General features: G+C 34.1%; 4 protein-coding genes across 5 annotated transcripts in view; 1 reads left to right on the top strand and 3 right to left on the bottom strand.

The window, feature by feature from the left end:
• LOC136031839 (uncharacterized) overlaps nt 1-901 on the bottom strand; it is a 7,896-nt gene extending 6,995 nt beyond the window's left edge. The window contains exon 1 of the mRNA XM_065711675.1: nt 550-901. Coding sequence (XP_065567747.1) covers nt 550-774 — 225 coding nt within the window. The 5' untranslated portion in view covers nt 775-901. The remainder of the gene's footprint in view (nt 1-549) is intronic.
• A 6,441-nt stretch (nt 902-7,342) lies between these two features.
• Nucleotides 7,343-81,814, top strand: LOC136031836 (uncharacterized). Of its 2 annotated transcripts, none has more exons than XM_065711671.1 (9): nt 7,343-7,482; nt 21,684-21,902; nt 37,425-37,585; nt 52,612-52,769; nt 54,688-54,799; nt 60,573-60,657; nt 70,774-71,565; nt 73,941-78,755; nt 81,460-81,814. In XM_065711671.1, exons 1-9 carry the CDS (start codon nt 7,428-7,430, stop codon nt 81,624-81,626), a joined length of 6,564 nt encoding a protein of 2,187 aa, XP_065567743.1. In that variant the 5' UTR covers nt 7,343-7,427; the 3' UTR covers nt 81,627-81,814. The 2 variants fall into 2 exon arrangements, with proteins under 2 accessions (XP_065567743.1, XP_065567744.1); XM_065711672.1 differs by lacking the exon at nt 7,343-7,482 and adding an exon at nt 17,217-17,339.
• Nucleotides 81,815-90,087: 8,273 nt separating this feature from the next.
• LOC136031838 (uncharacterized) lies at nt 90,088-111,194 on the bottom strand. Its single transcript, XM_065711674.1, has 5 exons — nt 111,115-111,194; nt 97,301-97,530; nt 92,594-92,773; nt 91,164-91,432; nt 90,088-90,376 (listed from the first exon to the last, which is right to left on the bottom strand). Exons 2-5 carry the CDS (start codon nt 97,527-97,529, stop codon nt 90,263-90,265), a joined length of 792 nt encoding a protein of 263 aa, XP_065567746.1. The 5' UTR covers nt 97,530; nt 111,115-111,194; the 3' UTR covers nt 90,088-90,262.
• Nucleotides 111,195-130,418: 19,224 nt separating this feature from the next.
• Nucleotides 130,419-144,179, bottom strand: part of LOC136031837 (CLIP-associating protein 1-like) — a gene marked incomplete in the record, with an annotated part of 169,070 nt that continues 155,309 nt past the window's right edge. The window contains 2 exon segments of the mRNA XM_065711673.1: nt 130,419-134,835; nt 140,483-140,689. Coding sequence (XP_065567745.1) covers nt 134,614-134,835; nt 140,483-140,689 — 429 coding nt within the window.

A 144,179-nucleotide genomic window follows, 5' to 3' on the forward strand; every position in this document is an offset into this window, starting at 1 on the left:
TTAGTCCAATCTGAAGTGTAATTTTGGACTAAGATACTTTGATTTCGCTTTTTTATAGTTTTTTTTTAGTGTGAATGAATAAATTATCCAAAATAAAACGAGTTCTTTCCGCCAATCAGGGACTCATTTTCCTCTTTTGAGGTCTTACACGTTAGTTGGACGAGTAGGCTCACAATTAGTTAAGGGGGCAATAGCCTAGCTCGTGTTTGTGGTGATTTTTGTTCGTTTTAAGTTTGATTTGTATATTCAATCTAAGTTTTACTCGTTTTAAGATTTATTTATTCATTTATATTAGTCCTTGTTGTAAGTTTGTTTGCTATGATTGTTTACTATGTCTACTTAATTTCTGTCCGTTTTGGATTTCATATATTCTTTACTAGTAATTTCTGTGTTATTTTCTGTGTTATATTACTAGTGATTCTTGTGTTAAAGTTATTGTAAGAATTTATTTCTGCTGGTCTGAAGTTTAATTAGGCTACTTACTTTTCTTTGAAAAACTTCTTTCTAGGAGTTATTTTTTTAATTAATAAGAAGTGAAGAGAACCTCACCTTTCTTAAAAACTCTGTTACATCATAAACAAAGTCACCAATAATAATCCAACAATCTTGAGGCGTGAAATGTTCTTGAACTTCCTTTAAACTATATTCAGGTAATTTTCGTAAATCCACACTTTCACTAAATATGTCAATTGATTTACAGAATATCGAAATTCTGGAGAACATTGTAACTATTAGGGCCGCTTGACGGTGAATATTTGCAGAAAGAAAAGTCATGGATTAGTTAGATAGTAATTTGATATTCATATCCGAAGCCAAATAAAAATTTCCAAAGGTTTCTGTTTCCATGTTAGAAAGTGGTATACTGACTTGACTGAAGCTAAATTGAAGACTAGATTGAGCGAAGATTATACGTAATTTCAAACCTAAGTTTGTTTGGCTGAAATCAGGCTATGTCGAAGGGCTTATCAACTGGTTTTGACTCTCAGACTGTTGCGTCATTTTCAGCGAACTGTTTATTCGTAATCAGGGAAGCCGTTTACGCTACATTTTAAAATACAGGATTCATTTCTCTATTTTTACTTCTATCCTGTAGTTTTGTTTATGCGGCGTGATGATCTCCCAAGTAAACTAGGAAATAGTATATTTGAGTGGAAATGGGGTGAAGATTGACTCTAGGAAATACCGTTTTGGACCTTAGTTTCTTCGAGTTTAATTTATTCATTTTGCGCGACAGTTTTTTGCAAGTTGCAGAAAAATCCCCGGTGTGGATTTTTTTTCTGGCGCAACAAAACCTTCATTCTGCAATATAAATACCGCAAAATATAAGGGAGTCTTCTAATGGGGTTCATTTTTAATATACACGTCTATTAGTTTAAAGTTTCCGAGGGCAGGCTCTCTGGGGGAAAGTTTTCCTTGAAGACAAGCTTTTCTTAGAGGTACGTTTACGACGGTATGTTTTCCTGGACTGAATTTTCTTAAAGTACGTTTTTTTGGTGTGAATTCATCGGGTAGAGTTTTTTAGGGACAATTTCTACTGTTTCAGTAAAAAAAAAGGCTGGAAGCCAAACAAGAGACATTGTTTGCTATCTGAAAAAATTAATTCAAGTCTTTGGCATGACTTCGAAACATGAACCCAAATGGGACCAGCACTGACCAAAAATTGCTTAATTGGGATTTAATTGTTCTATTTAATTTAATTTGTATTTTCTAATTATTAAATTATAATTGTTTAATTGGAAAGGAATAAACCCTCTGAAGTTCTGTCATCATTTGAAAGTTTCTGCAATGAGCCCTTGGATGACTTGTACGTTGCTCGAGCACAAGTAGAGACATCCTTTCTTCTGAACAATGTTCATAAGTAAATTCATAGAACATTTTTTTCAGTATTTGAAATTTTCAGTTGCTATGGGCTATGAACTATATAGCTCTTTATCATGATTGCGGTGGGTGCCGCAGTCATGATAAAGGAAAGTTATTTTTCTTCATGCCTGGATCATATGGATCTTTTTTTAATTAAATAAAAAAAAACAAGTTTTTTCAAACGACAGCAAGGAGCAACATTAAAACTTAAACGAACAGAAATCATTACGTATATTAGGGATGCTGCCCACTCCTCAACACCTCGCTCTCTGCTCTATTTTTTTTTTACTATTTTTGGAAAAAAAGCTTTTATTGTTCTAATTAAACAAACATACTGTTTTATGAATCGTTCTTAAGGAATATGGGACAGAATTCCAACTTTAGCGTGAAGAACGAGGTTTTAAGGAGGAGGGATCCCTCATATGTGTAATAATTTCTGTTCGTTTTATGTTGTAGCGTTGCTCCTTACTTACAGTTGAAAAAAGTCGTCTTTTTTTATTTAATTTCTCTTCGTTTTTTTAAATAGGTCTAGGAAATCTGGCTTCCCCTTCATGGAAGCATCCTTCCTCCCATGGATTTATTCTATAGACAATTCAATTCTGGTCAAAATTTACCCCGTACACTTACCCTTAACATCTCCACGCGTAAAATTGAACCGGCAAAGAGAAAGTAAGACAAAGGAAGAATTTCATATAGGAATTTTGGCAAATTTACCTATTGCAAAATTTCCACTGGAAAATTTTAACCCCTGAAAATTTCCCTTCCCATGCAAAACAACCCCTTGGAAAATCCTATCATCAGAAAATTCTCTCCCCCTCCCCCGGAAAATTTATGCACACTTCCCAGTGACAAATACTATACATAAGTAATGGGCAAATTTTGTTACTTAAAAACCTTTCCCGAGGGGCTATGAGGGGGGGGGTATGATATCTCCAAAGACATAGTTATTCGGTCATTGAACTATTATGACCAAAATGGCGATCTCAAAATTTTTATCGGAGGGTTTTAAAAAAAGGGCGTGAGCACTGAAAACAAGGACACAAGAACAAGTTCGAATAAACTTTCTCCCAATATTCTAGGGCAACTGTGTAAGTACAAGCCCAAGGAAAAAAAAACAACAAACAAACCCGCTTCCGCGATCTTTCTTCTGACAAAAAATACAAAATTTCGCATTTTGCACATAAGAGCTTGAAACCTCTACAGTAGGGTTTTCAGATGCGTTGAATTGATGGTGTGACTTTTATTAAGATTCTATAGCTTTTAAGGGGTGTTTCTCCCTTTTTGGAAAATTAGGCAAATTTTCTGAGGCTCCCAACCTTTTATGGGTAAGACTAAACTTAATGAAACTAATATATTTGAAATCAACATAAAAAGCCAATTCTTTTGATAAATCTATTAGTATCAAAAATCCGCTCTTTGGAGTTTCGATTACAATGGAACCAGGTCACTCCTTACTGACTGTTCGTTCGCACGAACTATTTGATTTAAAAAAGCAAAAAAAAACAATCTTTTCCAACCGAAAGCAAAACTTAAAACGAATAGAAAATACTGCTTACATGAGGGATATTATCCACTCCTCAACATCTCGCTCTTCACACTAAAGTTTTTAATACTTTTAAATAAGTATGACAAAATTCAATATCAGCGTAAGGAGTGAGGCATTGAGGAGGGGGCAAGTTCCCTCATATGCATAATAATTTCTGTTCGTTTGAAGTTTTAATGTTGTTCCTTACTCTCGGTTAGAAAAAACTTCTTTTTTCTATATTTAATTTCTGATTATGTTTTAAGCGTTACCAGGAAATCTCACCCTAACTCCACGGCAAAATCCCCCTCCCTATGAAAATATCGTCTAGACAATCTCAATCCCGGTGAAAATTCACCCCGGACAATTACCCTTAACATCTACACACGTAAAATCGAGTCAGTAAAGAGAAAGCAAGACATATAAAAAGAATTTCGTATAGAAATTCTAGCTCTTTACCCCTGTGAAAACTTTACCCTAAAATGTTTATCCCCCTCGAAACTTCCCTCCCCATAGAAAATTTTCCCCGTTGGAAAGTCACCCCAGAAGAAAATTAGTCCCCATCCTTACCTCAAAAATGCATGCATAATTCCCAATAACAAATACTCTACGTAAAGAATGGGCAAGTTTTATAAATTAAAAACTTTTTTCCGGGGTTTTGGGGGGCATGATATCATCAAAGCCATATTTATTAGACGCCTCAACTATGCTGAACAAAATGGCTGTCTCAAAATTTTGTTCGGAAGATTTTTGGGGAAAGTTGGCGTAGGAGGGGGCATAGTTGCCTCCCCCCCGATGTTTTTGGTTATTTAAAATGCACTAGAAGTTTTAATTTCCTTTCGAATGAGCCTACTCCCAATATTTTAGGGCAACTAAGTCGATAGTATCACCAATGTATAAAAAAAAAAAAAAAAAAAAAAACACGCATCTGTGATCTTTCTTCTGGCAAAAAAAAACAATATTTTCAAACAGTTCGTGGTAACGAACTGTAGTAAGGAGCGACCCGGCTCAATAGTAACCAAAACTCAAAAAAATTGAATTTTGATATCAATAGCTACATCAAACGAATTGCATTTTAATGCTGATTTTAAATATATAAGTTTCATCAAGTTTAGTCTTACCCATCAAAAATTACGAGCCTGAGAAAATTTGCCTTATTTAAGAAAATAGGGGAAAACACCAAGCTCCTATCTACAAAAATGTGGAATTTTATATTTTTTACCAGAAGACAAATCACGGGTGCGTGTTTATTTGTTTGTTTTTTTGGTTTTTTTTCCAGGGGACATCGTATCGACCAAGTGGTCCTAGAATGTCGCAAGAGGGCTCATTCTAATGGAAATGAAAAGTTCTAGTGCCCTTTTTAAGTGACCAAAAAAATTGGAGGGCATCTAGGCCCCCTCCGACGCTAATTTTTTCCCAAAGTCAACAGATCAAAATTTTGAGATAGCCATTTTGTTCAGCATAGTCGAAAACCATAATAACTATGTCTTTGGGGATGACCTACTCCCCCTTAATCCCTGGGGGAGGGGCTGCAAGTTACAAACTTTGACCTGTGTTTACATATAGTAATGGTTATTGGGAAGTGTACAGACTTTTTCAGGGGGATTTTATTTTGTTTGGGGGTGGGGCTGAGGAGAGGGAGCTATGTTGGAGGATCTTTCCTTGGAGGAATCTGTCATGGGGGAAGAAAAATTCAATGAAAAGGGCGCAGGATTTTCTAGCATTACTATAAGAAAACAATGAAAAATAAACATGAAAACTTTTTTCAAATGAAAGGAAGGAGTAGCATTGAAACTTAAAACGAACAGATATTATTACGAATATGAGGGGTTCTAATAACACTTTAGCATAAAGAGCGAGGTATTTAGGAGGAGATAAATACCTCGCTCTTCATGCTGAATTTTTTTTAGTAATTTCAACTATTTATTCTACGGCCTTTCTGATCCAGGGGTCATTCTTTGAGAATTGGGACAAAACTTACGATTTAGTGTAAAGATCGAGGCATTAACGAGGGTACAAACCCCCTCGTATACATAATAAAAATATAAGGTTATGAAAGTTTGTTACGTAAGTTAATTCTTAAGTTACGTATATTTTTTACTAATAAAAACGTTCGTTAAAAATTAAAAGTTCTAGTTGCCTTTTTAAGTAACTGAAAAATTGGAGGGCAACTAGGCCTCCTTCTCCAACCCTTATTTCTCAAAATCGTCTGATAAAACTAAGAGAAAGCCATTTAGCCAAAAAAGAATTAATATACAAATTTAATTTTAATAATTTATGTGCGGAGAGCCAAAACCAAACATGCATTAATTCAAAAACGTTCAGAAATTAAATAAAAAAAATAATAATTTTTTTAGGTGAAAGTAAGGAGGGACATTACAACTTAAAACGAACAGAAATTACTCCGTATATGAAATGGGTTGTCCCCTCCGCAATCCCTCGCTCTTTACGCTAAAGTTTGACTCTTTTCTAGCCACAATTCTACTTGTTAAAACAATTAAAAGCTTTAGCGTAAAGAGCGAGGGATTGCGGAGGGGACAACCCATTTCATATACGGAGTAATTTCTGTTCGTTTTAAGTTTTAATGTCGCTCCTTACTTTCACCTAAAAAAATTAGTTTTTTTTTATTTAATTGCAGATAGGAGCGTGAAATCACTACAGTTGGTTTTTCTGATACGCTGAATCTGATGGCGGATTTTTCATGAAAATTATTCGACATTTAAAAGGTGTTACCCTCCTTTTTCGAAAATCAGGCAATTGTTTTCCGGTTCGTGGTCTCTATGTGTAACACTAAACTTAACGAAACTTGTATATTTGGAATCAGTATACCAAGCTGATTCTTTTTATATATTTAGTATTAACATGCAGTTTTTTAGAGTTTCAATTACTATTGAGCCAGTCGCTCCTTACTTACAGTTAATTGTCACGAAGTGTTTGATTTGTTCACTCGCTTATCGAAATTTTAAGGGAGTATCTTTGCTATAATTAAAGAAATGCGATAATACCTGTAGTACCAATTTGTAGTACCAATTCGTTATGGTAGTACCAAAATCTAACCATTTGTTAGATTTTAATGTACAAGTTATAACACTTCTAGATTTAAAAGCCAAAAAGAGCAAAATTTTAATGTTAATTTAATTCTTCCATCCATTTGAAAAATTTTCTTTAAAAGCTTATAATAGACACTTTAGAAGCTTAATCCGAGCATTGATTTGAACAGGCGAGCGTAGAAAATCACTACAAGTGCAGATTGTTTTCATCACAAAGTGCAGATTGCATAGCTGAGTATTTAACATAGCTCGACCATTTTTTCTTACATTTAAAAAAATGAATAGTAGTAAAAAGGAAAAGTAAATAGTAGCTGCGTTGTCAAGAGTTCTTTTCCTATAAATTTTTATTTTATGAAATTTTTCCCAACGAGAGTGCTGCCTTGTCATGTTTTATTATTCGTGCAAGATTCTCCACATGCCTATTGGAGGGCATGGAATCTTTTGACAAGCAGGAGGTATTATTTTGAAACAGCAAAAATATAGTATTATTTAAATAATAATATTATAAAAATATTATAATAATTATTAAACATTTTTAATCAAATATAAAAATTATTAAAATATTATAAGAATCATATAAAAATATTATTTAAGTATTGTTTCTCGCTTTTTCTTTTATCCTGCTATTTTTCATTTTCTTGATGAGGTGGTCAGGGAACCAAATTTAGGGTGGTGCTCTGAACGGATTGCATTTACACTTTGAATTATGTGTTCTATTAATAATTCCTGTTTTGTGACCAAGTCTACCTTATATGCGTACTTGAATACTTGAAGTGGAATGCCAAGTAAAATATTTACCTTGATTTAATTGCGGGTCGTACCACTTGAAATACAACTGCGCAACTGGATAATTTTGTGGGCATGGAGAAACATTATTGGTTGATCTTAAGTTTTTTTTTATGGTTTATTTAGTTATTCGTAAGCCTATCAGTAGGCATGGCAACTAAAGGGGATTTATTATAGTCAACGGGCAATGGTTTGTCATCTCTAATGATATGCAAATGAACAAAAAACAGGTACCGAAAAGGCTGTTTGACAGCTGCTATCTGGGTAAAATTTTATCAGATTTCACGTTTGGCTTTTAGGTTGAGGACGGTTTTTTCTTTCCCACTTTTTTGTACACAAGTCTTTGTTGTGTAAGCTTCTTTGTAGTCCCCCACGTTATCCCCATTCCCATTTGCCGTCGCATTAACCATAAGTGTTCCTTATCAGTCCAGTTTAGAGCATCCAGACAGTTGCTAGACAACTAACATGATGACAACTCGTCATAACAACAGCTTGTACAGAATAATGCTGACCAGGTTTAGGGGGTGCACAGATACAGCTCTGTATGGGTATTATTGAAGTGATTGTGTGATGATAGAAAAAAACTGTTGATGACTGCCAAAGATACCATAATTGCAATTATTGTCGTTGTAAGTTTTATAATTGTCTGTTCGGGTAATTGCTGTTCTTCAGCATCATCATTGTTGAATCCGCGGTTATTAATGGCCTTCTTTGTCTTTTTCGTCATGATCAACATCGTCAGCTTCATTGACATTTTGTCCCAACGGGGTAGTTGTTGATACTAACGTTGTCTCTTATTACTTCATTAGCATCATTCGATGTTATCACTGTCGTCGTGGTTCAAAATCTTTCGTCGATGTCACCATTGCACACTTGACTGACTCTATTAAAATTAGTGGTCATCGAAATTTTGCGACTGAATCGGGCCTTTCTATATATTTTTAAGGGGGTGTTACTCTCAGGTTGACATTAAAATCTGGTCTTCCATACCAAGGATGGTGATTTTTTGGGTCTAAACTTGGAATGGCAACTTGATAATTTTGCAGCTTGCTAAGTGTGGTAACCTTTGAAAACCAATACATAAAACGAATAACATGATAGTGTCTACCCGTATGTATGGTGGAAAAGTCATCGTTGCTTTTTAATAATAGTAAGTTTGATTTTTATTACTTTACTAGCTGGGTCCCGGCGGCTTCGCCGCCGGTCGCCAGCTTAAGGCATAGCCAAAGTCCAAGAATTTAACTCCCTAGTCAATTCTTTTTCTTAGGTGGCAACCCGGTGAAATACAAAGGTATCAGTTTTCTTCGTCGCTTCAACTAAACAAACATAAGAAGGTTGAACTTAAGGGGTTTCTCACTCAAAATTACGATTAGGTACAGGTTATCCTTAGCAATTCTTCTTGTAATTATTTATATAGTATAACTTCCTATATGTATTTATTACATGGCAGTTTGATACCTGTACGCTACTTATTCTCTAGACTCTGTTTAAACAGGTTAAAACTAACTAATACTTGACTTAATTGCTCCTGAACAATCCGAGTGGTTAGTCTCTTGGTGCAATTTATGCATTCTCACACGCTCCGATTACAGCTGGATCTAGTCTTTTGAGGGGAATATTTGACTTCGGAACACAAATATGTAAAGTATTTGAAGGGACTGCAGCCAGGAAGTATATATTATAGAAATAAGTTTCTGATTGTTGAATAGAAAATCTTTTGCTCTATTTTTTTATACCCCACATTAACAGTGTCAAGTATAGCAATCTAGAATGCAAACCCGAAACAGGTTTTATAATTATTTTGGAATTATAAAATAAATAATTGTCGGCTTTAAGATTTGATTAAATCAAAATATTCACCAAATTTTTTTATTTCTATTGACGCAAAAACCACCGAATTCACTAATTCAGGGACGTCAGGCAAACTCCAAATGTTTAACATGGAAGTTATAGGAAGATTTCTTGAGAGTGCGTCCTGCCATAAAGGGGAAGATCATCTCACTGGAACCAAATCGAACACACTAGTATCACACAGGTCGTTAAGAGGTCGCATCATTAATGCTTTAGGAACGGTGCATGGTATTAAGGTTAAACTTTCAAAGTGTGTGAAAAGAAATCTTGAAGAGACCAAAGGTACTATGCGTTTACTGCTACTAATGCTAATACAACTGCTGCTTCTACGCAAGCTAAGAGCATTAAGGTGAAGCTTTCAAGGAATATTTAGGTGGACGTTGCACTAAATAAAAAAGTTCTTGTGCCATTTTTAAGAGTCTAAAGAGATTGAAGGCCAAGCAGCCCTCCTCCAAAGCCCATTCATTTTCCAAACACTTCAAGTCAAATTTTTTAGGAAGTCATTTTGTTTGGCATAGTAGAATGGTCCATCAGCTATGTTTCTAAGGATGTTGGGTATGTCAGCCTCCCAAAATTATGCAATCGGTCTATTATGTTTTAAAACTAAATGCTGCTTTAAAACTAAATCAAAAGGCACTGAGTATATGGTTGCCAATAAGAGACCTTAGCAATGTATCGAAAACGACAGTGGATACTTAGTTGAAACTTTCGGGGCTACTATTTCTACTCCTGCAATTCTGCTCCTGCTATTACTATTTCTGCTCCTGCAATTTCAGTAAATCAGAAAAGTGTAAATGTATATAAGTTGTCAAAGAGCATAGATAGAATTTTTTGGGAATGATATTATGTTTTATTTTTCAGGTGAACTTGAGGAGATATACATTAAATTAAACAACACTATTTGTGTCAGGATTAAATATTTGTAAAAAAGTTTCTCCAACATACAAATAGCAAGCCAAACTGTGGATTATTATAGGAAAAAACCGTATAGATATAAAATATTTTTTTCCACGAGAAAATTATGTTAATAAGAAAGAAACAGAAATTAATTTGAAAACCTTTTCTACAAGACAAATTTTTCAAAGAAAAGTAAACAGCTCCATTAAACAAAAAAATGAGCAGAAATAAAGCCAAATAATCTTTTAAGCCTGAAACTACCACAAATCACCATCAATAAATAAATGCATAGAAACCCAAAATGAACAGAAATTACAATAAATAACAAAACGAGTCAAATTCAAAACGAGCAAAAAATAATATGAGTAATGCCAACACCCACCATACCTTCTCAAGACCAGGACATAATTTGCACTTTACTGAAAAAAAAACAAGAACAAATGACCATGGATTGTCAGTTTGATATACACAAACTGATATCTATTCCTTAAAGTTTCAAAATTTTTCTTTTATTTATTTAAGTCAAAAATTGAAAACATTTACTTATAATTTATATTGTAATTGCAAATTATATAAAACTTAACAATCAGTAAAGAGAAAATATCCTGGTAGGCGACACTCGGTAAGGAACGATATGGACTCTACTATATTATTTAAATGCTTTTATTAGAAGTGAAATTAAGATCCGATTGTAGTAAAGAACAAATTCGAGAAGATTATACACAGAAGTTGCTCCGATACTGGGCGAGCAAAATTGCATCCCGAAATTTCACCTAATTTGGTCATTTTTGTGGTCTGCAGCCATGAAAGAAAGAAAAATTCATATTTTTGTACCTAAATTCAATCTCCAAGCAGGAGAGATCAAATAAACGAAGAAAGAATTACGACAAAAATAAATTAAAAGGAGAATTGATTAATGTAATTACTTTTGTACTGAGAACAACAGAAGCAAGAAAATTCAAACGTTTCCTGATCAAATCTGAAAGATGGGCTATTTAAAAGCCCTGATAGCGGTAACCACACCACAGATAAAAATAAAAAATTGTTACAAACACAGATCAGTAATTCTTCGAAAGTCTTAATGCTTACAAAATAAAATTGTAGGTTTTTGGAGTGATATTTTTTTCTTCGGAGCATCTCTACGTGAATCCTAAAACTTCTTTTTTGGGGGGTCTTTAAAGCAGCAAATTTGGAACTCTCACAGTATTATTTAATTGGAACACAGAAAGAACTTTAGCTTCTACACCAGGGATGAAAAAGTTTAATTTAATTAATAAATTACATGGCTAATTTGAAGTCAAAACTTATCTATTTAGAACTGTCCTTAAAAAGGAAAAAACTTTTGTAAATGCTGGCGCATTTGATTTTCTTTATTGGGGAAAAAGTTTTATCTTGAAAGTATACGTTTTAAGTCGCTGTAAGATATAATTGATATTGATTAAAAAACAACAAATTTAGAACCAGAGGAGGAGTATAGTCCGACAAACCCCCGAACCCCATAAAACGATGATTATGGGTCAGATTGAGGCTAAGTTGGCTAAAGCAGAAAGGAAAATTGAGAAGTATATCTGGAACAATACGTTATGTAACCAAGTCAATAGCCTTTCAAATCTAAAAAAGCCAGTTATTGTCATTTAAATGTTTTCATGTAAAATAATAAAATACCAGTTTTTTTTTCTTCACTACCATGTTTCAAACTTTCAGAAATATTTTATGTACTCATCAATCTCTAATACCAGTTTAGACATAAAAGTCCAATTACTTGTAGGAAAAGACAAATTACTTTTTGTGTTAAATGCTGCAGAAGAGGAAGGTCACAAATTCAAACCTAATGGATCCCTGAGAAAATCATTATAGAAAAAATATTTACGGGACCAATACGATTAGAGACAGGGTACAGGCAGCCTATTACTACGATACAAACTGCACAAACTGGCTGAGAGTGAATGGGATGACAGCTTGTACAAAGCGATAAAAGATTGATCTAAAGGACTGTTGGAGTCACGGCAAAGACATTTCTACCAACTGTTTCGAAATAAATCATGGTGGAATCTCTAACAGCAGTACAGTTCCCATCGATTGGGCAGAATGGGTGGAAATCAAAATAACAGCATAAATATTACACAGTATGGAAAATTCTTATGCGTCAAGACTCCGCTTTTGCACGTGCGCAATGAAAAATTTGTATCGCAATGCGATGGGAATATAGGAGACCTGTTGAAGCTATTACTGTGACGCTTTGGGAAACGTCCCAAACCGCACACCGTAATGTGTCCCATTTCTGAACTAAATTCGAAAAATCCACAGGAAGATTTTTCAAGGAAATGATTAAATACAAAATGCCTTAGATTTGAGCATGCAACAGCTAACCAATAAAGTACTCGGCAAGTATCCTTCCTAAGGATTTCACCCATGGAAAATTTACCACTGCAGAAAATTCACTTCCACATTTTTTTTTCCGAAAATTCCACAAATTCAGCAGCCAAAGAGAAAACATAATAAATAAAAATAATGAGAAATATTTAATTTTAGAATATTCTACCAATTTTTGAAAACATGGGCATAATATATGGTTTGGAACGTCCTATAGTATTTAATAATGTTTGGATGATATTGCTGTTGAGTTTACTTCATTTATGCTTTCTTTACCGACTGAGATTGATCTTATTTCATTGATTTTACATCAATAATTTCATCAGCCCACTCCCCTGATACAAAATTTGGGGCCGTGCCGTATCACTTCCTCCACAACTGGGAAGCTCAATATTCAGCTTTCTAAAAAAAATTCAATCGCTAGTAGCTTGGACAAAATCGTAGTTTTGTGCCAGAAAATGACAGAAAACGCCACTTTACTGTTCCACAGTCTTTTCGGCCACTTGAAAGGGCTCTAGAACTTCTACTTTCTTTGAATGCCCCCTGTCCTAATTGTCTCTGACCAACAGTTTGATAGGATGATCTCCTGGAAAAAAACAAAGAGACATGCATCCTTGATCTTTCTTATGAGGGAAAAACCGCTAAATTATGCATTTTTATAGATAGGTGCTTGAAACATCCCCTGTTTTATTCTGAAATATGCCGAATCCAGTGGCGGATCCAGGGGGGTGCACCCCCTGACGTGGTGGTGGATTTGTTGGTTGGGACCGCTTTCTCTGGTATGGGCTGGGAGGAAAGTTTTTTTTGTTATGGTTTTTAATAGTTGAGTTTTTAACAAGTTTTTAGTTATTAAGACTGTTTCTTTTTGCAAACAAGTTTGAAACAAGGTTTTAGTCACGCTGTGCGGTCTCTGTTTGATTGTGCGGTCTCAGTTTACTAATGTCACATACCGCCAAAAAGCATTTAATTAGATTCGGGTTTATCAAGGGAATCTGTCCTTATTACCACAAAAGCCAACTGGGAGGTGAAAATCTTCATTTCGTAATAAAATGGAGGGGAAATTAAATCCTAACTTCTTTAGGCCGTCGAAATAATGTTTTGGGATTGTGCTCTCGCAACCTGGCTGAAAAGCAAAATATTTACTTCTTTTAACTGTAAAAAATTCTGTTTTCGAGTCTTGCTATGGCACTGAGGCAAAGAAATTGATATTATTACTTTTTTTGGCTGTCTGTTTTTGTTCTTTGGGTTTGCTTTCTTTTGCGAAGCGGGGTGGTTTTTACAACATGGTTGTTTTTTAAGGGCATTTGTATAATAGAAAGTAAATGTATGAAAAGTACAAAAATTATTAATTTAAGTTTTAGATTTTGGTGAGAAAAAGTTCGCATAAATATATACTTAGAACATTTAAGAACAATAAATTTTCGAAAAATTGTTTATAAAAGAAGGCAAATAATTATTTGTATATTTATTTTTTATCTAGCTGGTATAGATAGGTCTCTGAATTCTCAGTTTAAATCATTGGAATGGCATCGATTTTTTTCAAACATTTACTAATAAAATGTTGATGAAAAGTGGAAATTCACACAACTTAAGCTAACCACGGAAACGGGATGCAATTACAATATTACTTCAGAATTTCTCACCTTCTCAATATCAACCAGTCACAAAACATAGTTACGTTTTTGTATAGGGATTGCATATATTTGTCCATAAAATTGACTAAACTGCTATATATACCGCTGTGAATTTTTATACTTATTCTGATACATGATATCCAATCATATTTCCATGATTAGTTGCTTATAAATCAAGATTTTACAGGATAGCTCTCTTACTTAATACTAAATTTGAGTCAAATTTCAAATTTTTATTTTTGTGCTCAACAGAAGTATCGAGATTTAAAAGTTTGAATTGAATATTTGAAAATCTCAAGATTAAAAAAAAAAAAACAATTAGAGATCTACCACAGCTTGAAACCCTGAGAATTTAAATAATCAAACTATACCTATCAAATACAAAAATAACAAATACATAATTATTTGTTTTTAAGGAGTATTTCGACTCACATACTTAGTTTGAAGCAAATACTTACATGTATCTTTATTAGAGTTTATTTTTTTCTGACGATTTTGGTCCTTATTTGAGTATTTTAGGACGAATAGAAGAGGAAATACTAATGAAGAGCTCTAAACTGATAGGACTTTAGGCTGACAAGACTAGCAGGACTAGACAGGACTAGCCATGACCGAAATATTGAGGTAAACCGTGTAACCGTGTAAATTAACCGTCTATTAGAGAAATAGACTTTTTCTTATAAAGGTGTGGATTCTGTAATTTAAATGAAATATATCGAACTTCAAAACGTGGAAAGATGCACTACGTTGTCATGAAAAGTAAAATTTTGACTAGTAGATTTTTATGATTTCGTCAAAGTTGACACTGTACACTATTTTTAAAAAGAAACAGTGATTAGTTAATGCTTTATTACCTATAGTTGAAACATAAAATTTGTATCTTTATCCTCATTTCCTACTCTTCATTACTATCGTAGTGACTAAACGATGCCAGAAAGTTAGGTAACGTGCTAAATGGTTTGGCCTATACAAATTGTCACAAAGAGTGCATTACCCCAAAAGATGGTTCAAGACCAGTTTTATTTTGTTGACAATAAAAGCTTAATTCACTTACTATTGTGGTTAGAAGTACAAAGGCAAAAAATTATGCAGAAAGTATTAAATATCATTTTGAACAACTTTTTTTTAATAGCGGGATAGGTAGTGGAAATGGTAATAAATTTAATATAAAATGTGATGAGTGTTAAAACTCGTCACATTTTAGATTAAATTTATTACCATTTCCACTACCTACCTACAACGCATTTGTCGAGGTTCCCTTTAAATTGCATGTATTTCTTTGTTCGTAAGTATATCCAAGAAACCTATTATTCGCCCCCCTCCTTAAGAACATCCTGGATCCGGCCTTGGCAGAATCTGATGGTGTGATTTTCACTCAGCTCATTGGTTTTTTTGTAGGTGTTTACTCATTTTTCGGAAGTCAGACAAATTTAATATGGCTTGTAGATTGATATAACATTAGGCTTAATGAACTTTATGTATTTGGAATCAGCATAAAAAGCTAATTATTCTGGTCATTAACTGTTATCGAACTTCCATTTTCGGTTTTTTAGTTATTATTGACCCGAGTCAGTCTTTATTTACAGTCCTTTACTTATTACGAACTGTGACCGTATACCATATATTCTACATGTGTTTTGGAATATAGATAGACTGTTCCAGAATCCATCATTTTCTTCGTTCTTTTTATTTGTCTTGACCTACCTTTGGCAGCTCAATTTTACACATTGGGAGAATTTTTCAGTGGAAAAATTTCCGAGTAAATTTTCAGGGGGGAGAAGATTTTCTGATGATAAATGCGCTTGATCGCAAGCACTAATGATATTCCTTGACAAGAATGTTTCACTGAGTTTGCGCTTAGTTGTGGTCGAAAATTAACAAACAAAAAAATGTCATTGAGTTTTAGAGTGAAATTAAGCTTTCATAAACCAAAAATATATTCAATGTAAATTATTCTTTTATAAATTATTTGAATAATTTCTTGGCTTGATTTTAATGTAGCACTTTACTTATTTGTGAAAAACTTGTTGTTTGGAAAAGAGCATTTTAAATTAATTGAACAAAGATGCCATCTAAGCCGTTCCTTGTCAAACTAATATAAAAAAAGAAACCTGTATCGGATTTTAATACCTTTCATCTCTATCAGCACCATAAAATAACGGAATTCTGGTGGAGATTTAGGGTTTTTCTCTGATGTGAGCACCGAAAAATAAAATTAGCCATTTTACTCTTTCTCAGTTTGTTTGAACGCCATAATATATAAAATACTAAAATTAAACTTTGTACTTTTTTAAAACAGTGATGTCATATTTTATGCTCTAAGTCAAAAATTAAATGTAGTTTTCTTCAAATATTATGGAATGACACAACGTTCTTTCTAGTTTAAAATCACAAAAGAAAAAAAAGGTAAATAAAGACAGATCGTAAGTTACAAATTCGATCCCCTGTTTCTTGAAAGTGCGTAAGAAAACGCTTGAATAATCTTAGGCAATGCAAGCAAAACATAAATTATATATTTTATTTAAGTAATAATCACCATGATTTTTCATAGAACCTGCGTTTGAAAATTTTATCTAATACTTGAAAAAAAGTAGTCCGTGTAAATGCAAACAAAAGTTTTTTTTTAACCACCAAGGTCACCAAAATGGAAGTATTTTGCGCTCTCTGGGTCAAATATCAGGCTCATTCTTACCCAAAAACCACGTCTAAGATTTTTCTTTTGATTGTTTCAAAATTGTGAAGCTTGTAGGATAGTTTGTCAGTGTTGCCAGTTGAAGAGTGAAAATAAAGAAGCCAAATAGCTAATTAAATTTAAGACCACTTTTGACCTCAGAAATTGAAACCTTAACAAACTCTTAATTCCCTAGGACAACTGAACCTTTAAAAGCCGAATATTTTTAGCTCAATATCTTCTGTTTATTCACCCACGTTTATATCTTTTGAATTTGGCACAAAATACTGTCAAAAGTTGCACATATGGAGATTTTTTTTTAATTTACGTAGTACTTAAATTAAATATATTTTAAGTAAATTAAATCACTACTTGGGGGTATATAGATTGTTTTCAAACTATATTTTTAATAGTTTTGAGTCCTATTGGCAAGGGTTGTTCTTTACTTACCGCTCATAGTCATTATCAGTTTGATGTGCTCTCTCTCAGAATGATGAAATAAGTCAGGCCTCTCTTTACGCATGATTACATAGCTAACATAAATATTATCTTTGGCGCATTAAGTGTTGACCACAATTCATTTCCTGGAAATATGTGGTCCAAAGTAAATTTCCGAAGAAGTTCCCAAGCAAATTTTAGTTTCAAAAGAAATTGACAAAGTTTGAATGGCATGGATCCTAAAACTATTTTCTTATGTAAGAAATTAGCCTTAACTTACGTGTTATCAAAACTTAATTGTGACATGGTATATTGCCCTACCCTAGGTTGTAGCGATTGGCTAGAAATTTTTCGAAAGAATTTTTCCTTTTTTTGACATGATCATAAACAGTCCTCTCTAAGAGTCATTAAAAGCACATTTCTTTATAGGAATTAACTTTTGATTAAGCTAAAAATGTATTCAAAATTTATGAAAGGTTGAATTACCTATTCAAATTACCTACTCCAGTGGTAACCTAGGTTGAGAGCAGGGCCCACAATATGCATTTCAAATGTCATAAATTCTTATATAATTTTATAGTATTCCCCCGAATTTTGAACATTTATGGACTATATTTGAGTTTAGCCAATTTTCCACACTTTTTTAACTGTTCTGTCACTCACTCGCCTCACCTTCCTCTTTGTCTCTTCTTCCTTGTTTTCCTTGTCTCTTGTCTCTCTCTGTAATATCGTTTGAACGAAAACATACACGTTTATATTTTTCCAAGGAACAAAATAGACCAAAGAGAAAGTTGCTCCAATAGTACGTTCTGATCATTAAAAATAGATATTGAATAGATTAAACAAGGAGCAATAATTCCTTGATAAACAATTAAAAATTAAAATAAACTCGGGAAACGATAGGTTCTCAGAATTATCCAAAGAAACACAGCCCTATAGGCTAGTTAATGTAAGTACATATCTTGAACTAAAACAAATTGTCCTTGACCATTGTTAAATTAAACTTAGCTCTACCTACAAAAGTAATCTGTAGTCCAGTGTTAAGATCAGAATACACTGTGAACTCCAGCCTTCAAAGATTTATGAAAGCAAGTTTAAAAACTAAATTTTCTTCTGTTCTCTCTCTCAAAACTCTTATTTTTTATTTTTTAATGCTTTTTAATCAAGTGTTCATGGTAATCAAAAACGGTAAATTAACGTTCAACAGTAACATAAATGTAGAGAATGGCCTATAGTTTCATATTCGGTCCTCTCCCCCTTAAATAAAATCTTAAATAAGTATAGGACACGTTGTTTGTCGCATTAAGGGGACCCAACTTCAGTACATACTATAGTTTGTCAAGGTACTGTAATGAAGTAATGGTAATCTGAATAGTCATGACGGAAATCAAAAACTGTTTTTGCTGCTTTCCAACAATGGTTTATTTCTCCGCTGATCCTGATATTTCTTAGGAAGCATGCTTACTTCTTTGTAGAATATCACGCTTCCTGTAAAGCACGTTTACAGTTTAGGAGGTAAAATAGTGGGGGCATGATTATGACGAAAATCTTGGTCCATGTAACTCAAAAAATTACGTAAGCTGTAAATCCAGTTCTCTCAAAATATCAAAAAGTTTACATTTTGTATTAAATTGTCCTATATTGCAATAAAAATTGCCTGTTTTTGTTTATTATTCTGGGGGGAAGGTTACAAAATTTAAATACCCTTTCAAATGAATTCATACTTAAGAGCCAACTAGTTCGAAATTTACCTAGCTCAATCGAGTATACTATGATTGCCCTTAGTGCACAGAGCATTCATATTTGCAAAAACATTGGCCGAAGGTGAGCAAATATTCAGTAAAATGAAGATCGTGAAGAACGGATTGAGGTCAACAATTGAAGACGAAAGACTTGATCATCTCATGCTTATGATGTCAGAAAAAGACATGCTTACCAAGATCGACCTCAACCCTCTTGTAGACAAGTGGAAAGTTGTAAAGCAGCACCGGCTTAAAGTTTTGCTGATTCATTCGTACGAGTTAGGTCATGTGTCTTATCTTTTTTAATTGTTTTAAACTATAATGTGTGACATGTTTTTTTTCGAGTTTAAAGTTCAACAAAGGGTACCGACATCTGGAGAATTTTTTACGTCGGCAGTTACGTAAGATTCATCGGCACATCTCAAGCGTCCCCCCCCCCAAACGTGAAAGGCTAGTGACGCCCCTGCTAATACTACTATTACCATTACTACAACTAAGACTGCTGTTTCTGTAAAGAGTACCATCAAAACTTAGGATATTGAAACTAACATCTAAAGAAAATTTCAGGTGAAAGTTTAACTAAATCAAAATATACTGTGTTCATACAGGTTTTCAAAAGGTCGTATAAGCAAAATTTTTGGAACAGCCTACCATGTCAAGATGAAACTTCTGGGGCATTATGAACGGGATGTTCAACTAACAAAAAGGCAACATGAACTGCTATTACTATGCATGCTACTACTGCTATTAATTATGTTGCTACTACTGCTACTAATACTACTAATATAACAATACTTATGGTACCACTACTGCTATGACACTATTACTATTAATGCTAAGAATAAGAACGTGAAAACTCTAGAGAATGCTGAGAAAAAATTGAACTTGATCAAAGCACACTAAATGTATGCAGATTGTCAAACGGGTGGATCTCAAGAATGAATCCAGGCATTAAGTTGGAACTTCCATAGCCTGCTCAAAAGCAGGAAGGGTGTGTGAAAGCAGAGGATGATTGGCCCCCAACCCCCCATTGTACTTCCTGGCTGAAGGGCCATGAAACGGAAATCTACACCACCGGTTTGGACCTTAAGGGTCTAGTACCGTCTTACTTACTTACTTATGCTCAAAAGGGAGATTAATTAAACAAAACGCAATATGTATACACTACTACTAATACTACTGCTACTGCCACTACTGCTACTACTACTACTACCACTACTACTACTATACTACAACTACTACTACCCCAGCTACTCTTCTTTTCAACTACTTATAAGGCTATGAGTATTAAGGTGAAAAGGGCGTCAAAAGAGCGTCAAAAGGGCGTATCAGCAATATATTTGGAACGACCTCCCGTATCAAGATAAAATTCCCGAAACATTATGAAAGGGATGTTCAACTGACCAAAAGGTAACATGTACATACTACTACTGCTATTAATGCTGCTGCTGTTGCAACTACTACTACTACTACTAATGCAGCGCAATTACTTCTGCTACTTCTCCTATTACTGCTACTACTACTATGATACTAGTACTATTAAGCCTATGCGTATGAAGGGGAAGTTTTGAAGAAAAATAGAAGAAAATTTTGAAGTAGATCAAAACACACTATGTGCATGCGTATTGTCAAAACGACGTATCTACTACTACTAGTCATTAAACTAATACTACTAGTACTACCATTACTAATATTGTGACTGCTATTACAACTATGCCTTGTTAAGAATAAGGATATGAAGGTTAAATTTTCAGAAAATATTGAGGGGAAAGTTTATCTGAATCAAAACACGCCGTCTGTATGCAGGTTGTCAAAAAGGCGTATGAGCAGTATCTTAGGAACGGTTTGGTACATGAAGTTGAAGCTTCATGTACCTGTTGTACCTGAATGTACCTGAAACTTCATGGCTTGTCGTGGGGGATGTTGAACTAACCAGAAGACAATGTTTGCATCCTGATATTACTACTTCCGTTACTACTACTATTAGTACTACTAATTCTTACTATAACTGCCACTACTGCTACTGCTGTTACTACTATTACTACTTGACTTACTTAACTTAGGTCTCCCAAGGGAAGCTGCTCGGCGTAGTGACGTCTGCCTGCTCCATCCACTTCGGTTCAGTACTAGTCTCTGCTAAGCTCTGCTAAACTAGTTTCTGTTTTTAGTTCTCTTGATATTCATTAGGGAAAGCTGTTTTTTTTTTATTTAGTAATTAGGCAAGATCCCCTTCTTGTCTAATATCTCTCCTTATGAAGAGGCATAAGATGATTACGAGAGGCTCCGCTCTCTTCCTATTTTAAAACAAAAGCCATTCTGGTCGAAAAACGGGTAATGAGGGATGATTTCTTCCAGCAGGAAGTATAGAGAAGGGTTGCTCGAACAATAATTTTATTTTATTATCGTTTTTAGGAAGAAAAAATTATCACACATAAGTCATTTCCGGCCTTTTTTATATATATTATTTTCAATATTCACTAATCTGTTTCCATTCTATATACAAAGTTTTCTATCTAAATTATTTATATACTTTATTCTGACATTGATAAAAATTACATTTCAGCGTATATGAGCAAGAATTTGTTTCTCACAAGTTTTTAGTGTTAACAATATTTTTTACTTGACTGAGTATCAGACATTGGTGTCAATTTTCTTTCTCTTTGGGAACTGATACTCGTTATTTCGAGAATATCGAAAAATATGAAAAAAATATTTTTGGATTATTTTGAATCCTTTCAGGTATCTTAGTTGAGTCACTAGGCAGTTCCTTGGATGTCTTCATCCCAAAAGCCCCCCTCTGAGATTTACTACGATCAGTCGGGAGCAAAATGAATACTAAAGAAAAAACTTTGTTTTTAGTTTCTATAACATGTTTCATTGTCGCCGAATTCGCAACCCTTGGATGGATTATGTCTTCAAAAGAGGGTTATATCCTCAAATCAGATGAAGCTCAGGCAAGAATCCAAGAGCAGAAACCCTACCTCGAGTTTGTTCATTCTGATTCATTTGGTGACGAGAAAAGCGAGTTCAACATTATTACTCATAGTGTTTATGCAGCTTCCGTGTCTCTGCTAGAGGGCAAGTTTATGCATATATTTAACATGATCATATACATATATATATATATATATATATATATATATATATATATATATATATATATATATATATATATATATATATATATATATATCTATATATATAAAAATAAGTTGTCTGTGTGTGGATCTGTGGATGGATCAGGTGACGTCATGTTTGTCCGCATATGACGTCTGAATTATTTCACACTAATACAAAAGAAGAAAAAAACTAAAAAAGGTAAAAACTACAAAAAAACTAAAAAGAAAAAAAACTAAAAAAGCTAAAAAACTAAAAAGAACTAAAAAAAGGTAAAAATCTAATAACTAAAAAAAAACTGAAAAAAATAAAAAAAGGCAAAAACTACAAAAAAAATAAAAACGAATAAAAAAACTAAAAAAGCTAAAAAACTAAAAAAACTAAAAAAAACTAAAAAAAAGGTAAAAAACTAAAAAAAACTAAAAACTAAAAAAGAAAAAAACTAAAAAAAAGGAAAAAACTGAAAAATAAAAGAGAAAAAGAAAACTAAAAAATATGAATAAATATATATAAAAATAAGTTGTTTGTGGGTTATGTCTGTCTGTCTGTCTGTCGAGTGACGTCGTGTTTATCCGCATATGACGTCTGAATTATTTCACACTAATACAAAAGAAGAAAAAAAACTAAAAAAGGTAAAAACTACAAAAAAAACTAAAAAGAAAAAAAACTAAAAAAGCTAAAAAACTAAAAAAAACTAAAAAAAGGTAAAAAACTAAAAACTAAAAAAAACTAAAAAAAGGCAAAAACTAAAAAAAAAACTAAAAACTAATAAAAAAACTAAAAAAGCTAAAAAACTAAAAAAACTAAAAAATACTAAAAAAAGGTAAAAAACAAAAAAAAACTAAAAACTAAAAAAGAAAAAACTAAAAAAAAGGAAAAAACTGAAAAATAAGAGAAAAAGAAAACTAAAAAAATATTAATAAATATAAAAAGTAAAAAAATGGTAAAAACTACAAAAAAACTAAAAACTAATAAAAAAACTAAAAAATCTAAAAATCTAAATAAACTAAAAAAGAAAAAAAAAGAAAAAAGGAAAAAAATAAAGGAGAAAAACAAAACTAAAAAACGAATGTATATACAGACCGGGACACCGGGATACAAATGACGACCGGGACACAGGGAATATAAATGACGACCGGGACACAGGGACACAACTACAATGGGGACGCCGGGGGGCACAGGGGGATATAAATGACGACCGGGACACCGGGACACAAGGAATATAAATGACGCCCGGCACACTCAAAGAGAAATCACAGACTGGAACACCGGGACACAAATGACGACCGGGACACAGGGAATATAAATGACGACCGGGACACAGGGACATAACTACAAAGGGGACGCCGGGGTGCACAGGGGGATATATAAATGACGATGGTGACTCTGGGAATGGTCGATTAGCAATCACCATCAACAAAGCTCAAGGGCAATCATTAGAATCATGAGGTATAGATCTGAATACGGATTGTTTTCCCATGGACCATTATATGTTGCATGTTCAAGAGTCGGTAAACCTGACAATCTATTTATATGCACAGACAATGGGACAGCAAAGAATGTTGTATATTCGCAAGTTTTACGTAGTTAGAAACATATATATATATATATATATATATATATATATATATATATATATATATATATATATATATATATATATATATATATATATATATATATATATATATATATATATATATATATATATATATATATATATATATATATATATATATATCTATCTATATTCACAGGTGGGACATAGGGACACAATTACAATGGCGCGTAACTAATATGGCGCGTAACGACTTACGCGCGCGGGGGGGCTTGGGGGGGCGCGAAGCGCCCCCACCAACTAGGTGTTGGGGTGGCGCGAAGCGCCACCCCAACAGCTAGTATATATATATATATATATATATATATATATATATATATATATATATATATATATATATATATATATATATATATATATATATATATATATATATATATATATATATATATATATATATATATATATATATATATATATATATATATATATATATGTGTGTGTGTGTGTGTGTGTGTGTGTGTGTAGTTTTTCACATTATTCACGAGGTGGGAAAAAGAAAATACCCCTATAAGATTGTTGCAGAGGATCTTTAGAATAATTTTAAAGGTAAAACAGTAAAATTACATAGATAAGATCAAATTTGTTGCAAAAAGCCTGTGGGCAATAGCAAAACAGAATACAACCTACAAACAAAGCTCAGGAACAAAATACAACTTTAGATATTATAAATAAATTAAAAAAGACAAAAAAAAGACCAAGGTTCAACATTTTAACCGACAATCACCAATCATAATAAGATTCATTTATCTTCATTAAACATAATTTATCTTTATATTTTCTTTGTGAAACTTATTGTATGTTGATTTATTCTGTACTGAAGATTATTTTATCATATTTTCCTTCTTAAAATTTCTTGCCTGTTGATTTTTATCTTTGTGAAACATGTTCATTTTCAAACGTGAAACATGAAACATTTTATGTTCGTGAAATTTAATTTGTCTTGTTTTTTCTTCTTGAAACATGATGCATGCTGATTTTGTTCATGAAAATTGTTGCATGTGGATTAATTCTTCAGCAAATTTAGTGCGTCTTGATTTATGTCTTTGAGTAATTTTATATACTTTTATTTCTTCTTCGTGAGACTTGTTGCATGTTAATTTTTCTCTTCTTGAAACATATACATAAATTTTTTCTCCTCGTGTAAAATGTTTTTTTCATGGATCTTGTTGCTGGCTGGTTTTGTTCGTGAAAATTAGTTTAACCTGATATTCTTCTTCGTGAAATATGTTGTGTGTTGTTTTGTACTTTCGAAAAACTTAATTTGGCCTGATATTTGTTTTGTGAAACTTGTTACATATATGTGTTCGAAAACCATCTTCATTTATGTGTTCAAAAAACTAGTTATATTTTTATCTCATCTTCATGAAACTTGCAGCATGTTGATTTTTTCTTCATAAGACCTGTAGACTGATTTTTTTCCTCGTGAAACTAATTTTGTTCGAGGGACTTGATGCGTGCTGATTTTTTTGGGAAACTTCGTAAAAGCTGTTGTATGTTGATATATTCTTTAATGAAATTTAGATCATCATGATATATTTATTCGTAAAACTTGTTACATGTTATTACGTTGGGTTAACCTAACTTAACCTAATCAACCTAACTTACACACGGTAGGCTGGGTTAGGTCTTATAGGTTAAGTTAATGTAACCTACTAGCATGTAAGAAAAAAGCTTAAAAGCTTCATGGAGAGAAAAGATCAAAATACAACAAGTTTCTTGAAGAAGAAATACAAATTTAGTAAGTTTTTCGAAGTTATAAATCAAGATAAATTAAATTTCTTGAAGAATTAATCCGCATGAAACAAGTATCACCCACAAAAAATCAGCAGGCATCATGTTTCACGAAGAAAAAATCAACATGCAACCAGTTTCAAGAAGAAAAATATCATGATAAAATAAGTTTCAAGAAAGAATAAATCAATATACAACAAGTTCCACGAAAAAACATATCAAGATAAATTGAATTACAAGAACAAAATTAGTACGCAACAAGTTCCATGAACAAAATCGGTTTCACGAGGAGAAAAATCAATGTACAAGTTTCATGAAGAGGAAAATCAACATAAAACATGTTCTATGACAAAAGAAAATATATAACAAGTTTCTCAAAGACACAAATCAACATACATTACGGTTCTTGGAGAAATAATCCACTTGTTAAGAAGTTTCACGAACAAAAACCAGCATGCACCATGTTTAACAAAAAAAATATCATTACAAATTAATTTAGTTTTTTGGAGAAATAATCCACTTACAAGAAGTTTCACTAACCGAAATCAGTATGCGACATGTTTCACAAAGAAAAGACTAACATGCAACAAGCTTAAAAAAAAGTCATCGCAAGTTAAGTTATACGAAGGAATAAAACAATATACGACAAGTTTCACGAAGATAAATATCAAGATAAATTAAGTTTCACGAGCAAAATCAGCACACAACAAGTTCCATGAACGAAACCAGTTTCACTTGGAGAAAAAATCAATGTACATGTTTCACGAAGAGAATAATGAACATGCAAGAAGTTTTTTGAATAAGAAATAAAAACAAATATCTGGTTTATCGAAGACATAAATCAAGATACACTATGTTTCCTGAAGAATTAATTCACATACAATATATTTCGTGACCAATATTACACATGCATCATATTTCAAGAAGAGAAAACAACATTACAATGACAGAAGAAACAGCCGAGGAAGCTGCTCAAAGAGTTAATTCAAAAAGAAATTTTAGTATAAATCCTACAATGGCAGAAGAAACAGCCGAGGAAGCTGCTCAAAGAGTTAATGCCAAAAGGCCTGCGGCTAATAGAGAAATTAAGAAAAGAAAGCTTGCCGAGGAATCACAAGAACAGCATGAAAATAGGCTTGCGTCTCAAAGAGAAATTACCAAGAAAATCGTGCCGTGGAATCACAAGAAAAACTCAAAGAGAAATTACCAAAAGAAAGCGTGCCGAGGAAGCTGCTCAAAGAGTTAATTCAAAGAGAAATTCAAAGAGAAAACATCTTTTCCACGAAAATGATGATTTAGTGCGCCTGTTCAAAACAGCAATCGATTTGATGCCTACTGATACGCATAAAATTGTTATTTCCGCTGACAAAGACACCTACTGGCCAACATGTGCGTAGATACAATACTCCAACTATCGACGAAGTGGCAATCGTTATGGTCGGTGATCAGTTTATACCTCGAGGTATTATTCTTCATAAGCGAAACGCTCAGTTGGTAAGAATTGCTGAAACTCATCGGTGCTACGATGTCCTACAACATCCTCTCATGTTTTGGGATGGAACCGACGGCTATTACTTTAATAATAAATTGGTAGATCCATCCACTAGCAAACAAACGGATAAGAAATGAAGCGAAATAAATTATTATTCCTATAGACTAATGATTCGTCACAATGAAGTAGTTATATTTTAAAATGCCATCAATTGTTTCACCAATACATCGTTGATATGTATGCAAAGATTTAATCAGAACGTTTCTATTTATCAGTCTGAATCATACCAGGCTTCGCTCTGAACAATACATTCATTTACAAGATGCAGTTTTAAATGACGGTAATACCACTAACGTTGGAAGATTAACGATTTTACCTTCGTCATATGCTGACAGTCACCGTCATATGCATGAATATGCTCAAGATGCTATTGCGTATGTTCGTCTCATCATTCATTTATTTATTACATTTACAAGTAATCAATCTTGGGACAAGATACAGCAGCTTATACTTCAAGGACAATCGGCGGTTCATAGACATGACATTACGGCCCGTGTCTTCCGTCAAAAGTTGAAATCCCTGATAAACTACATAGTAAAACTTAAAGTGTTTGGGTCAGTGCGATGCTGGATGTACTCAGTGGAATAGCAAAATCGAGGATTGCGACACGCACATATACTAATCTGGCTACATGATAAAATTACTTCTAATGAAATTGACGATGTGATTTCCCCTGAAATTCCTGATGAAAATGTCGATAAGGGTTTATATGATATTGTGGTAAAAAAATTTGATGCATGGACCTTGCGGTGCACTGAATGAAAAATCACCATGCATGGCCAAAGGAAGGTGAAAAAAGCAATATCCTCGACTTTTAGTACCCAACACAATTACTGGCAATGATGGTTACCCACAATATAGAAGAAGATCTACTGAAGATCGCGGCAAAACAGCAATAATAAAGAAGCATAACGCTACCACAGAAACTTATAACTACATTTTAGTTGGAATTTATAACTATACGTTAGTAGGCAAACAAACCTCTTCAGGATTTGGGAATGCCTTCACCTAATCGTAACGCCGCTGTTTCGACATATGTAGAATTGGATCGTGAAAAAAGTTACAACCCGAATGATCTATGGTCGTATGTAAAAAATAATATTTCTAAGCTAACGTCTGAGCAAAAGGACATTTATGATAAGATAATGCATTGTGTCGATAACAACATTGGAGAAATCTTCTTATTGGATGCGCCAGGAGGTACTGGTAAAACGTTTGTGATAAAATGAATTCTGGCATCATTTTGATCATAACATGACATAGCGTTGACAATTGCGTTGTTCGGAATAGCCACAACGTTGCTGCCTGGTGGAAGAACTGCTCATTCCGCTTTGAAATTGTCTCTGAATTTGCATTCTACAGAAACTCCCACGTGGAATATTTCCAAATCATCTGGGATGGGTAAAGTATTGCAGCAATGCAAACTTATTATTTGGGACGAGTCCATAATTGCACAAAAAAATCGCTCGAGGCTCTGGATCAATCATTGCAAAATTTTCGAGGAAATTCGAAACCCTTTGGCAGCACATTAATATTGCTTGCGGGAGATTTTAAGCAAACATTACCTATAATACCTAGATCAACCCCTGCAGACAAAATGAATACTTGCCTGAAAAATTCTAATTTATGGGCACACGTAAAGACATTAAAATTAACTACAAATATGCGTGTCTGATTGCAAAACGATGACTCTGGTCAAACATTTTCAGATGAATTGCTGGCAATTGGAAACAGAAAGCTCCCAGTAGGATCAATTTGTTTCCATTAATTTGTATACATTAAGTTTCCCAAATAAATAATTCAAGAAGAAAAACTAACATGCAACAATTAGAAAAATATCATCACAAATTAAGTTGTAAGAAAGTATAAAACAACATACAACAAGTTTCACGAAGATAAATATCAAGATAAATTAAGTTTCACAAACCAAAATCAGCTCGCAACAAGTTCAATAAACGATACCGGTTTAACCTGTAAAAAAAATCTATTTACATGTTTCAAGAAGAGACAAATCAACATGCAAGAAGTTTCATGAAGAAGAAATAAAGAAATTTGATTTCTCGAAGACATAAATCAAGATACATTAAGTTTCCCGAATAAATAATTCACATGTAACAGGTTTCATTAACAAAAATCAACATGTATCATGTTTCACGAAGAAAAACCCACAAGCAACATGTTTCACAAATAAAATTATCATGGTAAATTAAGTTCCTAGAAAGAATAAATCAACAAAAAACTAGTTTCACGAAGACAAATATCAACATAACTTAAGTTTCACGAAACAAAAATCAGCGCGCAAGAAGTGCCACGAACAAAATCCGTTTCACGAGGATAAAAATCCCGGTACAAGTTTCACGTAGAGAAAAATCAACATACAACAATTTTCACGAAAAAAGAAATGAAATGTTTCTAGAAGACACCGATCAGCATACATTAAGTTTCTTGAAGAAATAATACACATGCAATAAGTTTCACGAACAAAAACCAGCATAATGTTTCACGAAGACAAAAAAACTAACATGCAACAAGTTTCACGAAGAAAAATATCGTGATAAATTAAGTTTCACGAAATAATAAATCAAAATACAACAAATTTCACGAAGAAAAAATCAAGATAAATTAAGTTTTATAAACAAAAATCAGTATGCTGCAAGTCCCAAGAACAAAATCAGTTTCATGAGGAGAAAAATCAGTGAACACGTTTCATGAAGAGGTAACTCAACATATAAAAAGTTTTACGAAGAATAAATAATTACAAACGAGTTTTTGAAGACATAAATAATGAAGACATAAATTTTGAAGACATAAGTTTCACGAAAATATTAAGTTTCTTGGAGAAATCATCCAGTTGCAATAAGTTTCACGAACCAAAATCGGCACGTATCATGGTTCACAAAGAACAGACTAATATGCAACAAGTTTAACGAAGAAAATGTCCTTAAAAATTAAGTTACACGAAAAATAAAACACTCTAGACAAGTTTCACGAAGATAAATATCAAGATAAATTAAATTTCACGAGCAAAAATCAGCACGCAACAAGTTCCATGAATGACACCGGTTTCATTGGAGAAAAAATCAATGTACATGTTTCACGAAAAGAAAAATAAACATGCAGAGGCTTCATGAAGAAGTTTCAAAAAATTTCTGGTTTCTCAAAGACGTAAATCAAGATACGTCATGTTTCCTGAAGAAATAATTCGCATGCAATAGGTTTCATAAACAAAAATACACATGCATCATGTTTCACGAGAAAAAAACATGCAACGTGTTTGACGAATAAAATTATCATGGTAAACTGTGTTTCAAGAAAGAATAAATCAACATGCAACAAGTTCCACGAAGAAAAATATCAACACAACTTACATTTCACGAACAGAAATCAGCACGCCACAAGTTCCACGAACAAAATCAGTTTCACGAGGAAGAAAATATTTGTACAAGATTCATGTAGAGTAAAATCAACATGCAACAAGTTTTACGAAGACAAAATAAAAATATAACATGTTTCTTGAAGACATCGATCAGCATACATTAACCTTCTTGAAGAAATAATCAATATGCAATAAGTTCTACGAAAAAAATCAGCATAAATCATGTTTCACGAAGAAAAAACTAACATCCAACAAGAATCACGAAGAAAAACATCATTATACATTAAGTTTCACGTAAGAATAAATCAACGCACAACAATTTTCACGAAGAAAAAATCAGGATAAATTAAGTGTCATAAACAAAAATCAACACGCAACAAGTTCCACGAACAGAATCGGTTTCAAGAGGAGGAAAACGCGTGTACAAGTTTCATGAAGAGGAAAATCAACATGCAAAAAGTTTTACCAAGAATAAATAAAATATAACAAGTTTCTCGAAGACATAAATCAAGATACATTGTTTTATAAGAAATGATCCGCTTCCAAGAAGTTTCACGAAATAAAGCCAGTATGCACCATGTTTCACGAAGAGAAGAATAACATGCAACAAGTTGCATCAAGAAGAAATAAAAATATTAGGTTTTTAAAGGCATAAATCAAGCTACATTAAGTTTCCTGAAGAAAGAATTGACTTGAAACAGGTTTCATGAACAAAAATCAGTATGCATCATGTCTCATGAAGAAAGACCAACATGGAACATGTTTCACGAAGAAAAATATCATGGTAAATTTAGTTTCACGACATAATAAATCAACATACAACAAGTTTCGCGAAGAAAAATATAAAAAAAAATATCAATACAAATTAAGTTTCAAGAACAAAAATCAGCATGCACCTTGTTTCACGATGAAAAAAACTAACATGCAACAAGTTTTACGAAGAAGAATATAGAAAAATTAAGTTTTACGAAAGAATAAATAAACATACAACACTTTTCACGAAGAAAATATCAAGATAAATTCAGTTTCATGAACAAAAATCAGCACGCAAGAAGTTTCACGAGAAAAAATTTAATGTACAAGTTTCCTGAAAAGAAATATCAACCTGCAACAAGTTTCAACGAGAAAAAATTTAATGTACAAGTTTCCTGAAGAGAAATATTAACCTGCAACAAGTTTCATGAAGAAGAAATAAAAATGTAACTAGTTTGTCGAAGACATAAGTAAAGATAGATTAAGTTTCTTAAAAATCTACATGCAACAAGTTTCACGAACAAAAATCAGCATGTTTCACGTTTCACGAAGAAAAAATCAACATGCAACAAGTTTAACAAACAAGAATATCATGTTAAATTAAGTTTCATGAAAAAAATCAATTATCACACAAGCAGTCTCACGACGAAAAATGTTAAGGTAAATTAAGTATCACGATTAATAACTAGCTCAAAATAAGTTCCAAGAACAAAACCGGTTTCATGAGGAGAAAAATCAATAGAGGCATTTCACGATTAGAAAAAGCACCTGCAATGATTTTCTTGATGAGGAAATAAAATTATAGCAAGTTTATCGAAGACATAAATCAAGATACATTACGTTTCTTGAAGAAATAATCCACTGACAGCAAGGCTTACGAACAAAAATCAGCATGCCTCTTATTTCACAGAGAAAGAACCAAAAGGCGACAAGCTTCACGAAGAAAAATATCATTGTAAATTTACTTTCATAAAGAAATAAATCATCATGTAACAAGTTTCATGAAGAAAAATATCAAGATAAATTAAGTTTTACGAATAAAGAATCATCACGCAACAAGTTCTACGAATAATACCCGTTTCATGAGGGAAAATAATTAATGTACAAGTCTCACAAAGAGAAAAATCTGCATGCAAAAAGTTTCACGAAGAAGAAATAAAAATATAACAAGTTTTTCGAAGAAATAAGTCAAGATAGATAAGTCTCCTTTAGAAATAATACAATAAGTTTCACGAACAGAAACAAACATACGTCATGGTTCACGAAGAAAAAAAGTTACAAATAAATCAGCATGCAGCAAGGTTCAGGAAGAAGAAAAATCAACATACATTATATTTCATGAACAATAAATCAGCATGCAACAAGTTTCACAAACAAAAAACAAGAGCAAGCAACATGTTTCTTGAAGAAAAGTATCAAGATAAAATAAGTTTTATGACAGAAAAAATTAGCGTACAAAAAGTTTCACGAAGGAAAAATAAAAGTACAGCAAGTTTCAAGAAGAAAAATTTAACATGCAACAGGTTTCACAAAGAAATGATCAACATACAAAATGTTTCATGAAAGAAAAAGAAAAAATCAACGTGCAACTAGTTTCACGAAGAGAAAAGAATTAACGTAGAACAAATTTCACGAAGAAAAAATATGCAGCATCTTTCAAGAAAGAAAAATTAACATAAAGCAACTTTCCTGAAGATAAAATAAAAATAAAAATTAACATACAATAAGTTTCAAGACGAAATAAGGCGACATACCGTGGCCTTGTTTGAAAATGCTTAAATAGTCAATCATTGTAAAAAAACTATGCGCATATTGAGCCTGTTTCAAAGGCATTAACACCGTACGGCGGGGCATTCGTTTGTAAAGGTTCAGGTATTCCTGGATAATAAACAGCTAACATAGACATTTATTTTGGTCAAAATGGTATCCCACACTAAAGTGTGGGATACTGTGGGATAACGAAAAAGAAGGTCAAAAAGCTATTGTCTGAAAATTCTGAGATAGTCAAATGATTTAGAATTATCGAAAAACTATAGATATATTGAGCATCGAGTTTCAGAGGCAATAATCCTTTGCGATAGTGCATTCGTTTCTAAAATCGCAGTTAGTCCTACAAAATAAACGACTAACATAAATATTTATTTTAGCCAAAAAACTGTCTCATAGCAAAGTGGTGTTTTCAGCCATTTTGCGGTTGAAAACAACAACTCTAGCTAAATAAACGCCAAAATACTACTATGTGAACATTCTGAGATAGTCAAATGATTTAGAATTGTTGAAGAACTGTATATATATTGAGCATCGAGTTGTAATGCTTTGCGGTAGTGCATTCGTTTGTAAAGGTACAGGTAGTCCTAAAAAATAAACGGTTAACATAGATATCTGTTTTAGCCAAAAAGACTGTCTCACAGCAAAGTGGTATTTTCGGCCATTTTGTGGTTCAAAACAACAACTCCAGCCGAATATAGGCCAAAATCCGATTGTGTGAAACTTCTGAGATAGTCAATTGATTTGAAAAACTACACGCATATTAAGCCTATAATTTCAGGGGCAGTAATACCGCACGGTGGCACATTTGTTTTTAAAAAATTCAGGTAGTCCTTCAAAATAAACGGCTGACATAGACATTTTTGTTAGCCAAAAAGACTGTCCCACGGTAAAGGGATGTTTTCAGCTATTTTGTGGTGCAAAACGAGAATTCTAGCCAAAATTAGTAAAAATGCTATCGTGTGAAAATTCTGAGACATGCAATTGATTCAAAAAACTATAGGAACTGAGCCTCGAGTCTTAGTGGCAATGATGCCGTATGGTAGTGCATTTATTCTAAAGATTCAGGTAGTCCTAAGAAATAAGGGTTAACGTAGACTTTAATTTTAGCCAAAAAGACAGTCCCACAACAAAGCTGCGTGTTTGGTCATTTTTTTGGAGGAAAACAACAATTCTTGACAAATGAAGCTCAAAATACTATTGCATGAAAGTTCCGAGATAGACAATTCATTTAGAATTATCGAAAAAACTATACGCGTATTGAGTATCAATTTTCAGTGGTAGTGATGCCGTACGGTGACGCATTCGTTTTTAAAAAGTGCAAATAGTCCTATAAAATAAATGGCTAAGACATTTATGTTAGCCAAAAAGAATGTCTCACATCAATGCGTGTTTTCTGCCTTTTTTTGATGTAAAACAACATTCCTAGCCAAAAGAAGTCCAAAATACTATTGGGTGAAAATTCTAAAAAAAAATTCTGAAAATTGCGTAGAATTATTGAAAGAACTATGCGCATTTTGAGCCTCTAGTTTCAGAGGTAGTGATGCAGTACGTTGGTGCATTCGTTTTTCAAGAGTGCAGGTAGTCCTACAAAATAGATGTTTATTTTAACGCTTGGAATAACTAGATGATTCAGTTGTGGCTTGAAAAAATTGTGTAGGCGCTTGTAAAAAAATCACATATCTTGGTCCTTAAGCACCTCAAGACCATCATTACTGCTCGAAAATCTTTTAGCATTTTTCACACGTCGGGAGATTCAATTCTGGGTAAAAATAAATCTCCCTTCTATCTCCTTTAGAAGTCACTCCAGTTGCTTCAAGAAAAGAATTGGATATTTCTAGATATATGTAGGCGCTGAAATTTGCCATCCCTCGGTGGAACTGATTGCTAGGGCCCCCACTGGAATTGGCTATTAGGGGCCACCCGGTGGTACTGAATGCTATGAGACTGGTGCAAATGAAAGTAATGGGTCCAGTGGGTGTGAATGCTATGGCTCCTGCAGGAATTGCTTTCTTTAATTCCTGGTTCTTTTTGCTTGTGATTTTATCCTTTATAAGCTTTTCTTACGTCTCTTTCTTTCGTTTGTTGCGTTTTAACTAATTTTTTCTGTGTTTTAATAATACTTGTAAATTTATTTTTATTTATAAGAGATGTATGTACAACAGTCATCATTCTTTAGAATTTCACTAATATAAGTTACGTATATTGTAGCCCATTTACATAGGTATGCTCGTTTAAGATTGTCTTTAATATTAGTGCTAAATTCTGTGCAGCGAAGAGGAAAAGAAAGACTTTGGCCATATAGGAAGGTTTACCATATTCTATCCATAATGATACTCTTGCTTTTATTTCATCTCAGATAACATATTCAAGTTTCAATGGAGTGGAAAACTCGCCTACTAAAAATATGCGTTATGAACTAGCCCCAATACTATCTTATAACATGCTCTAAAGAATTGCTTAGCATGCGGTTGCGTATCAAATGTAAGCAATTTCCAGTAATCGATTTCGCCCTGCATGTCAATTATTGCATCCTTATGGAAACATGTTAACTATTTAAATGTTCTATTAGGTGTGAAGGGATTTCTCCGTGCGTGCAATAGGTAAGGTGTATAAAGTATCCCACAATCATAATATTGGAAAGGCATTCATAGTACACCTGTCTAGCGCTCCTTTCCATGACAGCCCTATTTCTTTCAAATCCTAAACTGGACAACAAATATTTAGATTATAAATGTTCCCTAAGAAAAATGCCTTGAAAGAAAAAAAAAACTTTCAAAGAAAACCAAATCCTTCAGAAAAATAAAACCTGAAGCAAAATGAGATTCTAAAGAAAAAATCTCTTAAAGTATTATGTAACAACCCAAGTGTGTGTCCCCCTCAGTTATGATCTGGGATCCCCCCTTTAAATATTGGACTCTAACAAGTCCTATTATGGAACAGCCAAAAGTAAACAAAACCCATTACTTAACAAGTACCTGCTGAGTGGAATTGCTCGCTAAGGCCACACCGTTGGAATTGGATACTAGGGCCCTATTCGGAAAAGGTTTCTAGGGGCCCTGGTGAAATTGGATGCTATGGTCCCTATTGGAAATGGATGCTTGGGCACACAGTGAAAATGGATGCTAGGGCTCCAAATGGTTAGGTTAGGGAGCCTTTTGAAATTGGTTGCTAGGGACTCCAATGCAATTTCTTGCTAGGACCCCAGTGGAATTTGTTGCTAGGGGGCTCCTCGTTGGATTTCCTCGATAAAGCCGTCATTGACTGATAGGATCTCCCATTGTAGAAAAGTTTACTAGAGCCCTGTTGGAATTGCTTGCTAGGGTTCTCGGTTGAATTGGTTGCTAGGGGCCTGGTGGAAGTGCTTGGTAGTGTTCTACGTCTTGAAGGTTCCTCACTAGCTGGCCCTGAAGGTTTGTCCTGGCCCTCGTAGGTTTTATTAAGAAAAACACTCCCTATTACGCAACATCTAAACCCTATTGCATAACAATCAAAGAAATCCTTATTTGGTGTACTCCTGAAGGCTTTTTTTTAAACATACAAAGATACTATGATTTAAGATCCAAAGAAATCCTGATTTGACGGCCCCTCGTAATTTTTAATCATAACAATCAAGGAAATCCCGATCTAGCAGGACCCCTGAAGGTTTTTTAACACTCAAAGAAACATTATGTAACAAACACCTGTATCTTTTAAAAATTAATCCCCTATAACACAACATGCCCCTGGGTCTTGCCTTGAGGGGATTGTCGTGAATCCTTTTTTGTCATCTTGTCATTAAAGAAAGAAAAGAGTAGTGGCTATGGGCCAGTTTAAAACTAAAACCCCCTGACTACTTATTACACCTGTTTACTGAACTAAAATCAGGTCTGGAGATGTCCGTGGCCTAGAAAACTCCTAGTTCTATTTTTAGAACTAGAGCTCTATTTTTAGAGCTAGAGCTCTAGAACTAGAACTATCCTATTTTAGAGCTCTAAATTTATATTTTTAACACGCCTGACAGCTGTGTCATTTACAGTTGCAGGTGCCCTAAGAAATGTAGAGAAAGGGATGGTACTTGTGGTTCATAGAATGTCCTCATATTCTATCCCTACCTATTGTAGTGCACTCGGAATTCATTTACTTTGTAGTATTTTGTGAGGTAAACCCCACATAAGTTGTCAGCTTTCATATGAAGCAAAATGGACTTTAATACTTATAACCTTGCTTCTACGTCTTGGGATAAAGGACAATTGATAAGATTGTCAATCAAATGAGGAATGTTATGCTGATGACATTAGTCTCTGTGTCTTCTTGAGGTGATGGATCAAAAGATACTACTTAAAAAAAATGGTTTCAAATAAAGCAAGTAAGATTTGATAACTGCGGAAGGACTTAAATTTACTTCAGTATAACTTGGAACATGTTTGAGTTGGGGGAAATATTTGAAGTATTTTCATTGTATTATTCATGAAGTATTATTCATTGTCTAATATGGGAACATGGGAACATGTTCCCATGGGAACATGAATTGGGAACATGGGTTGAGGGAAATATTTGAAGTGTCTTTTGTGTCCTTTTTCGTACGACTATACAGTTTTGATGATGTTCTTTGAGAAGGAATTAGGAGGAATTTAAATTTTTTGAATTACTATCTTAATTGATTTATCGCTTTTAACCTATGACTTATTATTCGCTTTTTAGAATCAATTAGAAATACAACCCAAGTTTGTAACCATGAAGAAATTATATTTCCTGAATATCCAGAGTGTTCAGCTCAGAATAATTATGGACTTGATTTTCGACTAGAAAACGAAACTGAAATCGAAGTGTTGAAACCATGCCTTTATCTCAGGATTCGTAACGTGAGTATATTCACTTCAGTATATTTGTAAGCTCTCACATCAAATTATGCCTTTGACCAGATCTTATAATTAAGATCTGATCAACCGTTCGTAAGTTAAAAATACTTCAATTTTTCTATTTTTTCCGAATTAATGGGACCCCCACTCCCCCCAGATGGTAAAATCTTGAAAACGACTATTTCTAATTTAATCTGGCACGGTCCTTGGTACGCCTGCCAAATTTCGTCGTCCTAGCTTACATGGAAGTGCCTAAAGTAGCAAAACCGGGACCGACAGACCGACAGAATTTGCGATTGCTATATGTCACTTGGTTAATTTATAATCAAATTAAGATCTGATCAAGATCTTAATCAAATTATGTTAAATTAGATCACTTGCTATCAAACGTTCATAGATCGATTTTAATATGCATTAAAGAATATTTAAGAATTTTTATTTTGTTATCAAATTTTTGCCAAACGATTATTTTTGTTTTAAGGTAGAGAATTTTTTATCTCGAAGCCGAAGAACATCATTAAGTTCACAATCGTATTTATCTTTTTTTTTTTTCAGCTGCAAAGTTTTCATTTTTAATAGTTCAGTTTCGTTTTTGTCAACTCATGCTGTTTATGTCCATTATTAATATTTATCGAAACTTGGTTATGCAGAAAGAACAAAATATAGAAAATTAAGAATAGAAGAACTGAAGAGTTATAATCAGAAGGATAAGCCTATTTCCTTTGTTAGCATTTGATTTTGCAGAACAAATGAAAAGACATCTTACTTGTGCTTTAGATACGGTCCAGGTTTTCAGCCCAACTCGGATCCTAGGAAATGCCATTTTTCAGTGAATATCACTAAGTGTCAACGGACTATAGCGACGGACAAAGGTTAATATGAGAGACTGATGAACTATACTCTTACTTAGACATCTTATTTGCAAATCCTAGCTTTGCTGAATTTTTTTTTAAAAATAAAGATGACTGGAAATCCCCCCAAATAGCAAATTAACACAGTTGGGCATAGTAGATTGCTTAATTTTTTGAATAGGATTGGGGAAGCTGACTTTCCATTGTGCTTGTGCGGTCTAATTGAAACGTAGAGTCATCTTCTATTTGATTGAACTGTTTAATGTAGAGCACGTATAGTAATGGAGTTCGAATTAAGTCAATATGAAATAAGTGTGCTGTTCCCTTTATCGCTGATAATTAGAAATAATAGAGTTCGGACTATTGTAAACAGATTTTTATCCCGCACGGAGAGACTTGACATTTAGTTAGTGCTTATGTTTTGTTTTAGATAATGCGTATTCTTTTTTCTCTCTTTTTTTTCTTTTTTGTAATGTGTAGGTGTTTTTTTTATGCGAAATACCTGTTTTTGGCTTGATCACGAAATAAAATATATATCTATCTATCTAGCTTTTCTGTGCTGAAGTGCCGAGTTGTCTGAAAAAAGAGGCATACCCAAGAGTTCATGAGTAGGTACCACAGCTATCGCGGCAGTTAGGGAAACATATTGGCGAGGAAACTCACCTAACTTGAAAAAGTTTGGACACCAAGGGGAATTCAAACAGAACCTAGACAAAAAAGAATACAAAAAGAATTTTAAAAGACTAATTTTAACTTCCATACTTTGTTTCAAAAAAACTATTTGAAAATATATATATATATATATATTTATACTAGCTGTTGGGGTGGCGCTTCGCGCCACCCCAACACCTAGTTGGTGGGGGCGCTTCGCGCCCCCCCCAAGCCCCCCCGCGCGCGTAAGTCGTTACGCGCCATAATAGTTACGCGCCATTGTAGTTGTGTCCCTATGTCCCACCTGTGAATATAGATATATATATATATATATATATATATATATATATATATATATATATATATATATATATATATATATATATATATATATATATATATATATATGGTTTTAACTACGTAAAACTTGCGAATATACAACATTCTTTGCTGTCCCATTGTCTTTGCATATAAATAGATTGTCAGGTTTACCGACTCTTGAACATGCAACATATAATGGTCCATGGGAAAACAATCTGTATTCATATCTATACCTCATGATTCTAATGATTGCCCTTGAGCTTTGTTGATGGTGATTGCTAATCGATCATTCCCTGTCCCGGTGTCCCGGTCGTCATTTATATCCCCCTGTTTCCCCCGGTGTCCCCGTTGTAGTTGTGTCCCTGTGTCCCGGTCGTCATTTATATTCCCTGTGTCCCGGTCGTCATTTGTATCCCGGTGTCCCGGTCTGTATATACTTAGATTTTTAGATTTTTTAGTTTTTTATTAGTTTTTAGTTTTTTTTTCTTTTTTTTGTAGTTTTTACCTTCTTTTTAGTTTTGTTAGTTTTTTTTTTTACTTATGTCCTGGTCGTCATTTATACTCCCTGTGTCCCGGTGCTTTGTTGATTGCTAATCGAACATTCCTTTTGTCCTGGTCGCTTTCTCTTTGAGTGTCGTCATTTATTTTTTTTTTTTTTTTAGTTCTTTTAGTTTTTACCTTTTTTAGTTTTTTTAGTTTTTTAGATGAAAATTTTTTTTAGTTTTTTCCTTTTTTTCTTTTTAGTTTTTTATTGGTTTTTACCTTTATTTTAGCTTATTTTTCAGTTTTTTCCTTGTTTTTAGTTTTTTTTTATTTTTTATTTTTTTTAGTTTTTTACCTTTTTTTAGTTTTTTTAGTTTTTTTAGCTTTTTTACTTTTTTTATTAGTTTTTATTTTTTTTGTAGTTTTTGCCTTTTTTTAGTTTTTTTTTTAGTTTTTTATTGGTTTTTACCTTTATTTTAGCTTATTTTTCAGTTTTTTCCTTTTTTTTAGTTTTTTTTAGTTTTTAGTTTTTTTTAGTTTTTTACCTTTTTTTAGTTTTTTTAGTTTTTTTAGTTTTTTAGCTTTTTTATTTTTTTTATTAGTTTTTAGTTTTTTTTGTAGTTTTTGCCTTTTTTTAGTTTTTTTAGTTTTTTAGCTTTTTTTATTAGTTTTTATTTTTTTTTGTAGTTTTTGCCTTTTTTAGTTTTTTTAGTTTTTTAGCGTTTTTATTTTTTTTATTAGTTTTTAGTTTTTTTTTGTAGTTTTTGCCTTTTTTTAGTTTTTTCAGTTTTCAGTTTTGTCACCTGATCCAGTTTTTTCAGGTGACGTCACCTGATCCATCCACAGATCCACACACAGACAACTTATTTTTATATATATAGATATATATATATATATATATATATATATATATATATATATATATATATATATATATATATATATATATATATATATAGAGAGAGAGAGAGAGAGAGAGAGAGAGAGAGAGGGAGAAAAAGAGAGAGGGGGAGACTGGAGTGAAGCTCGGTCCTTGACACTCGGTACGCAGCAAAGGCTTGTATATATGTGATTGAGGAATCAGGCATTAGCATGATTATCATGTCATTCCTTAGTTTTAAATCATGATGCAGTGCATCAGCAATTTCAATTTATTTAAGAAGCTTCCGTTTGAATTTAATTCCTCCCTCATGTTTATCCTTCTCGGACACGTACCTTTTATGCGATTAATTAAAAAAAATTCCACTAAATAAGTATTTCAAAAAAAAGTAAAGAACTCCATTAAAAAAAATGAGCTAAAATATGATCAAATAATCTACGAAGCGTAGAACTATCACAAGTCCGCATCAATAAACAAAGGGCACCCAAAACGAACAGAAATTACAATAAATAACCGATTCAAACCGAAAACAAGCAGAGATTAACACGAGTAGGGATCAAGACCCCTATGCCTTTCAAAGGCCAGAATATGATTTGCACTTTCCTGAAAATATTTGATTTATTCAAGGTATAAAAATGAAAAAATTTGAAAACAATTTTTTTTCAGTAAAGTGCTAATTATATTCTGGTCTAGGAAAGGTATAGGGATTTTGGGCCCTACTGGTGTTAATTTTTGCTCGTTTTGAGTTTGACTCGGTTGTGTATTGTAACTTCTGTTCGTTTTTATTGATGCAGATTTGTGGTAGTTTTCCGCTTGGTAGAATATTTGATTCTATTTTGGATCATTTTATGTTTAATGACGACCTTTAGTTTTCTTTGAAAAACTTGTTTTGTGGGAAAATTTTTAAAATAGTTTCTGTTCGGTTTATATTCAAATTTTCTTTTCAGGGAAAAATTAAATTAAAGTTTAAATCTTTTCGGTTTTATTTTAAGAACGTGTAGTTTGAACTGCTATTTGTATGCTGGAGAAAATTTTTCAACAATTTTTAACAACACACACCCTTTTCAAAATCTGGACACAAATAGTAATGTTTAGCTTAGTTTTATACCTCCTCTAGTTGACCTGAAAAATAAAACTTAATGCCACTCGTAAAAAAAAGTTTATTCTCTTTGACTGCTTGGCTACACTTACACTCTTTTGATTTGGTAAAAAAATTAAGAGCAGAAGAAGTAATAGAAGCAGCCCTGGGAGTTTGAACATAATACCCATAGTCATTCTAGGGATAGTGCTGAGATGTCTTATTGGCAATCAGCATATACAGAGTACTTTTTTATTTAATCTTAAGGCAAAATTTAGTTCTTAAACATATTGGACAAATTTCATAACTGTGAGGGGTTGACGTACGCAATAACCCTAGACCTACAGTTGCAAGATCATTCAGCTATGCTGAAGAATGGCTATCATAAATTTTGATTGGAAGGGTTCGGATGATTATGGGCTGAAGAGGTGGACTCATTGCCCTCCAATCACTTTTGACTCTTAAAAAAGGTACCAAAACTTTGAATTTCCAATCTAATTAGCTCCTTTAAATTTTCAGTGATAATACGATCTGCTATGATAGAGCAGAGCTGCCTATGATATTGCTTATATGCCCTTTTCATACTTCCATGCGTATAGCTTTTTTGTTTAATTGAAACTCCTCTAAATGCTTCAACTTAATTCCCTTAGTTTCATTAGTTACAGTAACCGTAGAAGTAGTATCAAATTATACACATAGAGTCTAATGGCAAGTTTAAAATCTGTTACAACTTACCCTGAAAATGTGTAACTTGATAATATAAGCTGTTATTTGTGATATTACTTTGTCACCCTATTGGCAATTTACAAGGTCATTGTTTTTTTTTTCAGCAACCGCCTAAATACCCCTGAAAAGCTCCACCTTAATATCCTTGGCTTATGTAGTAGCAATAGCTGGATTAACATTAGTCACAGTATGCACGTAGCACCTTTTTTCAATATCCCTTTCAGCAAAAGATGAAATTTTTAACTTGATGCCATCAACCAGTCAAAATTGCTGATACGTTCTCTTGACAACTTATATGGACATATTGTGTGTCGATTTGTTTCGATACAGTTACAATATTGCCCAGGATTTTCGCCTCAATACCCTTAGGTCTGTTAGAAGTATTAGTATCACCAGTAGCTATAGTAGTAGCAGTGCGATTAGAGGTAATAATAGTAGTTTTAGCCTTAGTAGTAGTAGCAGTAGCAGTTATAACAATTAGGGGCAGATCCAGGGGGCGTGGCCCCTCAAGATTTTATTGGTGCCCTCATTCCCATTCCACTCCTTTTTTCTATTTTTTACTCTTTTTTTTAGTAAACTTGTCAATTTGGTCAATTATTCGTAGCTTATTTACCCAATTAACAACAAAAACAAAGCTTTCCTATGAACGTAAAGATAAAAGTTGAAACTTAAAACGAATAAAAATTATTTATCTTCAGTCGATTCTGTATATATCTGCAAAATTGGCATAAAAATCTTTACGAACTATTTTACAAACATAGAACCCTATTTTACGAACATGGAAACTTATGTTTCGATGAATCAGTTTTTCTTCGTGTTACACGTTCAAGTAACAACGTTCAGTAACAACGTTGATAAACACGTTCAGAACGGTGGTTCTAAACACGTGATTATCACGTTCAGAACGTGATAAACGTTCAGTAACAACGGAAATTATAGTTAGGGGTCAATTCACAATCTGATATTAGATTAAAAAGTAGGTTTGTAGCTAAAAGTTCAAAATGGACAAAAAGAAAAAATCAGGACACGAGCATAGAATGGGTAAGAGACAAAGACTGATGACTGAATGTGCAAGGGGACCGAAGAATATTTGCAATATTTTAGTAAAATATCCAAAAATCGAAAGGTAAGTTTTGAATTAAAAACATACCCCCTCCCCCTCAAAAAACCCCTAATTTTAGTTTTGTGACTAATTAAATAATGGATGGCCTAATAGCGCTTTCGTGTGAATAAATCTATCTATCTATTTATTTTAATTTTACAGCCAATTTGGTTGAAATTAGATGAATGAAAGAGTTAACAACAGTTTAGGCCAAAAACAGATCCACGGGTTCGGAGGGGGCGACCCTCCCCCAAGATACTTCTGGCAACCTTATTCCGTTTTTTCTTTTTTTAATCTTTTTTAAAATAAACTTTTTAATTTGGTGCCCAGCTCGAGTCATTTGGACGCCCTTGGTCAAGTGGCCCCTTTGCCCAAGATTTTGCTCTTGATCTATTAGAGATTTAGACATGAAACTGCTCGCACGATCAGTATAGGAATCATTATGTCATAAAATTAAAAGATAAACCTCGGCTTTGGGAAAAATTAATCTTATAATTAAATTTGCTTGCTAGTTGAAGTACTAATTCTGAGGGTAAATCTTTATCTTCAGATTGTGTTTACTTTGTCCTTTTTTAAGCATATTTTTTATTCTCTTTCCTAAGAACCCGTTGATTTAACATACGATTTCTGGGCGTTATTGATGGGGGTATGATAAGGCAATTTACAACATTAATTTATGTTAAGGAGAGAGTTTTAAATGCCCCTGCCCCCTCCCCAATCAAAAAATTCTTCAATTTTAGCTTTGTGACTAAATAAAACAATGAGTGGACCAATAAGGAATTCGTGTGAATAAATCTTTCTATCTATTTATTTTAACTATATAGCTAATTTGGTCGAAATTAGATGAATGAAAGAATTAAAAGCAATTTAGACCAGGAACAGATCCACGGGGTCGGAGGGGGTGACTGTTCCCTCAAGATACTTCTGGCACCTTTATTCCGTTTTTTTTCTTTTTTAATCTTAAAATAAAACTTGTGAACTTGATGCCCACCTCGAGTCACGTATGAACACAAGAAAGGAAATAATAAATGAAAAGAGAAAAATCAAATAGGTGAAAAACGGGGATTTTGTCAGCCAGTAGCAAAGTATGAAATATTTCGACAAGGATCTCTGCCAAGTCGTCCTCAGTCCTCAAAAAAATAAGAAAGAGGAAAAAAACAAAGAAAAAACAACAGCAAAATTTAACCTTCTTAAGTGAACTCTACGACAGGAGAAAAGACACTGAATCAAACAACAAAAACCAACTTGAAATCAATGAAAGAGAAGTTACCAATTAGATTGAATATGTATCCTTTGCCTTGCAACAGATTTCACCTGTCTACAATTTCGCTTTTCATTAGATAAGCGGACAGGTTGTGTTAAATTAAACTGGGCGAAAATATTCATAGAGTCTTTTAATATTAATCTGTTATAAATAGGGCTTAAGGAAATATATCCCGTGTCTCTATTTATACGAAAACAGCTATACCAGCATTAAAAAGAGATAGACAAGGCCTTAACTTCAAATAGCTCTAATAACTCCTTTTATTCCGCTTTAGGTTCGCATATTTATAATAATCACTCCCATACGATACTTTTTGAAGAATCTTCACTCATTAGTAATGCTTTGGGGATAAAACAGGTGGTTCGGAAATCAATCGAAATTAGTCTCAAAATAAATAATAATGTTTCTTTGAATAGGGACTTGAGGGACTAATCACTAAATTCTTTATACTCGAATATCTTACAAAATATTTTACCAAGCCTATTAATATAGCCAGTATATATATATATATATATATATATATATATATATATATATATATATATATATATATATATATATATATATATATATATATATATATATATATATATATATATATATATATATATATATATATATATATATATATAATATACTTTGTCAAATTTCTATTTATATGTTTTTTTTTATCTCAATTGCCTCTTTAAAAGATTGTGGTAGGCCATTTACGGTAGATATTAAAGTTGCCTCTTCAAAAAGAACTAAATGGTCAGGATTTTCGTATATATGCTGGGCTAGAGCTGAATCAAAGTTGTCATTTTTATTTTCCAATCTCAGGGACATATCTATAGAAATTTGGGTCCTGCCAATGTAAAATTTTCCACATGAACACGGGACTCTGTAGACACCACTACTAAGTATAGGGTCCGTTTTATCCTTTCCCGAGTTGAAAAAATGTTCAACTTGGGAAAGGATATAAAACGGTCCCTATACTAGGTTCCGTGTTCATGTGCAAAATTTTACATTGGGGGGACCCAACAACAACTAGGGGAACGATTGCATGGACACAAAATTTCAATAGATAAGTCCCTGAGATTTAATCTTCTTAAGTGAACTGTACGACAGGAGAAAAGACACTGAATCAAACAACAAAAACAAACTTGAAATCAATGAAAGAGAAGTTACCAATCAGATTGAATAAGTATTCTTTGCCTTACAACAGATTTCGTCTGTCTGCAATTTCGGTTTTTTCCCAAATTGATTTCTTTACTTTTATTCAGCTCTTAAAAAAAAGGTAAAGGATACGGCATTAGACTTTACAGTCCGTACTGGCCGTGCTGATCTCCGTTTCTTGGCCCTTCAGCCAGGAAGTGCAATGGGGGGTTGGGGGCCAGCCATCCTATGCTTTCGCACACCCTTCCTGTTTACCTTCCCCAGATTTCACCAGGTACCCATTTAGAGCTGGGTCGACTCTGGCTAAGCTTACAGAGTCATGCTACTGACCCCCGTCCTAAACTGAAGAATTGGGTACACTGGGATTCGAACCCGCGTCCTCTCAGACAAAGGATCCCGAATTACTGTCCAAACATCATTACTGTCCAAACATATTACTGTCCAAACATCAAAATTCACTGATAACTAGATGTGTTCACCCATACAAACTACCTCTGGTGAAAAATGAAAGACCCCGTTTCAACCTCCAGTATATGATCCCATCAATAGCCAACAAATATTCATTAAATAAATTTGTTGATTTACCAAAAGGATCTGTCAAGAGACGATTAAAAAGTTATATAATGGAATCTGCTTGCAAGAACGGTTGGTAAAAATTTTTAATTTTTAATTTTATTTTGGCCTCACTCCACTTACTCCACCTTAAATACTCTCATTAAAGATACTCTTTTTTTTATTTATTGATGAAATAGTGGTTCATTTTTTGTTTGTTCTATATCAATGAGGATTGTTAAATTTTGTTTATATGTCTTGCCCAGTAGTCGAGCTTGTCTCTCCATTTGGGCAAGTTGAAGATTTTGACGAATATGAATTTTTGAATAAATGAATCTGAATCTGGATCCAGCGCACCAACCCACTCGGCCAGGACGACATATTCAGCTCTAGCCCAGCATATATACGAAAATCCTGACCATTAAGTTCTTTTTGAAGAGGCAACTTTAATATCTACCGTAAATAGCCTACTACAATCTTGTAAAGAGGCATTTGAGATAAAAAAAAAGCATGTAAATAGAAATTTGGCTATAAATAGAGACACGGGAGATATTTCCTTAAGCTCAATTTATAACAACTTAATATTAAAAGACTTTATAAATATTTTCGCCCAGTCTAATTTAAGACAACCTGTCCGCATATCTAATGAAAACCGAAATTGTAGACAGGCGAAATCTGTTGTAAGGCAAAGAATACTTATTCAATCTGATTGGTAACTTCTCTTTCATCGATTTCAAGTTTATTTTTGTCGTTTGATTCAGTGTCTTTCCTCTTCTCGTAGAGTTCACTTAAGAAGGTTAGATTTGTTGTTGTTTTTTCTTTGTTTTTTTTCCTCTTCCTTATTTTTTTTTAAGTACTAAGGGCGACTTGGCGGAGGTCCTTGTCGAAATTTTTGCTTGATTTTCATATTTTGCTACTGGCTGACAAGATCCTCATTTTTCACCTATTTGATTTTTCTCTTTTCATTTGCCACTCATGCATAGCCAGTTTGGTATCAGAGCGTATTTACCTCGAGTCACATCGGCACCCTTGGTCCAATAGCCCCCGTGCCCAAGGTTTTGCTCTTGATTTGTTAGAGATTTAGATATGAAACTGCCCTTACGATCAATTTACAAATTATTTCGTCATGAAATTATAAGATAAACCTCGTTTTCGGGAAATATTGATCATATAATTTTACTTGCTTGCTAGTTGAAGTACTGATCCTGAGGATAGATTTTCTTTTTTTGGCAGATTTTTTCATTCTCTTTCTTAAGAACCCGTCGATTTAGGGTACGGTTTCTGGGCGTCATTGGTGGGGGTATGATAATGTAACTTACAGTATTAATTTATATTAAGGGGGATTTTTTGAACTGCCCCTGCCACCTCTCTATTCAAAAAATCCTTAATTTTAGTTTGCGACTAATTAAATTGTGAATGGCCCAATAGGGATTTCGTGTTAATAAACCTATCTATTTGTTTTAATTATCTAGCTAATTTGGTTGAAATCAGATTAATGAAAGTATTAAAAGCAAATTTAGGTCAGGAACAGATCCACAGGATAGGAGGGGGTGACCCTTCGCCCGCAATATTTCTGGCACCCTTATTCCGCTCTTTTTTTATTTTTATTTTTTTAATAAACTTGTCAGAGTTGCATTGGTCCCCTTGGTCCAGTGCCCCCCGCGCCCAAGATTTTACTCTTGATTTGATAGAGATTTAGATATGAAACTATCCGTACGATCAGTTTACGAATTATTTCGTCATGAAATTATAAGATAAACCTTGTTTTCGGCAAATATTGATCATATAATTTTACTTGCTTGCTAGCTGAAGTACTGATTCTGAGGGTAGATCTTCATTTCCAGATGGTGTTTTACTTTTTTCCTTTTTTTCAAATTTTTTTTTATTCTCTTAAGAGCCGTGGAGGAGACCAAGAACGTTTGAAAAGGACTATGAAAGTTGAAATAGCTTAAAAGAAGCTGGAGGGACCAAAAACGGCGGAAAATAGCCACAGTAACTAACAAGACAGTAAAGAAAGGCAAAAAGACAGCAAAGCAACTCCTATTGGGTAAAAAGAGGGTGAAGGAGACCTAGAATGTCGGAAAAGGACTATGAAATTCGTAAGAGCTTAACAGATGTTAGAAGAACTTCGGAAAAGACCAGAACAACTAATAACGCAGTAAAGAAATTCAGACAGGGTAAAAGGATGGTAAAGGGTCCAATAATATTGGGAAAAGACTGCACCATGTCTTAAAGAAGTAAAGAAAGGTGAAGTAGAGGATTACTTAGCATTACTTACTATTTATGAAATCACGAAATCACACATGGTAGAAAATAAAATTTACCTGGAGAGATCTTCTATTTCTGCGGTTCAGAGAAAAGGATGACAGCTATCCGCAAATTGCCAAGGATCAAATTTCTTCGACTAAAACCTATTTCCTTCATTTCGTTTCCTTTTTTAAAAAGTTCTACTTTTCCATTTTAAATCGCAAAAAAACATTTCATGTAGAATAATTCCGGTTTTCTAAAAATTTATGAATTTGATTGTCGTATTTCTTCAGGTTAAGCCATTCTACTTCTTTTGTTTGTGTTTTTTACTTTTAACAATTTATCACTTCTATTTTTCAAATTCAAATAGCAAATCCCTTTTCATGTCGATAGTCCCCTTTTCAATTTATGGGAAAAATTCACCATTTCGAAGTCAAATTTTTTAAGTTAGGTCCTGTACAAAAATGCACGTGAGAAAACCATAGAATCCTAATTTTTTTAACCAAAAATTTGCTAATTTTCCAATTATATACTCCAGACTTGGAATGTATCACATTTTAGAAGTTGTGCATACCCTCATACCATTCCCTTTCACTAGAAAATATCTAAAAAGCCCTCCTTTTTGATCAATTTTATCCCTATATTTTTAATTTTTTTGCTTCGGAATCTAGAAACATTTTTGGAAGTTATTTATATCCCAATTGCTTTCTCTTTCAGCCCCCCCCCCAAAAAAAAAAAACACTATAAGCCTAATTTTTCGTTTATTTTTACCATTATTTTTTTTTCAATTTTTCACCTCAATTATCCGCGCTATATCTACTTCCTATTTGTTTACCATCGTCTCTATCTTCATTATCTAAACAACAATTATAGTTCGCTCTAGTAAAGAAGGCGACACAGAAATATATACTTTCCCCAAAACTGTCAAAACACCTTTTGCACCCTTCTTTACCTATTTAATGTAATATATAATTCACTATCCTTATTTTTCGTAAATAATTTTTCATAAATACAGTTCACAAATAGTAAATGATGATTATACCTCATCCTAGTAAGAAGACTAACACAGTTCTACCCATCATAAAGTGGGTGATGATTATTACTTATCTTAGTGACAACAGTGATACAAATCCCTACTACTCACCAAGACAAATCATACCAAGTGACAATTACCATGCACACAAAAGCGTTTTATCTTGGTATAGGAAACTTGACAAGAGAAAAACATACCTACAAGGAATGATGCTTCCTCACTGATTAATTTCTAGCTCTCAAGTCCCTCCCCCCGAAATGTAAAGTTCTGTAGTTTGGTTACTTTTCATTTATTTTGAATAAAACAAATAATTTCTCTGGAATTTCCACAAAGCTCCAAGACATGAAGGTTCTTTACTTTCCTATTTGCCAAATGAATTTGATAACCAAATTTTTTGTCAAGTAGAAGAAGCTCTGCCCAAGAAAATAATAATTGAGAAGCTACAAGATTTATTAGAACAGATGAAGCTATCAGTCAAAGCGAGCCAGTAGTGACACAGTCTATACCCATCACTAGAGCACAGAATTAATTATCTAATGCAAGAAGACAATTCTGAATCCCGTCATAATGAGAAAAAGCTATTCCACCGCTCATCAAATCCGAAATTCAGGAAAAACAGCCCGTGGCGAAGGAAATAGTATTAAACCAAATAGTTGCAAGATATGCTGTATACGATTTTCTCATAATTCCAACTTATACACCTATATTAAAGCCCATACCACTAAAAGACCTTATACATGCAAAATATGCAATAGAATAGTTTTGCAGCATTCTAATTTATCCCAAGATAAATACCCAACAATACCCATTACCCAAGAGTACATACTGGAGAAAAAACTAAATAGCTGCAACTTCTTTTTCTCAGCTTTTTATATATACAACCATTTGAGACTTCAGACTAGAGAAAAGCCTAATGCCTGAAATATCTGTAGTAAAGAATTTTTTTCAGAAAACCCCATTATTCAAGCATATGAAGATTGAAAAAGCAAGCAAGATACTTGTGAATAACAAAAACAGCAGCTACAATAAACTTACATTTTAACCGAAAAATCAATTTTTTGACTTAATCGTACAGGAGTGAAGATATATTCTCTTTTGTGTACTATAATGTTACAATATATTAGTTTTTCCTATTTTTATTCTTACATTTTCAATATAGTTAGCTTATCACACTTATTTACTTTGATATAAATGCTTTAATAAACTCACTATTTATTTCAACCTTGTCCATTCAATAAGGACAACTCCACTTTATTTGCCATACAACATACACCCATCACTTTATCATTCCACAAATATTTGTGGAAAAAAGTAAAAAAAAAGCTACAAACGTGAAACAAATACACTACAATCCACTAAACAACCCACATAGATCAAAAACATTATGAGAAAATTTAAGAACAAATGTACAAAACTCAAAATCTTCGAACACTTCACAGTGAAATCTAAAGAAAAAATCAGAAACACAAGACCCAGAACTTGAAAAAGTCTATAAGAGGCGAACATAAAATTAAAAATTGTAAACACGTGAACAAGACTTGAAAAATTCAAAAAGGCACGAACAAAACTTCAAAAGTCGGGAATATGCGAATGCAAGCGTCAAAAATCTGAAAACGCGTGAACGAAAAGTTCCAAAGTTCTAAACAAGCAAGCAAAACTTAAAAAAGTTGGAAACATATGAACAAACCTTGAAAAAGTCAGGAACTCACGAACAAAATTTTTGAAGTCAGAAAATCACGAAATTTGGATTTTTTCCATTTTCAGTTTCACCAGCTTTTTCATTTTTTATTAGTTCTTTTTAACTTGTTCCTTTTACGATTACTTCCCTTTGGACCACATTATGTTCATGTCTCTTATTTTTATTTTAATATTGTTTGGCTGGGAACACAAAATCAGCCTTTTTACCTTAGGATGGTAACTTATTTTAGAAGTACTACATGATCTTAAGGTTTAAAGAAATTGAAACCAAATTGAAAACCAACCTAGACCAGATTGAAGAAATAAATGTGCGCCTATCCATTTGTTTTGACTTTAACAAATATAAAAACAGAGAAGGTTGTCCTATACATGTGTGTAAAAAACTGTGTATTAGTTCAATTGATTCATTTTTGTGATGTCAATCTTCACAGTTTTTTGAACCGGTCAAGTTATTCGTGAATCCTTCTTCAGAAACGACGTCGGATAGTCCCGTCTTATTTCCAGTTTTCTTTTTTTTAAATCTTTTTTATGCTTTGATTTGAGTATGCTTGTGAGTTTTTTTGTGTTTAGTTTGTGTGCTGTGTCTGTTTGTGTGCGTCATTATGCTGGTGTAGGATCTCTTTTAATTACACTAGCTTTATACATTAGCGATAAGTTCAAAATATCATTGTCACAAACCATTGATTTATCTGAGAGGATGCCAAATTTAAGAAATCACATACGCCTTCTGGCGTGTGCCAAGTGTGACGGAAGTGTGCCATGCTTTTCGGAAACTTGACCAAGTTTTACAGAGACTGTACCAGGCATGTCTTAAATTTTGTCAAACATGGTCGAACTCTGCGGAACGCCTGAAGTTCTGAGATGTACACCAAGTGGCTGAAAGCTGAACCACCTCAAAATTTACCATTTTTGGAGGCAAGGACCTTTGTAGTCAAGAATTGTCACTATCTAATGAATGAGTAGCTTTAATTTATCTATTTTATTACAGGCCCACAAAATAACCCCCCTGAAGAACTTAGAGGCATCAAAGCTGATAGATGATTCATACTCAGTTCTGTGTTTAGCAAAACTCTATGATGAGAAAGAGGACAAAATACCTGTCAAAGGAATATCGCTCAATGTATTCCCTCCTGACGGTTTCAAAAGGTAGGAAAATGTCGATGTTCCTACATAATTAGATGTGTCGGTAACTCTCAGCTAATCACTGATCTTTTGCAAATTAAACTGACAGGAGGTTCCATTAAAATGGCGACGGAATGTAAACATATTTTGGCTAAGCCTGTCCTGTTTGATCGATATCCTCTCTGATCTGGTAAGTCAGACAGGTGCTATCCTGTTTAGCTTGGTATGTCCATTGTCTTAGAAGATCGATTTGAAACTAAGAAATATCTAAATAAAATCTATGAATTAATACATATTCCCCTCGATTCGCGTGAATATCTTTGGTATGCACCTTTTTTATTGGTGCAGAGGGGGGGATGGGTAACAGCACCGCTCCCATTGTGACAATCTTTTCTACGTAACATAAAATATTAGACTTACAACCTATTGCTGTATAAATGGAGAAGGCCGAGCCGGACATTATAAGCCCCACCAAAAAATTCTTTGTTTGGGGATTAGAGGGGGGCAAGTGCCACGAAGATGTCTATTACCTCTACAAACCCTTTTGTAGAGGTAGTAGCGGCTTCAGCTGCAAATAAGATCAAAAATCACGCAGAGGTTCCATAGGAGCAATAATACCCTTTTCCATCCAGCCGAAATTCCATAGGAAAAACATTACTAAGACCTTCTTAAACAAAACTACTTTTAATCAAAAATTTTGACTAAATATCCAAATTTTGTCTGAGATTTCAATTAAAACCCAATATTTTTATTTTTAAGCAGGAAAACAAAAAAGTGTAAATTTACCAAGCAATTTACAATTACTAATATATACAATTTAAGAGCAAGAAATCGGAGATTTATGGAGCCGGTAACCCACATCATATCTCTGTTAGGTCTGGGCATGATTTGAAAAACAATAATAAATTCAAAAAAAGTAACGTCAGAAGTAACATTAAAACTTAAATGAACTAAAAAACTTAGTTTTTAAGAATAATTCATATTAAGACTAAAGGGCAACATTTTCTGACTATGATCGACACAGTGTTGTAAGTCCGTAATGAACGAGTTTTTTTTTAAGCCATGTCAAAGATTAGGAGTAGTTGTGATAATTTGGGAGGGGGTATATTGGATGTAAAGTAATATTTCTAGTGCCTTTTAAGAGCTTAATGTGGTTGTATACCTTTCTTATCAATTTTTTAGCGTAGCGAATAAATTTTTCCGCCCCATTGTCAACTTTAATTCGCAATGTATTTCACCATTTTCGGGTGTCTCGAATTAATGCAGCCGATTTTGTTCCACTTTCTTATGTCTTGGGGTGTTAAAGAAATAAATTTAAGTTGATAGGAGATGCAAAAATTTTTTGCCCTTTTCACGGTCCCATTTTTTATTGAACAGTCTTTTGTGTATATGCATTATGGTCACCTGGCACAAGGTTTTGTCGTTGGAGGTCTGTGTCTCCAACCTTGTTTTTGTACAGTAGATCCTTCTTGGTCATGGAACCTACGGATAAAATTTTCAAACCTACCTGAGACAAAAAATTTTGATCTCGTTTAGGACTTCTTTCTTTTGAAATATTTGAGGACCCCTGTGTGCCAAAAATGGCTTATTTAAAAAAAAAATCTTGCTGACGTTTAAAGTTGTGAGAAGATTGTACAGGCTGAATATTCTTAATCTTAAGCCAATGTGTGACATTTCCTGACAATAGTTAGGACATTATAGTTGATTAAGTAAAGAATGAAATCTCCTACAAACTATTATTTTCCCGACTACCTCTTAGAGCATGGATAGTTGTACAAATTGAATGAGGGCTCATTTGATGGGGGTTAAAGGTTCAAATGTGCTTTTTAGGACAAATGACGACAAGAAGGATTTAAAGTCTATTTTTTAAGAAAATATTGACATTTATCAGTCTTCACAAAAATAGAACAACCGTGTAAACCAAGAGAATATTTTTTTTCAGAAAAGTCTATCCGATACCACAAGGGACAGATGAGGTGTGCAGCCCATTGATTGCAACCCAAATTGATTTGAGCGAAATATATTCTTATGCTCGTCTCAAAATCTTATGCGAGGTAAGCTTACAAAATCTTAAAAAATATATTAACAGGCCTATATAGACTTTGTATTTATGTGTAACTTTTTTCTTGGAGACATTTCCTTTTTTTTAAATTACCTGGGATTTTCTGGCCTGAGAAGATGATCTAGAAGAATCAGTTCTACGGTTCAACTTTAGGAGTAAAATACGAATCTGGTTTTGACATCATCGCTGTAAAGACAGTGGCTAATATGATTATAATATTGGTTTTAATTTGGCTGTTACAGAGAGTGATTATTGAAAACACTATATGTGAAATTACTTCAAAAAAGCGAATTGAAACACGGGAAGTTTACAATTACTCAGTCTTTCTTTACTCAGCTGAATTTTGGATTTACTCAGTGGTTGCTCTCTCTCACCTGCTCTGTGTATCTCCGCTATAGGACAAGTTCAAACAAGCTTACAGACTAAAACTCCAATTTGTTTACTGCAAATACCTCAAGTTTTTGCTTCGATAGCTGCTCTATGAGAGAAACACTTTCGTTCTAAAATCTCAAAACATGATGAACCCAATTGTCGTCTACTGAAACAAGTGCATAAAAAAAAGCGTCGGAAATATTATTAGAGGTTTTTACCTTTACACCTGACCTACTAGTGCAAATGAAAAAGTTATTACTTAATTTTGTTCTTTGATGCTGAGTTTCCTTGTTTTTTTTTTTCATTTTATTCTTTTTTATTACTCCACTTTTCTCTTTTTTTGAGTGAGTGGGCAAAAATAAAATTATTATTAATATTATTATTATTATTATTATTATTATTACTATTATTATTATTAATATAAATAAAAACAGCATCATTTACTTCACAAAGAGATACAATAGGAGTGAAGTTATATTGTATTGCATAAAGTATGACTCTGGCTTTGTACATCAAGATCAATATACAGTGAATTCAGACTATCTGCCACCATTAGTTGTTCTCGACAGCTGCCTATACATAGAAAAAGAAATCTTAAAAAGAGAAAAGACATTTTATGTATGTATATTCTTATTCATAAATAAACTTACAAACATTTTTATAACATTTTATTTGTGGGGCACTGAAATCAATATTATACAGGTATGAAAGTGTATTTACCACTAGGAAGTCATTCAGGCGAGGGTTGTCTAAGTAGATGTTTAGAAATCCATTGTATGTGTAGCTATGACACCGGAAAACGAAATATAATGGTGCATGAAAACCACAGCTCATAGTCATTGAATCCTGCACTCTCTACTGGTTTCGTATAAAAGTTTCCCCACTGTTTTCAATAAAGTTGTTGATTTGTAGAATGTTGAATGTAGGTAGTAGGCAAGAGTATCAAAAAATTATATATTCTTCACTCTTTGAAAGATGCATAGCCAATTACCTGTATTTACGTTTGAGGGACTGCTATCAACAATGATAAGGGTATTCATAACACTTTGGATTTTCTAAGGAAATCTGAGAATATACACTAGGATTTGCCTTTAGATATGTACAGATCCATATTAAATACGCTGATTATTTCATCTGTGGTCTTCTTACGATGTCTAGTAGAACACTGACTTCGGGAGTGATTTTCCAGTAAGCTTTATATTTATTTGATGAGATCAATACAATAGTCTCCGCTGATGGCTTGCAAAAGGTGCATCCTATACGTACACTCCCTGTTTGTACAATATTCACATCATGAGTACCAGACAAGCTCAACGCAATAGCATCATGAGTTTTTTCAAACATTACCATTTTCAAATAGCTCTGGATCTCGGCCTAGGGGCTGCAATGTCAACTCATACAATGTTCTATAGGATTTATCAAAGTATAAATTGTAAAGTAGGATTCTATTTACTTTACACATAAGAGAGGAAAGGCCTGACATTTGAAATTTGTGCAGGAATTTCTCCATGCACTAGCACTAGCATCCTATAGCACTAGCACTTTTTACAAACGCCAAGGGTACTTGTGAAGGAATTTCACTAGTGATAAATTTTAGAGTCGGTGAAGGTACGTTAACCCGTGGCAATATGCCGCTGATAGATGATTTTATGAGGAACAAGTATTTTGATGTTATTTCCATTAGTTCTCAGTTTTTCCACTACTAAAGTAACAGAGCTCATAACCTGTTACTTGCGCACATGAAGTATTAACGACGTGAGAGAAACTGTTACATCGGGCGCTGTGGCAAGTACCTTTCACGAAATGAATTTGGATGGAGCAAGCTCGAATTTTATATCCACCTTTATAATTGGTGGTAGCCATTGGGATATATTAAATATACCTTGATTTATTTTCCCAATTTACTAGTTGTCGCCTTTGTAAGTGCATTTGTAATGTCAGTTTCTGTCATTTTTTCATATCCATTGGCTGAACCCCTCAATCCTTATGTGATTTTGGTGGCATCAAAATGAACTGCATGTAGCTTGTATAATCTGAAAGATTGTTACTAGTGCTCACCAATGTTCAATTTACCTAGACACTGACATTTCGAAATGAATTATGCAATACACAAATTTCATAGGATATTCTATCAGTAAAACTTAGCATTTCATTGTCAGATTTCTTGAATACCACATGTAAATCTGTAAATATAGAAGACAAATCCATGAAATAATCTTAATTGGTATAAATTTGAAAATTAATGTTGTCTGAGAGTGGTTTTTGTGGATAATAACGATGTTTTACACTCACACCAACGATTACTGCATCGAATAGATTTGAAGATGAAGTAATTGGTGGATGGGATTCTTTGTGGTTGAAATGTGCCTTTTCAGCCTAGGAAAAGAAACCCTTCTTTGATCTAACAAATTTATTCCTTGGTTTTTTCTTTTTTGACAAGAGTGATGTCTTTTGCTTCTGACCTAAGTAAAGACTGATGAGTGATAAGGTGTTTCTGGACCTTTTTCCCTTTGACGAAATTTCTATTGCTCGCAAGGGATTGTCCATCGAACTTGGGATTTTCCGAAACACTTTTTTTAAATCCTCGCCAGAGCCCGTTTCGTGTAGTGTAGAGAATGCAAAATCCACGGCAGCTGGTATATTCTGTTTAAAACCAAGAACATCTCTCAGACTATCGTTGATAATAACCATTGACAATAATCAGTTTATATTGTCCATAGGAGAACCAATGTAGATCTTGCCCTGTTCCACTGAATAGTGGAATTTAAAGGGACAATTTTTATGAGCAGAGATTCTTCAATTGATAGCATGATACAATTCATTCATGCTAATTAATTCTTTGTATGGTAATGTAACGGAGGGACATTCACCCAAGTCCATTGATTCTATTCATTGCTCGGTAATGAGTGACCAATCATAATGGTCTGGCTTTTGTGCCATATTTACGATATTTTCTCTGGATATCATATGTATTTTTGAGAATACAATCGACAAGAGCAACTTCATACTCGCCGTCCAATTTGATGGTGGGAAAGAGTTTGTCCAAATATAACTCGTTTTATTCAAATCATTGTAGAGTGAATCAGAGACATTGGACAAAAATGTCACATAGAAAACATTGAGCATTGTACAAGTCCTAAACTGCTAGCCACGATTCAAAATCTGAATTATATCGTAGCCAACGAAAAAGGAACTGTTTCTTCCCCCCGTGTGCTTGGCTCTTTAATATCTTTTCAATTTGATATATTTCACTATTATTTTTAACTTTTTGGAGTTTATAGTCATAAAAACTACCCAGAATCTCATAACCTTTGGTGTTTCGTAGATGATATGTTAAAGGTTTAGTGTCTAGGGTTTTTGACACTTTAAAAGCTCATTAGACTAGAATTAATTCTCCTTTTTAAAAATTTTAGAAGTTCTATTAATTCGAATTGTATCACCAGCAACAATTTTTTTCTTAACAACCTTTTCACTTACATACTGTTTAAGAAAAGCGTGAAGTATATCATGGTTCTCCTCGTTGAACTAGCACCATATCAAACTAAACTTTCCTTCACTATCATTAAGCTTCTTGGAAAAGGGATAACGGTGGACAGAGATCAATGGGGACGCTGATTATAAATTTGTAATATTTTATCTAAATCTGAAATAAAAGTAGCAGTATTTTTCAATGTACAATATCTTGAAATTAAAAGTCGAATAGTTCTTATCAATCGTTCGGTCAATGCAGCCTTTATAGGACTATGGCAATAATAGAGCATTATATTATATTTCAACAATACCTTCTCCACATGTGGATTAACAAATTCACTACATCAATCTGTGTTAATTTTTCAATAGCAATCTTGATCACGAATATTTTCTATAGCTTTAGCAACTTCAACGCCTCTCTTTGTCCGCAATGCAATAAAATATGCTTAGCAAATAAAGACACTGATTGTAAGTAGAATATATTTATACGGTGTATTGTGACGCCTTTGAATCTCTTCTAGAGTTAAAATATCTACTTGTGTTATATGCAATGGGAAAAGGTATTAGTTTTTCCATAATGATTACCACGATCTTCTCCTTCTTCTTTTAATTTGAGACTACTGTGTCTCTTCGATTTCTTTAGAAGCCGCTTACCGGTTATAAAACTTTTGGGGAAGTTTGATGTAATTAAAAATTTGTAAGGATAATTGTCAAAACGATAAAATTCCTTTACGATTTGAAACCGTATCATATTATAAATCAAGTAGATTTTAATTTTCCCCCTGAATTATAATTTGTTTCTCTTTACTATCAACTTTAATGTGTTCACTTTCCATGAGATATATCAAGACGTTTTTAGTTTGTTCACGATATGAGTGTGCCAGTAGGTCTCCAGCACTTGACAAAACATTTGACAATATTCAATGTTCCTGCTTTTGGTGTGTTTTTGTTTCAGAACCTTGAACAGGCGTTTCCTTTTTCTTAATGACACTTACATTTAGTGGTCTCACGTGATAGGGCTTATGCCTGCCCACTCGTCGAAGTACATATTGAAGTAAAAGTATTTTTTATCATCGGCAATATTCTCATTATTAATGAATTTACTGAGTTTCTCCTCAAAGTGTTCCATTGGTTCTATTGGCGTCAGTTTCTACGGTTTGTCATTTTTCTAGAGAAAAGTGTATACAAGTCCTGTATTTATTGGCATTAAAAGTATAAAAAGCTACCACCCGCTTGGAAAAGACGTTTCTTTAAAGTTTAAATATTTCCCCATGTTATTGCTTCTTGTTAGGGCACGTACAATTAAACTATTTTACTTTTTCTATTGCTTGACTACTTTTGGCCATTGAACATTGCACTCGGTTAAATTTAAACAAAGTTCAGATATGAGATTAAAGAATTCTTTGTCAATACCATGTTATACTACTGAAAACGGAAAATAAATATCTATTTTCACGTAGTGACTTCAGTGTCATGATGGTAACTAATGATTGTCTTACTGTTGACTGGAAGATATACAGTAATTTCGTTGTCAAAAATATCTGTGACAACACGCAAATCCTCGGGTGTATCCTGAGTGAGATTAAATTGAATGTATCCAGAGGGATTGTTTGTTGCCTGACTGTGTGCTGAAAGTAGAAAATTTGGAGCACCAGGATATATTTGTAAGCTCATTTTAAATTAAACCATCGAAGGTAATCATTTATTAAATAATATTTAAGAATAATCTTTGGTAACTGAACCTAGGAATGTTCGAAATTTAGATGTGTCAAGGCATTTGAAAAGTTGTGCACCTGAATTACAATTTTGGAATATTTTTCATTTAGGGAAAACTAATATTTTTAGCTCAGGTGGAAAAAAGTAACTTCAAATATTATCTATAACTAAAATTGATGCAATATATATGTTTTTTTTGTTTAAAGATATATGCAGAAGAAATGTCACAATATGGTGCAAACAAAGCAGAACTAGATCTGAGTATCGACTTGGATTTGAATGAAACTACAGGTATTGGTTCCTTAGTTAGTACTTAGATGCATTAGTACTTAGAAGTTAGTACTTAGAAGCATTTAGATGCTGGCCCAGGGCCTCCTAAAATTCCAAAGAATTTGCTTAAGAGTTTAATTTCTTGCTCTCAGCAGTCTTCTTGATATGTTGTGGTAAACCTTGAAAGTGAATTAGAAGTGCTATACACAGCAATAAAAAATTTTCCCTTTACAGATCTTTTATATATCTGCTTAGGTCTAGATCCTACACTTTTAAAATCTCTCTCGCACCCTTTGCCGAGAATTATCATTTCCTCGTTCGTTCTATCCCTTTACTCAAATCTCCAGCAAGTCTTATTTCATACTTATTGTGATTACGTTTTATCAGGTTGAAAGCTGCGTTTGAACTGAAATTTGAAGCTCTACGGTCCTTTCTTAAAAAAAAAGAAAAATCAATTTTTAATTAAAAAGACATTCTTGTGCAGTTACGTCGCTTCTGGTACACTGTAGAGAAATATAAACAGTATGTTCATTCTCTATCTCAACCATAAGACAAAGCCGGACCAAGATGTAGCCAGGGGGGTTACGTGGGAGGATCTTCCACGGAGGAATATATCATGGTTGACGAGAATTTTCATGAAGTGGGTGCTGGATTTTCCAGCATTATTTAAAAAAATGAGAAATTTAAAATAAACAGTTTTTTTCAACTGAAAGTAAGGAGCAACATTAAAGCTTAAAACTAACAGACATTATTAAGTATATGAGGGGGTGTGTCCCCTCCTCAATACCTTGTTCTTTTAACAGACGTAATTTCAAAAGAGCAAGTTATTTCAATTAAACAGCCTTTGTGATTCAGGGGGTCTTTCTTAAGGAATCGAAACAAAATTCGAGCTCTAGTATAAAGAGCTAGGCATTGACGAGGGGGCGAAACCCCTCATATATGTAAAAAAATATACGAATATAGAAGTTCGTTACGTAAGTTAATTCGTAATTTTATGTATATTTTTTACTAATAAAAACGTTCGTAAATAAAATTAGAAGTTCTAGTAGCTTTTTAAGTAGCCAAAAAATTGGAGGCCAACTAGGCCCCCTCCTCCGCCTCTTTTTCTCAAAATTGTAATCATCAAAACTTTGATAAAGCTATTTAGCCAAAAAATACAAGAATCAATAAGCAAATATCGTTTTAATAATTCATGTTTAATGACCCAAAATCAAAACCTGCATTAATTCAAAAACCTTCAGAAATTAAATTAAAAGAACAATTTTTTTTAACTGAAAGTAAGGAGTGACATTAAAACTTAAGACGAACAGAAATTATTCCGTATATGAAAGGCTATCCCATATACGGAGTAATTTCGTTTTGTTTTAAGTTTTAATGTCGCTTCTTACTTTCAGTTAGAAAAAAGCTTGATCTTTTTTTAATAGTTATAAAGTGGCCACCGTAAGCTCGTAACTCTATCAGAGAAGCTACGCTGCATAGCGGAGTAGTTATTTTTTTACAGGTTATTTGCTTAGCAGTTTTAGGAACTATTATTTAGTTCTATATTATATTATATATTATATTATATTATATTATATTAGGAGATCCTATTATATATAGATTTATTATATATAGATCCTATGTTATATATAGATCCTAGATTCTATATTATATATAGATCCTATTATATATAGATCCTATATTATATTAGGATCAATATATTGATCGTCTGATTAGTTTTTTTTTCTTGAGATTCAAAACATATAGAAAAGAGAGGTTTTTCAAATTTTTTGGGAAAGATGTAGTGAAATGAAAACGGACACAAGAACTAAAAAAAACAGCTTGCACGGTTCTTGCTCGTTTTAATCAATATTGTGTACCATTAAATCCTTGCTGAATAGGAGAAGAGTACTTTTGATACATCAAGGAATGCAAGAACTGATTTTTGGACAACCATAGTTGCGTTTTTTGTCTCTTATTTTCTGAGGCGTCGGTTCATTTCCCCATTTTTTAACCAAGCCCTTTCTATTAGGGCCTTCAAAGAATTGGAGAACGGTGACTCTGGGGTCAGTTCTCTTATCTCATCTTGCAATTAGCGTAAAAGTCAAATAATATGTGAAACATGGCTGACAATTATGTAGCCTTGAAGTTTACAAGAATTGAAAACACATTTTGGAATTTAAGGCTATGAAATACATTTAATTTTCATCAAAATGTAAGAATAGGAATTAAGTTATTTTTTGGTCATCGTCTGAGGGAAAAGGCGTCAGAGCTACTGGTTTGAAAAAAAATAGCAGAAAGGGAAGAGAACTTAGGAGGAAGGCCTGTGTCTGTTTTAAGCAAAATGCGAGTAATGTTGATTAATAGAGCCACACAAAATACCTACTGGATATTGGATTGAAATATCTTTTATTTTATGATCAATTCCTGAAAAATATTTAAATTTTTTAGTTCAAAATGTTTATATTAAACCAATTTTTCAAGTTAGTTTGATTAATACATTGGAATAACTTCTAAGCCAAAGAATTTACAATCGCTTTCATGAAATAGACCAGCATTCAGAAGATACCTCATGCACTGCATCAATAATCACCATGCTTGACATTAGTCTGGAGTTCTTTGATATCATTGACCAGATTTCTGATGTTCAAAAGTTAAACTTAATGTGTAGGCACTGGAATCCAGGAAAGGAATTTCAGTTTCTGGAAATAGTTAAAAAGAGTGCTATGGGCAAAGTGACAAAATGTCGTCGTTTTCAAATTACATGGCTTCAAAAGTCTTCATGATTGCTGTTCAGCCCTTCAAAATAAAGATGCATTCTACAAACACTGCTTCCTAATTGCCAAATCTGAGACGACTGAAGGCTTATACCAGACGATTGGCTGCTTAGTTTCGAAGCCATATGCTGATGACCTTAAAGATGCTCTCACTGACTTCAAGTTTCGTGTTGAAAGACAGTATCATGTTACAGCAGTACATAAATCTATGATGTTTATCAACATGCAAGGATAATGAACTATTCTAATTGATCAGTAATTCACTTGCATGATCACGAGGAAAGGATTAAAAACTGAGAAATACTAAGGCCAATTATCCAGTTTTAATGAACCAGCCCTCCGAGGTCTTCGTGAAAAAAGTGATTTCCTTGCAAAAAGTGTTGAAGATGACGGCGAATTCAGAGGATTGTTGTGATTGATGATGAATTGCGCAAACACAAAATTATGGGAGAAAATTTTGAGTCATCCACTAAAATCATGAAATACGCACCTCCTCTAGTACAGTATGATATCGTTGATAGTGCAAGCAATTTCATTCGGGAAGCACTATTTACCCCCTGATTTCTTCTGAAAAAATGAGTTCGATTCTGTTTTCAACTTCCTGTTCTCTGCGGAAAGAACATTTGGATCTACTTACCCAATGTGAACATATCGATCTGTGCAAACCTGTATTAAGAGAGTTAACGGAAGCGGATTTACCTTCTTCTTGTGGAAAAACAGTCAGAAAGCTGAAATTGTAGGGCTACCCGCCTCAATCCAAGACGGCAATGTCGGTGATTCTCTGCTTTAGATACTTCTTTTTCTTATAAAGATGTTGCTTTTCCCCAATACCTAGAGCAGCTATCAGAAAAACTCGAAATGGGATTTATTAACCATCGAGCTGCAGCATCTCAAATCCAACTTCTGTTCGATCGTTGTATTATTTATGGTTTATTAGCCGATGTTGTGACTTAGCTAGAAAAGTGTAATTAAAGTAAAACAGTTCCTTTTCAAAGTAAAACAGCAACGATGCCTTTTTATTGACAGTGAATAGATATAATATTATTTAACTGGATATTTCGAACACATATACAGTGTTCATCATCAGCAGTAAAACTATACTGCTTTTTACTGCTGATGATGAACACTGTATATGTGTTCGAAATATCCAGTTAAATAATTTTATATCTATTCACTGTCAATAAAAAGGTATCATCCCTATTTTGAACTGTTTTACTTTCGTCATGGAAAGGCAGTGTGGTCTTCGAAGTTAATCTACGAAACTTGTTATCTACGAAAGTAGTTCTATTTCTCTTAGACCTGTTTCACAAGTCAAATGGACGTCTATACTACTACTACTACTACTAATAACTCACTGCAGCACCAAGCCGCCTGAGGCCAACACAGCTACGCACGCTCCTCCTCCAACCTAATCTATTTAAAGCCTCCCTCTTTACACCCTCCCAGGAAGTTCCCATTTCCTTTAAATCCTTATTTATGACATCCTCCCAACCCAGACAAGGACGACCTGCTTTCCGTGTAGCCCCAGACGGTTGGCCAAAAAGGACAATCTTCGGTAATCTGTCATCCTTCATCCGTAGAACGTGGCCTAGCCATCTCAACCTTTCTTTCATTATAGCCCCAGAAAGCGGGATTGAACCACACTTTTCGTACAACCTACTGTTTGAAATACGGTCAGTCAGCCGGGTACCCAGAACAATCCGTAGGCAATTTCTCTGGAAAACATCTAGTAAATTTTCATCTGCTTTTCGGAGTGTCCATGCTTCAGAGCCATATTTGACCACTGTCATCACTGTAGCTTCCAATATTCTAATCTTGGTTTGTAGGCTTATCTTTCTATTCTTCCAAACTTTTTTTAACTGTGAAAAAACACCCTGAGCTTTAGCTATTCTACTTTTAACATCTTCACTGCTCCCACCATCTTTACTAATAATACTACCAAGGTAACTGAAGCTCCCAACCTGATCAATCTTTTCGTTACCTAAGGTCACCTGTTCATCTTCACTTATTCCTAACCTTAGTGACTTAGTCTTCTTAACATTAATTTTCAAGCCTATTTTAGCACCCTGAACTCGTAAAACCTCTAAAAATTCATTCATTTTGCTCACACTTTCATCTAATATGCTTAAATCATCAGCATAATCTAAGTCCAGGAGCGTTCTTCCTCCCCATTTGATTCCATGGTCTCCAATTGCCTTTCCTGTGCTCCTTAAGACGAAGTCCATCAAAATGATCCATATAAAGGGGGATAGAACACAACCCTGCTTAACTCCTGATTTAATACAAAACCAGTTGCTAACCTCATTTCCTACCTTAACCGCAGCAGTATTATTCTCGTACATAGCGCAAATCACTTTAATGTATTTTTCTGGTATACCATATAACGATAAGACCTTTGTTAACGCTGTTCTATCAACAGAATCGAAAGCTTGCTCATAATCGATAAAACTAAGGACCAAAGGTGTTTGACAACGAAGGGACTTCTCAATTATTAACCTAAGAGTGAAAACATGGTCGACACATCCTCTACCTTTTCTAAAACCGCATTGTTCTTCCCTTAAAACTTTGTCTACAGCATGTCTCAGTCTAAAAAGTATCATATTACTCAGTAATTTGCTACCTACAGAGACCAGACTAATGCCTCGATAATTCCGACATTCACTCTTGTCACCTTTCTTATACAGTGGTTTAATTAAGGTTTTCCTAAAATCATTGGGTACTTCCCCTTTTTCAAAAATCATGTTCATAATCTTCAGTAGCTTATTCCTAACCTCAGAGCCACCATATTTAAGGAACTCATTAATCATACTATCAGCACCTGGGGCCTTATTATTTTTTAATCCTTCTAGTACTGTCGCTAATTCTTCCTCACTAAACAAATCTTCCTTCACATCCAAGGTATCACAAACTTTTTCATTTTCATCTATATCTTTTCCTGCAACTGTATCTCGGTTTAGCACATTCTCAAAATGTTCCACCCATCTTTCTTTAACTTTTTCCTTATCACTAATTGTGACCCCATTATAGGCGAGTCTGATCATCCCGATATAGTTTCTGAGACTCTAAATGCGTGTGACAGTCTTTTTTCCAACTGTGCATTGACTCTTGTTTCTATTCTTCCTGTTACCGCTACATCTGCAGATCGTTCATTTAGCATTCTAAAGCATCTTAGAACATACTTCAAAAATTTGACAGGACGGGGCAGGTTGAATGGTCTTGCATGCGTGTCTATCAATTGCAATGTCAAGTTGGATACTGATGACGTTTTTAGCAAATTTGGGGGGAAATCAAGACGGATTAAAATGTTAAAAGTATTTAATGTGCTTATGTTTTTTTTTTATCGGATTCGAGGATCTTGTTAATCCTTACAGCTCTTCAATTTGGTTAATGAAACTCATTATTTATCTTATCTTAGTAGAATAATAATAAATAAGCCCAAAAAGGGAACTATGACAGTAATATACTTAGTTTCTGGGCTACAGGTGGCTTTTTCACTGCCCCCCCCCCCCGAACGGAAATTCTAAACACGCCACTGGACGTAAGTTTAAAATCGAAATTGACTGTATAAATCTGTTAGGATGTTTCGATTAATTATATAAGCATATCAATTACACTGTACCCTGCCCTCCCTAAAGTCAGGAGTGTCAATTTGCGAAAATGTACAGGGTAGGTAAGAATTTTTTCAATCTTGTTTGTGTACAAAATAAAGCTATTCTTTTAGAAGGTCTAGGGGTGAAGAACCATTTTTTTATATATAAAAATAGGCATGACTCAAAATCAAGAAGGTGAATTTTCCTCTCCTCTTTTCCCTCCAAGTTGCAATCCTGATTCCAGTTTCTTAAATGCAAATCTAGAATTTTTCTGCAGTTCTCTTCTCTGTCTCTGAGAGTGTAGGCTATATACATAATTTTATTCTCTAGAAGGTTGTAAATTACGTCATGGAAACTATTCTTCATCACTCATGGGGCACTCGAATAAAACCTTTTAAACCAGCAAGATTACGAATTCCAAGTATCACCTTTCATAATTTTTTGAAGTTTATTTTTTCTTTTACTCTCTTGTTACAATCCATAAATCCCAGTAGCGTGATAATTGAAATTTCAGCTTCCTTTCTTAAGTATTGGTTTCATTTTTCTCCAAAAATCAACTTTGAATTCAAACAGCTTTGAGTTTGCGACCAACTTTTCGGAGGATATAGTACATAATATTATATTATTTTATCTTATACTAGCTGGTGGGGTGGCGCTTCGCGCCACCCCAACACCTAGCTTGTGGGGGTGCTTCGCGCCCCCCAAGCCGCCCCGCGCGCGTAAGTTGTTACGCGCCATATTGGTTACGCGCCATTGTATTTGTGTCCCTGTGTACCACCTATGAATATAGATAGATTTATATATGTGTTTTGAACTATGTAAAACTTGCCTTATGTACTTATAATGACGTCATATGCAAACGCCCCACCCCCCAGCCCCCCGCGCGCGTAAGTATATATCTGTTTTTAACTACGTAAAACTTGCGAATATACAACATTCTTCGATGTCCCATTGTCTGTGCATATAAATAGATTGTCAGGTTTACCGACTCTTGAACATGCAACATAAAATTGTCCATGGGAAAAACAATCCGTATTCAGATCTATACCGCATTTTTCTAATGATTGCCCTTCAGCTTTGTTGATGGTGATTGCTAATCGAACATTCCCTGTGTCCCCGTCATCATTTATATATCTCTCTGTGTCCCCGGCATCCCCCTTGTAGTTGTATCCCTGTGCCCCGGTCGTCATTTGTATTCCCAGTATCCCGGTCGTCATTTGTGTCCCAGTGTCCCAGTCTGTAATTTCTCTTTGATAGTCCCAGTCGTCATTTATATTCCCTGTGTCCCGTTGTCCTGGTCGTCATTTGTGTCCCGGTGTCCCGGTCTGTAATTTATCTTTGAGTGTCCCGGTCGTCATTTATATCTCCCGGTCGTTATTTGTGTCCCAGTGTCCCAGTCTGTAATTTCTCTTTGAGTGTCCCAGTCGTCATTTATATTCCCTGTGTCCCGGTTTTTAGTTTTCTTTTTCTCCTTTATTTTTCAGTTTTTTTCCTTTTTTTATTTTTTTTCTTCTTCAGTTTTTAGTTTTTTAGTTTTTTTATTAGTTTTTTTTCTTTTTAGTTTTTTTGTAGTTTTTACCTTTTTTAGTTTTTTTTTAGTTTTTTTCTTTTTTAGTTTTAGTTTTCTACCTTTTTTTAGTTTTTTGTAGTTTTTTAGCTTTTTTAGTTTTTTTAGTATTTTCTTTTTTTGTAGTTTTTCCTCGGCACGCTTTCTTTTCTTACTTTCTCTATCAGCCACAAGTTTTTTGGCATAGACTCTTTGAGCAGCTTCCTCGGCTGTTGCCATTGTAGGTTCTTCAGTCATTTTACAATTAAACATTTTTCCGTCCACGATCTTCTTACAATTAAAAATTTGTCTTTGAACAATTTTCTTAAATACCTTTAATGACGTCATCGTCATAACAAACATGACGACAACTAACTTCATGACGACCTGATGACATGACGTCACTCGACAGACACACAGACAAACAACTTATTTTTATATATATAGATTTGCGCTTATCAGTAACGACCAAGCATAAACTAATCAAGTGGAATATGATACATGCTACTACTACTACTGCTAAACACTCACTGTAGCATTAAGCAGCCTGAGACCAATACAGCTACGCCCGCTCCTCCTCCGTCTTAATCTATTCATAGCCTCCCTCCTTACATCCGCCCAAGAGTTCCTCATTTAATTTAAATATTTTCTTACAACATTTCCTTATGACAAGGACGATCTTTGGGCAATCTGTTATCCTTAATCCGCAGACCATGTCCTAGTCATCTCTATTTTTCTCTCACTATAGCCCAAAAAAGTGGGATTGAACCACGTATTTCGGATAGCTTACTGTTTGAGATATGGTCAGTCAGTTGGGTACTGAAAACAATGCATAGGCCATTTCACCGAAAAAAAAAATCTAGAAAATCATCATCCGTCTTTCGGAGGGTCTAAGCTTGAGAACCATACTTCCAATATTCTAATCTAGGTTCGTAGATTTATCTACCTATGGTTTGAAACTTTTTACAACAATGGAAAACAACTGTGAACTGCACCTCTTCACCTTTACTTATTCCTTGTTTTAACGACTTAGTCTTCTTAACATTAATTTTCAAACCAATTCTTGCACCCTGAACCCTCAAAACTTCCATTTTTTTCATCTTGATAACATTTTCATCTAGGAAGCTTAAATCGTCAAGACAATCTTAAGTCTAAGAGATTTTTACTTCCTCAATTGACTCCTTCTCCTTTCTTCGTCTTTGCTGTGCTCTTTAGGACAAACTCCATCAAACTCATCCATATAAATTGGGGTATAATTCGAAACTGTTTAATTCCTGATATAGATTGCTCCAAATTTAATGCGATAAAAATGGGTATAAACTAAAAGATTAGAAGGAAGGGTCTGATATGAACTACCTAGCGTTTCTTTAATAAAAAGGAGCAAGCTTTCTACTAGCATGCTAATATTTGGATATAAAGAGACTTCATGCGACACATTTCGAGGAGACTAGTTTTCATTGGATTGCAGAATTTAAAAAAAGTCTCCGGTGTTTGACAATTAATTGGGAGCTTTTGAAAATTTTCAAAGAATAGTAGTTTTTCTTTCGCCAACTTTCATTCACCACACTGCACATGGGATTGAAGATTAGGACTACAGTCGTATTTAATTTTACTTCTATCCACCATTGTCACTATGATGTAGCTCAGGCATAATTATCAGCCTTTCAACCACTTCCATAGTGTAATAAGATGTCTTATGTAATTGGTTAAAAAAGGAAGTTGCCTAATATGCGCTTTCTTCTTTTCTTTATTCTTCACTACGCAATTCAATAGACGACGTTGCTATATCAATCCACACAAAAAATGGGAAAAGTGCAAGAGGCAATAGGAAATAGTAAAATTAATATAAGAACTGAATATAAGCTGAGGTCTTTGTAGATAAAACAAAAGCTCAGCCCGCACTGGAAAAGGTTTTTAAACTTACCATCATTAAAGTCTTAATCTATTTCTTTTTAGGGCTCCTCTTTCAACATAAACTTAGCTAGTGTTATAGTAATTTCAAGGGAGGATAAGGAATTCATTAGTATTTGAGGGGGTAGGGGCCAGGGAAACTTCGCCTGTTTATATATTTGCCTGATTGAATTTTGTCTTTATATATATATATATATATATATATATATATATATATATATATATATATATATATATATATATATATATATATATATATATATATATGTTTTAGATATATATTTGGATATGTATTTCCCAGTTATATGTCATACTAATTTATTTTGTGTTTTAGATACTGACTTGAGGGGGATAAGGATCCAAGAACTTTTTCTAGAAGCCTTAACATTAATAAAAGAAAAAGAAGAACCGTTAGAAGATCTAACTGGCGACCAGCGTGTTTTGAAAGTCATGGAAGAAATAAAAGAAGCATTGTCTGCGAGAATTGTCAACGAAGACGTTAAATCAAGTCGAAAATTTTTACCTAATAAGAAAATTCTAACGCAAATCAAATCCAACATTGAGAACTATCAAGCGGCCAATTACACACCAAAAACTAAACACTCGAAACCAGAAATTCTAAGAAAAGTCGCTGATTTAGTTGAAGATTTTTTGCAAAATAACGAGCAACAAATTTCAAAAATAAAAGAATCAATATTTGAAACGAACGAAGAGTTGAATTCATCTCCTGAAAATAATGTGAGATATTATACACAGGCCGTAATTCAGCAAATTTTTAAACATGAACCTGGACAATTTGAATCAGAATTAGTAAGATTAGGACCACTATTTGTTACTGCTCTGGACGAGATTATTTCAGCCAATGATACAGAAAGATTACCAAAGGTTGCAAACAAAACTAAGGTAGATTTGCACACATATGCTGTGGATAAAGCAAAAGTTGAGCTAGACCTATTAAATCAGTTGTACAATAACGATACAATAGGTCAAGGCATTAAAAGACAGTTAAAAAATCAAATGGATATATTGGGTCAGCTAGTTGGTAGCCCAGGTGAAACTGATGAAATAAGTTTTGACTACCAGTTACCTACTGGAGAGAGCAGTTCTATTAAAACTGTAGAAGAACGTAAGTATTTTTGTCTTTTATCCCTAAAACAGGTAGGGGAGGGGGAGGAAGGCACAACTTTGAAATAGGTTAAATATATAAAAGATATATATATATATATATATATATATATATATATATATATATATATATATATATATATATATATATATATATATATATATATATATATATATATATATATATATTATGAAAAGAGAAATCACCAATGCAACAGCACAAACACATTAAAAAAAAAGAAAAAAAAAAAAAAAAAAGAGAGAGACAGAAGGAGAAAAGGAAGACTGTTTTCCTAAATTAGTGATTAATATAGACCAGCACTTGAATGAGGCCTTAACCCTACCCATCCATACAATCACATAGGTCAAACAGCATAGCCATACACAATCAACCATAAAGAATAATCCATGGACAGGCAGTCCTGTCGTCAATAAGTATAAGTCGTCATTTACTAAACAATAGAAACAATAAAGACAAATAATTCAGAGGCAACAACCCAACACAAGGGCTCATCAGGAGAATACACTTGCCTATAGGGTTTCGGCACTTTAAATTCTCATAAATTCTCATTCGGCACTTTATATATATATATATATATATATATATATATATATATATATATATATATATATATATATATATATATATATATATATATATATATCCTCTGGGTGTGAGGGAGGGGGCTAGGACCCAAAGACTCTCTCTTGCAAATGTGCCTGATCTAAAAAATTTCCAAAATATTTGCTTTTCGCCAAAAATACGCCATGGCAAGTGAAGAAGTTGATGTGCTGCGACCAGGCAATAGCTTCTTTCGATTCAATAATACCTCTTCGACATCGATTTGGACAAAATATGCCACTTAAGTTTTATTTGCGTGCTCTCATGTAATATTTGGGTTCCAACTTAATGATTTTGGTATCCTAGGAAAAGCCATAAGCCAGGATTTTTTTTTTATAGCAGAATTACCGTAAAAATTCCTATGACTCTACATTTTTAGTTCTGAGGGGTGGGGGCAGTGCATCAACAACGAATAGACTCCAGTTTCTTCCATCTATAGTATATATATACTATATGCTATCTATATATAGTATATAGTAATTACTTGTATTTTCCTAGCGGATAGCTTTTAGCAAGTAATGATCCCGCCAGTACTGTGTATACAATGAGGGACTTTTTCTCATCTACTTATTATAATCTAATTCCTGTTTGCAGTTACAGTAAACTTTAATTTCTTTCCGTCAAAATTTCGGTTACTATGGACTAGTGTTCGTTCTTTACCTGGTTACGTATGGTGCCTCAGCTGTGAACTAGTTTGTCATGTAAGATGTATTTCTACTATCTCAGGGTTACTTCTAATTATTAGGGACAACTTTCTTTCCTAGGTTACGTGTGATTCCGCAAACATGAACTATTTTGCCGAACAAGTTGGATTTCTATTGCCTCAAAGGTTGTTATTAGATGCTAGTGATAATTTTCTTGTGGATTTGTGGTTACGCAAATGCTGAACCTGAAAGTTATTGCCAACAATTCATAGAAAAATGATTAGGCGTGAAACTAAAAAAATAAAACATCCAATTTTAAAAATAATTAATTAAACGAAGTTTTTTTTCAAGGAAAGAGCGATATCGAAACTCAAAACATACAAAATTATCAATTCGCAGACTGCGTAAGATATATTTACAAACTACAAATAAACTGAATCATGGTATTTGTCGACATACGTGGAATTTTAAAACTAGTGCTCTACTGAAAACACAAAACTGATCTAAAAAAAGAGGACATTTTGATAGGAACTCAAGATTCTGTATGTAGTCTACGAAAAATAAAAGACTAATTTATAAGATTCCCAATAGTCTTGCGAACGTCATGATATCGTTACAATCATTTCAGCGTACAATTATATTCCTTAAAAAAGAACCTCAAGTAAGCCCAGGTTTTAGTAAAGCGCTAGTTCTTAGGATTAGAAATCTTTTTTACCTTTTAGAATTATTATGGTCATCCTTCTCCTTGGCGCGTGTATAACCCTCAACAGTATTTATGAAAAAAATCTCACCATTTCGAAGAAAAGACGCGATATGGAATCTTGCTATAAAGTTAACCAAAATGCTTCATTTGAATAGAAATATAAAAACTTAAAAGTATATACGCAAAGGAAAGGGGAGGTCTCCCAGTCCTAATCCCCCAAAATCTGAAGACACCCAAAGCCTTTTTATCCCTATAGAATTTACAAGTTACCTCATATCTCGCCTCCTTTTTCTAATGTGTGAATTAACATAAATAAAGGAAAACCACAGCTATATAAAAAATTTCAAATTGATATTAAAATAATCTAATTTTGCTTTTTTATCATTTTCAAGCATACTTTCTTTTAGGCATAATCGAAGAAGACGAATACCATGGAGAAATTATTGAAGAGGATCTGAAAAATCTCATTCAAATGCTGAAATCATTTAGTACAGCTAATGAAACACCAAAAGAGTCGTTAAAAGAAAAATTATTGAACGAGAAGGCTATTATGGAATCAAATTTAGATTTTGCAAAAAAAGGAAGAAGAAGAAGAAAGATTAAACAGATAATAACAGTGATTGATCATCTACTTAATACGAATGGAAGCCTTTCAAAAGCCTCAGCAGATAATATTCAAGACCTGTTTTCCGAAACTAGGAGAATTTTTTCTAAAACTGATGAAGAAGTGGATCAAATAATTGATCAGATTTACAAAGAGACAGCTGGTCTAGTCAACGCCAATAAGAGCAACCCAAACGAAATTAAAGAGCTTACCAGCCATATTTGCCTCGTTATTTATCAGCAAGACTGCCTAATCACAGATGAAGAAGAAGCAATTTCGTTGATTGAAAATGTTTGGAGGGATAAAGGAAAGATTTTTGAAAACGAAGTAGCCCTTTCGAATCTGGAAGATTTGACTAGTCTTTTATTAGAGACAGATGAGCTCGATGACAATCAAGAAGACTTCCTATCACATGTTGAAGAAGAAATTGAAAATGAAAAATTGAAAATTAAGAGGAAAAAAATAATTAAAAGAATTTTGAGCCTTCATGAATATAATAAAAAGGAATACCCGCTAACAGAAGGTTTGCAAAATTTCCTGGTAACCATAAATACAACTAATCAGACAAATTATCAGGAGCCGTATGGTGGAGTTCTTGAACTATTTAGTCATGTTTCAGAAGATCCAGAGGATCTTAAATCACTTTTATCAAAGCTCAACGAAAAAGAAATAAACGCATCTGCAAATGAATTCTTGGAATTTTTCAAAGATATTAATGATAAGAAGTATTTCAGCACACCAGAATTAGCTGTAGAGAAAGCTTTAGAGCTGAGTAGAAACCTAGATGCACTTGATAAATTGAAGAACAAGAAGATTGAAGATACAATAATTGAACTGGCAGATACAATAAAACTGTCCGATTCTTTTCCAACGACTGTGACTGAGCTTGCAAATAACGTGACTATTTCATTGAGAACACCAGAAAAGATGCTAGAAAAAATCAAAAACCAGGAAACTAGAGATGAACTTCGACAGATGCTAATGAACGAGACACTAGCTGTAGCCACTGATTTGAATGATAGTAGTAGAGATATTTGGATAAACGTTGTAAAACAAGAAAAAAGTACAAAACCACCACAGGTTGCAGAAGAAGTAGCACATTTTTTTGATGACTTGCTGTTGCTGCTGAAGAGTCAAGATAAACTACAGCAACGAAATGAAAGAACCTTAAAAGAGAATAAGATTAATATATCCGAGGCTATAGAAGAAATCATACAATATATTGAAGATAAGGGATTGAAGGAAAAGCTGGAAATTTTAAATGACACATTAAACACAAGTAATAGATCAGATGAATCCGTCATCTTGGATCAGCTCTTGTATTTAACAGCTATCGGACTGGATAAAATGCAACGGAAAATTGAGAAAAATCACTTGCTTCTCCAAGAACTATCAAATCACAATAAGTTAGACAGTAATAATATGTCTGAAACTCTTTTAGAGCTTACCAATACCATAGAGACAAATGTTTTGCCAAAATTGAAGGAGACTAAAGACGGTAAATACAAAGCTCTTTTAAAAGTTCAAGACCAACTTATGAACAAAGCTTATAGCAACTTCGAATCTATGGATGAATTGGAAGACATAGTGAGCCATTTGAAGAATCTTCAGTCAATTCTCTCAAAAAAAGACCTTGCTTTAAATCACACATTGCTCAGTGGCCTAGAGGACGATATATTGAAAGAAATAAATTTTAACAAAGCTCTGAGTTTATTCAAAGAAGAAAATGGTCTTAGCAACTCTGACCTAAAAATTCAAGAGATAGTAAAGGAATTGGATAACAGACTTAAGAATGATTCTTTAGCTAAAGAAAAATTAGTAAAGGAATTAACGGACGTTCTTGAAAAGGTGGGTACAGGAATAAAACAACCAGGTAATCAAAAAATAGTTGAGGTGCTATTAGAAGAAGTGTCACTTTTACAATCCAATCAGGACCTTAAAGAAGCCATTTCTATAAAAAACTTGAAGTTTAATGAAACTATACCCAATGTATTATTGAAAAGGACATCTAAGCTTTTAAAAAATGTTTCTGGTACTGATGATAAAATAAACAACATCTTACAAAATCTAATCCAGGACACAATTTATAAAAATGTAGAAAACGTCACTAATAAATTACTTTCATTGACCGGAAAAGATAACATATTGGAGGTGGTCGCTAAAGTTCGAAAACTTCAAAATTTTGAGGATTACGTTGCGGGAAATCCAAGTGATGTGAATGTTGAAAACATAATGCATTCGCTTTCTAACGAGTATGCCGATCTTCTGAAAAGTGAAAGCAAGGTATCTTACTTTATAAACTATCCACAGGACATGTCCATATTATTGCCAATTTTTGAGAGCGTGATTCATGCAAAAAACAATAATATTTCTTGTGATATATCCATTGCTAAGTGGAAACTTGCCAGCTACAAAGACATCTTAAAATCGAATGGTGAAGAAAATGATATCCTATACCGATTCATTTTACTTTTAGAAGAAGAAGGAAATAAGAATACAAGAAGAAAAGAAGCTCTATGGAATCTGGCAGTAGAAGTACTCGAGAACTCTAACTCTAAATTACCTGAAGTAGATTCTGAGCTAGCCAGTGTTATTGACAATGCTTCTTTATGCTCCCCACTATATAAAACAAATTTGCTAGTTAATCATATAGCAAAAATCCAAAGAATGTTTACACCAAAGGTACTTAATGAGGGAAAACTTAAGAAACAGCTAATGAAATGTTACCCGATTGCAACGATTAAAATCTTTGAAAGCTCAACATTTAACTATTTAACAGAACATTATGAGACTGCAAAACTATTCAAATCACTCTCTGAAACCATTAGGGCCACACTTACAGATGTACTAGCATCTATTCCATCAACTGGTAGCAGCGAAATCTTGCAGAAATATATGCTAGTAATGAATAGCGGCAAAGATGGAAAAATAGACGCAGAAAGAGCGGACAAACTTAGAAAAGTCATTCGAAATTTTCAAGAAGAAATCATAACGGTGTCGAGCATATCTCGCGAAGATATGTATCAGACCTTGCAGAAACTTGATTTCACTGAGTCTTGTATACGTCTTTCCGTACAACTAGATATAATAAATACTTCTTTACGAAAAATCCTTCCTGATTCTAAGACAACAGCATCAAGAAAAATGTCATCTTTAAAACTTTTATACAACAAAATTGAAGAAGTGCAGATGGGGTTATCTCTGATTAATCAAAGTTTACCTATAAATCTTGAGTTATTTGACTATCTTGTGGCAATTCAGAAAAATATATTATCTGAGCGTATTTGTATTACTGAAGATATTGATTTCACACTTAATAATACTGCCACTGATCAAGTTCCGATAGATGGATTGGGTAGAAGTTTATCGGTACCAGAAGGCCACCTTTCTGATAAAAACCAGCTGGACATCAAAGCCTTATGCGAAGCTTTAGAAAAAACTGTTTCTTGTCCAGATGTGTGCAAAAATCTAACAGTTGTCTTAGAACTGATGCAATTCTATCCTAAGCCAGATTTTATCAAAGATGTTGTCGAATCAGAGGTAAAGGTGGCAGATAGCAACGCTACCCGACTCCAGACGAGCCAAGATAACCCACACCTTTTATTGCTGAAACGACATTCAGATTTACTAAATGTCCCAAGAAAGAGTGCTTCTATTTCTACTACTGATAAGCCTGTGAAGAACATAAATAAAATAGATCCTTCAAGTGGTCTGAACAATTTAAATTTTGAAGGGGAAGGTTCATCTGAATCTTCAAAAGAAAATTTCTTTAGCTACGACACTGTGGGAGAACAGCTTAGAATAGAAGATAAAAATCATCAGAGCTCTGGTATTGATGAATTAGATTCTGAAATATTGGATCCCAACTTCCTAGAAACTATTAGCACATCAAAATCTAGAATGCCAATTGCATCGAGTGTTGATTCAAACGTAAAGAAAATAATAGTTGATGCTGGTGGATTTGAAGTTAAAGATAAGGAAACCTCAGAGGTGATAGATAAAAATTTTAAAAAGTCCATCATTGACAAACTTGAGTCTGAAATAATAGATCCCAACTTTCTTAAAACTACAAGCACCTCCAAATCTAGCTTACCTGTAGCATTGAATGACCATAGAAATATAACAAAAATAACAGTCAATGCTAGTGGATTCACAATTAAGGAAAATATAACCTCCATAGAAACCCATAGGATAAAAGACTTAGAAAATCCTGGGAAGCAATCTGGGGAATCTTTTGCAGAGTATGAGGATGAATATGAACTGGTTACTGAGATTCGTCGAATTGTTTATGACGGTGATGGTCAATTGGTTAAAGAGGAGGAAATCTCACAAGATCGCTTAGACAAGATATTAGGCGAACAGAATTCTACTAAAAAACATATAGAATTCATACAAACTACTGAAATTATGAATGTAACGAATATAGATAGCGGAGGAACACATCACGGGGGTGTTTTCTTAACGAATGCAGAAGACGTGTTTGAAAAGCTGAGAAAGAAATTTGATGAGCACAACAAGAATTTGAATGGTGCAGGATCCTTAACGAGGGAAGGAAAAACTATTATAAAGAATGAATATCAAAACAGCAGCGATAAAGAAATCAATAATAACCCAAAATGTAAGTATTTTTTTGTTACTTTCTAAGTCAATTATCAATACAATTAAAAAATTAAGTTTTAGTTCTTGCTAATATATGACCTTCGGCACCGGGATCGATGTTCTTTTCACTATATCTAATACTTAGGCACTAGGTATGGCAATTTTCTTTAAAATAAACCTTCTCCCAACATTCTACAACCTGCAAGATCATCCAAGAGAAAAACAAAAGAGAAAAGAGATAAATCGCTGCCTCCTATGTGAAAAGGTGATTTTCCTTGTTGTTCAAGATGGGGATTGTTTTTCCCCTGTATATGGTTTTTAACCATAGTAATTTCAGTGTTGCAAATTTTTCGTTAATGTGACATTATTTTCGGGGAGTGTTTAGTCTATTTTTGAAACTTTCATAGTAGTTTCCGCAATATACTTTAACTATTTAGATTAGCTGAAATTTCATTTAGCATTCCAAATTGTCCCTTTAATTGGATAAGAAATAAAAAATAAATGGAAAAATGTGAAGTTCCGGGGCTGACTCTTAGTTTTGTTTCATAAAATTTTACTCTTAAAAAATTTTTACTGCAAAAACAGAAACCATAGAAGGGTGTTCGTTGTTGTTGACTAAAAGGCTTGTCAGACACAGGGATTTCTTCTAGATTTCTTACGAAGTCTGCGTGCAAGTGAAAGCATTACTTCTTCATGAATTAGGCAACGTTTTATTGGCGAATATTTAACAATAAAAAAATAAAACATCAACACGAGAAGATGTGTTAGGCCAAGCCATCGACAAACGTATTGTCGATGAGCGGATTAAAACTGACTAAGGAAAAAAAAAAGTTTCTTGCCAAGGAAAAATAGTGCATTCTTTTGTAATGGAATGCTTGATGTTATTTTGCCTTTAAAAAAATAGTATCAATTTGAAAAAATTCGTAGACATTAATCGTTCCGCAAGAAAGTAAAGCGAGAAATTCAAACAAAGAATAGAGACTAGTTGAAAAGACCTAGATTAGATACGCTTTTTTAAATACTGTTTTTGTTCTATCATGGAAATTATGCTTTAGACCAGTCAGAAAATCTTAAATTAAAATGTTCAAGCCTTTACACAATTTCTAACTCAAGCCTTCAGTTAGCATTCTTAACCCAACAAATTGACATTAATCAATACCTCTGGGTTACGATTCTCAGTAGTTTCTAAGGACATTATTTGTTTTGGAAAATAAACATTTTTCAAGACAAGAAAAACAGTTTGTTTAAAAGCCCAGCAATAGTTATTTGAATCCAGCACAAAAATTATAGTTGCAGTATCAGATACAACCTAGTAAAGAATGAACTCTTACCCATAGTAGCCAAAAATTCAAATTGTATTTTGGAAAAAAACTGTTAAATGAGAAAGAATTGTAATTTTAAGCAGAATCAGGAACGGTAACTGTTATTTTGGCTTATTTTAAAAGCAAATTTTTTTGTGACAACAAAAATTTCATTTAATTTGATAAAATTCCCATATTAAAAAATTTTCATAACTTCTAATTTTTATTTAGAAAAAAATTTACTATTTGAAAATAATTCCACCCTCCAACCAACCAGAATAAATAGCAGCCATGAAACCTCTTTATTTTCAGGGCGAATATACTAAGTCTGCCATCATCCTTCATGAAGCTTTTAAATCCATCATAGTGCATAGTGTCGTAGCAAAAACACTGATACGGAGGCGGTAAAACCTGAGTGATGTTTCTCTTTCGTCTGGACTTAAACAGCTTGTGAATTCGATACGTACCATGGCCCAAACAGAGCATCTTGTCTTTGTCTCTTTTGACCAGATTCCCAAGGGCAACCTTCAATATCTTGCTTCGCTAAGCCATCTCTATGGAAATGTTCAGTGCTAACTCTTTAGAGTCAACCATCGCCTTGATGAATTACAAGTAATAAAGGATAAGCTCCACACAGTTGTCCATAATGAAAACAGGTCGTAAACAGGGATATTTAAAGGGGGAGGGCTGAGGGACCTAATCCCCCCGCCTAAAAGTGTTTGTCCGACTCGTAAAAACCTGACAAAAAATCATATTAGCAAATTTTTAGCAAAAAATCAAAAAGCATATTAGCATATTTCCAAAAAATCAGCTGTTAACCAGCTTGGGTGGGGATCATTAACATTCTCCCTTCGAAAGACGGGTGAAAGCTACTCAGGACTCGCCGCTATTTAAAGCACGCGGTACTTGACCCGCAGACCCTGAACTAGCAAGGGAATTTCGATCTCCCACCTCGAATTGCTTCCCAAAGGATGTTTTATTGCACCAAGGTCGCTCCCGTATATATCAAGGGGGTTTGATTCCTCAGGCTTAGTTTTGACAGCCATTACTTGCTACAATGCACCCAATCTTGGTGATGTCTTTCACAAAATACCCTACATCATGGTTGGATAACTGGTAGGGTAACCATTGGTTGCCTAGGACAGAAATTAGCATTGAAAGGCCCCTACTTGTGCCTGCTACTCTCATGGGTGCCACAAGAAGGTTCTGTCACTACCTCCAGGGCGTGTTCGAGCAAGGGGTAGAATCTTAGAGAGGGACATGCTAAAAAAAATACAAAAATTGGTTCACTTAAAAGAAAGTTAAGAAACTAATGAGTAGATTGTAAATATTGTGATATTTTTAGGGAAGGGGAGGGACACACTCCCCGTAAATTTGTTTTGGTTTTGTTTTGGTTTACACTCTTTTATTTGTTTTTTCTAGTCATATGCCCCAGTGATGGATTGCATCCTAACCCGGAAACTTGCAAGCAATTCTACAGTTGTACCAACGGAATCAGCCATTTGATGGATTGTGGTTTGGGTCTTTATTTCAATCCTGTGACAAAGAACTGCGACTGGCCTAAGAATGTTCCATTCTGTAATCATTAAAAAGGAACACCTACAAGGTCCTTTTTATTTTCAGAAAAAGGGTAGTTTGAAAAGCCACAAAGAAAATAAATTGAGTTATTGAAGGTTAAATAGTTTTTTTTTCAAACGAAAGAGAGACCTGTTAGCTCATTACCTTGTAGGTCAGATGCTATATTATAAATGTGTTCGTAATATAATTGTTATCTTGACTTGTTAATAAGAATTAGAAATAGAATATGTTTAGTTTGTTTCATTAGAGACACAAAGTGGCCCTATCACCCTTTTAACAATCCACTCCTCATCCCATCAACTTTATAGAAAAAAGTAGACGTGGTGCACCTTATTAAAGCAGAGTCTCGCAAGGTTTTCAGTTTCTTCTGATGGACACAGACTGGGGCCTTAGAGCCTTCAATACCCCTTTGAAACATCAACCTTGCCGTGCTAAATTTTATGCAGAGTGGTAGGCATGTTCAGTATGTGTTAATGAATTAAGCAAATATTTTCAGCCTAAATGATTTGGGCACAAAAGTGGAACAGTCACTCATCCAAACCCGCATCTCATATCTCAGAATTCAGTAGAAAGATAGGCTATTGCACCTTGGTTGTATCGAAGACGTGCAGTGTCGTAATCTACAGTCTGTAGGATTTGGGGCACAAAATTAGCGCTTGAACCAATGAAGACACCTCTCCCTTCCCCATAAGAGTTTTATTTGTGTGATCGGAGGGGGCTCTCCTACTCTTAAAACTGGGACAAGCGATTCAAGACTGACGTGAGCTTGCCCTCCAAGATTGATGGGACAGGTATTTCAGGTCAATTTAACAGAATAAAGATGATTTTCAAAGTTATATTTCCCTCCTACGACTTTTAATCTACTGCAAATTATGGTGAAAGTGACTTTGGGCCAAAGGGACAGAGTGGGTGCATTTCCAGAGGCGTCTACCACTTCTGAGCCCCACCTATCTTTCGAGGGAAACTGTCCACAAGGACTGACAATCTGGTAGGAGGGTATCTACGGCCAAGGTGATATTGCTTGGGAATTAATCCTCAATAGCAAAGAGTTTCTTACAAACAAGAATCACCACAATGTAAAGTTTATTTTGGATTTTGAGCAAACATTGTCTGGCTTGTTTCTGGGTTGTTTTTCAAGGTCTACGGCTTACTTTTTGGCTCGCAATATGAAAAGACTACTTGCTAGTGGTAGTGACAGTAAAACAATCAAGATCGAGGGAAAATTTGTTGAAACAAATATTCAAATGTCTTCTAGTGTAGCAAAACCGGGAAATATCACCGTTCAATGACGGCAACACGGTTATTTTGTTATTTACTGGCAAATCTTGAGAGAAAAGCAATTCGAGCAGCAATTATTCTAATCTTGTTAAAACTATTAAAATAACTTTATTTGAACAGTCCAATAGTTCCCAACCTTTTCTAATTCCATACCCCTTAGAAAAAGTTTATAAGTAGTAGTGAGGCCTTTTTGGATTCTGAAAGCCAGATAGGGGGTAAACTATTAGAGTTACTAGCCCCTTAAGACGTTATCACGCACACCTGACACAATAGGGTGTGTTTATAGTATACCTACGTAATAGGGAATCATTCCTAAGAGATGCCTGTTTTGCAATAGGGTTTGTTAGAGTCCACTAATCAAGCAGGGAAGTTTTTTTTAAAGACATTTTTCTTCAAGAGCTTTTTTCAAGATGTTTCAAAACATTTCAATACGTTTTCTTAAGACATTTTTCTTCAAGACGTTTTTCAAGATATTTTAAGATATTTCAAGAAGTTTTTAAGACATTTTTCTTCGTCAATTATTTAGTTCTTATGTAAGAAGTGAACGTTACTTATGTTAAGGATGACACATTCACGCGTGGAATCCCAGACTAGAGGGCCCATGGGGAAATTCCCGCTTGCAACTGAGAAGGGCACACACTTGGGTTTTACGTAATGACAGTACACACTTGGAGTGCTAAGTAATGACGGCGCCGTGTGGGATGTAATGCAATTTTACACGTGGGTGTTACGTAATGACTGGGCACACGTGGGTGTTACGAAATACTTTGATATATTTTTTTCTTAGGGATTTCTTTTTCTTTCAAGGTATTTTTCTCAGGGAATCTTTATGTCCTAATGATTTTCGTTCCCATTAGAATTCGAAAAGGTCATTTCCATCCAATAAAATGGTGCCCTGGACAATGAATACCTTACTAATATTATATTCCAGGAAATACATTCTACGAAATAACCAATTCCACTTGTAATAAGAATCACCTCTTCCGTTTACTGGCTCGATTAAATGATTTCCAACACTTTCCGCATGAGAGCGCATAAACATGCCTATGCTATTGAATTTTGGTCCATTAAATACACCTATTCTTTACACCTATAATTTTTGTCCATTAAATAAACCATTGATTACAGGGCTATTAGTGTTCTAAGAAGACCTAGACAGGTTAAGATAGCTATTGAATCAATGATATGTCAAATACTTTCAGCGTTAGATATTCCATTTCGTAAATGGGTATGTACGAAAGCATTATTAAATTACAGCTAAAGCACTCAAAACTCAACAGACGAAAAACGAAGTATGAAAAAAAGGCCAAAGGAAATATGAAATTAAAGAACAGTGGGGGTCTTGGCAAGCAATTCCAGTGAGGTGATATAAGAAGTAAATTTAAGCCATATTAAGAACTATTTCTGAGAGCTTTTAATGAAAATCTCACGTTTGTTTAACCAAAGACTATGCATATTCTCGCCACCGTGACAACATATGGCTAGCCCATACTAATAATTAATTCCAGGGGTGGGGTTATTGTTAGAGGTAAAGTTTTAATTACGGTTTAGTTCACGTTTTACAAAGCTACTATAAGCAAAATTAAAGAATTTTGGATACTCTATGGCTAGAATTGCTGTTTCGCACCACAAAATGGTGGAAAATGCCGCATTACTCCGACACAATCCTTTAGACTAAAATAAATGTCTATGTAAATCCCTTTATTCTATAGGATTACTTGCATCCTTTTTAGGATCACCTTTTAGAAACGAATGCACTACCGTACGGCATTACTACCTCTGAAAGTCAAGGCTTAATATGCGTATTGTTTTTTTTTGGTGATTCTCAATCAATTGATAATTTCAGAATTTTCACGCAATAGCTTTTCGGCATTCTTTTGGATAGAATTGTTGTTTTGTACCACAAAATGGGTGAAAATGAAGCATTGCTGGGGGACAGACTTTTTGGCTAAAATAAATGTTTATGTTAACTATAACTTTGTAGGATTACCTGCACCTTTTAGAAACGAATTCACCACCGTACGACAATACTGGCTTTGAAACTCGACGCTCAATATGCATATAGCTTTTTTTATAATTCTAAATCAATTGACTTTCTTAGAGTTTTCACGCAATAGCCTTCCGGCCTTCTTTTGGATAGAATCATTGTTTTGCACCACAAATCGGACGAAAACACTGCTTTGCTATGGGACAGTCTTTTTCGGCTAAAATAAATGTTGATGTTAACCCTTATTTTGTAATTGTACCTTTTAGAAACAAATGCGCCACCTTACGAAAATTACTGCCTCTGAGACTCTAGGCTCAATATACGCATAGTTCTTTGATAATTCTGAATCAATTGACGATCTCAAAATTTTTATGGAATAACTTTTTTGAACTCCTTTGGCTAGAATCGTTGTTTTGCACCACAAATCGGCTGAAAAAGCCACCTTGCTGTGGGAGAGTCTTTTTTGAATAAAATAAATATCTATCTTAATGCCTTTATTTTGTGGGACTATCTGCATATTTAGAAAAGAATGCACTGCCGTACGGCATTACTACCTCCGAAACTCGAGGTCCAATAAGCGTATAGTTTTTTGATAATTCTAAATCAATTGACAATCCCAAAATTTTCTGACAGTAGCTTTTTGGCCTTCTTTCGACTAGTATTGTTGTTTTGCACCAAAAATCGGCTGAAAACGCCGCTTTGCTGGGTGAAAGACTTTTTGGCTAAAATAAATGTCAATGTTAACCGTTCATTTTGTAGGACTACCTGCACCCTTAGAAACGAATGTGCCACCGAACGGCATTACTTCCTTTGAAATTTGAGGCTCAATACGCGTATAGTTTTCTCGGTAATTCTAAATCAACTGACTATCTGAGAATTTTCACACAATAGCTTTTCGACATTTTTTTTCGGTTAGAATCGATGTTTGTGCCCCAAATGGCTTGAAAATACCGCTTTGCTGTGGGACAGTCTTTTTGACTAAAATAAGTATCTATGTTAACCGTTTATTTTGTAGGACTATCTGCACATTTAGAAACGAATTTGCCACCGTACACCGTTACTGCCCATCTGGTACCCCTCATGATTCCTAAGAAATTTTTAGATTTTTTTTTAACAAAGTGATATCCATTTCCACTTTCTTCGCTTTTGACCCCGGTTACAACGGTTCCACCTTTGTTTCTGCTGGCCTCCAACCTAATTCAACCGATTCCACTTCCTAATACATCCCCTCCGATCCCAACTCCAAATATGACTCCGGTTGCGTCAGTTCTGGATTTCCCAATTCTGTCCCTGGTTTCAAAATTCAGATTCCGCCAATTCCGTTCCCTGTTCCACCCATTTCAAGATTTTGTATGCGGCTACCTCCGTGGTAATGGATGGCTGGAAAATAGCACCACTCTGGCGCATATTATCACTCCTAAGGGTTATTCAACCTTTTCCTCACAAAAACAAATGTATAAACTAAAAATGACCATTGTTTTTATTTGAACAGCGGAAACTTGCCATTAATTGTTAGATTAGATTTTTTCGTGGTAATTACTGGTCTTTGGCTACCCTCTGGCATGTATTATTACACCTAAAGCATTTTCAGACATTTTCTGCAAAAATATCCGTTTAGACTAGAATCGATCTTTAAACTTAATGAGGACCCCCCTAATAACGTCTCTTCTGATGAGTCCTGGCAATTGAGGCCAGGAAACACAATGCACCGACCCGATGACAAGCTCCGGCGCACATCCTAGGAAATCACAAATTCTTATTACAAAATAAAAAGTAATTTTTAAAAAACAAAAATAATTCTTACAAAACAAAATACATCCTAAAAGATCACATATTCTTCTTACAAAATACAAAATACTTCTTAAAAAACTAAAAAAAATCTTACAAAACAGAAAACACATCCTAAGAAATCACAAATAATTCTTACAAAACAAAAGTACAAAAGAAAAACAGATTATTCTTACAAAATACAACATGCTTCTTACAAAACAAAAAAACAACAAAAAAAAACACTTTTTACATAGCAAAAAATAATTCTTACAAAACAAAAATACATTCTAAGAAATCAAAATTCTTATTACATCATACAAAATACTTCTTACGAAAAAAACCATTCTTACAGAACGAAAATAGATCCTAAACAATCACAAAAGGTTCTTACAAAATACAAAATACTTGTTACTAAACAAAAAATACTTCTCACAAAACCAAAATAAATCATACAGAACAAAATATATCCTAAAAAATCACAAATTCTTCTTACAAAATACATCTTACAATACAAAAAATAATTCTTAGAAAACAAAATACATCCTAAACAATCTTGAATTCTCCTTACACAACAAAAAATAATTCTTACAAAATAAAAGTACGTCCTAAACAATCACAAATTCTTCTTGCAAAATAAAAAATACTTCTTAGGAAACAAAAAATAATTCTTAAAAAACAAAAATACATCATAAGTAATCGCGAATTCTTATTACATCTTACAAAATGCTTGTTTAGGAAACATAAATTATTCTTTCAAAACAAAATACATCTTAAACAATCATAAAATGTTCTTAAAAAACTCAAAGTATATCCAAAAGATCAGAGAATGTTCTTAAAAAATACTTATTACAGAACAAAAGAGTAATTCTTACGAAGCAAAAAAAAATGATTCTTACAGAACGAAAATACATCCTAAGAAATCAAGGAATCTTCTCGCAAAAAAACAATATACTTCTTGCATTACAAAAAGAATTCATACAAAAGAAAAATGCATCATGAAAAATCACAAATTCTTATTACAAAACCAAAAATATATCTTAAAAAACAACATTAATTCTTATAAAATAAAAATACATCCTAAACGATCACGATTTTTCTTAGAAAATGCAATTACTTCTTAAGAAACAAACATACATCGTAAGAAATCAGAGAATGTTCATTCAAAATACAGAATATATCTCAAAAAACAAAAGATAATTCTTTCAAAACAAAAATACATCCTGAAAAATCCCAAATTCTTCTTGCGAAACAAAAATAGTTCTTACAAAACGACGTTGTCCCAAATTTGATCCTTGGTTGCACGTGCAGCCTTGTGAATCGACACTCTTTTGACTGTGCTGTATGTTAGGAGGCATAAAGATGGCCCATAGGCCTTTGCGCCCCCTTCCTAACAGTCTTTTAAGCAAAAAGACAGGTATTTTGCACCTTGCTTGAACTAGAACTCTGCAAAGGTTTCAGCCTGTGTGATTAGATAACAAAAAGGGCAAAAATAAGGTTGTGTTTTCGGAATCGGCAGAAAAGCATATTCATTTTACGCGTGTATTATTATCAAAATTTAGTTTTTAAGAGTGTCAATCTTTGTTCACAAAGGCTACCTTCTACTTAACTTTAACAATTTCTATGCCACAGATTTTGTGACTACCGAAAAGAAATGAATAGCTGTGAAAGAACTTAGCAGCCCCAAAGTCCTACTTGTTGATTATTTTGGATGAGTCCTTCAGCTCCTTCGTCATCCCATTTAATAAGAAATTGCACAGTGATTATTATGTTGAACATTCAGTAAAATACACTACTGCTACTGCTAACAACTCGCCACAGCGCCAAGCCGCCTAAGGCCAACACGCCTACGCAAGCTCTATAAAACATGATTTTAAAATTTTATTTCTCGTTAAATTAAAAAATTTTAACCATATAATCCGTCTTACGTCAAATGAACTAGTAATGAAGGTGAGGGAGCATGATGAGGAAGCAGGGGTAAGTGGGGATTAATCTGTTTGACAGAGTTGAACTGGAATGTGTTAAACTGAAGACTCGGTGTGACTTGATATTAAGTAAATGAAATGCGAATAATAATATTATCTACATAGAAAAACTATCATGTGCTTACAATGCCCGCTAATGAAGCTGTGTCATCCTTGGTCTTTAATTTTTTTTATCTCTCTCTTTTGTTTCCTCTTTTTACAATGATTCCATTTTGTTTATTAGCTTCTTCGCCCTTACTAGAGTGTAATATTGCAAGTGGGGCTTGTTTTGTTATCCTTATTTTCTTTCTCTCTGATCAGTCTTTTTGCTTTGCAAGACGGGTTTTCAAATAAATAAGATTGGCATGTTACGTGGAGCCTATATTTTAATAATTATAACAAGAATTGGATATTCGTAATTAACAATCATCCCATAGTTTTATGATTATCTACCTTAGGTTTGCCATAGGAATGATATATCGACGGATGGATGATAGACTTATCTATCAACAAGTGAAATGACATTATTTTTATACAATCCTAAAAAGGGCTTATGCCAGATTTGCTTCTTATCTGAACTATCTGTCTTGGCTTTTTTACGGTTAGCCATGCCTTGATGCTCGCAATTACTTGAATTTATTTGAAAATCAACGGATTTTTTTTTTTTTTTTAATAAAAATCAAGTACTTGTGGGCATCAAGCCATGACCAATTGCAGAAAAAGCTAAGAGATTTAGCCCGGGTGTTTAGGCAAATCTGGCAGCCCTTCTTAAGCAAGCCCTTTGCCTAAGTCATTTCACTTGTTTATAGATAAGTCTATATCTGAAAACCTATAGTTTTCCACGTCCTGGCTTGTTTTTTTTTTTTTTTCGTATTATTTCCGTCGTTTTTTTTTCAGCCTCATCATTTTGTTTTTCTAGACGAGCATTCAGGTACATAATAATAGCGTGGGACATGAATTTTATTAGCTAATAATTGCTATACTGAGTAAACTTGTTTAAATTGATTTTCTTAGAAAGAAAAAATAACTGTGAATCATGTGTTAATAATCAACTATTTTAAACTTCAGGTCAATAAGCTGTGTTCTCACTGTAAAGTCGCTGCCATGGTTTATTTTTTCTGATTTAGTGCATTTTTTGCGTTTTCTACCATTCCTTTTTTTCCTCTCTATACTATTCTACCAACTATTGGAAACTTTAGGTCAATAAGCAGAATTATCACTGGAAAAGTCGCTGCCATGGTTTCTTTTCATCTGTTTTTATGGTTTATTTTTGCGCTTTTCCAACATTCTTTTTTTTTGCTCCTGATTTCTGTTTTGTACGATGAGCTTACAAATAAACGATAATAACATGGAGCTCTTTTTCTGTTTCTCTTTCTTTCCTGCTTCATTTCTTCTCCTTTTGTGAAATAATTTCCATTAAATATCAATAGCATGGGACGCAAGGCCTATTTAAAAATAATTATTGCTATGTGTGAATATTTTTAATCGATTTATTCAAAAAGTAAAGAATAATTTTGAATTATTTGTAAGTAATGAGCTATTATACACTTCAGGTAAATACACAGACTGCTCACTGGGAAATGTCACCGTACCGGTTTCTGGTGCACTGTCATACAATTTTACAGTCAAACAACAATAACAGATGTTTTTTCTACAAAATAATCCCCCGATTAGTTGCCGCGATATATTTCAATAATTGGTCATTGTCTTCACAAAGAACAGCTTTTGTGTGGTAACATCCGATGTCGTGCCAGGCAATACCGTCCTAAAATATAAAAAAAGTGTAAATGATAAACAAAAATGGTAAAACAAACATCCATGGTTGCATGGCGTACTACTAATGCAACAAATAACAACTCATTGAGGTACAGAGACACAAGGAGCACGAATTTTGTCAGTTTCTTGGTTATTTTTACCCCAGGGTTGTGATTCCTTTGCTTTGATTTCAGGCATTGAGCTTCAATATGGGTTGATACCCAGCACCACATAACGAGAAACAGATCTTGGAGCTCAACACAAACCTGGTAAAAACCTTTTGATACTGCTTTAGTGGTTGTTGAGTACTATTTCATGTCATGCTATTTAAAAAAATTAGTTCCTAGGCTTCCCAGAATAAAGCATTTATTCAAAATGAATTCTGACCCCGTATTAGTCTCTACATCACGCTCAGTCAAAACTCCTGTTATGACGCTCCTGTTATTCTGAGCCTGAAAACGAAGTCCTGGGGACAGAAAGCCTTATGACAGGTAGGCTTGAACTGTAGTCTGCAGAGTTTTAGAGCCTACTTTATCCACTACAATAGAGCTCGACTCACTTGTTCTACGAGTCAAATCATTAGGAGCTTGAATATAAATTTTAACACACGAAAAATTATATTCAATTGGCATTTTAATCATGACGTTAATCTTCTATTTTTTTTTCTTTTTAATTTCGTACCTTTGTAACTACTCTTATGATCCGAAAAATATTCTACAAAAATTTCACGCTTTTGGGTTAGCTCAAAGTACAATAGAAAAATAATTAAAGTACTGACAAGAACAGTTTTCATATACCTTGTAAACATTGTTGAGAACTGCTAGACAAGCTTCTGTTGTTTCATTTATTTCAAATTCAGCATTATCAGGTTGAGGGCGTTTAAAGTGACCTGTTTGACTCCATGGTTGGTTCTCCCAGCCTTCAGGTTTCTTATTGGTTGGAGAAACTTTCACTCCAGAGGCAGACCAAAACCAACCGAGTACTTCAAGAGGACGCAAGTCTTCGCGATCTTCACAACCTTTGAAGTTACAAAGACGACCAGATGTCCAAATATAAGGCAGTCGTTCTGTAAAAAATGAATAAGTGAATATACCAGAAAAAGAACACAAAATTTGTTCATAAGAAAAAGCAACTAAAAAGCCCCTTGGTCATCCAAAAAATCATGTCAAAATCTATTGTACTCATTATATAATTTTTTTTTCAAAAGTAACTACTTATTGTATTTTTTTTTTTTTTTTTTTTTTTTTTTTTTTTTTTTTTTTTTTTTTTAACGTCGTTTAAATGCCCTGCTTAAATTAGTACTTATTTCTATTCATGTTTTTAGTAGTTTGTGGTTTTGTGTCTGTAAGAAAAGGAATAATAAAATATGTTACATTATCTTTTCATGCATCAATATAAAAAAAATCAAATTCTCTCCATTCTCCGTTTCGTTCGTTCGGATTTTCCGTTCGTTTAGAATTTTATCCGTCAATCATCAGAGAAAAAAACAAAATAAAATAAAGAGAAAATAGTTACTCTATTCTTCAAGAGAAAAAAAATATTAAGATACCTCAATAAGTAAAATTGAACCGAAAGATATGCTATTCATAAATGTTGTTTAGAATTGACAAATAGTAAAAGTACCCATTTCCGCTTGATCAAGCACAAGATTTTTTTTTTAATTTACTCAGAAATTTAGCTAAAACCACAACTCTCTAAGCAACAGCCACGCACAACCGATAACAGAATTTTTTCACGTTTGCTTAGAAATCTCTCAGGAAAAGCGTAAATGGAAACCACCACTAGTGGAGCAAACATTTATGATCATTTTAGCTTTTACTTCTTAGTACTATTATAACTTTAAACTGCTGATCACAGGAAAAAGTCTCCTGAGGCCAAAACAGTGCAGAGCCATGTCAGTATTTTGGAAATATCATGGTAGCAGCCTTAGCCATAACGTAGCAGTGAGCGTACCTGACTACTATATTATAGTTTACTATTATATATTATATCTAATAATATATATAAATAACATATTAATAAATAATTATAATAATTATAATCATAATTATTAATATTAATTATAATTAATTAATTATATAATTATAATTAATAATAACATTAATAAATTATATATAAATAATATAATTTCTCTATAATATATTACTATAATATTACTATATTACAGTTTAGGTATTGTATTGCACATATGATGACACAGGAAAAATTTAGTTTTTACTTTACTCACCCTTTTTAACTAGATTGAATACAATTTCATTTTCCTCTTCTGTTTCAATACTAACTGCATCCATACAGTATTTTCTGCAAAGATTTCTCGAATCTAGCCAATCATTTTTTGCATCTTTGTGCTCAGTCGTATTGCTACTTAAGAAATACCAGTGGCCATTCAATTCGAAATGTTTCGGCCCTATAAAAAAGAAGAAAGAGAATTATACTTTTTCAATATTAACAACAACAAAAACTTACCTTCTTTATTTTGTGGTTGATGGTTTAAATTACTTTTATTTTGCATTGGTTATCCCATTTCAAATAAGAAACTTTTTCCCATTCATGTGTCTTTATCACAATATCTTACTTCTCAATTCACAATATCTTACTTCTCAAATCACTATTTTGGTCCTAATGTCTGCAAATTAGCTAACACTAATTTTATATTTTATAATACATTTTTCTAAAGAATTTCGAGAAAATCACTTTTTATAAATAATAAAAATTAGGCAACATTACTACCAGTATCATTTCTGTTGCAAGGAGCCAACAGGAGGGGCACAAGGGGCCAACACACAAACATATGCTCTTTCACCATTTCGCCTTGCTCAAATCTTCCATTGTTGCCACCTCCCAATGACTTCCTACAGACTTGAAATTATTTTACAGACCAGTCCATCTTTACGGCACCAGGTAACCAGGTTGAAGTAACCAGGACAGTTAAAATAAAACTTAATTGTTTGATTGGTAAAATGAAAATTTACACGACCTTATAACATTTTATTATATTTACACGACCTTATTATACATTTTAAATAACTAGAAAAATTTAGAATCTATTTTTTATTGAAGAAGACTTAAATATTGCTACGTAGTTTTTGATCGTATGGGGAATCAAATCAAAATAGAAAACATGGAGTAAAAATCAGCACAGAGTAAGCTAAAAACACAAGGCACTAAATGCTGAAGCAGGAGCTGCTTCCCTTTAAAGGTGTAGTAATCAACAGATTGTTAATGTTTAAATTTTTATATTTGCTTATATGTTTTCACAGTTTAATGTGGCAACACTGACGAAAATGTAGCACTGTCTTAAAGACTTCTCAATTTTGAAACAACCAAAATGTTTTTTTTTCAAGAATCAATAGAATTAAGATGGGCCCTGGAGGGCAAATAATGTTACTGTTTTCATGTTCTTTGTACTTAAACACTATTTGTTTTGTAACAGTTTACAGTATCGTGTATCGTGCATCACATGGGAAACATTTCTTACAGAGGTGCCTTTGGCAAGACAAAATTGACAAGAAATTGGCAAGACAATTTCGATATTTAAGCTCACGGTAGCATTTTCTCTATTAGAACAGGGTTCTGATTGAAATATACATATAGGCTATGATTTTGTGAATTATTTAAAAATCTTATATTACAAGGCAATAATCCAAAACGTTGAACAATAAAGAAAGACAAGGCGGTTTATCAGTTAGTGAAAAAAAAGAAGGAAAATTCAAATATATCGGGATCAGCTCAGCTATCTTCAGTACAAATAAAAAGAATAAAAGTGAAAATCAAAATCCTCAGTACAATTTAAAAGACAAACCTTGAAAAACGGAAAATAAAAGAGAAGAAATTCTTTCTAAGTAACAGTGAAAAAGCAACAGTGAGTTTCGTCTTTTCATTTTTTTGATTGTCTCACAGGTTATTGAACAAAATAATTTTTCTTTGTATTTCTGCGTTTGCTCATTTTATCGGGATTAGTCAATGGGGTCTCATTATATATATTGCTAGACTCCAACTATGAGTGGGGCTAGACTCCAACTATGAGATCAGGATTAGTCAATGTGAACTCATAATATATATTGCTAGACTCCAGCTATGATTGAAGGATTAGATTGGGATTAGATGTTATTTTGGGACCTGTGAGAAGGGGCGGATCCATGATTTTCTTTAGGGGGGGGAGGGCACATAATAGGTTGCTTGGATAAATTTGCGAAATAAGGAATGCCTGCAATTTAAAGGGGACCTCTATAATTATGCGTCGTAGGTAGGTAGTGGAAATGGTTGTAAATTTAATCCTAAATCTGGTGAGGGTTAAAGTCCCAATAAATCTGTTGAAATTAAAATGGTATAAAAATATTGATACAAAAAATAGTAAGCTATAAAAACCATTCCGCCATAAAAAAAAAACTCGAAGGCTGTAAGTCGAATGTGCATGATGAGATATGTTGAGATTTTATTTCTTTTTCTCTTGCTAAGGTCTATCTACATATATAGAATGTGTTCTATAAAAAAAAAATTATATCGAGACCAGATTTGAGAGCGTTATTTGGTGAATCTATGGCATTCTCGCTTTATTGAATCAATGTACTACAACTTACACACATCAACTTAAATTAGACAGGCAGAGAGAGAATTCGATACGTCTCAGATTACAAGATCTTCTAGGTCCTTGGTTATGAAATTAGCCCTACTACGGCCTCTAGGGTTTCTAGGGTGTCCCATGGACGACGCCCTTCACTAACAATGGACTGAATTGCACACAACATGATTTATTGTATGTAATATGCACTAATCGATAATGCTTGAGAAAATCTTCTCCTTAAATTCCAGCTGATAAATAAGTATTTCAGGATTTTGACGGTATTCTCCGAATTTCCGCGTTCATCTACTTTTTTTGACAATTTTTGATAATCCAAACATGATATGGCGATAACAAATTTGACGATTTAAACTGAATCTCCGTGTGCACACCAGGAACTACATTCCAGACAGCTTGAAAGGAGTTTTAAAGTACCTTGATATCGAAGTATCCTAGAGAATAACCCAAAGATCAAATAACGATAAGAAATTTAAAAATCCAAACTGAATCTCAGTGTGCATTCCAGGAGATACATTCAGGAAACTTTGAAAGGCATTCCGAGGTACTTTGATGTCGAAGTACACTAGAGGATAAATCAAACAAAGACATGACGATGACAAATTTGTCAATGCAACTGAATCCCCGTGTACATTCCAAGAACTACATTCCGGGTAGCTTGAAAGGAGTTTTAAAGTAGCTTGATATCGAAGTATCCTAGAGAATAAACCAACCATCACATAACGATAAGAAATTTGACAATCCAAACTGAATCTCAGTGTGCATTCCAGGAGGTATATTCAGGAAAGTTTGAAAGGCGTTCCGAGGTACTTTGATGTCGAAGTACACTAGAGCATAAACCAAACATTGACATGACGATGACAAATTTGCCAATGCAACTGAATCTCCAAGTGCATTCCATGAACTGCACTCCGGGTAGGTTGAAAGATATTTCAAAATGCCTAAAAATCGATGTAAATTAACCCCAGTTGCAAACCAATAACCAGCGACACCGGGATTTGAACCCCTGTTCTCACGATTTAAAATCCAGAGCGTCAACCACTCGGCTAGGACGGTTCAAATTCCAGATTCTAAACAGCTTGAGAGGTATTTTAAAGTACATAGTTATCGAAATAACTTAGAGGACAAACCATTGAAAACACACTTGAAGTGGTATTATCACTAAGTTTACGTTACAAAACACATCTTTCAGGTTTCCAGAGTTTCCTAATCACGATTTGGATTTCACTCCCCCCCCCCTGTTCCAAATTTTTTCATCATAGTTTTTAGTGACTAGCACAGAAAAATACCCATTATGGAACTAGTCTTTTTCCTGACATTAACTTTACGTTTTATACACCATATAATACACCGCATCAAGAGGATAAGCCTCTTAGTAACATTTTTCCAAGCGAACGTGCAGTTTCAAATACAGCGATTTTTCAAATATTCAGTCTTAAACATTCTCCAAGTATGATTCGCCACAGGTTGGCAATTACCTAGGACTATGCAAAAAATCTCGCTGATGGCTCTTGTTGGACACTCAATTTTTATCCAGATAAATCTAGACATTTATTTCTAGATCCATATAAAAACTCCTTTTAAACTTGACAGAACTTTAAAAATCTTAGGTTACGTGACAGACTATCAATAGTTGCATAACAGAGGCACCTATAGCTTGGCTATATAACCGTAATTCAGTGTTGTTGTTGTTTTTTTTTTCAAAAAGCAGGTACCACCTTTTCCCTCGAGTTCAAACCGAATTGTGAACGAACTAAACTTCATGCAATAGACTCTTCTTTCTCCATTCACCATCTTGGTTGGGCAAGTAAAAAAAACATTCTTAAGGGGTTGTAAAAAGGTTGGACATGCAAAGGAGTGTTGAATTCTTAGTTTTAGTTTGGCATCTTTCGGCAGAGAGGATGCCAATGAGCGACTATATTGGGGTTTAAGAAAGTTCCACCCCCGAGTATAATTTAGCCTTGGTCGTATCCGCGTTTGTGAGCCGCTACTCCGATCCAACAGCCTAGTTTGGTAGTCAGCGGCAGTTTTAAGCTATACCAAGGCCTCGTATTGACAATTGAGAAGCCTATAACTGTTCTTAGTTCAATAGCAGGAAAGCCTATTTGTAGGCAGTTGATATAGCGTTTTTTTTAGCTGTCCAAAATTGGAATTAAGAAAACTAGTTTTACTTATATACTTCAACAGCTTACCGTTCTATGGGTAGCTTACACCTACTAAGCCAATAGTGGTGGCTTACATCTAATATACCAATAGTGGTGGCTAGTGTATTTACTCAACATTAGTGGCATCACTAATTGCTTACTTATTCGACGGTCACTTTAATAATTTTGATCCATATAAATATAAACTTACTATTTTTGCAAGATTCGGCGTTAGGTAATGAAAGAAGTCTTCCACCATCATTGACTGACGAGGTTTTTTGTCTTTGCTGCTCTAATGACTTTTTCATCATCTGAGTCGTTGTTTCAACAAGGTCTTTCTTCATCATAGTGGTTTGACGGTCATCTTCAGCCTCATCAGCAGGAGCAGTTGAAACAGTCGCAACGGTTGCTACAGCAACAAGGAGGAGATAATGGCGCATTCTTAAAAAAAGAAAATTATTGAGATAAGCATTCTGTTTCATTTTCACATTTTAGATTCTTTCACGTTCCAAATTATCTGTCTAAAAGAAGGCAAATTAGCACATTTTAACCGTAGCAATGTTACCAGAAAATACTTTCCCATGCATGAAAAAGATGAAAACCGGATCACTAAAGACAAGTTCTTTTATTTTATGGTAAGTGTTATTTGAAAAAATAATTACGTTAAGTAAATACTAATCAAAAATCCCATTCAACGATAAATGGGATTTTGCACTGATTTCTTGTTACTAAAAATTTTCAGCAAATTTATAATCACATTCGTAAACTTATAATTAGTTTACTTGATATTTTACTCTAGCTGAGGGTGGAGATGGGGAGATAGGAATTGATTTATATTAAAATAAAGCATCGTAAACCCTCCCGTACTTATCGGTTATATAATAAATACTACAAAGTTTCGACACAATAAACTGGTTATTTAACTTCTTTATTCTGTCGATCATTTGGATGGCAAAGATTAGATGGGATAATAACCGGTTAGTTTGCTTCGACTAGTGATGGGTACATAATTCTAAGTTGTAATTTTACAATTTTCCTAATAAAGTATTATATTTTCATCATATTTGTTTTATTTCATTAGCTTTATCAAAAGTTTGGGCTATATATTTGCACATTAGGGGTGGGGTGGGGTAAAGCATAGCATATATTAAATACAGTAATGGTTAGTTTACGCATTTAATATATGCTATGCTTTACCCCAGCCCCCCCCCTAATGTGCAAATATATAGCCTAAATTTGTTTCTAAACTATTAAATATCCATCATATTTCGTTTCATTTCATTAGCATTAATCGAACTTCACTTCCCGAGTGTCTATTATATAACCGATAAGTACGAACTCGCCTATAGAAAGACCATCTTTTTTCAATGAACGGCATAGAATCAGATGCCAAAGTGAAATTTGACTCGAATCAAAATATATTTGAAGATATTTTCTCTTGACTACCCGGATTCTTAATTTTAATTACCGTTGACTCATCTAACTTCCAGTAGTAAATAAAGGGTTTTCCATCGTCCAATTGTTTACTAATGACGTTTGCGAGCAATTTTCTCGTTGAAACAGAAGTGTTAGCTATCAATAATTGTAAGCTAACCATTCTCAGTGTATTACGATCGGGTGGAAAATTAGCAAAATGACAACTAAAAGTTTGAACAGATTTAGCATTTTAATCTAGCTTTTAGTTGAATTTACCAGCCAAAGGATTTGCCAACTGTAAGAAAAATTAGTGCTATTTGGCTCAATGAAACAGACTTTACGTAAATTTATATGAATTTCAGGGCTCAGTGACGGGTTTACCTAGAGCTCACAAGTGTGAAAACGTGGCTCGACCCATCTTTCTAAGGATAAGTGCTACTCTTCTTCATAGAATACCATGCATTCCAAAACACATGTATTCGTCCATGCTATTATGTTAACATTTTTTTCAACTATCTTATAAAATTAGAAGTTTTTATCAGATAGAAGGCTGTCGGTTTCACAGCCGAAGCGAGAATATGATTGCCGCACTAACAAAACGAAATCAAATCCACGGTTGGATTGCTAAATAGAATCAAGTTTTAGCAATCTAATTGTGGATTTGGCAATCAAAATTTAGCGCCAGAAGACCTTCGATCAACGTGGACTAACTTCAATGAGAAAGATTTCTCATCGGTTGTTACTATTATCCCGGATTTGAGTTGATCGTGTACGTACTTGACAAAACCGACATTCATTGAGGGGAAAACGTAGTTTATCAAGACAAAACGCCGCTGACGATAATCGCAAATATAAAGAGTCTTACCCAATAAGATCAGTACTACGATCAGCCTTTTCGAGTCTAGAAAGCGGCATTCACATTTACATTCAGCAAGACTTCCATGCCTAAACCTGTATGTCTAGCCTTGCACATGTTTAAACCAGTCCAGCTAAAGCCAGACATACATTCGAAAGCATCTCTTGACCGCAGATCAGTATTGCCAGAAGGGGAGCAAAAATACGTCAAGGCCTTTGGAAAACAACCCAAAAATACACCAGAGCCTGGTCTTATCTAGTGTTAGGCTACGTAGAGAGAAGTAAAGTAATAATTGATGAAAACTCAATCGGGGATGTTATAAACGCTCGAAAAGTGAAGTTTGGATGATGCTAATAAAAAAAAAAATATGATGAAAACATTAGTAACAATATTTTGAAAACTAACACAAAGAATTATGGATGAGGGACCTCCCAGAGCGCAGTATATTGGATATGTTGCCTAAGCTAGCTACCTTTTTTGCCCTTCAATCCCAAAAAAAAACAATTCACAAATATTGTTCACGGAATGAGACACCCATGTTTGCCTAGCAAGCCAAAGTGTTGTCTGGTTAAAGAAGTTGCTTGTCTAGTTTTGGTCTTACGAGCGCGTCACAAATTCTCGAGTGTTTTTATATAACCTACAAGTATGAAAACTAATTCAGAAATAGATAAAATGGGGAATAAACAAGACAAAAAAAGGTAAAGGATGCGGCACTAGACCCTTAAGGTCCGAACCGACTGTGCTGACCTCCGAATCAACGCCCTTCAGCCAGGAAGTGCAATGGGGGGATGAGGGCCAGCCATCATGTGCTTTTGCACACCCTTCCTGTTTACCTTCCCCAGATTTCTCCAGGTACCCATTTAGAGCTTGGGTTGACCCCGACTGAGCTTACAGAGTCACGCCACTGACCCTCCTCCAAAACCAAATAATTGGGTAACTAGGATTCCGAACCCTTGCCCTCTCGGACAAAGAATCTTAAATACAGCGCACCAATCCACTCGGCTAGGACGCCGAATAAACAAGGAAATATGATTCATCGATGCTTGGTGCATATTTTAAAGTGAGAATCCCGTACTTTTTTGGTTATTTTCTTTGTATAGCCTATGGCTGCATGAGACTATTAGAGGAGGGATGTTCCATTAAGTGAGCAGCCACTCGAGCTAAATCTGTTTGAATTTAGACTTATTTATTTCTGGTCGACAGCTGATTCACCACACCAAATAACACCAACTTGAAAAAAAATTATAACATAGCCTAGCGCTATATCTCAGAATGAGGGGGGGGAGTTATACTGAGCACGACTCTGAACACCAAATTAAGTTTTTTTTATTTTAGTGTTCAGTTCCGATAAGAAATCTTCCAACAAATTGCAGAATTTAGCGATACCAACCACTGGCGAAAATGAAAGAGCAAAACTATCACAATAAACACAAAAAATCGAAATGTGTCTCCACTTTATCCGAAAAAATTATAAGGTAGGCTACGTAGACGCGTAGGACAGAAACTAGATAGAAAAAACGAAGAAGAAATATACAGTCTGTGTTGAAACAATCTGTATCCACATTCAATACTTTTATCAAATGTGTGGAACACAATTTGTGTAACACGATTTTCAAATTGTGTTAAATTGCTACACAATTTCGAAATTGGGTTCTAACTCCCTCCCATCTCTGATAATACCAGTTATAGCCATAGCCTATATACGAAAGTTTACTGAATTTTGGGTAAAACCAGTCCATTTTTGTGCCTATTTCTCACCAGCAGTTGACTCACAATGCCCAGTAAAGCCAATAAAAAAAAATTCACAGGCATATAGCCTAAATGTCCTCACTAGTCTATAACCTGGCCTTAAGTCCTAAATCACATTGAAAATTATTGAAGATATTAGCTTAATATGTTGTGGCTTTTAGACTTTTTCTTCGGCTAAAGGTTTCGATACAGCAATTCTTATGATCATTTCAGAATTTTAAGCCACACTAGAACTTGTTTCCAATTTAAGAAATAGAAAATTCAAGTCTTTATAACAATAAAGAATAGGATTTAGAATAGGTATGAGTCTGAAAATATTTTCCTTCTTCTCCATATGAACGGCTGATGAATTTTTGAAAGTTTCACTTTAATACCGCGAAAGATTTCTAAGATCATCAAAATAGAACGACATTTGGAGAGGGACAGGGTGGATGAACATTGTTGTGGAGAGCCATCTGCACCTTTAGCCTGAATACATCAAAGCCCCAAGTCTCCAGCAAAGGAGCATATTTATTATTCATATAGTCGCAGTAAATTACTTTATAGGTCTTATTACCTTTCACAGCTTAGTTGGGATAATAACCGCTACCCTGTATTAAAATTCTCACAAGGTTACGGCATATTAGACTAGCTATGCTTCATCTTTCAAGAGTAAAAAAAAGTCAGAGAACTAAAAAAGTAAAAAAATTCAACCCACAACGCAAAAAAGTTCGATTTCATACTGAGCAAACCATTTTGTAACTGAATAGGGTCTCGTGTCCGAATAAGATTGTTCGTCTCAATATAAGTTTTTTACACATCACGAAATTGTAAGTGCAATTTTGAAAGCATTATGTCTGAGAGGGGAGAATGATATATGTCGATTTCCTTTGTCTGATTTGTTTTTGATCACAGCTTAGATACCAATATACAGTTATGAAAACTCCTATCTTGCCCATGAGAAGCTTCTCATGGAGAAGCTATCTTTATGAGAAGCTATCTTGCCCATGAGAAGCATTATTAACGTATGTTTTCATGCTCTATTAAATCGCAATACTTGTTCTAAGGTATAACCGTTGACACCCATTTCGTAAATTATTATTGGCTACCATTCCTCGAAAGAGAAATTTATCTTCTCTATTATTAGATCACGAAATGACATGATCAAGTTGAACTACTTTCTTTCTTATTTTTCTTCTTTTTTCAGTTCATTCAATCAAACATAAAATTTGCCATACGCACCAAAGACAGGTTTAAGCCATATCTAGAGCTCGTGACAATCCTTGGTAGATTTACAAGGTAGTTACAAATAAAGAAACAATTCTAAGATTAAAAATATAAATGCTAACCCTTATGATATTAAAAAGTGTGTATTTTATTGGTAAAATTGTTAATCGACTCTAAATTTGTGATGCTCAGTTAGCGAAAACGCTGCAAATGATGATTTGTAACTGTTAGTTCAGGGGACTGTAAGTTCCATGTATTTGGTTTTCGGTCAGGGCGATTCCAAAGTAATACCAAATAATGTGATAGAGCTAGAGGGGGAAAATAAAAAGAAGAATGAAAAAGTGTGTGACACTTTGGATGTAAAGGAAGATTTATTTTGTGACGAAGAATTAGTGACAGTAGTTAAAGGATTAAAAAATGGTAAGACGCCAGGTCCCGATAGTGCGGTAAATGAGATGTCAATGGTGTATTTTTTATTCCGATCCGATTCGGTTTCAAAATAATCAGTTTCGGGTTATTATTAGCCGAGGTTCGTCCTTTACTAGGTTGCAGCTACCACTGCAGCCACGACGTACTGGAATATATCTCCATCTTCAAAAACAGCCGAACAACCTATGTTGCAAAAAACAACAGTCGATTTGCTCAGAGTGAAAAATTCTTCACTTTCCTCCACCATGAATAAGAATAAAACCAGAAACAGTACTTGTATGATATACCCCCTACCTAATATTCTTCGAATATGTTTCTCTGACGCTCAATCCTAACGAAATATAACAAAGTAAGATAAAAATATAATGTATTAGAAACAAATTTGGGCTATATATTTCACATTAGGGGAGGGGGGGTAAAGTATAGTGGATCTGCATACCTAATGTGTTAGGTATAATCAATCTGCATATTAGGTAGTAAGAATTGTTTTCCAACTTCACACTGTCCAAGTACTTTACCCATACCCCCCCCCCTAATGTGCAAATATATAGCCCAATTATATATTTTCCATCTATTCTGTCACTTCTCTTTGTCTTGCCTCATGCTAAGCTAAAATAAACTAACGAAAAAATCGGTTCTATAATGCATCAATGAATGAACAACTTGAGCATTGGGGGGTTTATCATACAAGTACCCCAGAAACTGATCTTCTTTATGAATGTTCCTCTTTCCTTAATAGACTCAAATTAAAATTTCTAATTTTTGCTCATCAGAAACATGAGCTCGGGGTTCAGATCTACCAAATTTCGCTTTGTTGTTAGAAAGGCTTCTTACACAGGGTATGCATAATTTTAATAGGGCTACCATAAGATTTCTAAGCGTATCCAAAGAACTCTTTGCTCTCGACACTACATGAATTTAAATGAGAAAAGGAAAAAATAAAAGAAAACCTCTCGTTTCAAGAACTTACTTTTTAAACTGTACTTCAAAAATTACTCCCCCCCCCCTAACCTGGGTACTCTTTGCATAGTCTACCTGGTGAAAGGCAATTGAATTTAAAACTTTTTTTATAATTTAGAAGTATGCCGGAAGGAACTTCGATCTTGTGCATTTGACTATTATACTGGTGACCAAGTCTCATAACTATCATTACGTCATTGAAATATGAAACAAGAACATAGAATGACTCGACAGAGTACAATGTGTCAACTGCAACAATTTATTACACCTTTGGGTTAACAGAATCTAATTATTCTAGATCTTTTTCTATGGCTTTAATTAGGCATATATTCCGTCTGAAACAAGCTATTTCGCCACAAGCCCGAAGCTGTGAATGCACCAAAATAACAAGATACTTACGTCACGGGAATCATTAGTCTCGGATTCATCAAAATTTTTATTCTAGAATTGCATTCAAAAGCCCTTATTGAAACCTGATTCAATTAATTATTACTTTATCATGTTTTATAGCTCAAGAAGCTTCAGTTCGTTCTTTGACAGATTGAATAATTATTGATATGTTCATCTTTCAGTATTAGATAACAATATGTTTGGTTAGTTCCAAAGGCCTTATAAGTTGGAAAGATTTCCTTTTTTTATCATTTGATTTTGATATAAGTTCATTTTTATATTCCCAGTGCTAAATCGAGCATACTTGCGTTTTCAATAGGTTATAGCAATTAATGGAAATAAGCTTTGTTGAACACGGGGTTAGACTTTCTCTGAGAAAAGATACGACTTGCTTAAAAAATCAGAATATTCTCCTTTTCAACAATTTTTTTACTTAGTTTAAATACATTTAGGATCTTGAGCATCCTGTACACAAAATTTCTAAAATTTAATTCGATAGGTGAAGTTTTATTAAATTTCGGCTATAAAGCGATACCAAAATTTCTGCTTTTTTGTTGCTATAGTAAAACCGTTAGAGGACAGAAAATAGCATACAAAACTTTCGCCTCGAATGCAATGATAATAAAACAGTTCGTGGTAGCGAACTGTAAGTAGAGCGACCCGGCTCAATAGTAACGAAACTAAAAAAAAAAGAATTTTGATACCAATCAATGCATAAAAAATCGGAATTTTAGACTGATTTTAAATATACAAGTTTCATCAAGTTTAGTCCTACCCATCAAAAGTTACGAGCCTGAGAAAGTTTACCTTATTTTCGAAAAAAGGGGAACACCCCTAAAAGTCATGGAACCTTTAATAAGAGTTACACCATCAGATTCAGCGTATCAGAGAACCCTGCTGTAGAGGTTTCGAGCTCCTATCTGCACAAATATGGATTTTTGTATTCTTCGCCAGAAGAAAGATCACGGATGCGTGTTCTTTTTTTTTCCAAGAGTGACCGTATCAACCCAGTGGTCCTATAATTCGCGAGAAGGCGCATTCGAACGGACATTAAAAGTTCCAGTGCCCTTTTTAAAAGACAAAAAAAATTGGAGGGCAACTAGGCCCCCTCCCACGCTCATTTTTCTCAAAGTCACCGGATCAAAATTTTGAGACAGTCATTTTGTTCAGGATAGTCAAAATATCTAATAACTTTGTCTTTGAGGACGATTTAATCCACTACCATCCCCTGGTAAGCTACATGTTAAGAACTTTGCCCATTGTTTACATATATTATTTGTTATTATAATTGTTTTTTAAAACAAAGAAAATATACAAAATGGAGAAAACAAAAAGCTATAACCAACAAAGATAATTTTAAGCCTATTTGTAAGAACTAAACGAAGAAAATTTCAGCAGACCTTTTCTAAGCCGTTTTCAGTGTTAAAAAAAAAAAAAAACTATCGTTTGGAAATAAAATTTAAGATAAAGAAAAGCTGTTGGAAAACGAAAAAACAAAGGAAAAGAACATTCAAGATTAGATAGGACGAGAACCTTTTCCATGCCGGTAGGGTGGCCGGCGTTTACCCCTCCCCCGCGAAATACCCCCCGCTGAAAATACTCCCCCCCCCGGTTTCTTCGTTAGTTTCTTTCAGCTTAGCGCGAGACAAGACAGACAAGTGACAGAATAGATGAAAAATATATTTTTATAGATTTGTTTTTATAGAATTTTAAAACAAAGCTTATTATTCTAATTAAACGGCCATTGTCTTTCAGGAATCGTTTTTTAAAGAATTGGGACAAAAAGTAAAAAAAAATAGCGTAAAGAGCAATGTCTTGTGGAAGGGACGGCTCCTTTCATAAGACGTAATGATTTCTGTTCCTTTTAAGTTTTGATATTGCTCCTTACTTTCAGTTGAAAAAACTTATTTTTTTATTTACTTAATTTCTGATCATTTTTGAATAATAACGGGAAATCCGACTCTCTGAGTGAAAACAAATTTCGGCTGTATATTTGCACATCAGGGGGAGGGGGGTAAGATATAGTGGGCCTGGATGCAACATGTGTTAGGTACAATTATTCTGCATATTATGAAGTAAGAATTGTTTTCAGACTTCAAACGGTCCAAATACTTCAAGCTCCTCTTATTTAAAAATGTAGCCCAAATTTCTATATTTCCCATCTATTCTGTCAGTTGTCTTTGTCTTGTCTCGCGCTAAGCTGAAAGAAACTAATTGAGAAACCGGCTTGTTCTCGAGTTTTAACACAGCGTAAACTAGAGATAGTGGCGTGTAACACACGAGTACCAAAATTCCTCCCCCTTACGGAAAAAAACAAAGCTTATTAAATTCTCAAATTTCGAAGCCTTATTTCCCATAGGGGGGGGGGTATTCACTGGAGGGTTATTTTCTGCGGGGGTATTTTTTGGGGAGGGGGTATTTCCTAGGAGGAATTTTCCTCGGGGATATGTAATTTCTGGGGATGTTTTTGCCAAGGGTATTTCCTGGGGAGGGGGCTATTTTCTGGGGGGAGGGTATTTTCCGCAGGAGGTGGTATTTTCTGTAGGAGGGGTTATTTCCGATTTATATTTATAACCAATTTATAACAGAGTAAAGATCGGTGTATACTATTAGCCCCTTTTATGCATTATAAGCATTTTAGGGGATAGACTTGTTGCTATTATCTTCGTTAAGCCGAAGGCGAGAACAAATAATCAAAAATCATTAATGTTAAGTTATTTCTGGGCACATACCAATATACATTGAATGAGACCCAAAATGGTACCATGAAACTCTTCACAAAATCAAATCCTTCTAAAAATGTGAAGTTTGACTCTTGAAGTTTGAAGTTCGACATTGTGAAGTTTGACTCTTTCTCTTGACTTTACTTTTTAAAGCAGTACAAAACCTTAGCGTAAAGAGCCGGGGGTTAAGGAGGAAAAGCCCCTTCCATATACGGAGTAATATATGTTCGTTTTAAGTTTTAATGTCGCTCCTTACTTTCAGTTAAAAAAAACATGTTCTTTATTATTATTATTTAAGAATTAACGACGCTTCTTGACTACTAAGGTCTCTGCGTCGGCCCTGCAGTGCATTCCTGCAGCGTAATTCGATCTCTGGGTCCCGTATTACCAAGCTAAGGTCAAATCCACTGCGCCACCACAGGACAAAACATGTGCTTTTATTTAATTTCTGAACGTTTTTGAATTAATGCAAGTTTTGATTTTGCTCTCCGCACATAAATAATGAAAACGAAATTTGCACATTATTTTTTTTTTTTGCTAAATGGCTTTCTCATAGTTTTAATCGAACGATTTTGAGAAAAAAAGCAGCGGGGGAGGAGACCTAGATGCCCTCCAATATTTTGATTACTTAAAAAAGCAACTAGAACTTTTGATTTTTTACGAACGTTTTCATTAGCAAAAAATATACGTAATTTACGAATTAACTTACGTAACGAACTTCTATTATAGCATGTTTTTATTGCGTATATGAGGGGGTTAAACCCCTCGTCAATACCTCGCTCTTTACACTAAAACTTGAATTTTGTCCCAATTCCTTAAGAATGACCCCTTAATCACAAAGGCCGTAGAATAAATAGTAGAAATTACTAAAAATATTTTAGCGTAAAGAGTGAGGTATTACGAGGAGGTGAAACCCTCATATGCGTAATAATTTCTGTTCGTTTAAAGTTTTAATGCTGCTCCTTACTTTCATTTGAAAAAAAACTTTTCATATATATTTTTTCATTTTTGTAAAAAATGCTAGAATGTCCTGCACCCCCTTCACTGAAATTCTCTTCCCCCATGAAGAATTCCTCCATGGAAAGATCCTCCCACGTAACCCCCCCTCAACTTCTCCCCCCCCCCGAAAAAAAAATAAACCCAAAAAATTCCCCTGAAAACGTCTGTACATTTAAATAGCCATTAGTATATGTAAACAACGGTCAAAGTTTGTAACTTATAGTCCCTCCCATGGGGACTATGGGGGAATAAGTCGTCCCCAAAGACATAGTTATTAGGTTTTTCGACTATGATGAACAAAATGGCTATCTCAGAATTTCGATCCGATGACTTCGGGAAAAAATGAGCGCGGGAGGGGGCCTAGGTGACCTCCAGTTTTTCGGTCACTTAAAAAGGGAATTAGAACTTTTAATTTCCGTTAGAATGAGCCCTCTCGCAACATTCTAGGACCACTGAGTCGATACGATCACCCCTGGGAAAAAAAACAAACAAACAAACAAACAAATAAGCCGTGATCTGTCTCCTGGCAAAACATGCGAAATTCCACATTTTTGTAGATAGGAGCTTGAAAAATCTACAATAGGGTTCACTGATACGCTGATTTTGATGGTGTGATTTTCGTCAAGATTGTATTACTTTTAGGGGGTGTTTCCCCCTATTTTCTAAAATAAGGCACATTTTCTCAAACTCGTAATTTTTGATTGGTAAGACTAAACTTGATGAAACTTATATATTTAAAATCAGCATTAAAATGCAATTTTTTTGATATAAATATCAGTGCAAAATTCCGTTTCTTGGAGTTTCGGTTACTATTGAGTCGGGTCACTTCTTACTACAGTTCGTCACCACGAACTGTTCTGATATTTTCTGTTCGTTTTGACGTTTAATGTTGCTTCTTACTCTCAGTTGAAAAAAACTTGTTTTTTATTGAATTGCTGATCGTTTTTAGATAATATCGGGAAATCCCCCTCCACGGAAAATCCCATCCCCCAAAAGAGATCTTCATGGAAAGATTCTCCCACGTAACTTAAATTAGCGATAGTTACGGAGCGAATTTTGTAAAGCATAGTAACAAAACGACCAAAGAGGTCCAAACTATTTTTGTGAAAGTGAGAGTCACAAGTTGAGCAATTCTCAAATGACTGAAATTAATGAAAGAAAAGATGTTTAATATATATACGTAGTAATTTATGTTCGTTTGAAGTTTTAATGTTATTCCTTACTTTCAGGTGGAAAAAACTTATTTTTATTTAATAACAAACACAAACCGAACAAATACAATATCTTTGGTTTATTATCACATAAAAATCATAGTTATAAAGCTGCTTAAGGTAAAATTAAATGCTAAGATTGGCCGGAAAATAATACAAAGAAATTATTTCTTATATTAGCCATTATTTTACTAAATTCGAAATTTAGCGTAAAGAGCAAGGTATTGACGGTGAATATCCTCATATACTCAATATGACGAGGTTCGCCCCATCGTCAATAACTCACTCTTTACGCTACAGTTCAAATTTTATTCCAATTCTTTAAGAATGACCCTTGAATCACAAAGGCCGTTTAATTAGAATAAATAGCTCCTTTAAAAGTACTGAAAATACTTTTAGCGTCAAGAGCAAGGAACTGACGAGGGGACAAACGCCCTCATTTACGCAATAATTTCTGTTCGTTTTAAGTTTTAATGTTACTCCTTACTTTCAGTTGAAAAAAACTTTTTTTTTATTTAATTTCTGATTGTTTTTTAAATAATGCTGGGAAATCAAGCGCTCCCTTCATGGGAATTCTCTTCCCACGCGAAAAATTCCTCCATGGAAAGATCCTCCCACGTAACCTTCTCCCCCTGACCCCCCATAAAAATCCCCCATGAAAACGTCTGTATAATTTCCAATAACCAGTACTAGGCTATATGTAAACAATGGGCAAAGTTCATAACTTGCAGCCCTTCCCCCGAGGACTGTGTGAAATTAAGTCGTCCTCATATTTCGACAATGCTGAACAAGATGGTTAACTGAAATTTTGATCCGGTGACTTTGGGAAGAAAATGAGCATGGGAGGGGCCTAGTTGCCCTCCAATTTTATGGTCACTTAAAAATGACACTAAAACTTTTAATTTCCGTTCGAATGGGCCCTCTTGCAAAATTCTAGGACCACTGGGTCGATGCGATCACCCGTGGGGAAAAAAACAAATAAACACGCATCCGTGTATCTTTCTACTGTCAAAAAGTGCAAAAATCCACATTTGTGCAGATAGGAACCTAAAAAGTCTACAATAAGGTTCTCTGATACGCTGAAACTGATGGTGTGATTTTCATCAAAATTATATGCCTTTTAGGGGGTGTTTTCCTCTTTTTTGAAAACAAGGCAAATTTTCTTAGGCTCGTAACTTTCGATGGGTAGAACAAAACTTCATGAAACTTATATATTTAAAATCAGCATAAAAATTCGATACTTTTGAAGTATATATTGGTATCAAAATTCCGTTTTTTAGAGTTTCAGTTACTATTGAGCAGGGTCGCTCCTTACTTATAGTTCGTTACCACGAGCTGTTTGATAACCAAAACACCCAAAGGAAGAAGAAGAAAACAATTTGCTGTAGTCATGGACTAAATTCTTTCTTCTTGATTTCTTTTTGAATCATTGGTCTTCTTCTTAATTCCTTCATTCATTCTTCTTAATTAATTAAAAACTGCATCATGTAAATAATTATAATAAACTTTTCTAAATCAAAATTTTGGCAGAGATATTTATTTTCTTGCTTGCGATATTTTGACGATCTCATACTAGTTCACTTTAAAATTTTATCTGAGACAATGTGGAATATTTTATAATCCGATTTTCAACCTTTTTTAATTCATTTCTTTTCATGCCTTAAGCAGATCTCTCTAAAAATAAAATACAAGGCCTGAATTTTTTTTATTTAAGCAAGGCTTATCACAAAAAAAGGCATCTGGTGACCTTTACAAGGAATGCCTTTAAATGCTGCCAAAATCTCATCTCAGAGGACACTTGCTATCTTTTTATTTTATTTTTTTGTTTCTTTTGTAAAACCTATTCATGCGTTGGTGCATATCCAGAACCAAAGGTCAAAAGCCCGGAATCCGTCTCGCTAAGTTGAGGGTCTTCTTGTCAGCCGCATCTGCAGCAGCAGATACAGGAGCTGTCACAATCCCCGCCATGCAGCATCATCAGGCTTGAGATATGGGGGCTCATATAGCAAAATATTTTTTGTCGATGCAGGGTATTTAAAAAATATCTGTATCCGGCTGCCATAAAATCTATGATGGCGCCTATTACCTCTGATTTTTCTGAAGGGATTTTTTCCAAGGTCGGTCAGTTAGTGAAAGGCGGACTCTGGCCAAGTCATCGGCGTGCTCCTAATCTAAAAAGTAACAAGTGTTTTATAGTTCCAAGTCAAGTAAGTCAACATCTGGATACTCGTGATGCCTTTTTTATATAGATGAAATTTATGTTTAATTTTTGATTTTATATTGGTTCAATTTTTTGGTGAATATATTTTATATTTTTGGTGAATATTTTTTTTATAAAAAATTTTCGTTAACTACAGTTTTTGCTATTTAATTTTTCCCAAAGAAAGACTATTCAAAAGAAGAAATGTAGATCCATAATATCGTCTTTATTGAATGGGAAAACATTGATATATCAAAGAATCCAGATATTACTGAAAACCAATCAAAAAGTAAAACTGATTTAGACGCGACTGCTGGAATTTTCTTTTGTATTTTCCTTAGTGATTGAATTGAGCGCTAAATCATTGAGAAGAAACGCAAGGAATCGAACCGAGCTATCCCTCTATTTTTAACTGACGTTGCAGGGAAGATAATACCTTGTTTCTTTGTTACGTAAAATCAGAAGTCGTGTTCATTGCGATGGATTTGCCTCACTGATAGCCAAGGAAAGCCTGTCGTTTTCAAAAAGGATGGTTTTCATTGGCTGTCAGTGTCGAAAATCAATTGCTATCGATTGCAGTAACCTTTGTTGAACGCGGGGATTATGTGACCTTAAATACTGCTTAATTTTGCGTTAGACTTTCTTAGAAAATGCTAATACGCTTACGTTCAATACAGGTTCACTTCATATATGACTTCACACAAAGGTCAGTGATATTATGCATGTGTGTTTCTAAATTTGTTTTTATTTTATTTCATTCTGAAATTGTTTTCGTTTTTATTTTTTGCTTTTCTTTTAGTGTGTAGGACACTTAGGGCTCTTTTGTATGGTTTAATAAACTATCTCCTATCTATACAAGCATCAAGCGAAAAACGAAAATTTCGTTCTATCCCGCTTTCTAGGACTACCACACGTTCTTCGGATGAAGGACTACCACACGTTCTCCGGATGAAGGACGACACACTGCCAAAGATTATCCTTTTGGTCAACCGTCTAGGGTCAAACGAAAAGCAGGTTGTCCCAGAGTGGGGTGGGAGAAGGTACTAAGGAAAGACTTAACTGAAATTGGAACTTATTTGAAGGTTGTATATAGGAAAGTTTTGAACAGATTGAGTTAAAGGTAGCTGTGTTGGCCTTGGGCGGTATGATGTTGCAGAGAATTGTTAGTAGTTGTAGTAATAATAATAGTGGCAGAATTTCCATTAAAGATTTCCTTTTAATTTAATTTGATTTGAAAAGTTAAAAATTCTTTTATTCGTAACTATCTAGAAAACACACATATATATATATATATATATATATATATATATATATATATATATATATATATATATATATATATATATATATATATATATATATATATATATGGGCTTAATCTGCTATGGAGCAGAGGGGTAACTGCCCCCCAAACACAAATTTGCCCCACCAGAGCTGAAATTTAGTTCGCTGAAATTTAAGTTTTACTGAAAATTAGAGCTGAAATTTGTTTCTTCAAAAATCATGTTAAAACTAAGATAAGCCTACATATTTCAATCATGCACAGAATCGGGTCAGTTTTTTTATAGTATCTTTGCACATCTTTGCTTTTATAGTACTATATGGCTCATTTCTCAATTTCCGTTGTCATTTTCAATGGATTTGGGAAAATTGACTCTAAGTTTGCCCTCCCACCCATTTTACATACGCTTTAGGAAAAAGTGTGTCTTTTTCTGTAGCCCAATTCACAGCAAAAGTAATGCAAGACACACCTGTTGTAATCATTTCGGTGTTAAATTACTTTTATTAGGTAACATCACATGGCGTCAGCTTTTTTGTCCGTCGAACATGGGCTAGAGTTTTCCCTTTTATTAACCACACCTACTCTTTGCATTAGAAATTAAGTTGCGGAACCCGTATAATTTGCGTAGGAATCCTAATTGAGTCTTCGATATCCTTGATCTTTATCCCTCGATCGGGAACAAAATCATGTCCCACTAAAATGGAGGTCTCTCCTCAGGAGATTGGTGCTTTAAAATCAAAGTGCTAAGTCCGATTTCAATCTTTCCATACGTCTGTTATTTTTAAAACGGTTGTTTGAACGGTTCAGAGGTCAGTTGGATCAATATAAGCTGTTTAGAGATCAAGCATTCTTCTCACAGAACTAATGGACTATTTCAAATACCCTTATTATATGCTTATCTACCTTAGTTCTGCGCTAGGATGGAGGATAGACTATCTATCAAAATGAGATGAATCATTTTTATACAATTCTGCAAAAAGTTATGCCAGCTTTGCCTCTCGTAGAGACTATCTGTCTTGGCTTTACTCTAATTAGCCTTGTTTCTCAAGTTTTCATCACTTCCACCTAGTTGATTTTAATTCTAAAATCGAAAGATTTGGTCTTGGCCTTTGGTCTCGACCTCGTTTTGAAAAAAAAAACTTCCATCAAGTTGAGTCTACCCCAGTTCCTTTCCCTGATTTCTGAACGGTTAAATTGTCATGTTCAAGAAAAGAGGCGCAGCTCACTTTCAGAAATCATGTGCACAAGGCAGCAGATGTACCAAACGTAGCAGAATTGTGCCAAGCATGGCAAAACCCGTGCCAAACGTGACAAGAAATGTGTCAAGCGTCAGAGAGCTCTACGGAAAATATGGCGTTCTGAAATGTACATCAAATGGTCGTAGAAAGTGGGCGCCCCTCTTCAAGATGATCAAATTATTAACCACAATTCCAAAATCAAAATTATGGTTAAATAGTAAACCACAAACGACAATAGTGAATCATATCAGTAAACTTTGAAACTTCAGTAAATCAAAATTTTTCCTTTTCTAGATTGATTACCAACCTAAAGATACCACTCCATGCACCTTGCAACTGTATTTCCCAATATACTAATTGCTGTCCTTGCAAATGAGTCCCATTTCCCTTAAAAGGGCTGCACATTGCCCTAGACTATATACACAAGTTTTCATGTTTTAAGGGTTAGCATTATTTTTTCTGCTTACTTGTCTTTAATACTAGGTTTATAATACGAAATAAAGCCATTTTGAAAAAAAAAAAAACACGAGACCCTAAGGCTGGAGGCAGTTGGGGGCTTGGAAGTGCTTGTAAAGGTAGAGATTTGAAAAATTCAGAAAGAGCTTCAGAAAGAGAAAGAGTTTATAACCACATAAACAATAAATAAGAACTTTAAGGCAAGTTCACAAGGCTATTTCTAGAATTATCATTTCCTATAAAATTCTCTTTTAAACTTCAAATTTCTGTTGAATTCTAAATTCAAAAGTTTTATAATTCTATTTCACAATAAAATTCTGAAAACTACTTTAAAATGTTCTACAAATAGTCACATAAATTTAAAATTTTAGATAAAACTCAGAATTTTTTCCTAACCTAACCTCTTTCCGAGATAGCAAAAAGTAGTGTAACTAGAATTTTACCTAAATTTGTAACCCAAATTATATATACTCAGTGAATTTTCAATAGCGCGACTCTTTCCTTCATGTTAATTTTGAAGGTATACAGTAAACAACCGGCGGGAAGAAAAGAATCGTACTATTGAAAATTTAGTGAGTAAATGTAAGTTGGGCTATGTATTTGTCCGATAGGGATGGGGGACCCAAAGCGTACTTTTTATTTTCCTTGGGGGAAAATGAACCACTAAACCAAAACATTATATATAATTAGGGAATTTCGGTTATACTGTGACTAAACGATTTTTCCATCTCTTGAGTCCCTATCGCAGATCAAAATTCAGGGTGTAGCTATAGATAATTTAACAAGAGTAAATACAGAATATTTACCTCACTAAGCAGTACACTATAGTCCCAAAGCAAATTTATACTGAATGTTTTTGAAGAAACACGATATTGCTAACTATAAGTAATTAGATAGTCGCAAGTCAACTCATGACTGAAAACTTGCAAGTCAAGTCATGCCGGTAACAAAAAAAAAAATACCTGAATTTCAAGGATCAACAACATGTTGGGAATTCCAGCCAATTCAAGGTTTAAAACTTAGGTTCTTCGCAATATTTTAAAAAGCTGTCAACGTTTTATTACGTAATCGGATTCAAAAGCACCTTTTCGTCTTATGATGTTGAGTTGTTCATTTTTTTTTATGCTTTTGCTATTCATCATAGGCTGGTCGTCCGACATCAGAACGCATCCTTGTAAAATACGGGTTTTGAGTTCAATGCACTATATCAGTGTTGCCAAATGTGGTGCATTTGCACCATTTGGGTGTTTTTTCAAATGCTTGCTCATTAAAAGCTTCAAATCGGTACATTTTCAAAAAGAATTTATTTGATAAATTGCATTTCCAGCATTTTTTGGCTCAATAAATGGTGCTTTCTGCTATTTCGGCGTTGTCTTATACCGTATATCCAGTAATGACACTCAACATCTAATGTTAGATCTTGTTGCGTTTATTGTTGAGGTTCCATTTTTTGCCATAGCCTCGTTAAGAATACCAAATTTGCCAAAAGGGGACATCCAACCTCCATAGTGTAAAGTGCTTTTGTTTAAAAATTGTACATTGCAGGGAATGTGTTCTTATTTTGCGTCCGAGCAGATCATTTGGGACAAGAATTTTCCTCGAACTGTAATTTGTAGTTATAACTGACATTAGGTTCAAAAATAAGCAGAAAATTAAGAAACACTTATACTTCTATTAGCCAAAAATTGCAATCGGCCCAAAGGGATTCCAATGAAAGGAACCACACGAAAAGAAACATCTTACCTACTTTCTAAAAAGTGCTACTGAAATATGTAAGTGATTTCGTCCTTAACATTATTTTCTTCCTCTCAACATTTCTGCAATTTACTATTTGCAATTTTAATTGACGGTGAAGCCCAAAAATGAGGCAAAAACGCAGAAATGTTAAAACTACAACAAGTACAAATAAAAAAAAAAAACGTCCAAAAGACAAATCATGAATTTAACGCATTTTACAAAAAGAATAATCATAGGAAAAGAATTAGCTTGTGATTTTGCGTTTAAAATTATGGTTTTCTTCTAACATTGTTTGGATGCAGACATTTTTTTTCTTTGTTACAGGTGATGGGGAATAAGTTCAACAGAAGCTCAAAGCAAACAACGTATACGCCTTAAAAATAATCCTAGACTGTAAATCCCTTTATGCTGTATCGAAATCATTTGTATTCAGAATCAGACACGGGGACCTCCCTTCTTTCAAGAATATTCTATCTTGTTGCCAAAACCGTGCTCATGACCTTCGTAATTCTGTAGAAATGCACGTGCCTAAGACAATAACACACCACTCTGACTAGTGTTGGGCGATATTTTGATTAGACAATATATTGATATTTTTACTTTCGATATTCGATAATCGATATATCGGTTTCAATATTTCTGATAAGTTTTTTCTTAGATTAGCTTTAGGGTTTGGCAAAATTCAAAAACGAAATTTGCAATTAAAGAGTATTTTGCATCCTTTTTTCCAAATTTTTAATAAAATAAAAAGACTTCCATAGCATGAATGAACATTACAAAAATCCTGATTTGGAATTACTTGGGCTCAGGATAAAGAAAAATAAGCTTCTGGCTATTTTCGGTCATGTTTTAAAGCATCTGTTGTTACTAGGATGAGTTACTCCTTACTTACAGTTTGTTGCCACGAACTGTTTGATTAAGTGATCAGTCTTGGAATCCACTTTCAGAAAGGACATTGGTGGCAGGCATGGACATGACATTTTATGACAAGTTCATATAGATAACTTCGAAAACCACACTGCCTTTCCATGACGAAAGTATAACAGTTCAAAATAGGGATGAAACCTTTTAATCGACAGTGAACATATATAAAAATTTTTAACTCGATATTTCGAACACATATACAGTGTTCCTCATCAGCAGTAAAACTCGAAATATCCAGTTAAAAATGTTATATCTGTTCACTGTCGATTAAAAGGTTTCATCCCTATTTTGAACTGTTATACTTTCGTCATGGAAAGGCAGTGTGGTCTTCGAAGTTATCTACCTATACGAACTTGTCATAAAATGTCGTTTCCATGCCCGCCGCCAATGTCCATTCTGATATTATATTTTTCTAAATTTTTGTTCAATTTGCTTTAATTACCCGTGTTTTCTCTTTCTTTCTTTTTTTCTTTATTTTCAATTTTTTGTTATGGTCCTCAACAAGTTCGCTTCCAGGATTCTAATTATTAATGGTTATGTTTTATTTTAAATACAGGCATATAAAACTAAAATTCTTTTAGTAAAAGTTGTTTTTTTTTAAATTTACTAACATTGACACTGATTATAAACGCTTTAAGCTGGTTTCTTTAGAAGTACTGAGAAGTTGCTATTTTACAAAAATGGGCTCCAAAGAGTAAAAACGTCTAGTTTCTGACACCCTTGTTGTATGGAGTTTCCTTAAGCAAAAACTATTTCCATGCTAGAAAAATGAAATAGATATACTCGCTTCCGTAATCTTCCTTTTTAACAAAAAATTTCAATATTTTTATGAATAGGATCTTGAAACCTCGGCAGAAGGGTTTTCTAATATGATTATATGTCAGCGAGTGAAGCGGAGGTGGGATTTATCTGGTTTAAAAGCAGTAAAAAAAAAACAAAAAAAAAACATAAACTCATTCGACGTTAGAATGCTCAATACGGAATGAGGAGGTTCCTTTGAAAAATAAAAGTGTCACTCGTTTGCGACATTTTACAAAATATAGAAATTAAAACAAATTTAGTCTAATAGGCAAGTAATATTTATTGTTTGTAATTTCACTTCTATATTATTATGGTAATTTTTTATTATATCAGGTCTTATCCTTAGTATTTTTATTTCATGTAAGGAGGAAAATTGTTTTCGTTTTTGAGTGATTACCTAAGATCTTTTTAACAAGGGGGCCAGCTATTCGAACAAACACCCTACTATGGTTAATAATATAAGAATTCACTGAGAAAATTGTAAAATTACACACATTTGGGGGCTATCCCCCTGTCTACATACATGCCTGTTATTTCACAAAATCGAGGCAAAGTTGAAAAAAACTATACTATTATCTGCTAAAAACTCACCACATCACCAAGGCACCTGAGGCCAACACAGGTAGGCATGCTCCTCCTCCACCCCAATATATTCAAGGACTTCCTGTTTACACCCTAAGGAAGATCTAATTTCCCTTAAGTCTTACCTTACGAAATCCTCCTACACCAACCGAGGACAACCTGCTTTGTGTTTAGTCTTGGACGGTTATCCAAAAAGGGCAATCTTACGCAATATGTCATCCATCATTCATAGAAGGTGCCCCCGCTGTCACAACCTTTCCCTCATTATAGCCCTAGAAAGTGGGAACTAAACCGCAATTTCGCAAAACCTATTGTTGGAGATACAGGCAGGCAATCGGGTACCCAAAATAATAGCAAGGCAATTTTAGGCAAAAATAATAGGCAATTTTTCTGGGAAACATCTAGGATATATTTCTCTATTTTTTTTTTTTTTGAGCCCCCATGCTTCAAAAGTGAACTTGACCACAGTCATTATTGTATCATCTGATATTCTAATATTGGTTCGCAGACCTATTCCTATTCTATTACTATTCTTCCAGACTTTTTTCAACTGTGGAAAAACACCCTGGGCTTTGGCTATTTTACTTTTAACATCTTCATTGCAATCACCATCTTTCTGAATAATACTACCTAGGTAAGTGAAACTACTGACTTGATCGATCTTTTCGACCCAACGGCAACTATTCATCTTCACTTATTCTTAACCTCTAAAAGTTCATTCATTTTGTTCACACTTTCATCTAAGATGCGTAAATCATTAGCATAATCTAATTTCAGGGAAGTTTTGCTTCCCCATTGGATTCCGTGTTCTCCTATTGCGTTTCCTGTGTTCCTTAAGACATAGTCCATCAAAACAATACATATACATGGGGATAGAACGTAACCTTCTTTAACTCCTAATTTAATACGAAACCAGCTACTAACATCACTTCCTACCTTAACTGCAGGAGTATTATTCTCATACATAGCCCTAATCACTTCTATGTATTTGTCTGGTATACTATACAAGGATAAGACCTTTGCTAAAGCTTTTCTATCAACACAATCGAACGCTTGCTCATAATCTGTAAAACTGAAAACTAGAGGTGTTTGATGACTCGGGCACTTCTCTAATTATTAATCTAAGAGTAAAAATTTGGTCGACACATAATTTACCCTTCCTAAATCGCACTGTTCTCCTCTTAAAACTTTCCTAAGGCATCTTTATGTGTAAAAAGTATCAACATACTAAGTAATTTGCATCATACTAAGTACCTACAGAAACCAGGCTAATGCCACTATAATTACCACACTCACTTTTGTCAACTTCTTTGTACCAGGGTTTAATTTGGGTTTTCCTAAAATCGCAAAGTATTTCCCCCTTTTGAAAAATCATATTCATAATCTCCAGTACATTATTTCTAACCTCATAGCCACCACATTTAAGAAACTCCATTACCTCACCATCAGCGCCTGGGTCTTATTATTTTTTATTCCTCTTAAACCGGATCCAGTCGGGATTTAAAGTAAGAGCTCTGAGGCTTGACGTCCTTCTAAATATTAAATTTCATTAAGATCCAATTTAAATTCGTAAGTTCGTAAGTTAAAAATACCTCATTTTTCTAACTTTTCCAAATAACCCCCCCCCCCCCAACTCCCCAAAGGAGAGCGGATCTGGTATGGTTATGTCAGTCTCGTATCTAGGACTTGTGTGTATTCTTCCCACCAAGTATCATCCCGATCTCTCCACTCTAACCTTTTTCCAAGATTTCCGGTTTCCTCCTCCAACTCCCCCCCCCCATGTCACTGGATCCAATCAGGATTGAAAATAAGAGCTCTGAGACACGAGATCCTTCTAAACATCAAATTTCATTAAGATCCAATTACGCGTTCGTAAGTTAAAAATACCTCGTTTTCTCTAATTTTTCCGAATTACCGAATTATGTCCACCCCCCTCCAATCCCCCAAAGAAATCAGATCTGGTCCAGTTATGTCAATCACGTATCTAGGACTTGTGCTTATTCTTCCCACCAAGTTTCATCCCGATCTCTCCACTCTAAGCGTTTTCCATGATTTCCGGTCTCCCCCTCCAAATACCCCCAATGTCACCGTATTCCGGTGGGATTTATAATAAAAGCTTTGAGGTACGAGGTCATTCTAAATACAAATTTCATTAAGATCCGATGACCTGTTTGTAAGTTAAAAATACCGATTTTTTCTTATTTTTCCGAATTAACCCCCCTCCCCCAAAGAGAGCGGATCCGTTCCGGTTATGTTAATCATGTATCTAGGACTTCTGGTTATTCTTCTCACCAAGTTTCATCCCGATGTCTCCACTCTAAGTGTTTTCCAAGATTTCCGATTTTCCCCTCCAACTCCCCCAATCTCACCAGATCCGGTCGGGATTTAGATAAAAAATTTTGAGACACGAGATCCTTCTAAATATCAAATTTTATTAAGATGTGATCACCCTTTCGTAAGTTAAAAATACCACATATTTTCTAATTTTTCTGAATTAACCATCTCTCCACTCCCCCTAAGATGGTCGAGTTGGAGAAACGACTATTTTTAATTTAATCTGGTCTGGTCCCTGATACGTCTGCCAACTTTCATCGTCCTAGCTTATCTTGAAGTGTCCGAACTAGCAAAACTGGGACCGACAGACCGACGGAAATTGCGATCGCTATATGTTACTTGGTAAATACCAAATGCCATAAAACAGGCAAATCGAGGGAGAAAAGCTCCTTATTTTTTGAGGTACGAGAACTCGTAAGCACCCCCTCCCTGTTTCCAAGCACTTATCTGAGGGTCCGTAGTATTCTCATTTTGGAATTTTTTCAAATTACTTCAGGAATCTCAAACAAATGTTTATGCTAAGTGGCCATTCACACGGGGCTTAATCATAGTCGTAGTCACGCCCACGACTACGACTTGGCAAAAACCTCCCGTTCACACGGGTCTCTGAGTCTCAGTCCCTGGCGTAGTAATAATTCAATTTGGATCAACTCACCAGGAACTAAGCCTAGGTTATAACCAATTACATCGAAGACTGGCTGCAAGAAATTTCACAGGAATCTATCAACAAATGAAGTGACCCCCTTTTCAGAATTGTATATACAATTCTGAAAAGGGGTTTTGCCAGCTCTGTCTTTCACTGAGACTTTCTGTCTTGGCTTGACTAAGCAAGCATCCTAAGTGGTATTTAAAAATGCATCTAATACAGGCCTGGCTTTTGAGCAAGTGACCTCCCAATCATCTCCCATGCATTTTGCTTCATCGAAGTTTTCTTGTAATTTTTCTCTGTCTTATCATATAGAAACCTTCTGTTCTCCATGTAATAAGCTCTTATGCCACTTATGCAAACTCTTATGCCATTCCATATCTGTACCATTTCCTCCCCCCCCCGTTCCCACAAATATTCTTGCCACTAATCGTGGATGTAATTGGTTAAAACTTAGCCTTAGTTGGTGGTGAGTTGATCCGAATTGAACTAGTAAAATTCATTCTAGAATATTGCAATCTGAGCTGCCCACGATCAATGCCCCTTAAGATTTCAAACCAAAAATGAACTAAAGTTATGAAACTAAGAATATATAAGGCACCAGAATTGTAGTTTCACTTCTCGTGTCACTTGTAGCGGTAGTGTCCTCTGCTAATTTTTCAATAGTTCTACTATATTCTCTAGTCGATCGAAGATAACTTTAATCCCCTGTGTTCTGGCGCTCCATCGTGTTTCAAAATCACGTTTGACAGTTATTGTTCAACCATTTTTCAATAATTCTCGTTGTAACGTTGAACGTTAAAAATAGAGATTGGACTACTACTATACGCAAAATTTTATTCGTTGTTACACCTAGGACTGAGACTCTGAGACCCGTGTGAACGGAAAGTTTTTGCCAAGTCATAGCCGTAATCGCACGACTCAGCCCCCGTGCGAATGGCCACTAAGCAATAAATGAGCCGTCCTGGCCGAGTGGGCTGGTGCGCTGAATTCGGGATCCCTTGTCTGAGAGGACGCGGGTTCGAATCCCAGTGTACCAAATTCTTCAGTTTGGGACGGGGGTCAGTGGTGTGACTCTGTAAGCTTAGCCAGAGTCGACCCAGCTCTAAATGGGTACCTGGAGAAATCTGAGGAAGGTAAACCGGAAGGGTGTGCGAAAGCACAGGATGGCTGGCCCCCAATCCCCCATTGTACTTCCTGGCTGAAGGGCCGAGAAACGGAGATCAGCACCGCCGGTACGGACTGTAAGGTCTAATGCCGTATCCTTTACCTTTTACCTTTTTTAAGTAATAAATGGAAACGTTGAAAATAAAACTGGTTTTTTGAGCATCTAGGTACAAAAGTAGATATTGGAATGTTTCCATTTCAAGCAATGAATACAGCTGTGTCTACCCAAAAGCTAGATTTATCTGCAAAAGTCAATATTTAACCTTTTTACCGGACGACTATGAGTAACATTTTTATGAAAATGAAGATTCATAAAAAAAGGGCGGGTGAATAACCCTTTCTTGGAATAATGAGTCCACGTATACTTGATCATCATGATAAAGAAAAACTGGTCTACTCGCCTGCAATTATCCTGGTGTCTGGACGCACAAAATATACACATTTTCACAGATTTTGTATTACTTAAAAACAGTAAAATATTCTTAGCTAGGACCCAAAACATATTTTGTTACCACGGATACGGCCATTTCTGTAATTTTGTTTGTATGAATATGATCTATATTCCATAATTCCTTAAATACGAACTATAGCAAAGAGTCACAGCCTTTAAATAGCTAGTACACCAGGTGCCGCGTACCAAGCGTGGAGAAGGTGTACAGAGCGTGACGGAACTGTGTCAAGCGTTGCAGAGAGCACTAATTGTGGCGAAACTGTACGGAACATATGGCACTAGGGGATGTGCACCAAGTTTCGGAAAGTAAAAAAAAGAAAAATGCACGGTCAACGAAAATATCGGTTAGGACTACTGTGACGGGAAAAACTTGCATATCTTATAATTGTCACTAATGGTTTTGAGGGTCATTTCACTCAGGTTGGAAGAGGTCAAAAATGTCATTGACCAAGGAAATAAGGCATATAATATAAGAAGGTCCAGTTGGGAGTAGGTACCAGCTAGAGACATTCCTTAATTTTTATCTTAGGCTAGAGGATATAGTCGTAGAGGGTAAGTTTTGACAGCTGGCAGGATATATGATAATCATTGAGAAATCTGCCCCTAATCCTCAAACAGTTTTCTTAGAAGGGGGGGGGGATTAAGTGAGGGACCTTTTTGGTCTGAGCTTCGGCTTAGTTTTGTGAATCCACTCGTAACTATAATACTAATAATTTCTTAAGTCATAGTAAACCCCTTCTCGAAATACCATAGGTCAGATGTCAAAAACATGTCTGATGGAGCGTTGCTGGTCTCATTAAAATTTAAATGAAGATACAGACGTGGGATACTTGCAGCCCTCCAGAGAGGTATGTATAATTTTTGTTTAAATTTTATGTGATATTTCTAGTGTGTTTTCAGTATAATTCTGTACAAGATAAGATACTTAAAGCAAAAAACGTTCATGTACAAAAAAGCATAAATAGTATAAACGCATAATTCCTATCTCTATTCTTCTAAATTACTATTTCATAGGAAACACATAGATGAATCACATGAATGAGTAACATTTCCTATCAATAAGCACATTTTCAAGATACCTCGCTATTCTATAGTTAAATTATAGAGACATACTTTTTCAGACGTCTAGAAATATCAACTCAATCTGGATGTATATTATTTAAACCCGGTCATTACAATTATTATTATTTTTTGAAATTATGTTTTTAAATATCTAATTACTCACATTTTGGACACCAACGTCCTGCCCTCCGTCTTATCCTCTCTGCTGTTTACATGAATTATCCATGTTTTAGAAAGGTGAAAAAAGGGGGGGGCGGTTTGACGGCTCACACAGCGAACCACCGCGGCTGAATCTGCACAAAAAGAGTTGTTATCTCAAATTTAGCTGTATTATGTTTTTAAAAGTAAAAATAAGGGGAAATATTATAATTTTTATTGCAACGCTTTTTTTATTACAACTTATTATTTTTTTATATGCACCCTCCCCTAAAAAAAAACTGTGTATGTGTCTGGCCGTGGCCACATACACGTTAAGTATTCTTAAAATAAGACAACCTAATATGACAAATAAATTCATAATTAAAAAATAATGTTCATTAGGTTAGACAGTATACTTTTATTATCATTTTTGTTTCACCCTTCGAGTGATCATAAATCATTCTTTTTGAATGATTTACCGTCCTTTGGTTCGGAAAAAAAATTAGCTAGTCCTTGGATGTGGTGTTTAGAGTTCAAATACTTGAAGTAAGTAATTTCTTATACCACATTCCCTTCCAATATATAATTATAATTAAATGAAAGCTTATGTAATGTTAAGAATTTCGAATAAAAAGTGAAAAAACATTGAAAAATACATATTGCTCACCATCATATGTTTCACTCATATGTTTCAGCTCACCACCCTGGAATCTTAAGATTGAAATATTTGAGGTTTCATTAGGATATATGTTTTTTTTCAATACATTTCACAGTATTAACTACAAATTTACCCGTTATTGTATATTTTCATTCCATTTTAATCATAGGAGGTTCCAAGGAAATAGGAACTCAATGGGAGGGAGTAAAGAGTGAAGCATTGAACAGGTTGAATTTAAGACGAGTTTTGCCAAACAATGTTAGGGTCAGGTAGCTTAATGGCGCCATGATCTTTTAGTTGTGGTGCATTTTTTTCTAGTTTTTAAGTTTTTAAACCCCACCTCCTCCCGAAAAAAAGAAAAAAATCTATGTAAGACTACACAACACAGTGGGGACAATTCATAAAAATTTAAGCGAGGGCAAAATGTATTTTCCAATCTAGGGAGGGGCTGCCCCATTCTCAACCCTGACTCTTTGCACTAAAGCTTGACTTTTTGTCACAATTCTAAAAAGAAAGACTGCCCAAATACAGTGGCGGTTAAATTTTAGTGAGAAGTATTTTTAATGAGCTTTAAAACTCTAACGCAAAGAGAGAGCATTGCAGAAGGGGCAGCCCCCCACATACATGGCATAATTTCTCTCCTTTTTGAGTTTTAATACTGCTTCTAGCTTTCAACTGAAATAACTTGGTTTTCTGTTTAATTTTCTTAAGGAATGATAAGGAATGATTCCTTCTCTATCCAACTAAGTTGAGGAACAATAAGAACTTCCTTATTTAATAAATCTTTCTTAATAAAGCCGACCTTAAGCAAATAAGAGAAAAAAGGGCCATACAGACGTTGATTTTTCCTCCAACGTTCTAAAAACGTCCCATAGCGCAAAACTGGTGTTTCCTGGTTGAAAAACACGTACGCTTGAATTAGAATTTGTTTGATAAGGCCGAAAATAAATTATTAAGCAATAAGATTTTTTTTTAAAACATGAGAAAAATCTAAACATACCATCTATGCAGGGCCGTATCCAGGATTTTTGTTTGGGGGTGTACTTTTTCGTGAGGGGGGGTTAATATAAAACTTAGAAAACACATTAAAAAATGTTTTTATGCATTTTTATGACGTTTTGACGAGTTGGTCAAACATTTCGGGAGGAGGGGCCAAACCGCTTAGACCTCCTCTGAATACGTCCTTGCATTTTTGATCTAAATTAGAATATAAAGTTCAAAATTAAGACGCTTGATTCGTAAGATCAAAATCTTAAAAAAAAATGTATACTTCATTTTTATTCCATATAAAATTTAAGTCGAAATACGATTCATAATGACAAAAACTCATATTTTCACTGGACCTACCATCAAACCTGGGGCCTATGCGGGTTCTGCATGTAAATATACATATTCCACTGTTTTTTTCAATACCACAAGCACGATACGGGGGATTTTCATTTGGAATTTTCAATGACCGAGCCATTAGGCACCAAAAGTGAGATTGAATGGGTCTTTAGAAATCCTTGTGGCCAGAGTTTCCGCCGGTCCAATTATGAATTTAGTCAGTTTTTTGGTCATACTCTCAAGCGTCAATCAGTCAGTAGAAAAAGAAAGTCCAAAATGGAGGGTAATGTCCAAAGGGGTTTCTTATTCAAAAGCGAATGAAAGAAAACAAAAACACCCATACCGAATGTATGTGGTCATTTTTAGCTTGAAAAACGCTTCGTCTGTGCAGACTTCATCTTTGCCAAGAAGTGCTTAGTTCTTCTCTTAACGAGAAGAACATCATTTCTTCTCTAAAAATTTTCATAAAGTACAGCGTTGCCAAAGCGGTACAATTGTGTTGTTTTCGGTATAATTTTGAGTTTCGGATACAACATGGTACACTGCGGTTGATTTTTACATAATAAAGCTGCCATCTTTATAAGCATATAATTGACGTACACATCAAGACCTTTTACCATCCCTGGAAAGATTAATTGTCTAATCTCTTGTAGAAGTGATCGACATCAGTAATTTTACGCAAGAAATTAGCATCTTCGGTGCTTCTTTTCACATACTTATCTGAAAACAGAAAGCAAAAGCCAGACAAGAAAGGCCTTAGTTCTAAGAGGCTTTAATTAAAGGCCTGGATCTTCGGTACTTCTTTTCACATACTTATCTGAAAACAGAAAGCAAAAGCCAGACAAGAAAGGCCTTAGTTCTAAGAGGCTTTAATTAAAGGCCTGGATCTTCGGTACTTCTTTTCACATACTTATCTGAAAACAGAAAGCAAAAGCCAGACAAGAAAGGCCTTAGTTCTAAGAGGCTTTAATTAAAGGCCTGGATCTTCGGTGCTTCTTTTCACATACTTATCTGAAAACAGAAAGCAAAATCCAGATAAGAAAGGCCTTAATTCGGATAAGTCTGTTTGATTAGCAAAGAATAGGACTTAATTTTTGGATCAGCTTCCAGTAATTCCCCTCACAATATTTAAAAAAAAGTCTATCAAGCAGCCTAAGTCTTGCTTTTAGACTCTTTTAGGCTCAAGCAGCCTATTTAATATTGTTGTGAAAGTATTTTGAAATATACCATATTTTAGATGGTTAGAGTTTTAAGTTTTTCATTCAACTACATCTTAAACATTAAACTTATCTTAAACTACGCTATTTTTCATCTATCATCATCTCACTGTTTTATATCTTAGCATATTGCATCTATATACACTTCAGCCATATGTATATCTTACTGTACATACGTGTAATATTACTTTTCACTTTTTTTCTACTCATTTTTAAATGCCTTGCTTTTAAAAAAATTGCCTTAAAAAATTCCGCTGTCAGCATATAAAAAAAAGTAGGGCCACTTGATAACAACTGATTGAAAAAAAATGTGAAATTTAAAAAAGTATTAGTCACAAGCAAACGAACTATATTAAATTAAACGCAAGAAATATACAAACATGATATATATATATATATATATATATATATATATATATATATATATATATATATATATATATATATATATATATATATATATATATGTATGTATATATATTTAATTTTCGTTAATGTTTACTGTCAGGCATATTTATAAGAACTCATTTTTCCGTGGAAGTTTGAGAAACCCTGAAAAATTCCAAGATAGTGGAAGAAACTGGTTATATATTGGCAATATTGCCAAAGCTTTGAAATAAGCTGTACCAGTTTTCCGACTAAAATTGTATCGCAAAAGATTAATTTGTATCATGTGCATAGCAAGTTTAAAATTTGCCATAACAAGAAGAAAACTCTATAAATTAAGACTTGAATAGATACCTGAGTCAGGTAGGATCAGAATGTACCTGAAAAGTCAATTGGACCAAGAAATTTTGAAATGTACCATGTTGTACAAAAACTTCAAAATTGAACCAGAAACAGTACAATTGTACCACTTTGGCAACGTTATACATTATGTAAATTTACATTAAAAATCATCAAATTTAAAATTTATGATTAAGACTTTTAGGTGGAGGCAAATAAAAACTGTATCGTACCTTGTGAATTGGTGCATTTCCAAATTGTAGTTCTTGGTCAATGTTTTTCGCGATTAACAAAACAAGAATTTCAAATAAAAGTAAAGAGCAACGCTAAAAATAAAATCGAACAGAAATTATTCCGTATATAAAGGGGTTGCCTACTTTTCAACACCCTTCTCTTCACGCTAAAGTTTTTAGCACTTTTAAAAAAAGCTTCCTATTCTAATTAAACGACTCTTGTGTTTCAGAAGTAATTCTTACTAAATTGGGACACACAGTCAAACTTTAGCATAAAGAGGAAGGAATTGAAGAGGAGTCAGTCTTTTCATGTACGGAAGAATTTCTGTTCGTTTTGAGTTTTAATGTTGCTCCTAAGTTTCAGTTGAAAAATCTAGTTTTTTTTAATTTAATTTCTGATCGCTCTTTAAATAGTGCCAGTAAATCTAGGTAACCCTTCGTGAAAAATTTCCTCCCCTAAAAGAGAAAATCCTTCGTGGAAAGTTCCTCCCACGTAAGAAAACACCCCTCCCAAATAAAATTTCTTCCGGAGAATTTCATCCTCGCTGAAAATTCTTGCAAATTCAGCCTGAAAAATTCTGTTTAGCATGCTGTCATTTGAAAGAGATTTTAAGTTCTAATCGTTTTTCCAATCACTCCGGAAATTCCCCCATCCATTAAAGTCATTTCCCGAAAATCTAAACACGCTGAAAATTTCCTACGAACAATTCCCCAGGAACATCTAAACATACAAAATTGAGTAGGCATAGAAAAACTAAGACAAAAAGAATTTCGTAGATGAATTCTGTCAAATCCCCCCAGTGCAAAATTTCCCGTGGAAAGCTCACCCTGGAAATTTCGCTCAACACAGAAAATTATCCCCATAGAATCACACCCTAAGCTCAAAATCCCCCTCCCCCGAAAATGTCTGCATACTTTCCAATAAGAAATACCATAGGCTACATAAACAATGGGCAAAATTGATAACTTAAAGACCAATCCCCAGAGGCTAGGTGGTGGTTATGTTATTTCCAAAGGCACAGTTCTGGGACTTTTCAACTACTTTGAACAAAATGGCTATCTAAAAATTTTGATCAGACGATTTCGGGGAAAAAAGTGGCATGGGAGAAGAAAAGTGCCCTTCAATCTTTTGGTTCACTTTAAAAGGGCACTAAAACCGTTAATTTCTATTCAAATGAATCCTGTTCCGATGTTCTAGGGTCATTTGTTTGACACAATTACCCCTAAAAAAAACAAACAAAAAAAACATGTATCTGTGATCTTTCTTTCTTCGTGATCATGCATTCATGATCTTTCAATCGTATTCCTAAGTAAACCTCCTGGAACTTATTCGTCGCACATTGCTGCAATCACAAAGGAAATCAATTCAAGAAAAATTTCCCCATGTGGAAAACTTCCCCATGTGGAAAACTTCCTCTCTGTGAAATTCCATCCCATCCCAAGAAATTTTCCCCTGCTAAAAATAGCCTCCCTCCCCTTCCACGAAAATTTTCCGCGTGTATCAATAACGACCGTATTATTTTAGTTAGAAGTATTCCAGAAATTCCCTCCCCCCGGCGGAGATCTCCTCATCCACAGAAAACATCCCCTTGGAAATTTTTCCAGAAAATCCCCCCATCCCTGTTGCGAAAAAAATTTTCCGAGGGAAAAATTTTCTGGGGGATGGTATTTTCTTTGAGTTTCTGTAAACGTAATTTTAACTACAGTCCCCATCTCCGATTTCCTTAACTCATACTTTAGGACCATGTCAACTTCCCTTCCTGCACTTCCTGGCTGAAGGACCATGAAACGGAGATCAGCACAACCGGTTTGGACCTTAAGGGTCTAGTGCCGTCTTACTTTCTTTCTCTTTACTCTCATTGTGTACCTCATTTTCAAAAGAGCACAATACTCTTTTTGGTTTGAGCCCGGCAATATATTTTTTATAACATCTCTCAATTGTTCATTTCATGACGGAAACCAATTTGGCAGGTTCAACACTCATTCAAAAATAAGAGCGAATAGTAAGAGAAGCTCGTAAAAGGAAACCTTTTCTTCTTTTGGTAAAGGGAAAAAAGAACAAAGTATGGGAAGCGGTTAAAATGGGTTGTTGGTAAAGGATTTTTTTTCCCTTTTGGTAAAAAGAAAAATGAGGAAAGAGTATGGGAATCTAGTAAAAGGAAACAGAATATGAGTGGGGAAGGTCTAAGACGGGAACAAAAGATAGAAGAGAGACATGAACATTCGTATATTTTCAGCAGTATGTTAACAAAAAGAATATAACGAAGCTTTATTGAAATCACTTCTAGTTGCTAAAAAGAAATAATAAAAGATTACACTAAAAGTATACATTTTTCAGCGTGAGAAGCAGAGAATGAGAAAAGAAAAAAAGAAAAATGGCACAGAAACATAATACTGTAGAATACTCTCGAGAGTACTAGATAATCCAGTCTAAAGTTTAACTCTATTGCAGTTCACTAATAGAGTGCAAATTCATTCCCAGGTTCCTTTTCCCTCTATCCTCATTATCGTCACTATTTAAATAACATTTGCGCTTATTACCATTAGTATTTATAATCACACTTATTTTGTTAATTTATGTTGTCCTTAAGTTTCATTTTATCTTTACTGAAATGTCTATTCCTTTTATCCCTTAGGTATAAATTTTCTTTCATAGTAATGGCCGTTTAAGTTTGAATTCTCATGTTAGTTCAGTTCTACCCGTTTGAAATTATACAATTACTCTTTATTTTTGCTATAAAAAAAAAAAAAAAAAAAAAAAAAAAAACTTGATCACGATCCCCAAATAGGTATCAAACGGTCCTTAACAGTAGATGGCACCAGTAATGATTTCCTTACTAAAACTTATTCCATCTCTTCTTAAGATAAGCATCTTCTCCTTAGCACGAGAGTCCTCAAGATAGAGCATAGATTATTACTGACGAGAATATCATCTAATTCGTAGATATATAACCTCAACATAGAGACTTAGGCGCTTTTTCTGCACAAAGACTGTTTATCAGGATTTTTATTAATATTTTCCTCATAGAAACATTCCACAAGAGAATAAAAACCAAAACTTCCTATCATCCAACATATATTTTTCTATAAAACAGAGTTTCCTCCACAAATTTTTCGGCATTTCCCAAAATGTCCACAAGAAAAAAAAGATTTTTCAAAATCTCTCTGAAAATTCACGTTTATAAGAATTAGCTACTTGTACTTCACGTTATAGTTCGTGGATATATGAATTTTAACTTTCGGGAGATTTTGGAAAACCCAATTATCTTTTGCGGAAATTCAGGATTATCCAAAAATTTGGGTGTAGTCGAAGCTATCATACGAACGGTGATGACGAATTCGGCATATGCTATCACATGCTCAAAGACGAACATGAGTGCATTAATCATAACAAAACTTTAGAAAAAAATGAGGGTAAAGGAACACAGAATGTAGTCAATTTTAGCGTAAAAAACTAATAAGTTGAAAAGTAGGCCTTAAAGCTGTTTAAAAGGATATTTAACATCATCATACAGATTATGTCCCTTTAAATACTTCTTTTTCTCAAACAGCCTAATTTCATGAAATGGAGGGCGGACTGTTCTTAAAATTAAATGGCCAAAAAAAGTTTTCCTTTTGGACGAGGCTCAGCAACCAGCCAAAAACGAAAGAATATATTTTTCATAAATTTACCGCATTTCACCCTTGAATGTCACCTAAGGGGGGAGGGAAGGTATTATCCAGGCCCGATTTTTCACAAAAGGCTGAAAAAGCCCAGTAAACAAATTATAATAACCAAAGAGAAGATCACTGATACTAAAAGATTTACCCCCCCTCCTTCAAAACCACCCTTGCTTTTAGGTGATGGTGATCCTATTCTTGCACAAGATGAAATACGCTAGGTTCACTACCTAGGAATCTGGATTTTACCATCCTCTTGTTATTTTTTAGCAATTACCAGCATCTTTAACATAGGATATATTTTCAAATCAAGACATGTGATGAAATACAATACTTCGACTATAATAGCAGGAGCCTAACCCATGTCTTGAGACAAAAAAAAAGCAACAACTATTTTATCATATTTAATGCAAAAATTTAGCTATCACCGATTAAAATTTTTAATCTTTTTAGATTGTTTCTAATTTATTTTCTTTACTAATTTATTGTTATCTACGATTTTGGGTAAGTTTTTTTTTTCATCCGTAAAAAAAAGAAATCGTTAAATTATTTTCATCATCGTTTTCTGCTCTAAAAAGTTCGATTTGAATTCGAGCAAACTCTTTGATAATTTGTCTGTTAATAATAATAAGTTCTCTGAACAAGTTCATTCAAACAAGTAATGTACAAAGAAGAGTAAAGATAATGGAAAAACCAAAAACCTCTTCACATTTAGGGGCAGCACGAGACAACAGAAACCAGAGTGAACAAATCCGGCGTTCTTTGAAGAATGGGGAGGACTAAAAGAGAAAAAAATTGTCTAGATCGTTCTGACTTTGTATAGATAAGGCCGTATCCAGGGTGAGGGGGATAACCGGTTTGAGCCCCCCTCCCCCTAGAAATGTTTGTCCAACCAGGACAAGCATTCAGGTTGTCCGTATCCAGGAATATTTTCGGGGGGGGAGGGTGTACACAAAAACCCTCAAAAAAAGCAAAAAATTTGTTTATGTTCATTTTTGTTACGCTTTTCCGAGTCAGAAAAACATTTGGAGGGGGGTTATACTTTGTACCCCCCCTGGATATGGCCTTTGCCTACAGCATGGCTAGAAAGGATTCTTTGGAGGCCACATGTTTCTCATGTTTAATAGATTTCCTGTAACACTTTTAACGTTCATTTGAACAATGAATAAAAGTCAAAAGTAATCCGAGCATTCCTACACGTGCATGCAAAAGGGAGAGGGAGGATGATTCCCCCCTAAAGATCATGCAGGATGTAATCCTTAATTTTAAATCCCTCATAGCTACGTGGTAAGGTCATTAAAATGTAAGAAATAAACAAATCAGATCCGGTTTCACAAAACGTTTTATGTCGTGTAGTTTTTATTCAAAAGTGCAAAAAACTAAAAAATATTCATCGGAATTTTGTCTGTTACTAATAAGCAATTTTTTTTCTTTTAAGCCGCAATACTTTTCTATTTGATTCGCTCTGTTTTTTGCGGGTTTACAATTCGACTTTTATTTCTTTTGGTCTACACGATTTATTAGATTTTTTTTTTAAATTGGGAAAAGATGACGCAATGCATTTTAAAAAAAGAACAAAATTCCTAGTAAGACCCACAAAAATGGATGGAGCCAGGCGGTAGAGTACACTGGGTTTAAGCATATAGGCTAAGAAACTCTTTGGATTAATATAGCCAACATTCGTGCTAATAATAATAAAAAAAAAATTCGGCTGTACACAACTATGGTTCTAGGGACTGTGGAAACTTGTCAACCCCTGTCCTACAGATCTATGCTATTTCGACTTGAACTACACAACAGTTATTTCAACATAATGAAGTTGAAACAGATGAATATTAATGCACACAATATAAAGTTTTCCATGTATTTAGAATAAAAAAAATCACTGAAATGATCTGTTTTTCATCAATATAAAATAATATACCAGCTATTGACAGGTAAAAACTTGATTTATACTTAAATCAAGTAACTTTCACTTGCCGTCTATAAAAATTCAATATTTATATACCATTTAAAAATGCCCGCACTGGAGATTTAGAGCATTTTCTAAAGCTTCTCGATAAACAATATCGCATCTACTTTTTTTGTTGCTTGACAATAGATGTCACTAGTCAACCATCTACCAGCGCCTTCAAAAAACTGTCAAAACTAAAGCATTCCCCTAAGATAAATGTTGTGTTCTAGTGATACAGAGCTCGTCGATATGAGTGAGGGTAAAAAAAAAGAAATATCGTACTGGCACAACGTATATTACCTTATCTAGATGTTGAAAACAAGTAGGGAGGGGGAATAATGTTTCAATTTTTTTCATAAAATATCAAGAAAACGAAAAAAAATTATACAAAATGTGATTTCGTAATAGATCTATTTCTGCTTCGGAAGGTTTTACATACTTCGCTCATGACTTGAAGCAAAGTTAAGAGGATAAGAAAAAAATCACAGTGTACTTCTACAACTAATGTTTAGGAGTCAAATTAATAAAGAAAATAAATAATAGAAAAACGCAATTGCATTACACAAGATTAATGGATGGATAAGTAAAAATACTAAAAACATTTACTAAAAAAAGAACAAATATTTATTAAACAATAATACTTCCGCCCAATATTTAAAAAGCAAATTTTTGCCGCTCTCCCACTATTAACCGCCATTGTTAGTATCACTTGTTATTTAACAAGAGTCATCGCTGCGTTAATATTTGTAACTGAAAGCGCTGTTAAGCCCATTGTTTCTTCTTGTTCTTCTTATTAGCGTGGGTTAGGAGATTCGGCCATGGCTGGTGTATGAGACTGTGATGCTGTGGCGGATTGAGATTCCGCTCTTCTGATGTAAAGATTCAGAAGTTTCAACTTGCTGGGGTTCAGAGAGTCATAATAGTCCACCATAACGCTTTCGCCCACTGCTAAGTGTAGAGCTACCATAGAAAATACCGCAGCTTTCCGTACAATACTTTCTGAACTGTCGTAAGACTGTAAATAGAAAAAATAAACTGAATTGAAAAAAATAAAATAAAAATAATCAAAATATACACTGTTCACAAGGGCATATCCAGGACTTTGCTCGTGGGAGGGTATTTTTATTGGGGGTGGGTAGGTCTGACAAAAAAAAATTTAAAAAACACACCAAAAACTTTTTTGTTAAAAAATTTAAAATAATATACACATTTTCTATTGAAATATGTTACAATAAGAAAAGCCCTAGGTATAGTAGGCCCAATTAAGGCTATTTGATGTGAGACCGGACCATCATAGGCTAAAACGATAACCTTAAAAAAAAGTAGGTTTTATCGAATTTTTCGTTTCGAACTATCGCATGATTTTCATGAATCAGTATACATTTTGCCGATATTTTATTTTTAGTGCTGTCATAGAACTATAAATAGGAAGAATATACTGAATTAAAAAAAAGGGATGAATAAAAACACACACTATTCAAACTGCAAAACATGGTAGCAAGAATAAATTATCGTCAAAAATAGATTTCGAAGCAATTTTATTATTTTTAATTGCATTTAATGGATAAGATATATCATTCTTGGCGTTAGATTTATATCTGACCTGAATATAATATGTATATGGGCCATAGAAATATCTCACAAAAGAAACTCTGCTAGGTTTGGTAGGACTACCAAAGGTTCTTTGATTGTCATTGAATAGTGTACATTTTGCCAATAACTTTCAGGACTGTCGCAAGACTATTAATAGGACAAATAAACTGAATTGAAAGAGAAAAAAAATGTTAAGTAAAACGAAGCAAAATATATACTATTCAAACTGCGAAACATTGGTAGCAAAAATAAAGTATCGTCGAAAATAGATGCCAAGAAGACTTCATTACTTTCAGTGGCACTTCATGGACAAAATGTATTGGTGTAACATTTAAATTTGACTAAAAAATGATATGGACATGTCCAATGGAAATGTCACGAAAAGAAATTGTCATAGATATAGACGGTGTTGTATACTGTATATTGCATTTTGATATGAGATAAATTTTCTTTCCCCTTTCATATAAATTCATTTTTCCCTTTTTAGTTACTTCTTTTAATGCTCTGATTTTAAATCTTTCAATGCTGCTTTAAATATATAGCCTAACTGTATTAAAGTTCTGTTTGAACATTTCACAAAATTAGCCATTCTACTGCATTCTGTTGTCTCAACTGCATTTCTTTGATTTACTTCCCAAGGTCGCAGCGAATTGGCCGACAAAGCTCATTCACTGTCATCTTTTCCTTATTGGTCAAATCTATAGGCTCCGAGTTTGAGGGCAGCTTTACTTTGCTTTATTTGTATGATTTTTAAAAAGTTTTGTTTCGACTGTGGTTTGATAATGAAAAGTGAGTTGTTGTTTTTCTTATATTACGAAAGTCGTTATTCCTTAATCTGAGACAGGTTAGGGAAGTCGGTCAGAGCTGATTGGTTGAAGACATCCCCAAGGACAGAGGAAGTAGCAGGGTACTGTTTTCTTATGCCGACGTATGACCGGACAATTACAGGCTAAAAACGTTAGCCTATAAAGAAATGTAGGTTTTATCGAGTTCTTAGTTATTATATTAGGCGTGGGCTTCCATCATAGGGTCCCAACAGCGTCGTACGGTAGTATATGCTGTAGTGCAATCCCCACACTATCAATGACAGTAGGGTGCCACCGTCTAGGAGATATCACAGGGTTTACAAAAACATCTGGAAAAGCCAAAAGTACTCCCTGCAACAACAACAGCAACTCTTCAATAGCGTTGTTCTTTCAACACTCTGCTATGGCAAAAAAAAAAAAAAAAAAAAAAAAAAAAAAAAAAAAAAAAAAAAAAAAAAAAAAAAAAAAAAAAAAAAAAAAATGATACTTAGACAGACAACTGGAAATGAAACTCGGAGGGTTGAAAAACTTGCGCCTAAGCCGGATCATCTCCATTCATTGGACGGAAAAACTGACAAATGCTGATATACTATGAAATTCACCGTTTTTAAGCCGTTCCTAAGTCATTTACGGGCAATCATAACATTAGTATCCACCCATCAGTTGGATGCAGATGAGGCTTTAAGGATAAAAATATTAGGATGTTACTAACGACATCATGTTCGGAATTTTTTTTTTCGCGTGCACAACGATGCTGGTTCCAAGTTCCAAGTGATGTTCAAAGTATTGGTGAACAAAAACGTAATGCTGAACATAATCCTATTTGTGTGCTATATTAACGAGGACTATTAGTTGCTCTTCTGGTCTTTTTTTCTTGATAGTTTTCATCCAGTTATATTCTCTATGCGTGTGTTTACGAATCACCGGTTTGAAGAGACACAATTAGCGCGTTAATATTGCATTGCAAATTAAAAATTCTGTTGGTCTTATCTCACTTCATGCTCATTTTTGTTTTGTTTATTTTTGTTGAAATTTCTTGTTTATTTTAGCCAAAGCTTGTGTTAGCAAAGTATATTAATATCTGCTTGTCCATGTGTGACCATGGGTTCAATCCTAACTCCTAGGTATTAGCTGCCCCCCCCCCATCGAAAAAAAGACCCAGCAACTGAAACGTCGACAATTATCGAAAGTCTGTGCGCCATCACTCGTTCTGAAGAAACTTTATGCTTTACATAGTCCTAAGAGCTTAATGACAACAAATCTGTTCTATACTTTGTTCCTCAGTTTTACTGAATACTTAAACACAATACTTTTTTTTGTTTCCATATTCCGCTTTCTAGGGTTATGACAAGAGAAAGGTTGAGATTGCCGATAGGACACGCTCTGCAGATGAAGAATGACAGATTACCAAAGATTGTCCTTTTTGGCCAGCCATCTAGGGTGAAATGAAAATCAGGTCGTCCTCGAATGGATGGAGGGAGGGGGTAAAGAGTGAAGCTAAGGAAGGAAGCTTTTTGAATATATCCTAGTGAATACACTAGGATAGAGGAGAAGCTTGCGCAGCCGTGTTGGCCTCGGGCGGCTCGGCGCTTCAGTGATATGTTAGTAGTAGTAGCAATATATGCCCCCTACAACCTATGTGCTCTTGCAATGATCCTCCACAGATACCCGTTTTTTCATCCTTTTATAGTCACCTCACATATATTTTCCCCTGATTAGTCTAGCCATATTTCGAAAGGGATAGTTATTTACTTTGGCCTTCAAACGTCATGTCACCCAAAGAAATACATGACTTCGTGTGGGCTAATATTGGCTTCATTTGTCTTTCGGATCCGAGCTTCAAATGTATTTTCTCTGGCTGGCGAAATTGTGTTTGCAATAAACGCTTCCTATTTGTGCACTGCCAAAATCGTACCATTTGAGTTCTTTTTTAGAAATGCATTCAAATAAAATATTTTGGAAAAATTTTCTATTAAAATAGCAAGGACATCAACGAAGTAACACTTCTTTCCGCCAAGACCCATTCGTGACTTTCAAAAAAATTCTTTTGGTTATTCAAAGTTATGAAATTTTTAGGGCATTCTCATATTGCCGTCAGGGTTGTCACATAAAATCGTGGAAATAAATAAGAAAAACTAATTTGAAAATTCACCCGTAAAAATTAAAACATTAACAATCTGTTGATAACCAAAGACACACGTTCAAAGGACAACTATACCTTCTTGAACAGCTTGATCCCATATATCTTTAGCCTATTTTTTGGCTGATTTTCCACCAATGTTCTTTTATTAATTTCGGTTCCTGCTACTACAAAAATCTGCATAACTGCAAATGGAGGTCTTTTTCTTAAAAAAAAAAAAAAAACAAAAAAAAAAACAAAAAAAAAACAAAAAAAAAAAAAACAAAAAAAAAACAAAAAACAAAAAAAAACAGAAATCCCCTTTTTTCCTTATTTTGCAAGATAAATTGGTTCCCATTTAACCAATTCAAACATTCCGGTTTCATTTTCATTGTCATTAGTGCTTTAAGGCTTCAGAGAATTTTAGTTTGAATTAGAAATATCATCCGGAATGCACAAGTTCTGCTTGGATGTTAATTGCTTGACAAATATTTTCAGTCTGCCATTTCTTAATTTTACTCTTATTCAACTTTTTGACAAATATTTTCAGTCTGCCATTTCTTAATTTATTACAATATTCTTTTTTTTAGCAGGAATTTCGATGCAGGTCTTATTATGTTTTTCGTTTTATTTGTATTTTTTTTTCTTTTATTACAATATACCAGTTTTTTTCGCTGATGACTAAATTTGACTTTTTTTAGCAGGAATTTCGATGCAGGTCTTACTATGTTTTCCGTTTTATTTGTATTTTTTTTTCTTTTATTACAATATACCAGTTTTTTTCGCTGATGACTAAATTTGACTTTTTTTTAGCAGGAATTTCGATACAGGTCTTATTATGTTTTTCGTTTTATTTGTATTTTTTTTTCTTTTATTACAATATACCAGTTTTTTTCGCTGATGACTAAATTTGACTTTTTTTTAGCAGGAATTTCGATGCAGGTCTTATTATGTTTTCCGTTTTATTTGTATTTTTTTTTCTTTTATTACAATATACCAATTTTTTTTCGCTAATGACTAAATTTGACTTTTTTTAGCAGGAATTTCGATGCAGGTCTTATTATGTTTTCCGTTTTATTTGTATTTTTTTTTTCTTTTATTACAATATACCAGTTTTTTTCGCTGATGACTAAATTTGACTTTTTTTTAGCAGGAATTTCGATACAGGTCTTATTATGTTTTCCGTTTTATTTGTATTTTTTTTTCTTTTATTACAATATACCAGTTTTTTTCGCTGATGACTAAATTTGACCTTTTTTTAGCAGGAATTTCGATGCAGGTCTTATTATGTTTTCCGTTTTATTTGTATTTTTTTTTCTTTTATTACAATATACCAGTTTTTTTCGCTGATGACTAAATTTGACTTTTTTTAGCAGGAATTTCGATGCAGGTCTTATTATGTTTTCCGTTTTATTTGTATTTTTTTTCTTTTATTACAATATACCAGTTTTTTTCGCTGATGACTAAATTTGACTTTTTTTTAGCAGGAATTTCGATGCAGGTCTTATTATGTTTTCCGTTTTATTTGTATTTTTTTTTTCTTTTATTACAATATACCAGTTTTTTTCGCTGATGACTAAAAGGTAATTGCTTGGATGTTAATTGCTTAACAAATATTTTCAGTCTGCCATTTTTTAATTTTACTGTTATTCAACTTTTTTTTTCTTGTGATGTTTGATTTACGCCTTATGCACCATCAATGGCTCTGGAGGATCTCTATATCTTTTTCTTACGAAAGAGCTTATGAGCAGGAATTTAAAACTTGGTTTTCCTATGTATATTTTGCTCTTTATTTGTTTTTTTTTTTACATTTATTTCCTTTATTACAATATTCTTTTTTTTGGAGGAATTTCGATGCAGGTCTTTTGATGTTTTCCTTTTTATTTGTATTTTTTTTTCTTTTATTACAATATACCAGTTTTTTTCGCTGATGACTAAAAGGTAATTGCTTGGTCTTTTCACATTTGATAAATGTAATTGTTTTAATTTTTCTTATCAAACATAACTATGTCAAAGCATTAGATTGTGAAAGTTATTTAGCGTTAGCACCTTAATACAAATAAACTATATTGTCACTATATCGACAATGCCTTTTGCGTGTTATTTTGTATGGTAGCATGTTAAGGCACATTCAGCATGCTTACCTGCAATAAACCGGGCATGATTTCTGGTAAAATGGGCACTAGGGTATCCTTTGAGTGCTTTTCTATAGCCCTAGTTAGTGTTTTTATGGCAGCTTGGTTTTCAGGAAAATCGCCGTTTAAAATGATCGGATTAAGCACTTTAACTACAGAATGAAAAGGCAGATGCTTCACAAGGGTCCCAGCACATGTCTCTGCTGCACGAACAACCTAAAAAGAAACTTGAAAAATTGAAAAAAAAAACAAAAACTAAAGTAAAAACCAAAATAAAAACATGATTTATCGTCTATATATACGGAACTCATGCTCATTTTTTTTGGGAATCATTTTCAGAATCCATGCTCATTTATTTCTTTCATTCACATATGCTGATTCATTTTACAAATTTGCCGAGCCATTCCATGAAAAACGTAAGGTAAGACAGAAAGAAAATTAAAAAACAAAATTTAACTACAGAATGAAAAGGCAGATGTTTTGCAAGTGTCCCAATTCACGTCTCAGCCACCCAACTTGAAAAACTGAAAGAGATGAAAATCAAAATCAAAAACAATTTATCATGTGCATATACGTGCAGAATCCATACTTATTCATTAATAGTGATTTATTTTTAGTGATACATGCTCATATATTTTCAGTGACTCATTTTCAGAATCCATGACCATTTATTTTACTCATTCATTTTTTAAATTTGCCCAACCATTCAATAAAAAACGTAAGGAAAGACACAAAGAAAACCAAAAAAACTGAATTTAACTACAGAATGAAAGAGCATATGTTTTGCAAGTGTCCCAATACACGTCTCAGCCGCCCGATTTGAAAAACTGAAAGAGATGAAAATCAAAATCAAAAATAATTTATCATGTGCATATATGTACAGAATCCATGCTCATTCATTTTCAGTGACTCATTTTCAGTGACTCATTTTCAGAATCCATGACCATTTATGTCACTAATTCATTTTTGAAATTTGCCCAACCATTCAATAAAAAATATAGGGAAAGACACAAAGAAAACCAAAAAACTAAATCTAAGTACAGAATGAAAAGGCATATGTTTTGCAAGAGTTCAAACACACGTCTCAGCTACCCGACTTAAAAAAGTGAAAGAGAAGAAAATCAAAATAAAATAGTGATTTCTTGTGTACAGAATCCTTTCTCATTCATTTTTAGTGAGTTTTTACCGATTCATTTTCAGAGTCTATACTCATTTTTTGTTAAGATTTGCTCATTCATTTGATAAAAAATGCGGAAAAAGACAGAAAGAAAATGAAAAAAAAAAAATTAAAATTACTACACAACGAAAGTGTAGTTGTTTTACAAGGTTCCCAAAGCACGTCTCTGTTGCCCGAACAGCATGAAAAAGAAATTTGAAAGACTGAAAGAGATGAGAATCAAATTAAAATTAGGATTCATCATGTACATACATGAACAAAATCCATGCTCATTCATTAATAGCGTTTTTTTTTTTTTTTTTTTTTTTTTTTTTTTTTTTTTTTTTTTTTTTTTTTTTTTTTTTTAGTGATTCCATTTAATGATTATTGTTCATTAATTTTTAATGATTCGTTTTCAGAATGCATACTTGCTCATTCATTTGATGAAAAATGTAAATCAACAAAGAAAACAGAAAGCCAAAGGAAGAAAAAGGGAATGAAAAATATTGACTGATTTCCAAAATGATTCGTTGAATTACAAGGTTATTCATGAAAATATGATCCAGTAATTAATTTTTTCGTCGTCAATAGACTTGCGCAGCACAGCCATCATTCAGACGTACCCTTGTAAACCCAGTTTCACCATATTACAAAATCGAACGTTAAAAACTGAAATCGTCATTTAAAGAAATCGAATCGAAGTAACTGCCCTTTTCTGGCAATTAATTTGTGAGTTATATCGGATTATTAGTTTGTCGATTCAGGCCTATAATAACCATCGACCATGAAAAAAAAATAAAATAAAATAAAATAAAGCCTCAACTGGATCTAACGTATATAAGCATTTTGCTCTCCCAGTCAATATAAATCGGCCTATTAAATGGATGAGACTTGACAGTCGGTTGGCAGTCCCCAAAACTGGCACGTAAGAAGGGATTTAGTCTCAGGGGGGGGGGGAGGGCAATAATAAGAATTTTTTGGTTTGATAATTTGGATGAGAAGTGCCAAAAAATTTAAGAGAATTTAGAGTTTCGGGGAGGGGAGGGAGGAGGCGGCTTCAAGCCCGCCAGGCCTTTCCTGCCCCAGTCAAGTGTTTTCGTGTTGAATGTTTGTTGAATTTATTAGATATTTTAAAAAGGTGAGGGAATAGTGTTTTTTACACCACGAGATACCAGAAAACCAAGTGTTAAAAAAGTAAATAGCAAGGTTAAAACTAAAAAGAGTAGAATATGCACTAAATATTGTGGGCTGGAAGGCTGCCAACCATCCCAATTTCACCCTCTTTACGGTAAAGTTTTATTGATCTATACAGGATTTACTTCCAAACTAATAAACTGATCTTTATACATTTTGGAGTGTACGTATTTTTTTTTATCCCCATTAATTATGTATTTATAAATGAATTGGAAATCTTCTTAATCAAATTGTAATTGCTTTAAAAAATTGCATATACAAATAATAATAGGAGAAGAGAATCCTTGCATTCGAGAACAATTGTCTTCGAAGAATTTTAAATATTCATTGTTCAGACGGAATCACAAATAGAAAATTCCGCAAACTTGCCAACCAGCCTTTGGTGACTGATATCACTATAGCTCGGATGTGGAGATACTTGGGCCATGTTCTCCGAATGCAGGACACTCAGATCCTGAAAGCTACTTTACATTGGCACCCAAACGGAAGTCGACGACAGGAAAGACCTTGGAACACTTTGCGACAAACACACCAGTCTGATCTGCGCAGTATCCATGCTTCTCTTCAAACCGATTGGGAGGACATATACGCAGCTGCCCAATTCACAAAAGAATGGCGAAGTCTCGTTGATGTCCTGGTTGCCTCTGGCGGCACAGGCGGATCTAAGGTGATGTCTACGGCAATTGCATGGAAATGGTAAAGTGATCACTGAATAAACCAATTCAAATGACCCCGGAATTGCACATCCGTGGCCCAAAATCCCGTGTTTTCATTCAACAAGATAAGATTTCGGTTGTACTTCAAACCCGAGTATATACTAAAACTCTGTGCGAAAAATTAGATAAAAAAAAAAGTCCTAAAATATATATCGACTCTATTTCAACGATTTAATGTGCCTAACAGCAAGAAATCAAGCTTGTCCATGAAATACTTAGATCTATCCACTAAAATCTATTCATGACATCCATCTTTGTAATACTGATGGCCTTGGTAAAGCTTTGGAAAATTTTGGAAAGATTTGGAAAATTCTGCAAAACTGCCGTTTAGGGGCTTTCCAATGTTTTGGAAAGTTGGTGAAGTAGCAGTGGAACTTGTATCCGTCACATTTGCAATTCGTCTATCTCTTGGTGTTCCTTACAGTTGGGGCTCCAAAATGATTCCTTCGGGTGAGATGCTTTGAAAAAAGATAGGGGTCCATTCTTTTGACATACTTGTGTTACCCTTATTACTGGTGTTTAATTCAGATTTGACAGAGGCATTTATATTAACCACGTATTCTGAACACCTCCTTAGAACTGAAGTCACTGAACTGAAGCTTACTGAAGTCACGCCCATGCTCATAGGACGTCTTAAATT

The sequence above is a fragment of the Artemia franciscana genome, chromosome 10, assembly GCF_032884065.1.
Source record: "Artemia franciscana chromosome 10, ASM3288406v1, whole genome shotgun sequence".
Classification (NCBI taxonomy): Eukaryota; Metazoa; Arthropoda; class Branchiopoda; order Anostraca; family Artemiidae; genus Artemia; species Artemia franciscana.

Coding starts and splice junctions, on each gene's coding strand:
- LOC136031836 (XM_065711671.1), top strand. CDS start 7,428: ATGCAAATGAACAAAAAACAGGTACCGAAAAGGCTGTTTGACAGCTGC. Junction 52,770..54,687: donor CCTCCTGACGGTTTCAAAAG/GTAGGAAAATGT, acceptor ATTTTTTTTCAG/AAAAGTCTATCCGATACCAC. Junction 78,756..81,459: donor AATCAATAATAACCCAAAAT/GTAAGTATTTTT, acceptor TGTTTTTTCTAG/TCATATGCCCCAGTGATGGA.
- LOC136031838 (XM_065711674.1), bottom strand. CDS start 97,529: ATGCGCCATTATCTCCTCCTTGTTGCTGTAGCAACCGTTGCGACTGTT. Junction 92,774..97,300: donor CGCCGAATCTTGCAAAAATA/GTAAGTTTATAT, acceptor TCTTTTTTATAG/GGCCGAAACATTTCGAATTG. Junction 90,377..91,163: donor TTCTCAACAATGTTTACAAG/GTATATGAAAAC, acceptor TTTATATTTTAG/GACGGTATTGCCTGGCACGA.